This window comes from Aedes aegypti, chromosome 1 (assembly GCF_002204515.2).
Source record: "Aedes aegypti strain LVP_AGWG chromosome 1, AaegL5.0 Primary Assembly, whole genome shotgun sequence".
Lineage (NCBI taxonomy): Eukaryota > Metazoa > Arthropoda > Insecta > Diptera > Culicidae > Aedes > Aedes aegypti.
Window position 1 is genome coordinate 187,362,110 of NC_035107.1, and position 144,179 is coordinate 187,506,288.

The following is a 144,179-nucleotide window of genomic DNA, read 5'->3' on the forward strand; positions in this document are numbered from 1 at the left end:
ATCACCGGAACCATTCATACGTTTACCTATCCAGCCGTCGACGGTTCGTGTTCCGAGTACCTAATCTATACTTACCGCTTGGCAACAGTCCCGCAATGCCTCTTTGAGCTTGTCTACAGATCTTCGTGCAGGTATAACACGAAGAACAGCAAGAAAAATGCATTCAGGTCTGTTTCGTTTGTTTTATGATCTCGCGTCTCTGTGCAACCCGTGAAGTTCTGAAGGAAACGAACGCGACCCCAAACTGCAGCACGCTTGCTGGCGGGAGATTGGCGAGCAGAGATCGCGCGCGCGCGCAAGATCTTCCAATCCAACAAGGGGGTAGATTTGGTCACGTACGCCACAAGATCCTATTGTACCGCACGTGCTCGCTTCTGTACCGGAGAGAATCTCTTAGCGGTAGTGCAAATTCTCTTTCTCTAGTTTTTATGTTGGCTCTCCAAAACAGGAGTTCCATTGAATTGTTCCGCGGATCGTTTGATAAAAGCTTCTCAAGTTTTTTTTGTGTTTACTTTTTAGCTTCAATCCGAATATGATACGAGAGAGTTAACAGTATGTTGAATATTTTCAAAATTTCTGAATAATTTATGTTTGCCAAACTCTTTCTTGCCCTCTATGTTCTCGATGTTAAAACTCACCGAAACACGTTTCATAATTGACAAAATAAATTTGATACACTTGTATTCTTATTGTTAATCAGAAATTCAATGTTTTTTAAAGTTATTAAATATGATTAACTAGAATAAATTCTGTTCAGATATTTGTGTCAAACTAGCTGTCTTTCTAACTTTGAACTAATTCTCTGCTTTTATGAAAACTGTCTGTATTGGAAGGAGTGACGTTAGCTTCGTAACGATATGGAATCGGTTTGAAAACAACTTGCTAATCAAATAAGTTTGTGTATGTATAGGGGATGGTCCTCTGGAAACTTAGGGGGTTGATGTAATATCTTGCAAGCCAGACGGAAAAAAATCGAGTAGGGACATCTTAGGTAATATTCACCCCCGGGGCAAAACAACGTTTTAGTGTTTCTATGAATATTTTGGAAAAATTATGACATTCTTAGCATTAACAAGAAGTTTGTAGACGTTTATCATGTCTATTTTTTATTCACATTGTTAATAATTACAGAAACGCTCGCTCTTTGCCATAAAATACAGTCAATGGAAGGTAAACCCGACGAATATAAACGAGATATTTAGTCCTGCCAATATTAATTCAAGCTTTCACTAGATTTTGCAATGAAAATTCAATTGCATTTCTTTTTTTTAAGTTTGTATAAGTGTTTTTTTGAACTAGAAAAAACTTTACTACGTCAATCATATGCACTCGGTCTCCGTATGAAGAGAACATTGAAAAATAAACCTTTGATATCAATCTCAAAAATATTAAAAACTTCTTATTTTCGATACCATTTCATGATTATGTGTCACCATTACTATGACCTCATTTAAGCGGGGTACATATGATTATTTTCAGCAGCTTTGAACCAGGTTCGTCCCACTCGGGCTCAGATGTGTACCACTTGTAGTACTGCATTTGGTCCCTCGGTAGTGCAAAAGGTACCCAAGTGTGACAGATCGCAGTACACTTTTCACGGAATTCTAGATTACCTTATGAGCCATAAAATTTTGGGCAACTGCAAGGAACATGGTGGTCTTTTATTTCTCTTTGTTTAAACTCATTATAATATTAACTTTCGAATATAATCGTTACAAGCAAATAATGTTGCTAATTCATCTCACGATTTCGAATCAAAGAAAATCAGTTGGTTTTGCACTGACACAGCTGAAAAAGTATCAGCATACTTTATGCATGTTAGCGCGTACAGTGATACTTTTTCAAGTCAATATAAACTATCAAGACTGAGTTTTATCACTTTGAAATGCAAGCTGAAAAGTCATCATTTTTGCCAAAACGAATGGCGGGCTACTTAGCCTTAAAAAGGAGGACATGTCCTCCCAAAAGATACCGCCTGGTAAGCCTATCCCCACATCATTAAGCTCTGAAAAAGAGCAAAGTAGGCATAGACCAACCCAATTGCCTACGTAGTAGTGCAATGTTGACAAAATCTTTTTTGTTTGCTGTGAGAACTGTTACAACATTGCTTTTATTTGCTGTGAGAAAGCAAACATAAACAGAATTGCTGCCGAGTATTCACTTCCTTGTTGGACTGACGTTGACTGAAAGCTCAAATGACGTCAAACAAACATCGATACGTTCTCATTCTGAGGAAAACGACTTACTGTGTAAGATTGATCGTGCGTTGGTATTCGTGACAGTTTGCTTGGAGACCTCAATGACAGTAACTAATGCGGCATTGTTGCACCAATACCGGGGTGAAGCAGCACCAGTGAATCGGATGCAGATGACGACCAAACAGAGAGCAACAATAGACCGATCAAATCATCAAAATTGCTTTTGTTGGTTGTTAGAAAGCAAACATAAACAGCATTGCTGCCGAGTATTCACTTCCCTGTTGGACGAACGTTGACCGAAAGCCCAATGACATCAAACAAACATCGATGCGTTTTCATTCTGAGGAAATCGACTTATGTAAGATTGATCGTGTATTGGTATTCGTGTCAGTTTGCTTGTAGACCTCTATGAAGAAGCAGACGTACAGTGCACTATTTTACAGTGCACTGACAGTGGAAATGAAACGGTGGCAACGGACCTGGAATACGTCACAAGGCGGTTGTCAACTGGAACATCTACCGTCAAGCTACCATTCACCGTGCATTTAAGAAAAATTTGCACTTCAAAAAAATATATAACTTTTCCAAATAATTTGAAGCGTATAAGAATACCACTACGTAGCGTACAATTATATAATAATTCAGGGGAAAATCTAAAACTAGTGATGCATAACTAAAAATTACTCAAAAATTATGTTTGAAAATCCCATGTTAAGGTCGCCTCGTACCGTTCTATGTCACCATTTACCGTGCACACTAGTGCACCATTCACCGTGGGTATAGATTTCGTCATGATTTAATTTTGTTTCTTGAAGAAACGTTGTTGATGGAGCAACTATGTTGCTAATAGTGAGCGCACTCATTTTTAAGACTGTTCAAATCTTCATTTACAATAAAATCCATAAAAAGTTTAAAATTATCTAAATTATTATTTTTTCATTAAAATCGTTATAGGAGGTTTGGCTGTATTGTCCAAATCATTCCATATTCACTCAAAAACTAAATATGAAGTAATTTAATGACGATATAACAATAAATCTAATAATACCGAATAATTTCAAGCCTTTTACACTAATGCACGGTAGTAGGAACCATACATACTGAGAGGGATCCATTCACCGTACATTTGGGTTTCGACTGAAACACAATATAAAATTCTAATTTGCATAAAATCTCATTGCTCATACGATGAAATACATCTTACTAATAGTATCCACAATGAAAACTTGTTGAAATTTTGAAAAAAATCATACTCTATCGTTAAAATGAAAAATGTGAATTTTTGGTGTTTCTACTAAGAGTGTTAAAAAATCTTATTATCAAACAGAATTCACATGATTTTTATTACATAAATTAGGTTTTTTAAAATGCTTTGTGACAAAAACTACTTCATTTCATCAGTTTTATCTTATTTTGCTGACAAAAAAATAATTTGTGAAAATTGTATGAATATTCTGCAAGAATTTGTATATGTGCACGGTGAATGGAGGCCACACGGTGACTGGTGACTTAACGGTACACTACCCGTCATAAATACGGACTCACTAAAATAAGTATTGCAACACTCAGCTGAATATTGAAAAGTTTAGCATCACCTCAAAACAGGTAATTTCACATTGCTATATCTCGAGATCCATACGACTTGCAAAGAAGCGATCTTCAGCAAAGTTGTTAAGGGGATCAAGGACATCCGGGAAGCGATCAGTTTAGTTCGCGATTTTGCCGCTAGGTAGCGCTAGTGAGCATGTAAAATTGAGCATTTTAAACTAGTTCTAGCTTGTGATCCATAAGAGATAGAAAGTTCGGGTCTTCGGCAAACTTGCTCAGGGGTTCAAGGACATCCGGAAAGTGATCAGTTTAGTTCGCGATTTTGCCGCTAGGTGGCGCTAGTGAGCATGTAAAATTGAGCGTTTTGAACTAGTTCTAGCTTGTGATCCATAAGAGATAGAAAGTTCGGGTCTTCGGCAAAGTTGCTCAGGGGTTCAAGGACATCCGGAAAGCGAACAGTTTAGTTCGCGATTTTGCCGCTAAGTGGCACTAGTGAGCATGTTAAATTGAGCATTTTGAACTAGTTCTAGATTGTGATCCATAAGAGATAGAAAGTTCGGGTCTTCGGCAAAGTTGCTCAGGGGTTCAAGGACATCCGGAAAGGGAACAGTTTAGTTCGCGATTTTGCCGCTAGGTGGCGCTAGTGAGCATGTAAAATTGAGCATTTCAAAATAGTTCTAGCTTGTGATCCATAAGAGATAGAAAGTTCGGGTCTTCGGCAAAGTTGCTCAGGGGTTCAAGGACATCCGAAAAGGGCATAGTTTAGTTCGTGATTTTGCCGCTAGTGAGCATGCATTCAAAAATGAAGTGTCACATGACATGAATCATTTAGATATAAAGCGAATCATATCTGAATAAATTGAACAAGAATGTAATCGGTCCTGAATTACTTGTGCATGAAGTGAATATTACCTTAAACACTTGACTATGAAGTGAATCAGACATGAATCACATGAAGTGATTCTCACCTGAAACACTTGAATATGAAGTGAATTGGACATGAGTCTCTTGGATATGGAGCTAGTCAAATCTGAAACACTTGAATATAAAGTGAATGAGATGTACTTGACCTTCTTAACAACTTCGCCTTAAACACTTGACTATGAAGTGAATCAGACATGAATCACATGAAGTGATTCTCACCTGAAACACTTGAATATGAAGTGAATTGGACATGAGTCTCTTGGATATGGAGCTAGTCAAATCTGAAACACTTGAATATAAAGTGAATGAGATGTACTTGACCTTCTTAACAACTTCGCCGAAGACTCGAAATTTCTATCTCTTATGGATCACAAGCTAGAACTAGTTTAAAATGCTCAATTTTACATGCTCACTAGCACCACCTAGTGGCAAAATCGCGAACTAAACTGATCGCATTTCGAATGTCCTTGAACCCCTGAGCAAATTTGCCGAAGACCCGAACTTTCTATCTCATGTGAATCACAAGCTAGAACTATTTTGAAATGCTCAATTTTGCATGCTCACTAGCGCCACCTAGCGACAAAATCGCGAACTAAACTGATCGCATTTCGGATGTCCTTGAACCCCTGAGCAACTTTGCCGAAGACCCAAACTTTCTATCTCATGTGGATCACAAGCTAAAACTATTTTGAAATGCTCAATTTTGCATGCTCACTAGCGCCACCTAGCGGCAAAATCGCGAACTAAACTGATCGCATTTCGGATGTCCTTGAACCCCTGAGCAACTTTGCCGAAGACCCGAACTTTCTATCTCTTATGGATCACAAGCTAGAACTAGTTCAAAATGCTCAATTTTACATGCTCACTAGCGCCACTTAGCGGCAAAATCGCGAACTAAACTGTTCGCTTTCCGGATGCCCTGGATTCCCTGAACAACTTTGCTGAAGATCGCTTCTTTGCAAGTCGTAAGGATCTCGAGATATAGCAATGTGAATTAACCTGTTTTGAGGTGATGCTAAACTTTTCGGGGGTGATTCATTATTCAGCTGAGTGTTGCAATACTTATTTTAGTGAGTCCGTATTTATGACGGGTAGTGTATTTCATCAAAGGGAGAGAATGAGCCAAAACGATCCTGTGGGCAGAGCGGAAACATAGTTGATACGGAATGGAATTCATTATACTAAATCAAAGAATACAATATGAAGAATATGAAATTATAGTTCTTTTTTATGTTATTATAATGGAATTCAAAATACGACACGTATGCACTCCATGTGTAAAGTTTCGAAAATCAGTATCAGTATCCAAAAAGAGGCCAAAGCTGAAAAAAAAACTGTTTTATTTTTTTTACAAGGGGAAAATCGGCAAACAGACGCCTGAGAAAGCAACTCAGGGAGTGTGGGAGCCTAGGTAAACTGCTTCTTCTTGACGACGATTCAAACAATGTTACAGGGGACCAGCCTCGGCAGGACTAATCCTTTTCAAACGACTCTTGGTTGATGCACCATAGGCGCTGTAATTCTACACTGAGGCAAAAATACTTAGATTTTCCATAAATCATGACTTATGAAACAATTATGGTTTCATTGAACGTTTAACCATTTCGAAAATGAGATCATAAGTTTCATAAGTGAGAGCTTTGTAATATTTAGGAACCATTACTTAAAATAATTTTTATAGGATTCGCTAGAAAACTGCTCCGCTTTCGATGTTGGGTACAAGTTAATCGAAATCAGATCACATGTCAATTTTTGAGCTCGCCTGATGTTAAAGTCAACCGTTATTAGTGATTGATAATTTTAAGTAAGCAATTATCATTGCGCTTATTACTGTTTTTTATTGATTGACTTATGAAATTCAGTTATGAAAATCTTTACCAAAATCATAAGTAAAACTTAAAAATTTAAACAATAATCGTTGTGGCGCCAAATCATATTTGTTCATTAAGAAATTATTAAGTTTTTTGCCTCAGTGTAGCGTAATGTGAGTGACAGCCGTAGCACTTGACATCCGCACACATTTTCTGGAATCTATTGTCGGGGACATGTCCCCTCCGCATGAAGCAAGCATGCGATCTTTCACAACAATGAAACGCGGGCAACCGAACACGATATATTTACTTCGCTGTTTCCTCCACACTAACACAATTCTGAACATGTCCGGATCCGCATTCACAGCGGCTTTTAGGGCAACATTCGGATTACCATCGGGTCCCTGTGCTTTATTTAACTTGAATGATTTCACGACTTCTGCCAGTTCTTCGTTCGTCACCCTCGCCACTCCTTCTTCTTCACCTGCCGCATACGGCGCTGGAAGCCATGGGCTTGTGGGATGATGCGAGAAGAGTACATCGGTTATCGATCGCAGCTACTCGGGCGACTTCACTTGGGGCGCTATGGCACCTTTGGTTTTAGCCCTTACCACTCGGTAGGCGTCACCCATCCGACTTGAGTTGGCTCTCTGGCATAGACTATTGAAGCATGCCCGTTTTTGACTCTTGATTTCCTTTTTGAGAGCTAACTTTGCTTCTCTAAATGCTGCACCGCGTTCTTCTCTTTGTGCTAGTGTGCGTCACCGTTAAGATCCAGAGTGTTCCGTTTACGCCTCAGGGCTTCAGTGAATACTTCGCTGTCGAAGCGCACTCTATTACAACTTCGGGCTTGGGTCGAGTTACATCGCACTACCCTCCACCAGCCTGGTATTATACTATAGCGAATCGATTGATGATCGCTATGTATGAGTATAACCGTCATCAACGCGCCAGTATGTGGTACCTATAAGGTTAGGACTACAGAACGCCACGTCGATAATCAATTCTACCCTATTTCTGTGGAAGTTACTCACTGTACCCACATTTGCCAGCTCCACATTTAATGGGCCCAGGGATTCCAACAATAGTTGACCGCTTTGGTGCAGCGGCCGCCCCCGCTCCACTGCCCATCCAAGTCACCAGTCATTACTACTGGCTGCCGATCAGATAGTTCGGCTATCATCGCTGTCATCATCATGGCTGTCGACCATGTGGGAAAATTCCTCAATCGACCACCTAGGGGGCGCGTAACAACTACAACAGATCACGCCGTTAATTTTTCAACTGTGTCACTTCCGTTTTGACTGCTTTGATACTTCGCTTGTGCCCGGACATTTGGGTCCACCCGTTAAGTGTCCGTTGTCTGCTCTGTCGACTTATATTAGGCACTCAGCGATTTTATTACAATCGCTTGCCCTATTTATTTATTTATTTATTTATTTATTTATTTATTATTATCTTTTTCATCTGACAGTAGTCTCCAAGAATTTCCTTAAGACTAAAACCTAATTACTATTAATAAAACATTCTTGATCTTTCCAGCCTTCTTCTGAAGGAACTAGGCCTTTCTCCAAAATCAAACAAATTATCCACTAAAGAGAATGTTCGGACACATGAGGTACGCGGTTCATGAAAACCATACGATGTTCGGTGAAATCTGGTCATCAATAAAGAAGAGGACCGCAGCTGTCTACCAATGGCTCGAAATTCAATGCGGGATAGAAGTGCTGAAGCGTCAATCTCATCGGTCAAAATATTAGCAACAAATGTAGCTTGCTGGAACTGTCGGCGTCGTTGCAGTGTATCGAGTCCTAGAAGTCGACAACGCTCGCCATAGGGCGGGAGATTTTTCGGGTCTCTCCAGGGTAGATCTCTGAGCGCAATGCGGATAAACCTACGTTGAACACGTTCAATCCTGAGGATCCACGAGAGATGGTAAGGAGTCCACACTACAGCAGCGTTTTCAAGGATTGGTCGAACCAAAGCGCGATATAGTGCTTTGAGGCAGTGAGGATCAGTAAAATCCCTAGAAGAAGCCCAATTGTCGTGTTGCTTTAGTTATGATTGACGTGATGTGATGGTTGAATGTTAGTTTTGCGTCTAGAACAACGCCCAAATCGCTGACTTGATCAACGCGCTCGAGGACATTACCGTCAATACAGTAATCGAAAGCGATGGACACTTCGATCGATGGAACGTGATCACTAAGCATTTAACGACGCTAACAACGAGCTGATTTAACCTACACCATTCAACGAAAGTATCCAGTAGTTCTTGAAGTCGGATACAATCTTCTCTTGTCTTGACTACCAGATAAATCTTTAAATCATCGGCGTATACCAGCACACATTTTGATCCTAGCAGTAGGGTAACATCATTGAAAAATATTACAAATAGCAAAGGGCCCAAATTGCTGCCTTGTGGGACGCCTGAACTGCTGCTGAACATACCGGAAACGCACGATTCAAGTTTGACTCGCAGAACTCGATTCGAAAGGTAACTTTCCAACCACATCGTAAAACGCTCAGATGCACCTAGGCGGGACAGCTTAGACAGCAGTATTCGGTGATCAATTAAATCAAAGGCAGCTTTCAAATCCGTGTACACTGCATCCACTTATGCATTACCCTCAATCTGCGATATACAGGTGCTGGTAAATTCTATGAGATTGGTAGTAACGGAACGGCCGGGCATAAATCCGTGTTGATTGGGTGAAATGTAGCTCTTGGTAGCATTAAGGATGGCATTGCTCACAATTATTTCAAAAAGCTTCGATCCTGCAGATAGACTTGTAATGCCTCTATAGTTTCTTACATTCCTTTTATCTCCTTTCTTGTGCACAGGAAACATTAGCGATTGCTTCCACACAGCAGGGAATTTTTTTTGCTCGAAGGATTTATTGAAAATATGAGAAAGCGGGGAAGCCAAAGAACCAGCGCAGCGACGAAAAATAATGGCTGGTACACCATCTGGCCCAGGCGAGTAGGAGTTTTTCAGCTTTTTTGAAGCAGCCACGATCATGTCGGAAGAAATTTCAAAAATATCCATTTCAACAACGTCAACAGGAATATTAGATGCAGCTCCATTTGCTTCCGATTGAGATGTTATGTGACAGGAAAAAACAGATGCAAAGTGTTTGGCGAACAATTCACAGGACTCTTGCACTGGTGATGATTACGAATCGTCGAGAAAAACGTTAGATGGGATAGATGAACATTTACGTTTTGAGTTAATAAAGCTCCAAAAGCTTCTCGGATCCTTTCGCAAGCCAAATTGTGTGCGTGTGACATAAGACTTATAGAGAACAGCGTTCATCTGACGGTATGCGTCACTAGCTAGTTTGAACGCCAATTGGTTAGCGTGAGATCGATGCTTTCGCAATAATCTTTGTGTTGTATTCCGTTTACGTTTCAATCTGCGTAACTCCGAGTTGCCCCAAGGTGGTTTTGCTGGAGATCTTACTAGAGGGAGGTTCTCATTGAGCCATGTGCACAAGACATCACAAAAATGCATGGAGATGTCATCCACATCATCAATATTACGGAACATAACAGTCCAATCAACGTTCGATAAATACTCTAATAAAGCTTCAAAGTCAATTCGACGATAGTTTAAACGTCGAGTTTCACAATGAGAGGTGAGTGACTGTCTCAAACACGGAACAGCAACCGCAACTTCCAGTGGAGGATGATGTGCATCAATGGGCAACAAAGGAGAAACCGCTTTTGTTACCACTGACTTTCCTCTGCCGCAATTTTTGTACATTTTACTTCTGTCGGGTCCATTGCAATTCTATCTCTTAGGGATCATGCACAAATTATGTCACGCCTCAAATGGGTTTGCACTCATACAAAAAGTGTGACAAAGGGAGGGGAGAGAGGTTTGCAAAAGTTGAAAACTAGCGGGACATAATTTGTGTACCATCCCTTATGGACCTTCACAAAACACTTGAAGCAAGCTTCATGAGGATGTTGTGTGCTCAGCCGGAAGGATACTGTGGGCAGAGCATATTGCAAGAATGCCGGACAGCAACCTTGCAAAGATGGTGTTCGCTTCGAATCGGGTTGATAAATAAAGGCATGGAGTGTTGGGAGCCGTTACTTCTGGTTCAATTAAAACTTTTCGACAACAGTGTTTAAGTGACACAATTTCAAAGCTAAAATTTATTGTTGAATTCTAATTACAAAATAATTGAAATATTAATTATTTTACTTACATTCTAGTTTTACACTTTCCTTATCCTAATTACATCAATCAACAACTAATCTGATTCAATACAATTCTATATTGTTACATCCATCAGTGTGGCCCGTTTCATCACAAAGTTAATGCAATCAAAAGTTGTATTGATTTGAACTTTGATAATGGTAGATGTTCTTCTTCTTCTTCTTCTTCTTCTTCTTCTTCTTTCTGACGTTACGTCCCCACTAGCAGAGCCTGCGTTCTCAGCTTAGTGTTTTTATGAGCACTTCCGCAGTTATTAACTGAGAGCTTACTATGCCAATGACCATTTTTGCATGTGTATATCGTGAGGCAGGTATGAAGATACTCTATACCCTGGGAAGTCGAGAAAACTTCCAACCCGAAAAGATCCTCGACCGGTGTATAAATGTAGAATACTTTTGTATAAGGAGCACAGCGCAAATTATTAATAACTGCTGGTGCTCCATCATCGTTATTGCTTGACAACCCCTTCCCCTGTATGTAGCTGGCTAGGCTAGCTGTGAGCTGGGATGCATCTCGTAGCGTAGGCGCACATGGCAGCGGCGGCACCACGCCGCATTGATCGCAGTTGTTGTTTGCCAACTTTATTTCCTGATCTTCGCCGCTATACTCGCGCTCTCGGAGTCGAAGCACTGCTCAAAGCTCTGCCTGTACTGCACCGTGTAGGCACTACTCTAGAGGCAACGCGAGAGACCAAAGCTTTTTTTCGGGGCTCGATCGGCTATTCGTTTTATATTATATAAAATCAGCCACCGCGGGCTGCCCGCAAGTCATTTAGTGTTCAGTGCTCGAATCGCTAGGATTTCCCTACTTAGCATCCTTCGGGATATTATAAACCGACCGTTTATGTGCGCGTGTGTGTGAATGAATTGAAGCTGTAAGGTGTTGTAGACGACCATCCCCTGTTCCCGCTTTCCGCCATTGTTCCTCTTTGAAGATCCTTACGGTTCCTGTATCAACTGCAGTGTTGCCAGCTGTTTGTGTCCAGTGGAAGATCCAAGTGTTCATCAATCAATTAAAATCTACCACAATGAAAGCTGTAAGTTCTCCTAATAGTATGATACAACTGCAATGCATGGCGGGGAAAAGAGTGAGATAGTGATAATGATGGGTGGTTACAACACTGAAAACTGGGGAAAATCTGAAAACTCGAACTCTGGCCCCACGAAAGGAGCAACAGAGGAAATGCAAGTGCTAATCGTGATTAACGTTGATTGGGCTGCTTTGGGGCTTGAGTTCACCATGGACGGACTATACAACAGATGTGGAAGGTGGAAGGCGATTGAAGCGAAGAAAAATGTATGGTCGGTGAAGCAAGCGCTGGACAGAGATAACAAATGTAATCAAAATTAAAGTGCCTTATTACATACCAATGAATTGTTGCCGAGCTGCACTTACATTACTGGTGTGTGAACGTGTTTGGCATATCGACAACGGCGAAGACCGTATGGGTCTCTGTGTTCAACAAAGAGGTGGAGACCCGCAATATGTTGGGAGGCATGCACAATCTGTATGTTGTTTTTTTGTTGTTCTGTGCAGGGAAGTGAATTGAATTGCAGCCTAGCATGATTTTGCGCTAACCGTCGTCATTTGTGAAATATTTTTCGTGGTTGACAAATTGGAAACTGGGTGAGATTAAAAAGCAGTAAGGGTGGCGAGTAGTACTATCGTTGGCAACGATACTATTTTGAATAGATATGGAATTAGGTGCATGCATGTATCTAACGTAATCCTGTTAGATTCTGCCCTTATTGCGTCAGAAAGTTCTCAAATAACGAGTGGTCACTAGGACGGTTCAAAATTTAAAAAAGTACGAAAACCCAATATCACATATCTACCATACACATATATAATACAACAATAGTGTTCTGTGAAAATTTCAGCTTTCTAGGTGGTGATTTAAAGGTGGCCTAAAGACGTTTATATGGAATTATATGTAATATGTGGTTTATATGGAAATCACTATGGAAAAATTTTGAAAAATATTTCAAACACGTAAGTACTAGATTGTACGTTAAAGTCCATCGTAAAAACTCATTCTTCAAACCATGATGAAGAAATTTTCTCCTAGTGGAAGTAGAAATGATATTCACAAAATCCCAAACAAAATTAGCTCAAAAAGGCTTTGTTTCTTCAGAAATATCCTTCATAGAAGTGTGAAGAATGAGTTTACACTATGGGATGAGAAGTTTGTACTTAAATTACAGTACTAACGTGTTTGGAACATTTTTTAAAATTTCTCCATAGTGATTCTCTTATAAAACTACAATCTTATAATCACCACTGAAAAAGTTCAAAATTTCACAGGACTCTATTTTTATGGTAAGTATAGTAAATATGAGAGATAGTATTTTCAAACATTTTTAAATTTTGAATCGCCCTAGTGGTCACTTAAAAATAAAATGGTTCAAGAAGATTCAAGAAAAATCATTTGTGTGGACTTGCCTCTATGAAAAGTTATGAAACTTTTCAATATGACTTTTAGCTTCTATGCAGTTTTGTCAAATCTTATGAATATCACGTGACTTTGACAATTGAATATTGTGAATATCTTCGTACCCCATGTAAAAAGTAATTGGTAAAAGGTGTTCCATGGTAACCAGTTCTGAGTTTCTACCAGTTTGCAATATTGGCGGATGCTATATTTCGTATGGCAGAGTGCTACAAGCATTTGAATTTTGCAAAAAAAAAAAAAATGATAAACTTAACTGCACTGCTTCATGAAATTTTGTTTTTGGTATGGTTCCATGAGTCGATATCGAGTCATGGAACATCGACTCATGGAGGTTTCACTGTAATAACTTCTTAAAAGAGTTAAATTACGCATTTTTGTTTCTAAAGTTTTGAATGTTCTAGGACAATGGTCCTCAACCTGTTTTGAACTACGACCCCCTTAGAATTTGTATAAACATCTCGTGGATCCCTGAAATGGGAAATACTAGAAATCAATGTTTATAAAAATGCAAGATTTGACCATATTATACGTATAAAATATTTGCCTTTCAATAACTTTTGAATGGTTATCCAGTATTCCACAAAAACTTCGCCAGAAATAGGCCAACAATGCAATAGCTTCGTGGACTCCTCGGAGCAAATGCACTTTAATGACTGGAGCACTTAACGTGCGATTTCCTTTCGTCTGGAGTTTACAGAACGATAGTGGTCCAACTCATACAAAAACAGCAAAATTTTCCATTGCCAATAACTCGAAGAAAGCAAAATCTACGCATCGCAACACAACAACAAACCAGCATGACGAGGCATCTCTCCAAAGCGGCATTCCGCCACAACAAACCTTCTCTTACGCGGTGCATAATTTCAGTAGACACTCCTACCCCAGTTCCCGCATCATCGCTGAACTTGTTTCTACTGCTCTTTTGGCGGTTTTGTGTTCATCAATTTCACTCTCGTTTTTCAGCGATCGATTGTTTTATTCCACCTTCCGGCTCAATATCGCGAATAACATTAGGAAATTGTGTGTGAATGAAAGGAATAGGAAATTTGTTTGTTTTATTGTAAGATGTTTTGTTTTTTCATACCATAAGTTTTTTTTTTTACTAGTAAGCCTCGAATTACGATATGCTAATTTGAGAAAATAATTAGCTAGTAGATTCACATAGTGTTTAAAACTCACTCAGGCCATTTTCATTTATTTAACGCGATTTAGATTCCTAAAGAAAGTGTTTCTTCCTCATTCATATTGCACAGCTGCTTCTCTATTCCCATGGTTTCATCGATTCCACCTGAGATTGAACGATCAATTAAAAACAATTATTGAGACATGGGTGCCGTGAAGAAGGAAGCATTTATGTTGCCTGAAGGCCCGGTCGTAAGTAAAATTTGCGTCGCTTTTCCTCCCGTTGAAGTTACTCGGTTGGGCTGGCCTCAATGTCCAATTGAAATATTCCATAATTCGACGACATCACACTCAACTCGGTAGCGAACGAACGAGCAAATGAGAGCGCCATAGACAGAGCAATCAAAATATAAATTTGAGAAGCTTCAGAAATTAATAACTTTTTCATTAGTTGACAAAACTATTAAATGAGACACTTAATTTAGAATGCCGAATCTTTGCGAATTTCAACCGAGATTTTCACAGCCGAATATTTGGCATACCGTTTTGTCTCAAATTCCGAACAGACTCATATTCCGAACACTCGGTTTTTGTATGGCGATTTGGTTGAAATGTTTCGCTGAAATATGTCACCAAATAACAAGGAAATGACAGTCAATTGAAATTCAATTTTAACGTCTCCAATATAATTTATACCGCGGGAATAGTGATGGTACTCTAGTTTGTGACCAGTAGATCAAGTTCAGATAAATTTATTTGCAAAATTATTCATTTGAATATGATTTATTTGTGCTGTTCGGAATTTGAATCAAGGTGTTCGGAATATGAGACAGAATGAACACAGTGTTCAGCATTTGAATCAAAATGTTGTTTCATACTTTTACGTAAAAACAATACTAAAACTAATTAAATCAACATTATTATTGGTACACCCAGCAGCTAACAGTTAGACTTTGTGAAGAAATTAAAATTTACACTAATATCAGCCAATTTATATCAATCAGATGCATTTGAAGTCACTGTTGGCCTTAAGTGTTCGGAATATGAGTCAAAACGGTACTAATTTCATAAGCTCTGAGGAAATAAAAGTCGAGTATCAGTGGATTGTACTTCGTTGCTAAGCTACCTGACAACTTGTTACGCGAATCTCGGTTAAAGTTAATCAAACGAGATCCACACAGCCAAGATTGCCAAGAAACTAAGTGTGTACCTATACCAAAATAGCTTAGAGTAGTGAAATCTAAACTGGAATTCAGGGTGTAAACCAATTTAGTTAAAGTTAAAACATTTGCTCTCATACATTATTTAACTGACAATAACTCAATAGCGATCGCGCATTCAGCCTTTGCCATCTCACTCAAGCTGTTTGTGAAATGCGAGCTTTTTTCCATGTTGCGTGTACACGAATGCGACCGGTCTTGGGTTAATTTTTTTGCCAAAAACTTTGTTATTAATTTGAATTGAACTACTAGTGGCAATTTTTCGAACAATCATGTTTCCAAGCCTAAAATGTAATACTTGATTCGTGTTATTTAACGTGAATCTACTGAAGCTATCAGTACTCGGTGTCGAATATTTGCAGGGATCTGACTAAGGTATCTTGAAGAAAGGTGGTTCCATCTGTCAGAATACTGCATTCGCTATGTTGATATACTAAGTGACAGCTGACAAGTTTGTTTTGGTTAGAATATATTAGAAAAAGCCATGCCTCACAAACATTCATATACTTTGCCTGAATGTTTTGATTGGTTTAAATACTAATTATTAGATTAAGTTCTTCCAACAGGCTTGTATTCAAGAAATATTCTACGATCAAATACGCAAAAACCACAAGAGTCTTATTTTGCCAGTCACGTGTGAAGTAGTTCCTAGACATGTTTCACTAGCCACACTACATTCAGATTTGTTCGTTTAATTCAATTATCCATACCGTGAGGACATTATCCAAATCAAAACACTTCCTTTTTACATCATTTTAAATACAACGGGCTTCGTAGCCGTGCGGTTTGTGGCGTCAGTCGTTTAGGCGTATTGTGCTACGGAGTGTGGGTTCGATTCCCGCCCCAGTCGGAGAAAACTTTTCGTCAAACGAAAAATTCTTCACTGGTCCACTGGTCGTTTCGTGTGTCCGCTGTCTAATGTAAATTATGTTCAGTCTGTGCAGCCTATGGCAGAAGGCGGTGTAAAAAAATTGTCTTTTACACTATTTTAAACACAAAAGGATAATTTCTCTCAGGAATGCGAAAGAAATTTTCACCTCACCGGCAGGATTTGTTCTCTGTGGTTAACAATCCCTAGCCATCCCATAGAAACAATACATGTCAACATACTCACAAGCTAGCCAGCTGTCACTTCTTCCCTCCCCCGCAGCCTACCTCACTTCGCATCCACTGATTGCTTAGATTGATGAATCTCCCTTGTAGAAGTCTTGGATCTTACAGTAGTATTATCATTTGTTTGGCAATTGAGGAATTCGGAGAGTTTCAAACAAATGGTTGTTCAGCTGTCAGATCCCTGCATTTGTCACGGTGAAATGATATCTTTATAATGTGTATTTCTCATTTGACAATTGATTTCTAATATCATCAAAAATTGACCGAAAGGATCAATTTGGTGAGATTGTTCTAATTGATCATAGTTGCTGTTATAAATTGCATGGGCTGGTTGCTAGTGTTGTAGTGGAAGCAGCTTTTAAATGGACATAGTCGGATGCTAAATGCTCACAATAAACATAGAGTTCTGTTATTGTTTTCTATTATGATGGAATCTGAAAGGTGGATCAAAGGCGTTGAAGGTTTATATGAAGATTTATATGAATAAACTGCAATGATATTTCCAACACCGGTAAAAATATTATATCCCTGTTACTAATATTCGAACTTTTGAATTGGTTTGAACTGGTTTTGTTTGGGAGTTTACTAAAGTATGCTAGACTCTGTCCCATATAGATTCAAAACTGCTGCTGTACTATCTATGGGTTTGATCTCTGCTCCCCGGCGTGAGAAGCGTGTGTTCTAACTACTAAACCAAGTCCACTCATCAACTTTGGTGAATTCCCTATGAACATGACGCCACGGCTCCAATCGGTCGTGCTTTGAATTGTCGGAAAAATAGTCGTTTTTTTATTTCACATCTAATCCCACCTTAAAATATGACACTCTTTTACTTTTCTTTTGATTTTTTTACATTATTCTGACGGGCTAGTTAACGTGACTTTGACATCAGTAGTCTAGGGAATCACAATAATTTTCGACAAAATTAGCTCTCTGACGATATTGTTTTAGTTAGTTACTTCTTGATATGCTTCAGAGTAGATCCTTGAATAATTTATAAAAATTTATTAAAATAATTTTATAATCTCCTTAACTAGAGTTCAAGTGGAAGTTTTGCTTTTACAATTGAACAACAATTACAATTCGTTAACATGCCCACAGCAGGCTTTGAAAATTTAACGACCATTGACACACGAGCCCTAATTTTATCCCATTTATCCGCCTTCATGCACACAACAAGCATGACATTTAACGTTCGTGGAAGGTAACGAATCACGAAAGGAAAAAAAAACCGCACACACCACCCACTGTTTGGTGCCGATCACTGTGTGTCAACGCTTGTAACATTAGCTTATTTTGATCAAGAAACAGAAGCGAATATTTTCAATTTTCTGTGCTATGTTTTCAACCAAACGGGTGTTTGATGATCCAATAGCTTATAATTAAGTTGTTTAAGGTTGCATTATCAGAAAACAGCAAAATTTTATAAACAATTTTATGCAAAACATAATTCTCTCGAATGGCTCGATACCGTTGTAGTCTGTGAGAGTTGCTGCTCTTAAACGCTCCCTCGTCACGTGCCAAACGAGAAAAATGAATGTTTACATCATAGAGCTCTCCGATTGCGATGTGCCACGTACTGTTATGACTCACGAACTGTTACATTCCTTGAATATGGTTCGATCGGCTTTTTGGGATCAAAATACAAACATTGGCCCACAGTATAAGGCAGCATAAGTCAATATACGAGGTTTTGCCCGTTCTGGTATCTAGGGTAGAATCCGTAAAAACGATCCGGGTCGCAGAAATTGCCTGTTTGGCGCTACTTTCACTCTCTTTGAGCATAACAGACTGAGAGCCATAACCTAGAACACACAGTCAAGTCTCCTATTAGACGCTGCCGTCCACTTCACGCCCACCGCAATTTATGTTACTGTCATATCAATTTTATTGAAATTTGGTAGGTAATAAATTATTCCTCAGTCACATACGTAAAATCAGCTTCATCCCATAAACAACAGCTGAGAAATTGCCACGGAGAGGAAAGTGGGTGGCAGCATCTTATAGGAGACCTGACTTAAATCACCATAGTCGTATCCCCAGGGAACTTTAAGTCAACGAATTCCATGAGTTATTTGTGCTGCGAGCAGGCATTGTACAATTCGCTTTCATTTGATTTTGAAGCAAGATCAAAGCAAGCGAAGAAAGCATCAAATCTGTATCGGTCCATGAAATAGAAAAATAAGTAGTTAGAACGCTAGTGGTATTGTTACCACAAAACAGAATTATTTTACTAAGACTTACTATTGAAGCTTTTGATTGTTTGTTTGTTTAGTGCCATGTTGTAGAGAATGTTTTATTTTGCTTGTAAAAATTGATTTGACACTTATAGACTCGGTACTCAAGCTGTCAGAGCGTGGGCAAACTAGATGTTGGTCACACGACCAGTCGCGACATTAGCATTCTAAGGCTAAAGCTTCTACTTCCATGATCAACAATGTTCCGCAAGTTGTAACAAACTTGATCAATAATGGCAGCGTGCGAGAGCCCCAACGAGAGAGCGATGATAAAACCCATTTCTCTCGCTAGTTTACCATTGGGGGTCAGCGTTTTATTTTACTGACTTGGTAGCACACCTCAAATTTTTATTCACGAATTTCACTCGGAACGATCATCATACAAATCTTTTGCACCCTTTTTGCTCCAAACCTCAAACTATGACGGTTATCTACCCTCCTTTTTGTTTCATAGTAAGTAAGATGGCATCTGCAACGCGGAGTTCTGTTTGATCCTTCGACCTTGACGCTTGCTCCTGGGCAGTGCGTCGAGAAAGTTTTTTTCTTAGTGCTTTTATATAGCCGAGCTTACGAGTGAAGCTGAGAGTGGATTGTGGCTGCTCAGTCAAGGATAACGGATCAATTGGTGAGCTCGTTTCATGCTACTATTTCTAATCTATAAAATATGTATGACTGCACATTCAATCGTTACAATGGTGGGACGTAAATATGAATTTTCAACAAACTATGAATGGTTCGTCACTGTGAGTGTCGACACAATCTCTGATTCATGAATTATTTATGTTTAACATTTTTTTTTATTTTCAGAACACCCCTTTTTACCTTTATTTTTGTAATTAAAAAAAAAAAAGTTTTTGGTTCGACACTACAAGTGTAGACTTGCGAAAGGTTCACTTTATTCAACATATTTTGGATGGTTCGCCACTGTAAGTGTCGGCATGAGAATAAGAGAGTTCTATGATGTTCCAACCAATCGAGTTTTTTGTTTCTTTTCATATAAGTAAAATATAATAACACATGCTTTCGTCCTGACAGCTGTAGGAATGTTATATTTAGATATTTGTTCAACAAACTTTGAATGGTTCGTCACCTCAAGTGTCGGCAAAATTTTCTTCTACATAAAAATTGTTCATTTCAAATTAAAATATTATATTTACATATAAGCATTTATATATCTTACAAATCATTATTTATCATAGTCTAATCGCTTATCAAAGTGAATCCTGTGACCCAACGATCCTTCCCATTAATAAACATCCCTCCCAGTAACCTTTGTGGAGATGCAGAGGCAAACACGGTCTCCAAATAGCAAAGGTTACACACTAACATTCCTTCCCCAATCCCCTGACTGCAAGGACATGGCCGGCGCCGTTATTGACCCTGTATAAATAGAGGCACTGAATTATGCACATTGAAGAAGATTATGGCCAATCCCAGCCGAACTTCTAGTTGATTCTTTGTCCATTTTCACTGTGTTCGGTCAATCACGGAATAGCAACCATTGATATGTGTAGTCAGTCTAAGCTAAGCTAGGCATAACTCCCAAATTTCTCCAGGCATCTAAAAAACTTCTTTAAAAAATCCGACACAAAATCTGCTATAAAAATATCTATGAATTGCGTTCTTTGATTTGTTCTTTCAGAAACTTCTCAATGTATTCTATCAAATGGATTGCCTTAGAGACACCATGCATGGGTTCATGAGTTTTATATTAACATTTGTTCCAGATTTGCCTTCAAATATTTCCTCTTAAATTCTCAGGAATTACACTTGGAATTTCCCAAAGAACTGATTCAGGGATACTCTGCTCATAACTGCATATTTAGTAACATTCGACAAAAGTAGGCATTGAGTGAATGGAATACCAAGATTGCAATTTATTGTAGTATGGGAGGACACTAGTTTTTTTTAAAAATCACTAAGAACTCAAACAATCTGAGGCTGAAATGTTGTACTACTCATATCACATAGCGGGCGAATGGTCAGAAAATAATCCTGATAGAAATTTCATTGATACTACATCACGAGGCTCATGTGCAATCTCAATGTGACTGTTATGCGGTTACAATTGCTAATGTGACAAAACAACTTGGTATTTTTTTCGAATGTTCTAGAATAATCTCACAGATTTCAGTAAGTTGATCGAAAGTATTTATCATTTGAATGACTTTCCCCGGTATTAACTCGATATCGTTCAAAATGTCGATTATGACAAATTTGCAGTTATGGGTAGTACTCTGCATGTATTTTCAGGAATCAATTTAAGATATTTTCAATTTCATTCAACACTTATCTTGAGACATTCTCAATACATTTCTTAATACATTACTCTTGGTAGGTTTCTGCCTTAAATTTCACATGAATTTCATCAAAGATTGTTCCACTAGTCTCTTTTTCGAAGAGTTTCATATAGGTTCTTGATAAGGTTCATACAAAAATATAATGAAAAGTTATTTGAGAGGTATTTCCGAGAAAAAAAAATCTTTTACTGTTTCGTACAAAAGTTCTTCATGCCATATATTCTTATATACTTCTAAAATGAACACCAAGAATCTAGAAAATTCTTTCAGAATACCAAAATTCTTATGGAGATTAATTTAGATTTTTTTCATGGATCTCTTTAGAAACTTCACCAAAACAGTACCAATATATTCCTTCTGAAAATATTTCAGGAATTCTTACAGAAATTCCGCCATTAATTTTTCTTCAGGAATTTTCCTAAAATCCCTTGCGCAATTTGTGGAATCCAAGAACCTATACTATGAAAAATTTTCTTCATTTTCCTTTCCGTTTTGTTATTTTCTACAGAATTAGTACTTGGGTAAGTCGATGCAATACGTTTTAGGAATGCCTCATTGAAGCCCAAGCAGAAAGTTCGTTTTTTTCGCATCTCGACGTTGAAGATTTTTTTTTCGGTTTATTCTGCACGTGTTCTCTTGGGCAGTGCTTCGTTGAGGGCCAAGCCGAAAGTTCGTTTATATTTCGTCGTCGTCTTTTTTATTCGTTTTATTTTGCACGCTTACTAAGTGCTTCTCGATGATCCAAGCAGTCGAGTTCGGGTTTTCGCATCGCCGGAGTGATTTTTTGTGCAATGAGCATGTTGATTAAAGTGGATTACTCAGTCAAGGATGGACGATCATTTTGGTGAGCTTGTTTTATGCTTTTATTTTGAGTATACAATATATTATGAAACGTATTTTTATCATGACAACGGTGGGAATGTCTCTTATATTTTAAAGACACCGACACGTTAATGCTTCCAGTGGACGATTTGCCCTTTGAAGGAAGCACCACACTAGACAACGGACTAGCATGCAACGCCCAGTGGCACAGTCGAAAAACTTTCCTGACGAAAAATTTTCCGGACTGAAGCGGGAATCGAACCCACACCCCTTGACTCGATGCGGCTAAATGCTTGGTAACACTAACCGCACGGCCACGAAGCCCACATATTCAGTATTCACTTATATGAATTGATTTGACGCAATATAATAGTTCGTCACTGTGTCACAGTGTCAACGTAAGCTCTTGTACATGTTTTACATTACAGTAGTAACCCCATACCTTTGGATTTATCTTATTTGTATCATCATAAAAAAAAATAATTTTAATGGTACGACACTGAAAGTGTCGACTTATCGTATGTTCACGGTGTCTTTGAAGTACTGATAGGGGATTTTTTGAACTAATGTTGAATCGCATCACTTACCAAGGTGAATCCTGATCATGCACATATGATCCCTCCCCACTAACAAAACTCCTTCCCATGACAATCATGGAGATGCAGAGGCGATCTCGGTCTCTAGTAACAATGGATGTCACACTAATATTCCATCCCTTCCCTGATGACCGTAAGAACGTGGCCTGCGCTATTATTGACTATCTAGCTACTCCCAAGCTACATCTTTTGGTTCCTTGTGCAACTTCGATTATTCTGGTCAATCACGGAGTAGCAACTACGAATTGTAGATCATCAATGCTTATGCTTATGCTTAAATCAATGCAATACGTCTTAGATGTAATTCCTCTTTGAAAACAAATTATATCAGTTGAGGTACTTACTCATTAATTCTTAGAATTATGAATACGGATAGTATTTACTCCTGGATGTTCACGAATTCCATTTAATCATTTGCAGGAAACTTTTTCAGAAGTTCTTAAGAGAAATCCAGGGAAAATTTTTTAGATTAAATTCTTGGAAAACTCTGATGGAATTTCAGAGAATTGACTGGGATTTTTTTTAGTAGTAATACTCAGAAAAATCCGGGATCAAGGGATATTTTTAAACATATTCTAATTCTCGGAGCTTCTTTGCAAACTTTTTTGAAATTTCCAGGGAAATTTTTAGGATAATATCCAAAAATTATTATAATAATTTCTCTGGGAACCTCTGTCTTAGGCAATGCTTTCTTTTTGCATGAAGGATTTACTGAAATATGTCAGGAAAAAAGGTTTTTAAAGGAAGAAAAGTTTATAATGTTGTTAATTTATCCTAATCCAGTTATCAGGACCAACTTCTCAGAAATAGCTAAAGATCTCTAAAGAAAATAAAAAAAAACTGGACGAATTTACGAGGAACAAAACAAAAAAAACTCCCCAAGTGATTGCTAAAAACATTTAAATCCTAAAGCGCAATTCCGCGTGTAACTCAAGAGAAAATGCATAAAAATTAGGCAAAAAAATCCAGAAGGTGTTATTTCTAAAAAATAACATTCTGAAGAATTTCAGAAGATGCCTCGGGAGAAATCGCTTTAAACTTCTCAGTAAGTTTTTTTTCTAGAACTACTGAAAATAAAATCGTGCGGCAGTTACTTGTATTTAAATAAATAAATGAATTAAAAAAATAACTGGTCAGATTCCAAACATGCATTCCAAAAAATACCTTGGGATTCTGCCGAAGACTCGTTAGTGAAATTCTAGATATTCCTAGGAACGATTATGGACATAAATCTTGAAGTAATTATATAAGAAATTTCAAGATGAAAAGGAAGAAAAGCAAGGAGCCCAGATAGCCGTAGCGGTAAACGCGCAGCTATTCAGTTTGACCATGCTGAGGGTCGTGGGTTCGAATCCCGCTGGTCGAGGATCTTTTCGTAAAGGAAATTTTCTCGATTCCCAGGGCATAGAGTATCTTTGTACCAGCCATACGATATACACATGCAAAAATGGTCATTCGGCAAAGAAAGCTCTCAGTTAGTAACTGTGGAAGTGCTCATAAGAACACTTATCTGAGAAGCAGGCTTTGTCCCAGTTGGGACGTTAACGCCAAAAAGAAGAAGAAGGAAGAAAAGCATACAAATTAATTGTAGATATAATTTCTATGTAATACGTGGAGTTTCCATTTATCAAATTATTTTATGATTCTTCTGTAAATTTCTGTCTATCTGAATCTATCTATATAATTAAAATTGGAATGGAGTTTGTGTGTCACGAAATAAGTTTATTTTTTGAGAATTTTGGCAAACTCAAATACAAGATTTATTTCCGTAACGAAAGTTTTGCGATCGACTAGGGAGAGCAACGCCGAATACTCTAAATGATTTTTATTATTTGGCAGAAGTATGATTTGAGGACTTCAAGAGTTACCTACAAAGTTTATCATGACCATCAGTTCTATTGAAATATGCTTAAACATTTTTTTTATTTCAACATTTTCTCTAGATTTTTGCTCTTGAAGATTCGAGGTATGTCTCCGATTTATCTTTACCTGAATCTTTAATGTTACTTTCGATGCCTCTCAAAATTTTATTGAAATTTAAAAGTTCCTAAGAGTTTGTTTTGTTAATTTATATAGCCTTATGAGCTTACGTTTGTCTCTAAAGCAGTAAGGAAGTTCCGTTCGGATAGTTATTCGAGCTTTTTGGAATTGGCCTTTTATATTTAGAAGCTCCCATAATATTCCGAAGTCGGATGATAGAGAAAAACACGATTCTAGAATTTACGATAAGCGAGCTGCACCACTGGTGTTGAATTTGGTGTTTGTATAACTGAGTTTATAATGGTAATATGTTATTAACCTAGAAGCTGACGTTTGGAGTAAAATTTTGTATATTTCATAATAAAAATCAGTGTTAAGAAAAATACGCAGCACTCTAAACAAGGAAGATGAGTCATAATTTCGGGACGTTTGTTTAATTAATTAATCATTCTACTGTTTCACTAGCTGTACGTTACATTTTCAATTTTCAGTGATGTAACGTGTCAGTTTCAATCATGAAAATTTCAAGCATCTATTCTAGAATTGATAGTGGGTAAGCTTAATTTGCTCCACCCTATTATAAAATTAGCCTAACATTTTACTAATTTTCGCCATCTAAATTGTATCCAACATCACATTTGCAAAATGTCGATTTTTTATATATTAATTTGAATGCAAAGAACCCCGAACGGGTTACGTGCCTCGTGTTATGATCGGGGTCGTGGCAGTCGAAAGTGCAAGTGATATAATTAAATTGTTCCAAATTGCCGAATCGTTCGAAATTGCCAAATTCACTGCGAGGTTAACGGAATACATTAGACCTGCAAAAGAATGCGACCAACATCGAGCAATGAAATTGGCAACTACTTGTTCATGAGCGCCAAGTAGTGGTTCAAGGTTTTCGAAGAAACGTTTAAATTTGGTCCATGCAATAACCAAGCTTTGACGGAATTCGAATGATTGGTTGACTATAATTCTTTTTCGCATTATACAATAAAACAATCATCAATCGCGGTACAGTAAACGCGCAGCTACTCAGCAAGACCAAGCTGATGGTACTGGATTCGAATCCCACGGTCGAAGATATTTTCCGGGTTGGGAATTTTCTCGACTTCCCAGGACTTGGAGTATCTTTGTACCAGCCACACGGTATACACATGTAAAAATGGACAATCGCCAAGGAAAGCTCTTAGTTAACAACTGTAGAAATGCTCAGAAGAACACTGAGCTGAAAAGCAGGATCTGTCTCAGTTGGGATGTAATGCCAAAAAGAAGAAAAAGAAGTGTTAAACGGATGAATCATGCGGCAAACTTCCAGCAGTGTAGAATGGCGAATTAGTTCCGTTTCCAACGCGCGTTTCTAGCGCTGAGCCGTCATGGTTGGAAAAGCGTTCCATCATGCTTATTTACATTTCAATTTACTTGAGGAAACCCCTCGCGGGTGATCGTATTTTCATGAACCAAGCCCCGGCGTTTGTGCGGTAGTGATCGATCGTTTGCCCGTCTCTTTTAAAGTCTCTTCAATTAGCTCCGTCTCCGAGTATGGAAGCAACCCGGCGGTGATCGGCGGAACGTAATTGGCCAATTGTCACCTATCCGGTACAAGCGTTGATGAATGCCGGTTCATCTGATTCGCCGGATTCTGCAAGTCATCGCCTAATGTGGAAAAAGACGGCAATTAAAGCGACAGTCCCTTTGTGTGTTTCTTCGAAATTGGGGCCCTTGATAAAGGGGAACGTCTCAACCTTCGGTAGCGAACCTCCAGTACAAAAGATTCAGTGCCAATGTCAAAGAAACAACAACCCGAAGCTTAATTAATACTTTTGAGTCAACTCCGGCCGACGAAGAGGGTTTAATTAAAATCCAAAAACGATATCCAACCTCGAACTTGGTTTCGGTTGAGTCGTTTTTATTTTGTCAGGGTTACGACGACATGGTCGAGATTTGGAAGAGCTCCTAGCGCGCTACTCAATGTACGGTGTTTCCCAGACCGTTATAATTAGAATAAAATCTTTATCAAATCTGTGCTCATTTATACGCTGTGAACTAGACTATCGAAATTCATACATTTTACCTAATGAAATGTGGAACGATTATTGAAATACGAGCGCTTTATCTATCCTTTTAGCATCTCCTCACATCAAGGCGTCGATAGGCGCGTGGTGCAAGGTCGTCCTTGGTTCGATTCCAGGTTACCGCGAAAACATTTTGTTTTCAAATGTTTGTTCCATGAGGCAAAGCTATGAATTTCTACCCGATTTATTGTGGCGAATTTTCATAAGTGGTTCCTGAGTGATTCCAAGCAACAGCACCAAAATTTGGTAAATTTTTTAATTCATTTTTTTTCTATTGAGCTGAAACTTTGTACAGTTTTCCAGTTCCATCTAAATCGTCATTTTCCGATATCAAATCTTCAAGTTGAGTCACGACTAACTTTTCAAAAGGGTGTATGTGAAAATGGTTCAAACATATTCAAAAAGCTGCACAGCAAAAACGGTTCGTTCGATTGTTAGACAACTAAAGAAACAAAGTTAGACAACTAAATAAAGATTCCAAATAAAATACACACAGTAAAAAAAATTTTTTTTTGCATTAAAAAACATAATTTTTGACACAAAAACTCAAATATCTCAAAACCCTATCTGAATACCAACGTAATTTTTTGAGGGAAAACGGTCCATTATATTAGCTATCTACCATAAAAATTTGGTGATGGTAAATCAATAAACAAAAAAGTTATGACATTTCAAACATGTCACAATTTTCACATTTAGTAGAAAAAAAAATTTTTTTTCGGTGTAAATTATTACGGGAACCGCAGTTTGTTGCTGATTTTATTGTTAAGGGCCTTGCGAGAATTAAACAAGTCGTTTTCATGTATTCATTAGTATTATGTATATTATATGTATAAATATTATATGTATATGTATATATGTATAAATTAAAATGAATTAACAGATTACACGAAAATAAAAAATTTTTTTACCAGGATATTTTTTTTTAGAGTATGATCGATGAGTTTCTAAATGTTATATATAAACTTTAAAAGTTTTGGATTTGGGTATGCGTTATGAGACCATGAAAACATTTTATTAATACTTATTTATTTATTTATTTATTGTTGATTTGTTGAAATAGATGTCGCTGATGGTACCGTGGCAAGACTATCTGCACTTGGTACTTCTGGTAACTCCTCAGTTGTTGTCGGTGCATCTAGTAATTCCTCAGTTGTTGTTGTTTTCGAACTTCCTGCAACCTGATCCACCGATGATGTACAGATTGCCCGTTTGTCAACGTTTAAACGGCAGGACGTACAAATGCGTAAATTTGTATTCAATGTAGACATTGTAGCATAACCAGCCGCTTTCAGTTTATCTATGGTGCTTTCGGTGAGATTTCGTAGCTCTTTCGAACACTTTTTTTCTGCAAACGGCCTGCAACAGTTGAGAAAGCGACTACTCATGTTGCTCGTTAGATTTTAATAAACAAAATCACTTTTAAGTTTTTACTGACTAGTTTGGTGTCGTTTGCTTGACTGAAGAAAAATTTTACAATTAAATCTTTTATAACCATAGTGGTAGTATATTTTTAGCTTTTTCGTGAGTATGTTCATGGTATGTACCTATCATGTTTTTGATGTTGTTGAAGTTACTCGCTTTCTCCCAAATATGATTAACAAAATCTATTCTCTACCAAGGCGGGTCTATACCCAGGTGCAATCAGATTTTAACTTTGTGGAGAAAACCAGCGCCGAGAAAACCGACCTGCTTTACGTATACTAGATCACCTGGGTATAGACCCGCCTTGTTCTCTACGAGGTAAATTTTTTGCAGGTAAACTAGTCGTATACCTGTATAGAAAACTTTTTTTGTAGCTTTTGTCTTCAATATTAGATTTCTTATAGGTTTCTTTTATCGAAAGGTTTCAACACTATTGAGAGAATTTTTCTTCAGTTACGTACAATAAAAAATATGACACTATCAAGACATTAGATCACAACACTGGATCGCGTCTAACTTTCTAATAGATGCTATAATAGTTATGAATAATTAAATAAAATATCATGAAAACAACTTGTTAACCTCATGTTGTACCCTTAACAAAAAATTGACTTAACAAAAAGTTGACGTTTGAGCGGTGCCATGTTATTTACGTGACCATGACAACGAGTGAACTTGGCACCGCTCGAACGTCAAATTAGTGAACTCGTGCATTGATCCATGGCTAAGCTGTATTACTGGACAAAATTAAAAAAAAAAACGTTGTGATTATTTTGAAGTTACGCTCTTTTCATAGTATAAGTCCACAATATCATGAGAAAACATCTCTGATTTCCTGTGAATTTGTGGACTTCAAAAGGGCGTAACATCAAAACGGTCCCTACAATATTTTTTTTTAAATTTTGCTAAGACATGCACTTATGCCACAGAAAATGACCAGCGTTCACATATTTGATGGAGTTTTCTATTTGATAAAAACGACCTGGAGGGTACCGTGCAAAGGCGACGAACCAAACCAGGGGTCAAAAACACTACGCGTATGCGCACGTATGCAGTTTCATTCCTTCGCAACTCGTTAACTGCCTGCGCACTGGAAACGGGTTTTCTCTTCCAATAAATAATATCACTGCACTTCCGAGTTATGCCGGACACGTAAAGTGCCGTTGCGATTAGGTTTACTAGCTATTCACCAGCACAATTTTTTACTTTTCATAAACTGCAAACGGTGACGGCTCTCGGTCACAAGCTATTTGCTAGATGAGAGGTATACTATGGGCATTAGGATACTTTACCGTACGACGACAGCTGGTAAATCAGGTGGGCACGATTGACTGGCTTCGACTCGAGTTGCGTACTTAATGTGTATGATTGTCGTGCAGGTCTCGAAGGAGATAAAAATTGAAGTGGACACTAAGTCCACATTTCATGGGGCAATGCGTTTGGAAGAAGTTGACGCATTGGACATGTGCGAAGCAAGCTTACGGGTAGGTTGCCATTTCTGGTGCAGTTTGGCAGAGAACTTGAAATTTTCTTAGGTCAAATGATTCTGTCTGTCAAGGATATACGGTTCGATCGAGCTGAGGTTGCAGCATGAATCGAACAATCGATGTAATGAGTCCAATCAATATACGACTGACGTATGGTGTAGATTACATGTGTTTGTTCTTTAAGGCAAAGTAGACTGTCATTGAAATTTGTACGCGTCGTTGATGATGTCACAATTTCGAATTGAAGAAAATCGATTGGTATTGCACTTACGCATCTGAAAAAGTATCAGCATACTTTCTGAATGTCAGTTCATATATTGATACTTTTCCGGATCAATATGAACTATGCGTACTGAAGTTTATCACTTTGAAATTGCGTGCTACAATATCATCATTGCTGCAAAAACGAATGGGCTACTTAGCCTTAATAATGGGCATGATATATAATGATTATTGTTTGGTTCACCAAATGTGTCGCTTGCTACAGCGGAAGCGAGCGACGGGACCGGAAACACGCTCATTGGGTATGCAATGCGTAATCGAGTAATATTGAGAACCCGGTTAGGCGTGATTATGTCTGGATCGCATCACCATTATCACCACCTTAGGCGGCATCCACAAATTACGTAACGCTCTATGGGGAGGGGGGGAGTAGGCTACAGCGTTACGGCTCATACAAAAATTTGAAATTTTTCATACAAAAAGCGTTACGGAGGAGGGGGAGGTGGTCAAAAATTTCCAATTTTAGCGTTACGTAATAAATGGATGCCGCCTCATCTCAATAACCCAATATTCTTTGGAGATGCAGAGGTATAAGGTCTCTAGTAATAATGTGTATCTAACTAACATTCCTTCCCTTCCCTGATAACTTTAAATCTTAAGCCTCGTTCATTAAACCTCTGTGTAACTTCGATTGTTCTGGTCAATCACCATTGTTCTGGAAATCTTAATATTTAAGTATTTTGACCATTTATGGTTGGATGATCCACTGAAATCTCTGAGTATTGAGTTTATTTTAAGATTATTTTACACATGCACTTTATAATGTTATGGCCAAATCAACATTCTATAAGTTACAACTAAAACCAGCAAACCGCAAATACATGATGGATGTTTTGGCATGTGCTACCGCACTGTCAACACTTTCCGAAGCGCCACACATGGCATCGCGCAGTAATCAACTCTGCTAGAGCTTAACCTACGCAATGTAAACAAACAAAAAGCCCAATTAATTCAATTCCTATGAACTTGCGAACGGATCTTGCTGTTAGCTACCGCCTCCACCGCTCCGAAGGAATGTGCGCTCGCCTCGCCACTAACCCGATACAGCGTGTATCGCGCAGGATTCAGGTGAAGCGTTCAATGCAAGTGAGTTCATTTGCGGTAGTGAGTGACACACGCGCCGTACGCCACCTGCTGCTTGTCGGTAGTAACGGCAGGTTGTGGTTTCAATATCGACTTGCTACCACACAGACTCTGCATAGTGGTTCAAAGTGATGCAAAAACTTCATTAAAATTGCGATGCTTGTTATAAAAAGTACCCTTAATCTATATAGCCCGTAAATGACCGCGATTGGATTGAGTATACTTGAAAGTAATTTGCTATTCGCGATGACGGAGGCAATTACCATAGTTGACCCTATGCGTGAAGCTCCGATTTCTTTACATGGCAAAGCATAGGTAGTCAATTTTCAAATACTTCTAAAAAAATCAAAACTAAATTTAATTAAATTCTGTTAAGTGTACGGGTTTAGATTTATGATAAGCTATAAAATCTGCAGATTATTGAGGAAAAAAATATAAAAATCAAAATAATGTGTCTATAATGTAGCCCATCAATTGTCTATCAACATGTACTGAAAATAATTTAAATAGCTATTGTAATTAATTTTATATAAGCATTCGAAATTTCACTTCCTATACCTTGCCGGGTTAAATTCTCGACGCTTCACGCATAGAGCAAACTTTTTCTAGATGGCTGCACCGTACCTTCGTTAGGTATATATTCTAAGGTATATCTTCTTCTTTTTGGCATGACGTCCTCATTGAGATAAAGCATGCATCTCAGCTTAGTGTTTTATGAGTTCTTTCACTGTTATTATTATCTATTTATAAGGTTCTGCATCAGTTAACCCTCAAAAGGCGCGGACGACTTTGTTTCACGGTTTTGATCATATCTTTTGACTCAACAGACCAATTCTCGAAATTTTAACGGCATTGGGAAGGAAATTAGTTGCACCTTCATATGCATACACTACACGGAAAAAAAAAAACTGTGGTTTAAATTACTATTTTAGCTGACTACGCCCATTCTTGAAACTACCATAGAATTTCAAACCAATTTACTATGTTTACGGTACATCCCACCACATTACTGGTATATTTGACAGAAATAATTTACAACAATCTGATTTCGACTACAGACAAGGTAAAATCAAGCGCATTTCTGGTCTGCTGAAAATTGCCGGTGCGAACGCTTAAGTTAACCCCCTAAAATGGTAGTTTTTACCGCACATTTTTTTTTTGCGTGTAGGATTTGGATACCGGTGGCCAATTCGAATACATGGCCGGAAATTTTGTGTACACCTCCTATTCCAAGAGTGATTCTTGGTAAAATTTCAATATAATTCGAATGTATGTATGTCAAAGTATATAATTATAGTATGTATTATGTCTAGCAATCGCATGTGCGCCATTTTTGTGTCACAATAATTACTTGACCATTTGACATGTTCAGATATCGTAGGCCAGAACTCTCATTATGCGATTTTGTAGAACCGACCCAATTCTAATTTTGTTTTCCATAGAAACCAGATTTACTCGATACAAGATGACCATTGGAAGCCAATCTGATCATATTGCATTCTTGTGACGTCTAGTTAAAGAACTTTATTTTCTAACTAGTGGTCCCGGCAAACTTCGTCTTGCCATCAAGTAGGCTGTTGAAACACGCTTTGTGACGTCCCATACAAAATAACAGTTATATTCACTATCGGTTTTTCGACTTTCCCGGTTTTTTAAACACACAAACACGTCGGAACACTTCAAGAACCTAACTGTGAAAGAATTGTGCAAATCGGTTGTCCCGTTTTCAAGCCATTTCGTGACATACAAACACCACTCCATTTTTATTTATATAGATGTCAAGTTTTACCATTACAAAATTATAAGTATTCGAAAATTTAGAATACCACTGTTTCAGCAAATTAGAACCATTGTAGGTAAATTTGAATTATTTTGGACGTATAGATACCATTTTAGGTTTTGTTCAGTAGCTCCGGTATTGAAATTCGGAATTTTAAAAAATCGCGATATGAAAGTTTCGGCCTTCCCGACTAACGTTGTTGTCAGCCGTCAGCAAGGATCCGAGGTAGACGAACTCGTAAAATCCCCGTCTATCGTGATACTGCTTCCTGAGCGGGCCCTGTCACGCTCTGTTCCGACTACCAGCATGTATTTTGTTTTCGAGGTATTTACCATATGTTTGACTCTTGTCGTTTCGCGTTTTAGGCGAGTCAACATATCTTCCACCGTTTCAAATTTTCTCCTAATAATATCCCTGTCGTCCGCGAAGCAGACAAATAGTCCGGATCTCGTGAAAATCGTGCCTCGACTGTAAGTCCAGCTCTCCGTATGGCATCTTCAAGCGCAATATTGAACAGCAGGCACAAAAGTCCATCACCTTGTCGAAATCCCTGGCAGGATTCGAACGAATTGGTGTGTTCGCTCGAGATTTTCAGGCAGTTTTTCACCCAGTCCGTCGTTGCTCTAGTCAATCTTGTGAGCTTGCCGGGAAAGTTGTTCTGGTCCATGATCTTCCATAGCTGACCGTGTACAACACTATCGTATGCCGTCTTGAAATCGATGTACCGGTGGTGCGTAGGGACCTGGTACTCACGGAATTTCTGGAGGACTTGCCGTACAGTAAAGATCTGGTCCGTTGTCGATCGGCCGTCAACGAAGCCGGCTTGATAATTTCCCACGAATTCTTCTACTAAAGGTGACAGACGACGGGAGATGATCTGGGATAATACTTTGTAGGCCGCGTTTAGAATGGTGATCGCTCGTAAGTTCTCACAATCTAACTTGTCGCCTTCCTTGTAGATAGGGCATATAATGCCTTGCTTCTAATCCTCCGGTAGCGGTTTCGTTTCCCATATTCTGACTATGCAGACAAGCGGGACACCTCTCCGGGCCCAGCGACCTTGTTATTCTTGAGCTGGTTGATGGCATCCTTAACTTCCCTCATCGTGAGAGCTGGTTGGTTTCCACTGTTTGCTGTGCAGACTTAGCCATCACCTTAGCTGTCCCGATCCTCTGTGCCTGTGTCATCTGTGCCATTCAGGTGTTCATCGTAGTGCTGCTTCCATTTTTCGATCACCTCGCGTCCATCCATCAAGATGCTTTTATCCTTATCCGGGCACTTTTCAGCTCGCGGCATGAAGCCTTTGCGGGATGCGTTGAGCTTTTGATAGAACTTCCACGTTTCTTGAGAAAGGAACAGCAACTTGGCATTCCTCCCGGCGCTTTTTGTCCTGGGATAGGCGGGATTGCTGTTTCCACGTCAGTCTGTAGCGTTCCACGTTTTGTGGCGTACCATGCTGCAGCATAACAGCCCACGCTTCGTTTGTCTCCTTCAAAACCTTCTGGCACTCCTCGTCGAACCAATCGTTTCTTGAACTTCGTTCCACGTATCCGACAATGCTTTCGGTAACGTAGTTAATGGCTGCTTTGACTGCCCCTTAGCAGTCCTCAAGAGGAACCCTATCGAGCTCGCCCTCATCAGGCAATGTTGCCTCAAGATGCTGTGCGTACTCATTGGCGACATCTGGTTGTTTCAGTTGCGCTAGATTGCACCAAGGCGGTCATCGTTGATGATGGATAGTTTTGGGCGCAGTTTCATCGGTCGGTTATATCGGAGAAGTGCCGTCCATCGATCAAAACGTGGTCAATTTGTGACTCCGTCTGCTGAGGTGATCTCCAGGCATACCGATACGGAAGGCTGTGCTGGAACAGGTGAATGGCCATATTCTTGGAGGCGGCGAAATCTATCAGTTGTAGTCCATTTTAATTCGTCAGCCGGTGGGCGCTGTGCTTTCAAAGTGTCGGTCTCCACTCCTCTTCCTGGTCAACCTGGTCGTTTAAATCTCCTATGATGATCTTGACGTCCTTGCTTGGACAGTGGTCATTCTTGCATCCGAACTGCGCGTAAAATGCGTCCTTGTCATCATCATTGCTTCCGGAGTGTGCTGAAGTTAAAGAATAGGCCTTTAATTCCCAACTTGCACCTTCTATCGTTGATCGGCCATCACCCGATGTTCCCAGCTCATGTGGTTGCCGCAGCTCTGGTAGTTTGCCCATTGCTTCTAAGCGTTCGCACCATTGCTTCTGTCGTACACACCTCCTGCAGCGATACGATTCCAAAACCTCTGATCTTCAGGATATCGGAGAGTATGCGTGTACTTCCCATGAAGTTGAGAGAATTGCAGTTCCGCGTACCGAGTTTCCAATCGCTAGTCCATTTCCGTCACTGTGGTCTTTGCCGATTGTTCCAGGCCGTATTCTGATGTGATTTTACGGTTGGCTTGCAGGGCCTGACACCAACCCCCTAGATTTCTGTAGGATCATTCCCCCTAAATGTTCGGAGGACCATAGTGCGCAATTTAGCTTAGAGTCCTTCTCTGGCACTCGGACGATGATCAGCCGCCCCTGACATGGGGAACAGACGCTGTTGTGAGCCGTCCCTAACATAGAGTACAGACTCTTCAGATTTGCAGAAGCAAAAGTTAAAGCAAACCCTCCCCCTTCCCTGACAACATACGACCAAAGTTTCCACCGGGGTTGGTTACCCGTTCTTCCCTAAGGTTACTCGTACCCCGGCCAGTACCACGAGGAGGTAGGGATAGGAGTTGCTGGGCAAGAGGCTAAGGACCACACAATGATGTCTATTTTATTCCTGCAGGTACGAGAGGTACCAATGGTACGCCATGCCCATCCATGTACCGTGCCATTCCCTAAAATAATGTCCTTTTTTCCAACATATGTATGAGAATAGACTGAAACCATACACCTAGTAACAATGATGCTAAAACTGACGAAATGGATGACGCTTGGGTAGAGCGTGATTATGAGGATTATTTTGAAATATATTTGTGTGGTTGTTTGTCTTCAATATATATTTAGAAGTATAATGCTTATAAATACCATATAATAACAGTTCGTGACAGATTTTTGGATTAGGAAATTAATAAGAATGAAAAATATGATTGAATGGAATATGGCAAAATATGTGTCAAATAAGTAAGTTAAGCAGATATTCAACAATGTTTACCTTTTAGAAGAGAGTTTAAAAATTTGGCTGACATTTGTTTTAGACCGAACCACTGTGCTATCGTAGGTACACACATACCATCTGGGTAGCCTTGATATAGTTATGCATCGCGCCATCGTCATCGTGTCGTTATCCGCTGTCTCTCGCTCTCTCTCGCAAAGCGGTAAAGAGTTTAATTACCATGGAGTACAGAGCGGCAAGCAAACCACGACTTGTATAACCGATTGGATCTGCGACATTCGAACCGCACTGGCTGTGAAGTAATAGCATTTTCCTCAGAAGACAAAACTTGCCTTTTTTGCACCGAGCAAGCCCCTCGGTGCGATATTTATTCAAATTATCCAATGTTAGCTTTTCCCACGAAAGGGCCGTTATTTCATCAATCTTCGGTCGGTTGCCGCATGGGTCAATCACTGTCTCCCCAGCGAATTGCTAAACGGCGGCCGACGTGATCCGGGAAGAGGATCCATCTCGCTTCCTTGATCGGTTCGGGTCGTGAAACGTTTTACACCACAATTAAACTGTACTAACATTCTTCAATTAGACCCCATAGAAGGCACTAATTAAGATTAGAATCTCGGCTTGCGGTCGTGAATGTGACGGCGATAGAGGTGCGCAGCTTGACTGCAATCGACGCAGCACTGAAATGCGCGTGAAGTATACTCCCGTGCAAAAGCTTGGGGTCACTCACTAAAAAATGATTGCACATCTAATTACTAATTAGTACCTTTATAGAATTACATATAGCACGAAGTGAGATTAACTCATTGCATTTCGAGTGAGCCGAAAAGAGTTTCAATAAGACGTGTAATTACAGAGATATGGACAAAACACTTTTGTATGTTTTTCAGGGGGTGACTCCAAACTTTTGCACCGCAGTGTATCTCAGCTGTGAACGTGATGACGAAGCGTTAGGTTAGGTTCTCGGACTGGAAACGAGTCTGCTACACTTGCTATGGATACGTACGTGCTTTTTGCGGGCTTGGGTGCGATACTAATTGGTTTGGGGGCAAAGTGCCTTCAGGGTGTAACGGTAAGGAAGTGATTAGTAAAATTGAGCTGTACGATTGTGATTTGTGAGATCATTATTTCTGGGGATACAGTTAGATGACGTGGATTATTTGGTAGTTAATGCGTCATTTAAAACCAATTAAATCTATGTATTTGATGCTGTTTATCCTACTGTATTGCACAGGTGAACCGCAACAGCAACGCCACGTTTTTTTTATCTTAGTTGCAAAAAAATGCAAAATATTGATTGTTTATCATCTCGCTTATCTAATGGGCTCGAGCGCTATAGGGTACAACATACAGTGGTCCAATTTCATATTCGTACAGGATACTGTTTCCACATCAAGTTAGTAAAAAACTATTAAATGAAGTATTGAGCTACAAATACTTTATCCACATTGAAGGTAACAGGTGTTATCTATTGTTTGCCAATCACAAAATGTTTCCATTTACATTCATCTTTGGATTAATAGAAAAGTATTGAATTGATGTCTAAAATTCACCCAATTCCATATTCGTACACCTACCAAAATTCATACGCACAACGTTCAAAACTAAATTTAGAAGCTCTATTTGATTACTGAAATGCTTTATTATGATGTTCAGATGTAGTGAAATACATTTGGACAATTTATTAGTGGACATATATGAAATTTAGGTAAAGTTATGAAAAATGCCAGTTTTCAAATGATTTTTGCTATTAAATCCTACAATTCGAACAATAACGTTTATTTTTGTCATTGGATCCAATCTATAGATTATACTCGTAAGCTCTGATAGAAATTTAGTTGAAATATATATAGTTTACAGAAATCATAAACAGTTTTTATCCCTTTTGAGTTCAGAAAATTGTTGTGCCATAAGTTCAAAACTCTTCTAAAATGATATTTTTAATCAATGTAAACCAAATTTTCATTCTAAACAACAGGTAAATGTTAATTTTGAATTTGCCTGTAAAAATAATTTGAACTACGAACTTCGTTTAACAATAAAGTACCCTAAACTACGCTGTACATACCTCCACATAATTGATGTCATCGTAATATTCAATTATCTTTGAAATAATATTCAAATTATATTCAAAATAGCACCCTATTTTGCAATTTATTGATTTTATAAGAAAGATACAAAATAACTTGAATGAGCAGAGAGCATTGATATACTATTTAATAGAATATATCCTGTTGTTTTCATCATTTTAGAAAACGTTCGTGTTGCGGTTATGGCAATAATATTTATTCTTTAAATCTCTATAATCATGTTTGGTAGTAAAATGTAAATTAAAAATGATAATTACGCAATGTTTTGATAGAAACATTAACTATGGATTATGTATATACATTTAGGAGCCAAACATAAAGAAATTGACTAAAATTTTTGGTTTTGGATTTGTTATAAATGTTATACTACCTAAGATTCAAAAGTATAAGTTGTCGATATCCACTCCTAGCTACTCTAAAACTGATTATACTTTTTTGAAACTTGTTCAATATTCGCAGTTATCATTATTAAGGATGTGATGTTGAAAAAAATGCAATTTATTGCTCGACTTACCGAATATTTTAGCAAAAAACATGGGAAAACTGGTATTTTTCTTAAATTTACTTAAGTTTAAAATATGTCCGCTTTTAAATTTTCCAAATGTATTCTACTGCATCTGAACAACACAACGAAGAGCTTAAGTAATCATCTAGTCCATTAAAAATTAGTTTTGAATGCTGTATATTTCTGTTTTGTTAGGTGTACGAATATGGAATTGGGTCAATTATAGACACAATCTCAATACTTTTCCATTATTCCAAAGATTTATGCAAATGAATATAGTTTGTCATTGCCAAACAATAGATGACACCTATAACCTTCATTATTGATAAAGTATATCGAAGTCCATGCACCATTTAATAGATTTTTACCAACTTGATATGAAAACAGTGCCCCGTACGAAAATGAGATTGAGCCACTGTAGCTGAGATCATTTAATTTTCGTATTTTTTAATATAGGGTCGATGTACCAATAGCCGCATAGCTAAGAACAAAAAATCGTAGAAAATCGAAAAATAACGCTAGCGTCATTATTTTTACATCATCTAAAAGCTTTTTATCTTGGTTTTGTGGGAAATATATGAAAACTACAAAAACTCAAATGTTTGTATTTATTATCACGTGTGCCACTTTAGGAATACATGTGCCTATAGTAGCACTATTTCTAATTCCTGTTCCTATAGTAGCACTAGCATCACGGCATTGGCAAAATACTTATCAAAATCGTATTTTTACAAAACTTTTATATTTTTCCTACACAGTGTGGATCAAAAGCGTTCGTTTGATGTAAAAAAATGTTCTTATTTCATCAATTATTTTGTATAATAAAAAATAGTTTCTCTCAGTAGTGCTACTATAGGAACAATAGGTTAACTATAGGCGCAAGGGAGCTCAAATTTTAAGCAAAACTATTTATTTGGATCATTTTTTGAAAAAAATCAAGCTGTGTATAAATGGTACTTAGATTAATAGCTCTTGACCTTCATGTCAAAAAATATTTTGAAAAGATTTATAGCAAAACGGCCGTAAAAAGCCACTAGTGCGACTATAGGGGACTGTCCACTAAGGGAACACCGACCCTATTTATACAACAACGGTAATAAACGCTTTCTGTAGTGATGTTCCATCGCCGAGGAGACGAAGTGAGCACATGAGACATAGCTTTGTCTAGGGACAGTGAGAAGACTCGTAAGTTTCGTAAGTCGGTCATGGCACTCAACAGCCCTGATTTAATGACACAAATAAAAAAAATATAAAAAGAACTAATCGAGTGTCTACCGGACAGCATATGATTTCTTGATCTTCTTTACCAAAGACGCCTGTCTTCTATCTATTCAGAATATTGAGATACAAGCATTAAAAATATTATGAGCTAACTACAGTATGACCCATAAAAAAATGCGAAAATCGTCATATCATGTTTTATGGTAGCTTTTACATAGAAAATGTGAATGAAATATAAATATTATCCATTACTTGTATTGTTTAATCTATTCAGACTCAGTTTTTTGCTTTGGACATGATTTTTATCTGTTACTTTCACCTTACCAGATAGGAATTGGAAGCACACCTTCAAATTTTATCATGCGGACGTCGAGTTCAATATCTGTGTGATGAAAGCTTCTAAAACATCAACGTTGGCGTGAGATTCTTCACAGGCCTTGTCTCCAGCATACGCCCATATAATTGGTTCATACCTGGGTAATTGGAGACTTAAACATATTTTCGAAAAAATGGCTCATTTTGGAGAGCTTTGATGGAAACTTCATATAAGTGTGATAAGCGGCTCCGTTTTTCTCCAAACCTATGAGCTAGTATTGATATAAGTGGTCTCTAACCGAAGCAACAAATTTAATCCTCAAAACCTTCACAAAAAATAAAGGCATATCAAACCTATAAGACTCAAATGTCCTCAAAGCTATGACCCTGGCAAAACATGTTATTGTGATCATGAAAAACACGTTCTCTAAGAACTTCTCCATCCGCTTGTGGATGCTAGATTCACGTTCAAACAATTTTCGCATTTTTTATGGGCCATACTGTAGCAGCACCAAGCGGAAAAACAAGGAAACCATCAAGTACCTACCAAATAACATATGATTTCATGATCAACTTTGCGAAAGACACCTCTCTTCTGGTTGTGCTACTTTTCCCCGAATGTCGGTTCCCCGAATGTCGTTTCCCCGAACGCCAGTTCCCCGAATGCCATTTCCCCGAACATCCCGTTTCCCCGAATAACCCATTTCCCCGAAAAGTTTTTGGAAGTCATAATTGTCATATATTTATACATTTCAGGGTGGTGAACGTACTGGTCATCTAATATGCTGCGTTCTTTATTTGGTTGCCGGTTCTTACGAGTTTTACCGTCCTCAGAATTTTTGGCAACATGTGTATAACCCCGAAAATGATCAAATACCTCCTTCTTTTGATTGCTTATCGTTCTTTCTATTCACCACCTAGCTATTGAAAACTATTCCAGCACCTATTTGAACTGCTCCACTTTTCGGGGAAACGGGTCATTCGGGGAACTGGCATTCGGGGAACCGACATTCTGGGAAACGACATTCGGGGAAAAGTAACACAATCCTCTCTTCAATCAATTCAGAATAATGAGATATAAGTATTTAAAACAAATACGCACACTAACACCACCTAGCAGAAACAATCAAAATCAATCGGACGGCCTATGGTCGAATGAAGGCGTGACTCTTATCAAAGAGCAGCTCCATGCAGTTGATAGATTTTTTGAAAACCTCGCTTATTGAACACAGCACACGCGTGGTGATGCTGGAGAGAACCGTTAACGCGACAACTCTGAAATTCAAATGGTTTATGCGTGTGGCGCCACCGAATGGAATAAGTTTCATTTGAACAATATACCAATTGACAGCCCTTAAGCTCTTGAGGTATTTTGCTGAAGAAACCGTCCTCCTAATTGTTCGGAATATACAATTGTTTGAATGAAAATAATTGATTTCATGATAGATCATTATATGATTGGGCGTTCAATGCTTGTGATCTCAAAATAGATCGCTGAGTGTCAGCGTATATAACACAAAATCACTTTATAGCATACATTCTTCTTCTTGGCATTACGTACCCACTGGGACAGAGCATGTTTCTCAGCTTAGTGTTCAATGAGCACTTCCACAGTTTTTAACTGAGAGCTTTCTTTGCCAATGTTGTCTTTTTCGCATTCGTATATCGTGTGGTAGGTATGATGATACTCTATGTCCAGGAAAGTCAAAGAAATTTGCATTACGAAAAGATCCTGGACTGACCGGGAATCGATGCCAGACACCTTCAGCATGGCTTTGCTTTGAAACCGCGGAGTTTAACCACTCGGCTAAGGATGGTCCCTCAATAAATAAATAAATTAATCAATAAGTTATTTCAAGAATTTATTTTACAGGAGAAGCCAAAAGATCTTTTTTATGTGATACCTGGAGTAATTCCTAGAATATTCCAAGAATGTATGTTTGGAAAAATATACAGGAAAAATTCCTAAACTTTCCTTCCTACTATTTTGAAGAATTTAGCCAACTTCCTTGAAGAAGTTCAATCAGCATTCCTGTAGAATTTGCTAGATTAACAGTTTTAAACTACTCAAATTATAATCATTGCAGTAATTTCTTAGAGAATTCCTGCCTAAGACATTGCTTTGAGCTCTTTCCAGTCTGATTTCTAGTTTGTTATTCCGGAAAAGAAATGGAATTTGTTGAAAAATTTCAATTTGAATTATTTCATGAAGAAATTGTCAATGATTTATCAAAACAAACTAATCAAAATACTCAAAGTTTGATTTCTCCAGAGAAAACTTTAAAAAAATTGGTTTTGAAGGGCTTTATGGAGTCATAAAAGACAAAATTCAGAGAGAGTTATCAGGATCATTTTTTAAAAATGATATCTTGAGGGATTACTGAAGATATCTAATGAAAACATTTTTTTTAACTTTTTTAAGGAACAAAGCATTGGTGATTCTTAAAGAATATGATTGCTAAAGCGTAATTATGCCTGTCATTTCCGATCAAGTGCAAGAAGCAATGCATAAAGAAATTACATAAAAAAATTTGTAGAAGAATTCCTGAACATGGTATCTTAGAGTAAGGAGCACAGAAAAAAAATCCGTTCTCGTATCCGTGAACAGTAGGCGTGAACTCGTCAACAAGCAAAAATACACCGTGAACTAGATCATGTAAACGAGACCATTCATGGTAGTTCACGGTGTATTTTTGACAGTTCACGTTTTCCAGAACGCTTTTTTGAGCGTGAGGAATCCCTACAATCTTCCATGTATGTCCGCCGCTAGAAACACTAATACAATTCATGATGTAATTCCTAGCATTAAAAAAATGTCAAGATTTCATAGATGAATTCTTGAAAGTGTCGTGAAATACATTCGTTGTAAAATATTTGTAGAGATGTTATAGAAATTTTCGGATGAAATCAAGGGTAAGAGTCCGATAAATATCTATAAATATTTCTGAGGACTGGATGAACAAATTCAAGCTACTCCCAAACATGATCTCTACAATATTTTTTGGATTGGATATTATAAACATTCCTTGAACAATCTAAAGCAAAAATATAGTGAAGGATTAAATGAAAAAAAAAAAAAAAATATTGGCGAATATGTGAAGTTATGTCTTATTGGAATCTTGGACAAAATTTAACGAACAGTTCCTGGGTGTATTCATTGCAAGACAACTTAACTAATCTTACTACAGAACTAATCGAGCATCATCCAAACATCACTTCATTTCCTTATCAATATTTCCGAACATTTATCTCTTCTATTAGAATCTTGAGATATGAATATTAAAAATAATGAACGCTTACCGCCGCTTAGCGAGCGAATTCGGAACCAATCGAGTGTCCAGCGGACAATATTTGACGAAGATGTCTCTTTCCTATCTGTTCGGAATTTTGATTTATAAATATTCAAAATATGTAAGACACGCATACTAGCTCCACTTAATGGAAAACTCAGAACGAACCGTGTGTCTACCGGACAGCATGTGATTTCTTGATCTATTTTACCTAAGAAATCTCTCTTCTATAAATTCAGAATCTTGAGATACAATTATACAAAATGGTTCTATCCCGTTAGGCAGAATGTCGTTAGGCCGAATGTCGTTATGCCGAATGCCGTTAGGCCGAAAGGGTCATTAGGTCGAAAAAGTCGCTAGACTGAAAGGGTTGTTAGACCGAAAGGATCATTAGGCTGAAAATGTCCGATGCTTCTAATGAACCTTTGATTGAAAGAAGGCTAACATTTGAAATAGTAGTAAATCATCAATCGTTGTTTCGGACAAACGGCCCATTCGGCCTAACGACTTTTTCGCCTTAACGGTATTCGGCATAATTGCGTTCGGCCTAACGACCTGCATAAGCATCATTTTTTTACCACAAAAAATATTCAAATCACAATAAATTTTTTGATTTCAATATTTTTGCACCATTTTTTAAAAAGTTCTTCCTTTAGAATCTACTTTTAGAATCTGTTCTTCCTTTAGAACTGTGTCGATTTTGATCATTTGCTTTCTGGAGTCGTAGATATTCCAAAATTCCTTGGGGAGCCATAACTCATGCAAATATCTCAGGCTAGAGGATTATTCTCATTTTCGGCTATTCACTTTTCGAAACAATACTTAGATGAAAGTATTTTGTGAAAAAAATAGAACAAATTGGTTCAACCGTTTATAAGTAATGAGCATTTATGTTTTTGGTAACACTACGGCCGACAAAGATCTTAAAAACTTAAAAAACATCATTTTGTAATTTTTAAATTTCTAGGAGACAACTCAACCGATTTTTATGATTTTTTTCAGAGAAGCTCCTCATTACCTAACATTGTATAGCCCACATTTCATTTCTTCATAAATTGGCTAAAAACAAAATGGTGGGCAGAGAAATTTTATATGGACAGTGTCAATCCCCCAAGAAAAATCGAAATCTCTTCAAAATCAGATGAGTAACGGTCAATAACGAAACAGATTTTGAAAATGCCATAGTTTTTTTGATAAGTTGCAAAAAAATTGTACAAAAATATTGAGAAACAATACTGTTATCGCGATTTGAATATATGTTGTCGTGAAAAAATGAAGCTGCCGGTAGAGGTTAGAAACAGAGTAGCAATTGGCTTGTTTAGGGGTATATGATTTTTTTTCCAATATTCTGATTCTACGTTAAAAACTGAGCCAGAATCCAAAGTTTCATAATTTTCTGTGCCCTGGAGCTATTTTTAAAAAACGTTTGTATTTAGTTTGAAAATTGCGTTCGAATCACCCCTCGGCAAATTTTACTTCGGGACTGTCATTATGTAAATTGAAATGTCATCGAGTACTCGGAATTAAATCTTTTTTAATACATTAAAATTAAGATATTGAAGCGCAATAAATCGTGTTGCATTAAAAAAAATCTTCTCTTTCGATCAAGCTACAAAGAACTGTTAATTTTTCATCGCTAAACAACCGAATTCAAAATTGAAAATGCAACCAGCAAGATAAAACTTAATTGTATAAAAATATTTGATGGAACATCGACTTGAGAGAACAATTGCATAGCAAATAAATTGCTATATAAATTCTTCGGATTTAGCTAACTTCGAGGCGTTTTGCGGGAATTCCTGGAATTTGCGGCGAAAGTCAAATTTCGCGGTTGCCGTGAAATTGCTAATTTCCATTGTCCCTAGTTTTTTTCGTAAGGGATTTTATCGATCAAATAATCCGAAACTTCGCCATATGGTACACTTTTATATATAGAATTGTGTTACCTATTGGCCTATTTGTAACGTCCGCAACTGTAAAGCAAAGTCACGTTGAGGGTTGTATTGAATCCCGGGCGATGTAGGATCTTTTTATAAGTATTTTTTCTTCACTTTCCTGGTCATACAGTTAATGCCACATGCTAGAGGGTTTCAGTGCTAACCCTTGAGTAGCAGAGATTCACTTTCGCTTTTGTAATGATATCCTAAATGAATATACCTTTCGTGTATCTCGACAACAAGTTTTACGTCAATTTTTAAAGTTCATTTTGTCGCAACATAACTCCTTATTAAAACTGACAGAAGTCAAAGATTACTTTTCAATCATATTCTTTGTGATTATTCAACACCTTGTAAAATTGTCAAACTTTCAATGTTGAATAGTTTGAAATTTGGATTTTTGAGTTATCTAGTTGTAGCATAAAGGGAACGATTTTATTCCCATGTTATCCGGCTTGCTGCCGACGTGCCTATTATGGACCCACCTGGAATTGCTAACTATGGACCCTCTGATGTAATGGCATCTACAAAAATGTTTAAATATCTGTATTTCAGACCAAATATTATGCGTGGACCTGCTCCCTATCAATGTAAACGAAGTTCATCCGGTGGAATTTTATAGGAATAAAGCTGCTTTGAGTGACGTGTTTTTGTGTAGGGGATCTATAATACGTAAAGGGTCCATAATCGGCAACGGCTCCCTAGTAATGCAAATATGCGACTAAGACAAAGAAAGCTCTCAGCTTATAACTGTATTATTGCTCATAGAACACTAAGCAGAAAATCAGTCTCTGTCCTAGTGGAGAGAAGAAGAAAAAAATAAAACCTTGAAACTATTGTGATGCCTTATTTCCATTGAGCAAAGCTATTGGATCTGGAATCGAAACAAAAGAGATGAACAAAAGATACAAATTGGATCCGTTAAAATGACAATGAACTGTTGCACACTATGGCGATCGGCAGCGTTTGATCTTGGTCCAATGTCAAGAAACTACCCTGAATAGGTGAACGAAATCAGAACATTAATTGGGATTAATATCAACAGTAAATCAATCAAATTTGAATGTCACTACTTCAATATGGTTTTGGAGGAAGTCATGTTATAAATAGAGTAAAGAGCTAGTAAAAACTATAAACTCCTATTCGCTGATCTGTGAACTTATAACCCAACGATACGGTGTTACCAGGGTAAAGTAAAATGCGAATAATGAACGAATTCATGAATGCATAATTCATTACATTAACCGCACACCTGGAGGTCTCTTTAATTTGTACGCCAAACAGAGATTATTGGCAACGGTCAATTTAGATCACTTTAACTCGGAACATTAGATCGAATATTGGCAAATTACAGCTGTAGCAATAGGACGCAACAGTGGCAACATTGGTCCGATCATTAACGATTAGAATTTCAAAACCAACCCGTACCGCCATGTGCAAAAGCAATGGAACGCAAATGGAATAATAAATTCACTAGTGGTACACTAACAATGCGTGATTTTCGCATGAGTTTATGCTTGGCTCACCGCGATGGGTATTACTTATACCTAGATTTGGGCCATTACCTCGACATTGGCCGACAGACACAGCAATGCCACCGACAGTTCCCGCCAGTTGCGATTTTCATCATGATGGTCATCAGCCTTCTCTAAGCCATTATTACTCGAGGCGTTTGGTAGATTCACTAAGAACTGTGGGCGATCAGGTGACCAACAATAGAAAAAAAAATACTTGTTCTGATAGGATTCTCTATTTCATCATGTGAGCAATTCTCGCTGAAACCAGGTTGCCATCGGCACCCATCGTTAGAATTACAATTTTATGTCACTGACCGTTAGTTTTCAATAAAACTTAAGGGTGGTCCTTTAGTTTTTTCTCAAATTTGTGGACCCCTCGTACGCCAGCTAGCTAAACAGTTGGCGAAAAAGGCCATTTTTCGATATATCTAGGCTCGAGTGCAATCAATGCAAACATAATTTATTGTACAATTTAGAAACAAGTATTCAATCGTTAGTGTTTTATTCGAGTCTGGTTAGAATTTGTTTATATAACACGAATCGTCAACAATATTTTTGGCCACCAGACTATATAGAAACTGCCCATAGTGTACTAAGAACCCATGCTTGGAGGAGACACTGAATCGGTCGCACTACATGTAACGTACTGCTGCTTGACGATGATTAGTGGAAACGCGACAAACTTGACCCAGTAAGAATGACGATATGGTCTCGTAGCATGTGATGGATTGATATAGACCATATGCATGGTTGGGGGCGGCCTGTCCCAGCTTATACTTCATCTGCACCGTATACTTTATGGTACTTCAACTAGATTATGCGACGACCTTGTGGTTATTATTATTATTATCACATTCATAAGAGTAACTATTAGGGGCCCAGATAGCCGCAGTGGTGAACACGCAGCTGTTCAGCAAGATCAAGCTGAGGGTCGTGGGTTCGAATCTCACCGGTAGAGGGTCTTTTCGTAAATGTAATTTTCTCGACTTCCCTGCGCATAGAGTATCTTCGTGCATGCCACACGATACACACAAGCAAAAATGGTCAATTGGCAAAGAAAGCTATTATTGTGAATTACTGTGCTGAAGCAGGCTCTGTCCTAGTTGGGACGTAATTCCAGAAAGAAGAAGAAGAATAGTAACTACTACGTAAAGGCCTTACGCTATGGACAAGAAACTTTGATTAAACTGGTTTTGTCCTACAAAAAAAGTACGAAGCAAAATGTAATAACCCATGTGATGTTTCTGAGTTCTGATAAAATGTTCCCAATCTTCTGCAAGATTGGGTCTCATTCATGAAGAAACCCTAAGCCCAGTCTGTGTCGTGTGTGTGCGGAAACTATTCTCAAAATACAGTGTTTTACATATGTTTCGTCAGCTGTTTTTTCTCACCTCCAACAACCGCCAACATTATGTACGAACTGCTCCAACAGCACCACCCTCGCCAATTATACAGTGCGCGTGGTTCATCCAATCGGCCAGCTGTTGTGCGGGCTGACTAATCGACCGCAAGTCAAGTTGGTAGTTTTCAACGACCCATGTCTGAGAAAAAGATTGGTTCGTGCGAACCTGGGTAGATTACACATGCTTCATTAGACATGTTCTACATCGTTTTGACCGTTTTGAATCTGCACGTAATGCAAGTGCTACGATATGGTTGTCTTGCTTGTTTATATGGGGTGTTTCAAAACTAATCGACGATGTTAAATGGCCCTATCTTCATTCATAGATGACTCAGGTCATTCTTCGATTATACTCTTCATTTTTTGTCAAACAGATTGTAATAGTTTTCCAAGATTATCGTCATGTTTGCATTATAACGAGAAAATTCAATAGGTTTTCGTATGCCTTAACGTAAAAGGATGACGAGTTTTCCCTAAAATTTATTGGAAGAAGAAAAGTAATTGGGTTTGAGACTTCTTACGCACCATTCAAACTGAGTTTTTTTTTCAATCAAGACTGCATGCCAAAAAATGTCCATTGATTTTTATATTTCTAGAATAGTAAGGCCAGCTGACCCTCAAATTAGTTGTTACGAATCAAAATCGTTGCTTATAAAATATGATTGTTCGAATCATTTGCAAACATGGATTTTTCGTGGACAAATACACTCTCTTAATTGAGAATGCTTTCGAAATCCTGAGTCACTTGATTTTCAATTGACCTAAAATTGTTTAGAAATTGTTCCAAGAACGATGTATGGCATAAAAGTCTTCAATTGCAAAAGCTTTAGACTTATTATGAGTCAATTTTATAAGCCAGTTGAAGTAGATGAATTTGATGTCCAGTGTATTGAAAAGACAAATATGCAGCTATGCAAGTATATTTGTTTTTGTATAGGATTTGTTTTTAGTAGGGTTTCCAAACCGGAACACATTTACCGGTAAATGAGATTTCCCGGAATTTCTGTTTCCGAGAAAATGATTTTCTGTTTCTCGGGATTCCCATATTCCCGGGACGTTCTATTTCAAAAAAAACAATTGACCATCATAATTCAAACAACAACCATCGCACAATTTACTTTTCACTTCATGTCAACCAATGTTCTTACTAGACCATTAGTTATATTTTGATATTTATTTGTTGTTTTTCGTAATAGAATTCTAGAAATGCATATCTTTTTAGAGACAAGTTTTTTTCCAAGAAATATTATTGTCAACACGATTCTATACCATTACCCGGAATACCATTACCCGGAATGCAATTTACCGGAACACCATTTACCGGAATGTACCATTACCCGGAAAAACCATTTACCGGAATGTACCATTTACCGGAATGCACCATTACCCGGAAAGCCAAATCTCATTCTCGACTCCCTCGGTTTCCATAAACACTATTTCAAAAGACATCTCCAAATAGCTATGGACCAAATATGTTGTTCTTCTTGTCGGATTCTATACCATTACCCGGAATACCATTACCCGGAATGCAATTTACCGGAAGACCATTTACCGGAATGTACCATTACCCGGAAAAACCATTTACCGGAATGAAACATTTACCGGAATGCACCATTACCCGGAAAGCCAAATCTTCCATTTTCGACGACTTTTCAATGATGCCCAGCACAAATTATGTCACGCTAGCCATTGACATTCTCGACTCCCTCGGTTTCCATAAATACTACTTCAAAAGACATCTCCAAACAGCTATGAACCAAATATGTTGTTCTTCTTGCCGGCGTTACGACTCAACTGGGATAAAACCAGCTTCTCAGCTTGTTCTAGGAGCATTTCTACAGTTTATAGCTGAGAGCCTATGTCAACCGACCATTTTTGCATTCGTTCATAGTTTGACAAGTATGTAAGGACTCTAACTCTGAAACGTTGTCAAATTTGCCAACCAGAAATAATTTAGAACCAGCAGTATTCAATTCTACCAACCTCAGCTTGATCTTTCTGAATAACTTTGCCGCAACATAAGCCTTAAACTGTGAACGAATATCACGATACCAAAATTTGATTGAACATGTAATTTTATTGGCGACCTTATTAGCAAAAATCGCCTTATATAGATCGGAAAACAATGTCTTCAAATTTAGGCTATAAAAATAAACATTACAGGCAAGGATAGAAAGAATGAAAAGAATTATTAATTTCTTTTATGTCCGAGACTACTCGGAAGGTACCATCATTACAAATTGAAATAAAAAAAAGCCTAACATATAAGGTAGGTTGCATTTGAGTAAATGGAACATCTCAGCATTTAAAAATGTTTGCAGTTGGGATGGTTTTCTTATTTCTTTACGTTAAAACAGATCAATGTTAACATTGTATCGATTTATTAAAAACACTCATCTTGCGAGGGAAGCAACATACAACAGTTCAATTCTCATGTCAGCTTTATGGTTTGGGGAAAGCTAAAGAAATCAAGACGAAAACTAAAAGTGCCTTGGTGATTGAGAGTAGGGACACTATTCGCCATTGTAACGTCCATCTTTGGAACCTCAATAGATCTACTTTTTTTCAATTTGATTAATTGTGCTATTTTTCTCCGAATGTTATAACTCTGAATATCTGTACCCCGAATTCAATGTCAGTGTAATAAACAAGAAAGAACAACAAGCAATCAAAAAAATAAGATATCTGGTCATTTTCGACTAAACACATTTTGCCAAAAATGCCGAGATTGGTGGAACTCGAAAGAACCGCCAACCAATTAAAGAAGGGTGAATATCAGATGACCCGAAATGGGTCATTCTAGAAAAAGGATTATACGGGGGATTTACAATCGGTTTATTGACGTTAGCGGAAACGACATTCGGTGAAAGTATTAAAAATTCTAATCATTGTTTATTTATTCACATTTGGACACTTGGAGAATCGATGGTCGAATATTAAACGTAAAGTTACATAGTTGTAGCCAAATTAAGCCAGTTCGGGCAAGACAAGCTGAAAAGATAAGTTGAAAGAATAGCTTATTTTTAAAAGAAGGGTGAATCATTAATGAAATGCAAATATATGAAGATGATGCTCATTGACATGATCAAGTATGAAGATATTTTATGCCCGTAACGCTGGTAGATCACCTCTTAGTGGTGCGTGACGGGGTAAGATCTACCATATTGTACTCTTATTGTATCTGTTCTTGTAAATACTTATAAGTTACGGTCAGAAGAGTATAAGAGAGTAACAAGCCACTAAGACCCACCTATTTGTCCTAGATGATGAGGAGGTCGAAGTGGAAAAATGGCTCAATCAGCATCTGAGGTTGGCTTTAACTCATGAGACATGTACTTTCCGAGTTCAAGAGTTTATCTTTCGATATCTAGGAGGGAAGCGATTCCGAATTTCGAATCAGTGGAGTAGCAGACCTCCTAACTTCTAAAATAAGCATCTTTGTTTCAAGGAATCTAAAGGGCTCATGCGATGAAATCTGTTCACAGTTTCAAAAAACGACTTTAAACCTTATAAGTAGAAGCAATAATTTGATACGCTTGAGTACCGATGCATGGTCAAAATCAATATCATTCAACCAGCTTAGTGGCCGAACCTGATTAAAGGGCGCGCTTTTGAAGTTTAATGGTGATAAACTGTTTTCTCCAAAAGGTATAAATAGCGGATTCTTTTTCTAAAGAGGCTCTATGCAAAATGGTAAAGAATGATATTTGTATAAAAAAACGACTACTTCATTATTTCTCAATAGTAATGGAGTAGAACGACATGCACTAAACAAAGGACACGGGTATACCACAAAAGATCAAAGAAAACTGGTCGCAGTGGTTCATCCCGAACAGAAACAAGTGAAGATATCTTAGACTCCTCTCTGGTATGTTTGTATGTGTGTAGATAGCCACCATCCTTGCTTGAGTCTTGCTCTGCTTTCGGCTCCACTCAACAGTAAAGTCAAATTTCATTATCGATCTGAATTCAACATACCATTGTATGAAGGGCCAAAAGGGGGGTAAGCAGAGACACTTACGCGAAACCCGCGAAGAAGAAGAGAATCTCCTTCCAACAGTATGATCCTACAGATTGAATATATATCTTAGACTTCTCTCTGGTGCTCATGTATTTTGAAATAAGAACCTTATCGTTGGTGGTAATTTTAAATATTTTAAAGTCAACATACTGACATGAATGACCATAAAACGGTTAAAAGGATCATAATGAAAAAAGTCGAGAAATGGAGAAATCATTTTCCGGTAAATGGTCCTTCCGGGTAATGGTTTTCCGGTAAATGGTTCATTCCGGTAAATGGTTTTCCGGGTAATGGTCTTCCGGTAAATTGCATTCCGGGTAATGGTTTTCCGGGTAATGTCGGAGAACCTCTTGTCGGCGTTACGACTCAACTGGGACAAAACCTGCTTCTCAGCTGTTCTAGGAGCATTTCTACAGTTAAGAGCTGAGAGCCTATGTCAACCGACCAGTTTTGAATCCGTTCATAGTTTGAAAAGTAGGGTAGGTGTACCAGTTATGGACATAATGGTTCCCTATTTGGCCATACGTGATAATTTGATTATTTTCAAATTTTTTATCATTCTGTGTATTTTAGCAGTTTGATATCAAATAAATCTTGATGTTAAAACATTCAAAAATATTCAAAATATGAAAATTTTCGAGAAAACACATGTGGCCAAATAGGGAACCTTTTTAGCCATAACTGGTACACTTTCCCTATGTAAGTACTCTAGCCCTGAAACGTTGTCAAACTTGTCAACCAGAAATAATTTTGAACCGGCGATATTCAATTCTACCAACCTCAGCTTGATCTTTCCGAATAACTTCACTTTGTCGCAACGTAAACCTTAAACTATGAACAAATCACGATACCAAAATTTTATTGAACATGTAATTTTATTTGCGACCTAATTAGAAAAGAATCGCCTGATATATATCAGAAAACTATGTCTTCAAATTTAGGCGATAATACTAAATATTACAGGCAAGGAAAGAAAGAATGGAAAGAATTATTATTTTTTCTTTTATGTTCGAGATCACTTGGAAGGTACCATCATTATAAATTGAAATCGAAAAAAAAACTAACAATTAAGGTAGGTTGTATTTGAGTAATTGGAACATTTCAGCATTTAAAAATGTTTTGAGTGATGATGGTTTTCTTATGCCATTACGTTTAAACAGATCACAATCCAATTTTAATATTGTATCGAAATATTTAAAAAAAAAACAGTTATCTTGCGAGGGAAGCAACATACAACAGTTCAATTCTCATGTCAGCTTTATGGTTTGGGGAAAGCTAAAAACAATCAAGACGAAAACTAAGAGTGCCCTGGCGATCGAGAGTAGGGACACTATTCGCCATTGTAACGTCCATCTTTGGAACCTCAATAGATCTACTTTTCCGTTAAATTTGATTTATTGTGCTATTTTTCTCAGAATGTCATAACTCTGAATGTCTGTACCCCGAATTCAATGCCAGTGTAATGAACAAGAAAGAACAATAAGCAATCAAAATAATAAGATATCTGATCATTTTCGACTAAACACATTTTGCCAAAAATGCCAAGATCCGTGGAACTCGAAAGAACCACCAACCAAATAAAGAAGCATGAATATCAGATGAAATAGGCTATTCTAGAAAAAGGGATATACGGGTGATTTGCATTCGGTTGATTGACGTTTGTGGAAATGACACTCGGCGAAAAGTAATAAAAATTCAAATTCATGCTTATTATGGACACTTGGAGAATCGGCGATCGAATATTGAACGTAAAGTTACATAGTTGTAGCCAAATTAAGCCAGTTCAGCCAAGACAAGCTGAAAAGATAAGTTGAAAGAACAGCTTATTTTTAAAAGAAGGGTGAATCATTAATGAAATGCAAATATATGAAGATGGTGCATACTGACATGAACAAGTATAAAGATATCTTAGACTCCTCTCTGGTGCTTATGTATTTTGAACTAAGAATCTTATCATTGGTGGTCATTTTAAATATTTTTAAGTCAACATACTGACATGAATGACCATAAAACTGTTTAAAGGACGTTAATGAAAAAATTCGAGAAATGGAGATATAACTTTCCGGTAAATGGTCCTTCCGGGTAATGGTTTTCCGGTAAATGGTTCATTCCGGTAAATGGTTTTCCGGGTAATGGTCTTCCGGTAAATTGCATTCCGGGTAATGGTTTTCCGGGTAATGTCGGAGAACCTGTCAACACAAAATAAAAGATTGTTTGAGGGATTTACTCCATGAATTGAGAAGTGATTTTTTTCATGAGTATTGTTAATTATAGCTGTTACAATTTTCAAACTTGATTTAAACTTTTCAAAAATTATATAAGCTTGATGGTACAATTGCCTAACGTTATGGGCTTTTTTTGTTGCCAACATATTTTTTTTTTGTATCATAAAAAATATACTCCCAAAAAAGAGAAATGACGATATGAGCAATCTTCAAAGTGGCGATGATCGTCAACCCAGGAATAGTCGGTCTGTGTATTGCGTAGCAGGTTCATAAGAAAACCACACATGTCGATGCAAACAATGCAGCCAAGGTGACGGTAACGCTTTGGCTACATATTAGCGCGACTGTCCTTGAGTTAATCTTCAGACAGTGCTGTCACAAGATGACGTGAAACCTTTACCAAACAAACAGAGCAATAATCTGTGATCGAACGGCATTAATTAGTAAAAACATGTATATGTATCTTCAACACAGAAACAAGGTTGTGCAACCAAGCTGCGATTTTTTTGCGTAACAAAACTGACACTCCCATTGTAATGGTAATATTAACAATTCACACGCCGCATCTTGCTGTATCGGTAGCCGGTTCGAACGGATTCACCTTTCTTCGTTTATCTCCATACTTCATATAAGTGGAACCTGCTCATTGATTAATTTCGTTCAAAACCGGACCGCTTGCATGTGAAAGAAGCACATCGAACAGACTCCAGCCGATGATTGGACACTTTTTCGACGGTTCATAGCTTAAGTAATTGGCACGTTTTATAAAATTGGTAATTGCGCCCAATTTGGTGCACAATTAGAGCACATTCCGAAAGATTATCGATTTCGGCAAAAACAAAGATCTATTTCGCTGCGTTCGGTTTGTTTCGTTGCACACGGTGCTAACCTATAAAAAGGAAGCGAGCAACGATGAGATAATCTTGGCGGCACCGAAGAAGCGCATCGCGGCGAAAGTTGATGGCAGGTTTTCAACGACTGCAAATTATGGAAGGTTGGAATGAAGGGGATATCTCGCACGGAACGAGTTGTCTTTTCTTACTGCATACATATGTATGTATATCACTTCTGTGTTTCAGCGCTTACCCAGTGGATATAGACACTATCTGTTAGTTATTTAAATTTGTAAATCTTCTGTTTTAGCAAGTATGAAGAGAAAATATTTAAACTTTTTTTCCAATTTACTACAAATGACACACAGGCTTCGTCTTGCTATTTAGCTTCGTATTCGTATTTAGCTTCGGATAAGATTATGGCCCTTCAAACATCTACAAAAATCTTAAAAAAATAGCTCAAAAGGGATTTGTTTCTTCAGTAACATCCTTCATTCCTTTGAAGAATGAGTTTTCACCATGGAATGATAAAATTGTAATTACATTACAGCACTCAAGTGTTTGGATTTTTTTTTCAAAATTCTCCATAGTAGATTCCATATAAATTGTCTTTGGGCAACCTTTAAACCATCACCCAAAAAGATGAGAGATTCAAGGAACTCTATTTTTTGTTAAGGAAGGTAAGGAAGATATGGTACATAGAGTAAACGAACTTTTTTTAAATTTTGAATGGGTGTAATATTTCATATGTTAATAGTCCAGTCGGCTCGAAAATAATTGAAAGTGGAGTCGATAGGATTGAGAATCGCTTCATGGGATATTTGAAATGTAACAGGGACATGTCCAGAATCAAAATAAGTGGCTACAAAGGTGACTGGAGTCGGTTAAGACCAAATCAATCGTAAAAGAGTTTTTTGGAGAGAAAAAACATTTAGGGCTACCAGGGTATTGAATTGAGAAATATCCTGAAGGGCACTCATCAAATCAGTGGTGCCGGAAGTGGGTAGGACAAGTAGGACATTAGACTGGCCCTTAAACAAAAAAGTTGTAAAATTCAACGGGGCACCCCCTAGATATGTGCCTTAGGGTAAGAAAAAAGCTCTCTCAAAATTTCAACTCATTTGGTTGCTCCCCCAGCTGGCGCATTCAATTCGAAGTTTGTATGGAATATTCGTCTCAAATATATTGAGAATTGACCCTATGTCACTGTTTCGTCTCGTGCACTAGTCAATCGCGTTCAATTGAGCCCAGAATGACAAATTCACTAGTTGATACGCTAATGAACATAGTTGCCGAAGGTTGTATCTGGATTTAAGCTCATTTTCATTAAGCTTTCAGTCGTTGAAAGTTAGGCTTAGATCAGCACTCCCGTACAATCACACATGTGCATTCACTTTGTGTCGCAGCTCGCCCAGCGTCATAGGTGGCTATTAGACTGGCCCACCTTAGTATGAGAGAAAAATAAAGTTGTATAATTCCACGAGGCACCCAACAGGATTATTCTTTAGGGTGAGAGGAAGACTTTCTGAAAGTTTCAGCTCATTTGGTCGTTCCATGAGCTGGCGCAATCGAATTGAAGTTAATATGGGATTTTCAGCTCCAACATATAGGAAACAGCACATCATCTCCTGTTTGAGTCAGGAAAATGGTTGATCGCGTTCAATTGAACCCAGAATGTCAAAAACACTACTTGATACTATAGCAAACAATATTGTAGAAGGTTGTATGATGATTAAAATTGATAAAGTTGGTGTTTTAACTATCTGAAGTAGATTTGCAATATTGCTTAGTATTCCTTCAACTTAGCTGGGTGGTAGCCACTAAGCGCATCATAGCCACCTATGACGCTGGGCGAGCTGCGGCACAAGGTGCATGCACATGTGTGATTGTACGGGAGTGCTGATCAAAGCCTAACTTTCAACAACTGAAAGCTTAATGAAAATGAGCATAAATCCAGATACAACCTCCTGGCTCAAACAGGAGATGATGTGCTGTTTCCTATGTGTTGGAGCTGAAATTCCCATATTAACTTCAATTCAATTGCGCCAGCTCATGGAACGACCAAATGAGCTGAAACTTTCAGGAAGTCTTCCTCTAACCCCAAAGAATAATCCTGGTGGGTGCCCCGTGGAATTATACAACTTTATTTTTCTCCCATACTAAGGTGGGCCAGTCTAGTAGGACATGTACTACGCACAAAAAAACCTTGGTAGGACAGTCGGTGGATTGTCCTACCCACGACAAAAAAAAGATCGGCAGAACGCTAATATAAACTCGACCAATATCGTACTTATTCTCATTGAGGATGGAAGACACAATAAGGTTTGTCATGCTATTATCATGCATAGTAAAGTGTGACATAGTTTGTGCATGACCCCCAAAAGTTCTGGCTCGTGAGAACGTCTAAGAATCTCTACAGAGAAAATCCTGGAAAACTAGGGAAAGTGTACCAGTTATGGCCATAGTGGTTCCCTATTTGGCCATAGGGGACATTTTGATGACTTTCACATTTTAAGTCTTTTTGAATGCTTTAACATCAAGATATATCTTATATCTAACTACTACAACACAAGAAATTTTTCAAAATTTTAAGACATTAAAGTAATCACGTATGGCGAAATAGGGAACCACTATGTCCATAACTGGTACACTTACCCTAACTGTTTATTACAGAAACTACTCTAACCGTTAGAAAAACATATGGAGCAATCCTCTCTTGCATTTCTGAATGAAGCAATGGATGTTTTTTTTTCTTAATATCTATGGCCAACCCTGTATATATTCTGGGACAAATTGCCGTGAGCGTTTCTAAAAGTAATTCTTGAGAAGTTTCTGAAATATCTATAGAGAATTATGAGAAAAATCTTTGGATGAAGCAAATGAATTAATCGGATACCAGTCACATCGTGTTATATACAGCGCGAGTGTGATAATGCTAGCGATTTATGAACGTGCGATCGCTTTTCATATAATCAATCAAAGCACTGCTTAATCTCTTGACGATTTTCAGAGCAATTCTTATAGAACTCCCTCAGAATATTGTGACACTATTCACAAAAATATTTATAGTAGCTTATGACGATTTTTTTTAAAGATTTTTTTTTCAGAGGTGATGAAGAAATTGCAGCGAAATATTTGATGGAGTTTCTGCACGATGAAACAATTTTCAAGCATGTTCAGTTTCTTCTGAAAACTTTTGCGATTAGCCGGGTCACTTCGGTGCAAAGAAAATAACACAGATTTTTGCTCTTAATCCATTTATTATCTAGGGTGAGGAAATTAGAACAACCTTACTGATGGTAAAGGTAAGCAGTTGGATCTAATTTCGTCAAATTTGTTCAATAAGATTGATTAAAAAAGGATACGTCTATAAAGGTAATCTATATTTTTAGTTTTGATTCTTCTCTTTTTCCCGAATAAGTTTCAGGAATTATCATAATGATTTATTTAGAATACTTCTGGGTCTCCTGCAGGGAGCTTTCCAAAAATTATTCTAGGGATTTCTCAACCAAATCTCCCAGAAATTCTTCCTGCGATTTTCAAAGGATGCTTATGGGAATTCGCTCCAGGAAATCCTTGAGAACTCCAAAGCTACTATCTCTAGTAATACTTTGTTTTTTTCCAAAGCTATCCTAGAATTTCCTCAAGATATTTAACCAAATTCTTTAGTTGTTACTCTAGAAAATCTTCCAAAGATTTCTACAGAATTTCTTCCCAGGAAATCCACTAAGGTTTATTTTAAAGTGTTTAAAGAAAATAGCTCAAAGGTTTTTTTTAACATAAGAATTCTTATACCTGTTCATATGGATTCCTCAAAGAATTCATACACGTTTCCTCCAAGAAATTCAAAAATCTTTCAGGGGTTCTTGGAACCATTTTTTCTAGGAATTTTTTTCAGCATTTCATTCAAGTATTGCTCATACAGTTTTAACAAACATTTCTTAAAAAAAATCTAAAAAATATCCCATGAAATCTTCAAAAGTTCAGTGAACTTTTCACACCAGTTTATACTACAGAAATTGTTTTTAATAATTCTTTCGATTATTCTACACAAATTTCTATAGATAGGATTTTTTATTTCGCTTAGCTTAGCAAATCATCTATGAAATCTCTTAAAACTTTCTCAAGAGTTCAGGGCTCCTTGTTTAGAAATCCTTGTTTATAAACGGTGACTTTAAAACTTATCCAAGTTCAATCAGGATTTTCTTTAGAAATGTTTCAGGGATTTAATTTCAGAAAAAAATCCTTGACATTTCCCTGCATAAAAAATTTTGGACGAATTGCTGAAAAAAAATTCAAGACTTACGCGAGAAATTCTCAAAGAAATACTGGAGGAATTTCTGTAGAAATCTTAGAAGGAAAATCTGGAGCAATTGCTGAATGTATCTTTTGAGAAATCCCTTGTTGAAATCTTATATAAATCATAAAAGTCAATTTTCAAGGACATCCCTAGTAATTTCTGGAGAAGTTTATGATTGAATTCTTGAAGATGTTTTGACCGGGAATCTTGAAGGATGCCCCAGGGATAAATTTCTCAAATACTTTTTGGAGAATCCAGATGATTTCTGAAATTATCTTTGAAGAAATTATTTTCCTGTGGTTCTACTTGGGAAAAAAGCAGACGGAATTCTTCAGGTATTCTTTTTCCCTTAGAAAATTCTTAGAGAAATTCCTGAAGAAAAAATCATTAAATGAACTCCTTCAGAAATTTTTGGAGTAATATCTGAACATTTGGGCAATTACCTGAATAAATTTCTGATTAAATTCCTACAGAAAATCGTAAAAAATACATACAGTAAAACATTTCGTAATGTCACGACGAATTCTCAAAAAAGTCTTAGATCATTAGATTCTTTTGTTTCCGTATTGCAACCATGTTTAATGAATAAGCGAAAGAAGACGCGACCTGATAAGAGGTTTTTTCCTAAGACGGTGTCCAAGAAGAATTACCACCGCTAGCCTAGCGGGCCCAACGAAAAATCGAAGGCACGGGTCCAAACAAGGATCAATAGGTACAAAAAAGAAGTACTGAAAATTTCTGTCAGCAGAAAGAATGTGCGAACGCTTATCAAGAGAATACGATGCGCACTGATTGCTCAGCAATTCCTTTCTGAATCTTCTTGCGCGTAATAATAATTTTCCAGAAAACACATACCATTTTAATATGTTTCAATTTGTTCTTTCGTAGAATGAAATTTTATTGTTCAGTGTCGTCGAAATACTAAATTGTGTCATTAATTCCGAGATTGGATGCGTTGCATTGAAGCAATAACATATGGCACTACTAGGAATGTATGCCTTTGTGCCGTTCCCTTTGAATTCGCCTACCCTATTTACAACTTGAGCCGATTCTAGCAGCATGCCTTCGGTCTTGTCCCTACATAAGCCGCGGGATTGCAGTCCATGTAGCTTTAATGCATCCATATGTCAAATTAGAGCACCCTGCACTCGTATGCTTACATACATCGTACAGAGTATAGACCAGGCGGCGATCGTTTGCTTCACTGCACATTCGATGCAGTTTGCTTTGAAGGTTCTTTCTTCGGGGTGGATTACACACTAACTAGGCGAAAAATTGCCTCCGGGGCAGCCGTGCATGTGCAACAGAATCGCTCATATAATTCTATTAGTCGCCAAAAATTATGGCGACATTGAAAGGCGGCTGCGAAACAATGTTCGTTTGTCATGGTTAATTGACGCGTTTTTGGCGATTTTCATGCTTAAGCACCGCTTCTGATCAGGGGAAATACTGGTGGGGTAGATGGACAACAAAGATCGTCAATGCATACCAGTTCAGTTGAGTCAGTCGTCGGGTGTAGACGCATTTTTAAGCGCTCCGTAGTTATTTTAATTTTTTTTTCTTCTTTGCTGTTTACAAACATCGCGCGCGACCGGTAAAAATGCAGTGCAGTGTTAAATCATGCAATATCAGTGACGATCGCTTCCTATGGAAGTGCGAGTTCTGCTTTAAAAATTACCACGCGGCATGCATTGGTGTGCAACGCCATCAGGAGAACTTTGTTTTATCATATATGGTACCTCTATGCGGCGATTGCCAGCATAATTTGAAAACCGGAATTGACACCCGCAAAGTGCTCCATCAACAGCAGCAGCTAATCGATTCAATTAGAGCACAAACTGACGCCAATCTTCGAGTAGCCGCCGATCTTAAAAAACTTAGTGCAATGGGGGATTTATTTGACCAAATTGAGCATCAACTGAAGGAATCGGTGTTGTGCATTAATAATAGCACATCGGCGAGCGTGTCAAATGCTGTATCGGTATTATCGCGTGTGGCCGAAAAGCATTCAGAATATAGGAATGATATGCCCAGCAACGATTTGATTGCATTAAAAAACCATTTGACTGGTCTATTAGATATTTCAATGAAATCTTCAAAACAACATATTGAAGATTTTGTAGAGGCTTTGACGGTAGATCTGACTGATGAATTAAAAAAGATCTGTACCGAGGTTCAGTCTTTGAGTAGCCTAACCATTGAGATGGCTGCTCATTGCAACGAACACAATGCTAGCATTGGCAGAGACCGATTTGCGGAAGATGAGTCACCGCCAAGCCTATTACAAGAGTTGGCTGAAACTGCTGATGTAAACTCTGGTTCGAGTTCCGGTACCGCAGGTTCACCGCCCAGTTTAAATTCTGAATCAAATAAAAACAAAGAAGACAACTCTGGCTGGCGACTCTTAGGCACGAGGAAAGTATGGAAAGCGAATTGGGCGGAATACGACAAACGCCAACTCCACCGATTGAATCAGCAAAAGCAGGCCGAGAAGGCCAGAAGGCGACGTAAGCGGAACGTGACACGCAATGCTACAACCAACAGTTTGGGTTGTAATGTAAACAACGTTTGCAACAACAGTTCTGTCAATACCCCTCTCCGCTTAAATTCTATGAACTCCCGCCGTACTGTTTTCGGCAATCGCAGGAATGCCACTGCTAATAATGCAAACTCTTTCCACCTTCCACCCGATCGTGAGCTACTTGCAGCAGCAAAAAATCAGTTTTCACGTCCACCGCTAAACTACCAACCAACGATACAATTTGAAAAAAGGGAAACCATGAATCCCTACCAACCAAGCGCCCCCACAACTTCACGAAACATGCCACAAGGAACTTTTTCAACTCCATCATCCTACGTAGAGTGCCCCTGTAGACACACGTGTTTTCGCCAGAACTGACGCTCTCTCCAGAGGAAGCAAATTATGACGACAATAATTGTGCGGAAACCGATGCTCACCAGGACCTGATGACTTCTCAGCCGTTTACGCTCAACCTGACGCAGTCTCCAGACGTAGACCATGACGATCCAATAGTGGGTGATATTCAACAAATTGTTCTAGGTAATATTTTAAATAATAACGATGTGTCTAATGAAGGATCTGGAATTTCAAGTAATGCTGTGCAAAGGGGTGTGTTTCCAAAAACTTCTTCAGAAGCTACCGAAATTTTGGTATATTGCCAAAATTTCAATCGCATGAGGAGTGCATCAAAAATGAACGAAATTTATAAAAGAATAGTAACTTCATCCTTCTCGGTTGTTTTGGGTACTGAAACTAGTTGGAACGAAAAAATTAAGAGTGAAGAAGTTTTTGGTAATGATTTTAATGTATTTAGAGATGATCGCGATCTGGTTCTTACCCAAAGAATGTTCTGCTGCCGGTTGTTGGTGAAAACGAATCATTACAACTTATTTTTGAAAGAGCTGCATTTTTAGGTTTAAATCAAATCAATCATGTGAAAAACCGACAAAACTGTTATTTGGACTTCTTATTCTCAAACATAATGGAAGATTTCTGTGTGAACGAATCTCTTTCTCCACTATGGAAAAATGAAGCGTTTCATACAGCTATCGAGTACTCAATCTTTGTTCATAATTATCATAATTCCGACTACTATGACTTTGAGAATTTCTTTGATTATAAAAACGCCAATTATAACGGCATCAAACAGAAATTGAATAGTATAGATTGGCAATCCGTTTTGAAAAATCAGGAAGATTTGGAGTATGCAGTTACGGGTTTTTATTCAATTTTGTCGGAAATTATTCAGATGGATGTTCCACTCTTGAGGAGACGTCGTAGGAATGGGTCAAAAAATCCTGTTTGGATTAATAAGCAAATAAAAAATTTGAAAAATCGTAAGCAAAAGGCTCATAAAATTTACAGACAACAAAAAACTCAAGAAAGTTTAGAAAATTATTTGTATATTGTCAACCAACTTAATCAGGCCATATCCACTGCACTTGAAGAGTACAACACAAAAATTGAAAATGATTTAAAATCTTGCCCTAGGAATTTCTTCAATTATGTTAAAACTAAGATGAAGTCTAACAACTTTCCATCTAAAATGACATTGGATGATAAAGTAGCAGATAATCAAGATGACATTTGTAATCTCTTTGCTGATTTTTTCCAAGAGACTTATACAAACTTCTCGGATAATGACCGTGATTTTGAGCACTTTTCTAGTTTTCCTGATTTTACAACCGATGTAGGCGTTAGTCAAATACAGGTACAAGACATTTTAACAGGACTGAAGAATTTAGATTCCTCCAAAGGATCAGGGCCTGACGGAATCCCACCTGCTTTACTGAAAAACTTAGCCAATGAATTTACGGCACCATTATTTTGGCTGTTCAACATGTCACTTGAAAAGGGCAGATTTCCAAAAGAATGGAAAAGGTCATTTCTTATACCCATTTACAAGTCTGGTAAAAAATCTGATATTCGAAATTATCGTGGAATTGCTATTATTTCATCCATTCCAAAACTATTTGAATCAATCATTAATAAAAAAGTATTTAGCCAAATAAAACATAGGATAACGAATGTACAACATGGTTTCTTTAAAGGTCGTTCTACTACAACGAACCTTTTGGAATTTGTTAATTACACTTTAAATGCAATGGATAGAGGTAACCACGTCGAATCACTTTACACCGACTTTAGTAAAGCATTTGACAGATTAGATATTCCTATGTTGATTTTTAAGCTAAATAAAATGGGAATTGCAATGAAACTCCTCAACTGGATTGAATCGTATTTAACAGATCGCCAACAAATAGTAAGATTTGAGGGAAAACTATCTAAACCTGTTCATGTTACATCAGGAGTTCCCCAAGGTTCACATTTAGGCCCATTGTTATTCATATTGTTTGTTAATGATATTTCATATGTGATAAAACATGTTAAAATTCTTATTTATGCTGACGATATGAAACTTTTTATGGAAATCAATAGCAAAAAAGAGAGCGACATTTATCTGAATGAAATAAGTTTATTTGATAAATGGTGTAGTAAAAGCTTACTTAAATTAAACGTCAAAAAATGTAATCTAATCACATATAGCAGAAAACGTAATACACCACAGATTACTGTATTTTTAGAAAATCAAGACGTTCAAAGGTGCGATAAGATTAGAGATTTAGGTGTTATATTAGATTCTAAACTTACATTTACTGACCATTATAATACTATTGTCCATAAAGCAACCAATATGTTAAGCTTTATTAAGCGTTTTAGCTTCAATTTTCGGGATCCATATACGATTAAAACCTTGTACATTGCTTATGTAAGATCAGTTTTAGAATATTGTAGTATTGTGTGGTCCCCACATATGAAAACACATGAGGATAGAATCGAATCAGTACAGAAGCAATTTCTTTTATATGCCTTACGCAAATTAGGCTGGACAACGTTTCCACTGCCATCATACGAGGCTCGATGCATGCTTATTGACATCCAAACTTTAAAGGAGCGTCGCGAATTAGCCATGATTTCATTTGTCAATGATATAGTATCGCATCGTATTGATTCCACCAATCTCTTATCTAGTTTGAATTTCTACACGCCCGCCAGACAGTTGAGGAATCGGAATTTGTTCGCATCAAACAATCATCGAACTAATTATGCCAAGTTCGGACCAATAAATCAAATGATGTCTCTTTATAACCAGCATTACACAGAAATTGATTTGACCATGTCGCGAACTAAGCTTAGGCAATATTTTAATTCCCTTAGATATAATACAACATAGTATTAAGCAAACATGTAGTCTACAATTTGATTGACGAAATAAATAAATAAATAAATAAATAAATAAATAAAAATAAAATAAATTGGCTGCTCGCCACAGCAGCGCTGTGTGTGATCGAGCAATTGCATAGTATGCCATTTTATGTGCACTAGGGCGATACAGATAGAATACAATAAAGTTCGAAACTCTGATTCTCCATATTTTTTTACGATATGGGTCATTCCACACCAAGTGTCCACAACAGCATCACAGATTTCAATCAAATTTTGTTTAAATGTTCATTAACATGAAACATGCAATAAGTCCAATTTTCATACCTATTGGACCACCCCTCGGCCCCTAGGCCAGAGGACAACCCCCACTGTGATAGCAAATTCGACAAAAACCCATAGTTTTGCTTACATTCTTAAATTCACGTCTTTGAAGCTATTAGACATGGAAAAATGGCCTTCGGAAATTTTTAAGGAAATCGTTTAAGGAGTTTAGAAAAAAAAAAAAATGTTGGATATAGTGTTGCCAAATATACTTATTTTCAATCTCAAAATCATTTTTCACCCAACTCTCCGAGGTGTTTTGAGCCAATCTTAAAAAAATGAATTTATAGATAAAAAGTCCGAATTTTTCATATAAAATCGCAAGCAATCTAAGTTGCTCTAAGAAAACTTATTGCTCAATTTATTAAGCTATTCTGTGCTGATTCAGAACTAAACAAATAATATATAATAAAAATATCACAACAGTATTGCCAGATCATATTTGTTTATATTGGTTCAATTTTCAGTGTTCCTTTGGGGATTTTCATAAATTGACGCTTATATTGAGCTGTTCGGTATTCCAATCCGCATAGTTATTAAATTGATTAACTCATTACGCGTGGTGAAGATGGACAAATTATGGGTGAAATTGTGAAAACAAATCCACGTGCTCGGCTTGGATTTGAACCCCAGGACTCTTGTATGCTACACGAGCGCTTTACCAACTAAGCTACCGAGCCACTTTGTGACCCAATAACTGAGTTGCTTACAAGTTTTATAATTCAAATCCCCACATAACGCGCTGCCCGCGTGTGTAGTAACATGAGATGGGTGGATATGGGTTATGAAAGGAGTCTGCGTGGTCTGTGAGGATTTCAATTCTTCACCACGCGTAATGAGTTAATTAATTTATTAACTGAAAGCTTTCTTTGTTGATCGAACATTTTTTATTCGTTTATCGTGTGGCAAGCATTAAGATACTTTTTGCCCTGGGAAGTTGAGAAAACTTCCAACCCGAAAAGATCCATCGGTTGAGAATTCGAAGTTCGAACCACGACCCTCAGTTTGGTCTTGCTGAATGGCTGTGCAAAGTACATATCTCGTATAACTTATGATATTGCTCGGAAAGTCATTGGTAATCGAGGGTGCAGCTCGACAAAAACTATCACTACTGTGAGATAAAGGAGGATATCCATCATAGCATTGTTAGTAAACGTGTGCACACGTTTGATTACTAATGGCATATCTTTTAGATTAGCAAAATATGCTTGATCACACGAAAAAAGTCATCAATCGTTCATGTTTTGCTTAAATTTGAGAATTTTTTTTATGTATTACCATCAGTTCAATTTTGGCCAATCCCAAACCAAAATGTAATGATTATTTTTATGCAAACATCATTTCAGAGCTGGAACAAAGTATTCCTGTAACAAAAATATAAATATTTCGTGCACAATCAGCGAACTTTTGTCCCACCGGATAAAAGTTTGGTAAAGATAATCAATTTGTAAACTGGTATGACTTGAAATGGATAAATATTTTGACATAAGTTTCTTGAAATATCAGTTATTCCATTAAGGCCAAATTTTGCTCCACTGTAGAGGGCTGATACGGCTGTCATTTGCATACAGCGCATCCTTCATTATTTTGTCACCCACTTTCTAATCGGTTCACCCAAACTTGCTCCTGATTTTCGAGTAAACGGCTAATGTGCTGCAAGTGATAATTCCTGGCAATGGGGATTTCAAGAGTGTTGAGATTATTTCACTTTTCAACCCAATTAAACAATGCGAAAGTGTCTTATATGATGATCCATTAATTTTGTTCATCATATTTTTGACCTCGCATCACCGAAGGTATCTTTGATATCACATACCCAGCATAGGTTCATCTCGGGCCCGCGACCCAACTAGAAGTTCGGCATATCGTTAGTTTTTATTTATTTATTTATTATCTTCAATCGACGTAGTCTAGTACATTTTACATGTACATATTTTTATTGTATTGAAAAAAAGTGCAGTGTAAGTAATGTCAATTTCATGTTGTTTTATTTTATGTGTTGCGATTTCGAATGGATTTGAGGTATGTTTAAAGATTTTGTCGAGACATGGTAAAGTCAATAGTTTCGCCATGTTTATTGTAAACGGCCATCATTTGATTTAGAAGCCCGTTTTTGACATAATATGTTCGATAATTATTTGTCAACGATTTCGTAGTTGCCTAGAAAGAATGTAGAAATTTGATTTTCTGAATTTAGATTTCTGTAGAATCAATACGTTTACAAATGAAATTCTTGCAATTTCACGCCGCTTTTTCAAAGTTGGTATGTCAATAAGCATGCAGCGCGTTTTGTGGGAGTGGAAATGATGTCCTACCTAATTTTCGAAGAGCATACAGTAGACATTGTTTTTGTACAGATTTTTATCTTTCTTCGTGTGTGATTGAGAAAAGAGACCATTCAATGCAGCAGTATTCCATGATTGATCTTACATATGCAATATATAGAGTTTTAATTATGTATGGGTCATGGAAGTTGTAGCAGAAGCGTTTTATGAACCCTAGCATGTTATTAGCCCTGTGAATTATTGTATTATAGTGGTCTACGGAAGAAAGTTTAGAGTCTGAGATTACTCCCAAATCCCTTACTCTTTCACATTTTTCCAAATTTTGAAAACCTAATGAAATTGAAATGCGTGCTGTGGTTCTTTCTCTGCTAAATGATATTAGATTGCATTTTTTACATTCAGTTCTAATAGGCTTTTTGCAGGGGCCCAGATAGCCGTAGCGGTAAACGCGCAGCTATTCAGCAAGACCAAGCTGAGGGTCGTGGATTCGAATCCCACCGGTCGAGGATCTTTTCGGGTTGGAAATTTTCTCGACTTCCCAGGGCATAGAGTATCTTCGTACCTGCCACACGATATACGCATGCAAAAATGGTCATTGGCACAGTAAGCTCTCAGTTAATAACTGCGGAAGTGCCCATAAGAACTCTAAGCTGAGAAGCAGGCTCTGTCCCAGTAGGGACGTAACGCCAGAAAGAAGAAGAAGGCTTTTTTGAACCATATAATTTTTCTATTTCATTGCGGCATACATTGATGTCTTCTTCATTTGTTATTTCCAGGTAGAGTTTCATGTCATCGGCATAAATTAACACTTTGAGTTTATTGAAAATTAAGGAAATGCCGTTTACGTACATAATAAAAAGAACAGGTCCCAAATGAGCGCCTTGAGTGACACCCGAAGTGACTTGGATTGGTTTTTGATTTGTTTCCATTGAATTTTATGATTTGTTGGCGGTCAGTTAAATACGATTCAAGCCATTTCAGCAGTCCTGGCTAGATTTCTATTTTTTATAGTTTGAAAAGTAGCATTGGTATGTTTATGCGATCAAATGCCTTGATAAAGTCCGTATAAAGAGCTTCTACGTGGTTTCCATTGCCCATCGCATTCAATGAATAGTCAACAAATTGAAGTAAATTTGTTGAGGTCTAGCAACCTTTGAAGAAGCCGTGTTGTGTGTCAGTAATTCTATTTTTGATTTGAAGAAAGAGCTTTTCGTTGACAATTGTTACGTATGTCAGATTTTCGGCAAGATTTAAAGATAGGCAATAAAAAGCAGCTTTTCCATATTTTTGGGAATATTCCGGATTCAAGGGATTTATTAAAAAGCCAAAACAATGGCGCTGTTAGTTCTTTTGCTAAATTTTTCATAAATAAATAATGCTTGCTATCGTCAAAACACACATAAGTTGAAAACCAAAACATCACAATTCATTTTGTTTCGAAATATTCAACTACGCACAGTACAAACGTCATTATTGAATGCGGTTTTCACACTTCAAGGAGCACTTTTCAACACTTCTATCAGAAATCACTAAACATCTCCATCAATTCAACCAAAATGTTATGCTTTCTAATTAACTTATTAATATCATATTCATCACAAACCAGAAAAAATACTGTCAACTCTCCCTTACTCGATATTCCGTATCTCGATATCGAGTTAGAGAGCCATAGAATTACTACCTTGATGGTCCCTTGAAACTCAGTTGCACTAATTTTGTGTTCTATAACTCGACACCTTCCTAACTCGATGGTCCCTTCAATATCGGCTTATGGAGAGTTGACTTTAACAATCCGGGTAGCGTATCACCAGCTAAACTACAGTTAAACTTCCATGAGTTGATATCTGAAGGGATCATCGACTCATAGAAATATCGAGTCATGCAACAGAAATGCTTTGGAAAGCTGATTGAAGGGACCATCAAAGTAACTATGAAATTTCGTCTTTCTTATGACTCCATGAGTCGATATCAAGTCATGGAACATCGAATCATGGAGGTTTCACTGTATTAGCAAAATCTAGCAGAACTCCACAAGCTTCATTTGGATATAATTTTCACTATACAATATATAATAACACTTTTATCACATTACAAAAACAAATTTATACAGAATATCGCATCCACCAAATCTATTTTTGCCAGCCTAACTGAAAAAAAAAGTAGCGGAACCGAAGTAAACGTGACCAACCAAAAATTATCAAATCAAGGCCCATAATTTGGTTGTTTCTTACACGCTTCATTCATTTAGTGCAATAGAGGTTGTAGGCTATTTTAAAATTTTGGTTTGTATTCAAAACCGGCGAACTGACCCAATTTCCAGAATATTGTTCTGAGTTAAATATTTTTAATCATTTTAGCATTCTAGGAGTACATGCTGTGAATTTAGTATCGAATATAAATATATTTGAAACAAAAGGATTCCCAAACATTTGAAAAAAGCTTTAATTTATGAACTAGTAACACGGTCATTCTAACAACAAAGTGCCCTGTTGCTATCCAACTCAGCGATATGAATGTAGACCCTTACCAAAACGATCAATGAGAAGTGATCTTTTTTTGACAGGCAATTTGTTTCATTTTTGTACTTCGACCTGACACGTCTTATCCTGGGGGATGCGAAATGGAAATCAACAAACTGCCAGGCTGCTGTAAATCTTAAATTTTCGTAAGAATGATCTGAGTATGGCTAGAAAAGTATGGTCATGATTTCGTCACGCTAAAAAATGTTATATAATTTATATAACACAAAGACCGCCAACTGTTAAAGTTGTACTTGGTCTAAATTATGCATGAGAATTTTTCAACTTTTCTGAAATATGTTTCTAACTAACATACGGCTAGCAACTTTCTGATTTAGTATATTTATTTGGTTAATTGCCTACACCGAAATGATGGAGATTTGTGTGAAGTATTTTAAGGGTGAACTTTTACTGTGGTTTCCTGCGAGACAACCAAACAAACAACGGTTAGCACTCGTACAAAAGTTTCTGTTCAATTTGAACAACTGAAATGTTCGAGTCCGCACCCCCTAGGTCTTATCTTAGAACGTGACAAATAATTCAAAACGCAACCGCCCCCGCGCACGGCTTGTTGCGATTTTTGTTTTCAAGTTCATTGAGGTATTTATAAAAATATTATGAATTTACCGTGAGAATTACGGCATCCCAGATTCTACGATTTCCTTTGGAATTCTGGAATCCATTTAGGAATTTTGGGATTTTGATAGACATTTTGGATTTGTGCTATTCTGGGATTCTTGTGAAAATATTAAAAATCTGGTAAAAACTTTGGTTGGAAATCTATGAGACGGTATTTCTGCGACAATTTATAAGATTTCGATGGAATTCTTGCAAATTGTGGTGTGAATCTTTGATATTCCGAGTTCAATTTTTGGAATTCTCTATAAAATCTTTGAGATTCTATTGATTTTCAGTTCTGTTAGGATTTCATAGGAAATATTTAATCCTAGTATAAACCTTTCGAATGTCAGAAATTACCTACTGATTTCAGATGAGATTTTATGTGACATCTGTGCGAATTATTATGATTTTGATGGGAGCCCTGATGTTTCAGAGGGATGCTTATTGTATTTTAACGATTACCACCGGATTCACTACAATACCCATAATAATCTCAACATTTCTACCAGGAATTCAGAATTTCCACCATATCGAATTGATTACAAGTTTTCTTTGAATCGAATGAAATACAAGATTTAAATAAGAAACTTAGCTGTAACTGTACCATAAAGAATTTTCAACAGAATTCCAGAAAAAAAGTTACTAGAGATGTCTAGAGCTTCCAAAGTCCCAAAATATTTTTCCTCAATCCAACCTCTGTTGTGAAAACTGATTTTTAATTCTAGGAATTTCAGGGATCCTATTAGAATGACAAAAATATCGCAGGAATACCTAGAATTCAATATTCATCATCGGAATTTAACATATTGTCAAAATGAAATAGTTTCGAATCAAACTTCTGATATTACACTAAAATTTCAAAGGCACTAAACTCGAGAAGAAACAATCCAACAACAGTGCACTCTTTATTTTGGATTTGTGCACAAGCAGAAAGCTTAAAATATGAAGATAAGAAACGTTCACCAACTGTTTCTCCAGTTTAGTGCCTTTGAAAATGTGAGTAGGGGCACATGTCGGCTATTTTTGCATTCCAAGATGTTTCACCTTATGGAATCACTCAGGATGCATGAGATCCTCAAAATTCTACCGCTATTGGCGCTATTTCAATTTATGATTCCTAATTTGATTGCTGATCTCAATATTTCTTCGTGGTATACACATTACGAGCTAAAATTCCAAAATTCGTCAAACACAGGCGATGGCGAAGACAAAAAACTACACAGAAAAAAATCATTATGGAATCATGTACATAAAAAAAATGCCACATTTGTCGCAAATCTACCCTACGAATCGTGTCAATTTACAGCTCCTAATAAATTTGCGTGAATGTTGTGAAACCGTTTAGAGCCCATGCTTTATACATGGCAAAAATTTACACGATAGAAATAAAATTGTACTTGATGTGTAGTATAGATATTCAGGTAAATATGCGAAAAATCATGCATTTCCTTTATAAGCATAATTTCATGCTGCATTTTACGTGGATTTTTCTTTCTGTGTAGCATCAGTTAACGTCTCACTGCTACCCGTATGTTCGTTTTTCTCTGTCGAATCGTCTGAAACTTTGCAATTAGAAACGCCTCAGTACAACGCATATTGTGACCAAATATGAGCTCTGTAGCTTTCCAAAAACCCCACTGTCGAAGTGAATCAAAAGTGCCAAGAATAGGATCCGGCTCCCGATATTTTTTCGCAAAATTGTGCACGAAAATCATGGTGGTCGCTTTTACGCCGTGGGAGGGCGGTCGTACCCCGTAGCTTAAAATAATCGTGAAAAGACATCACTTTTTCAAGCTTCAAGAAATAAATATTTTTTTTACAAATACAACACCTGTGATATTTTTTGAAAATGCCTAAGGCATCAAAAAACGATATGCTGCATCGAAAAAATATTTATTGGTTCTTGATATTGACATATGAATTAAATTTCTTAGGCGGGCGGTCTTACCCCGTCTTCCCCTAGTAAAGCTAAGCGCTTTTTATTCATACCACCCTAGATATCAAGCGGACAGAAAGAAAAAGAAATGTCCATTAATTTATGTGGTATATTTTGATTCTATTCGAAAATATAGTCTAGAAAACTTCAACAAATTAAGCTCAAATGAAATTCTATTGGAATGAGTTTGTTTATTTAGCAACTTTCTCCATATAAAATTCAGTTTGTTTTCATATATATTTTCATATGAATCACGTTTAAAACCTCCTCAAAATGGCTGAAAAATTTAGCGGGACTGGGTTTTTAAAGGAAATGAGATTTTCAAACGAGCTTCTTATTTGAATCACCCTAATGTGTACTCTTTCGCAACACTGAGAAGGCACAAACAAGTCGCTCTGGGCTGGGGGAGTTCGTCACTTGTACATCGTTGAGATTGGTTTTGGGGTTATCGAGATCTTTTGCAAAACTGAAAATGATAGCGATCCACTCCGTAAGTAAGTACGTAGTAGCTGACCAATCATCGGCAAGCTCCTGCGGAAATCCGTCACGACCTAGTTTCGATTCACGCGTGTCTCTGTCAGTTGGTAATGACATTCTTTTATTGCATACCTTGTTGACGGACAACGCGACTATAACAATTCATGCTCTAGGCTTTGTATGTCGGCGGTTTGGTCTCGGTTCGAGCCGTGCAAAATTTTTAATGCATAATAAAAGCAAACGATCCGCAAGAAATCATCCAAGTTGGACACATGACGACCAGACATACCTTCCAGCAGAAGCAGCGGCAGCAGCGTCCTGCCTGTCATGTAGTCAACCGTGGTGCAATCCATGTGGTCCACGTCTAAGACCGTCCGGTGGGTACCAATGTAGTTGAGGCTGATTTTCATAATTGCTGACAATCATCTTGCAGATGGCTGAAGAGAATGAAGGGGGCAGGGGTTGACGTACAAGTTAATTTCAATTAGCTGAAATCGATTGCATTGCATCATAGTCGTGAGTTTTACATGATCAAGAGGATATATGCTGGGATGTGCTTGTTACATAATGTTATTGTATGCAGAGCTTTTATTTTTTGCTGAGGGTAAACATTTCTGGAGAAAATAATTGCTTTTGATCTTGGGGGAAAATATCAATGTCAATGGAAATTATTATGATTTGATGATGTTTGCTAATAATGGCCTTGTGAAAATGATAATGTATCGTTCAGTTGATCCCCAAGTAAGGACTGTTCATTTTATAAAGTGGACACTTTGTTTATGCTATATATTTTTATTTATTGATAAAATCGAAATCGGTTTTCTGTGCATCGTTCAACTATTATTCTACAATGCTATGAAAATATAAGATCTTAGAAAATGCTTTTGGCTGAAGAGCTAAAACTCCTAAGAAAAGCTGATTGTCAAAGTTTAACATTATTTTTCGCAAAACACAAATCCTCATTTTTGTGAACAAATTGTATGTTTGTATCCTTTACTATTCTGCTAAAGGTGTAGCTTTTAAAACAATGTATTATATTACACCATTCATTAACATTAGGTAACATTAGTGATTTATCCATTTATGCTCAAATTCGTTGATAGACCATAATTTCACTCACAGCAAACGAGAAAAGTAAAAATCGTGTTCAAAACTAGTTTGGATTACTAAAAAAAACTGTATTTGTACAAACGAGAGCTAAATCATGAGTTTAAACCACAGTCTTAAGGATAAATTTCACTGTTTATGGCAGTTTTACTAAAATGTCTCATACTTGAAAAAACATGTACGCAAATTTATCGATCTACAGCAAATGGTAAACGTTTTTTTCCGTAAATTTCAATTGGTAATCGCAGAATAACATATTATGAAACTTTAGATTACTAAAAAAAACGAGTGCTAAATCGTGAGTTTAAACCACAGTCTTAAGTATAAATTTTACTCTGTTTGGTCGTTTTACTAAAAAGCCTCATACTTTCAAAATCATGTACGCATATTTATCGATCTACAGCAAATTGTAAATGTTTTTCTCCGATTATTTCAATTGGTAATCTCAGAATAACATATTATGAAAATAATATGTGGAAAATAAAATCGATTTTATTATAGCAGTGTTGCCAATTTTGATGATTGTCTTTATGTTTTGAAAGGTCTTCTAAAAATAAAGCAATTGTTTTTTGTTTATTGTGCTTTAAATGCGACGTGGGTACTAGTTAAGTAACTCTATGAAGGCGTAAGTGATTTTAATATTAATACATTATTAGCACTTCCGTCAGGACGTACTTTAAACCAAAAAAAATCTACTAATATCAATTCCCTTCAATGCTTTTGCATTCTGTTGATGCTTTTGCATTCTGCTCAGGCAAAACCTCTTAAACTGGTTTCTAATCAGCTTATGAAGCAATCGAACGATCCGTCAAATTTTATAGCATCTGCCTGTATCCCAAAACCACACGCCTGTGCAGTTTAACTTCATTTTCCTGATCAGCACAACTTCAACTGATCAGCTGATTGAATCAACCGTAGCGGTACTTCCCTTCACCTTGATCGTGACTTTGAGGCTGAGTGTTGCTTCCATCGCTTTTCGTTCCTCATTTCCTCTTTCCATCAATGCACAGCTCACCTGCCGTAATCGTAAACACAATAGCACTATGACTCAGTCAGTGGTGCCTCGGGCATAATCAACACCTCCAATCGCGTTTTGATTATGCAACGTTAGGCCTAGTATTATACGCTATCTCACTCAACAGATCGACCGTAAAATAGTTAAAAAATATATATATTCAAAGACAATCTAATAATAGTCATCTTCCATCTTTCTCCTCACCTTTGCTTTACAGTTCGCAGTCTGCTTTGCCATCGTCCTTTCCTTGGCCCTCGCCGCGGCGCAACGCTTCGGAAGTCCACTGCCGGCATTTGGACTTAGCTCGCTAACAGGAGACTTTGGTGGACCAACCGCCTTTGGAGGACAGGACTTCAGCTCTGGTAGTTTAACCGCCGCAACCACAGCCGGTCGTGATCCACGACAGAACCGAGGTGAGTATATTGCGCAAAAGTTCCTTCCGAACGCACAGTGGCAAAAATGCGGACAAAACCATAAAGATTTATATCAAAATTTGAAATTTAAAATATTTTTCATGCGTTCCAAATACTTCGCCTGATTTTTTTTATTCGATTGAACTAAAATTGAGTCCTTGGAAATTCTACAAAGTAGGGAGATGTATGTCGTCTACAATGTAGAGACAATACTTCAATTTTTTTCAATTTTCAGTGCCGTTTCTGTTGTATTATTCTCCCTTTTTATTTTTTCTGATATCTAGAAATTGAATGTAATCAAATGTAGCAGAAGTAGTAGACCACAGAGAACACCTTGGCATCAAAAAGATGGGGAAATAATTAAATAGGTATACTGGAGAATTCGAAATATTTTAGAAGTGATGAAACCGAGACGACACTGTATATTGAAAGATAAGTGCAATGGTTCATTCCAAAGTACAGTAGTGATTTAAAAATCTATGATTATGTATTATGATTATTCTTGGATACCTCTAGACTTGATATTAGAGTATGTTATTTTTACCCTTAAATTCGTAGTCTTATCAAAGTATGAAAAAGTGCTCATTTCCATAATATTACGTGTTTGGGAAAGCAAACAAATAATTTGTTTATGAGAAACAGTTCGAAAAGATGTAGATATATGGCGCTGAATTCAATGCAGTTGTGGTAGAATGCGCTGTTTTTAGACGCTGCGTCGTGGAACCAACAAATTTGTTTGGAAATTTATGGCCCAAACAACGTGAACATTCAATTTTAGAATGTTCACGTTGTGCAAGTCCGAGAAGATATTTGTGTGTAGTCGAGGATGGATTGCCAACTGGTGAGCTCGTTTTATGCTTATGATAACACATTTTTATCGTGTAATTTTCAAACCAAATATGAGCGGTTCGTGAAGTGTTGACATACATCTTTATTCCTATTTCATATACACTACCCGTCATAAATACGGACTTACTAAAATTAGTATTGCAACACTCTGTCGTTCACTTTGCTATATTTCGAGATCCTTATGATTTGCAAAGAACTTATTTTTAGCAAAGTCGTTTAGCGGATCAAGGACATCCGAGGGGCAAACAGTTTGGTACGCAATTTTGCCACTAGGTGACGCTAGTGAACATGTAATATTGAGCATTTTTAGCAATTTCTATCTTGTGATCCACATGAGATAGAAAGATTGAGTCTTTGGCAAAGTTATTCAGAATGTCAAGGATACTCGGAAGACAGACAGTGTGTCGCGCAATATAGCATCAAAATAGCACTTGTAAGCATATGAAATAAGTATCTATCTCATTATCCAGATAAGACATAAAGTTCAACTTGTTGTCAACAAACTTGTTTAGAAAGTCGAAGATATTCAGAAGCAAACAGATAAGTTCTGCCGCTAGGTGGCGCTAGTAAGCAAGTGAAAATGAACGTTTGAAGTCCTTCTTGTGTTCCACATGAGATAGAAACACAACCAGCGGATTACAACAAAATTGTGTCCAGATTTGTTGCAAATATAAAATTTTGTTTCATTTTTGTTAGAAGCACTTTGAATTGATGGAGAAAATTTTAAAATATTTGAAACAAAATCAGTTATAATAGCAAAAGCTGCTTCAAATTTGTTTTAATTTAAAACATAATTATAACACAACTTGTTACACATTTTTTAAGAACATTAATTGCTTATAAAAAAAATGTTACTATCAAGTTATGGAAAATAACAAAATTAACTTTATTTTTGTTTAATTTGAAAGATAATGAGTTAAATTTTTGTTTTAATTATAACATATTTTGTTTCAATTTAGTTTAGTGTAGAGGAAATTGTGTTATAATTTTTGTTACTTTAACTACTAATCAGCCAAAATCATAACATATTTTGTAAGAAAAAACGCGCTAACTGAGTAACAAAATCTGTTACATCTTTGTTGTAATCCACTGGTCGGGAAGCTCGAGTCTTCGGCGAAGTTGTTCACAGAGTCAAGGACGTCTGGAAAACAGAATTTTTAATATAAAACAAATTCCGGTTGGTGCCAGTAAATAAAATTAAGGATTTCAGAATTGTAGTCTTGAATATCCAATGATTTACATCCGAATCACTAGAAAATAAAGTAAATTTGGACTGCATCACTGGAATATGAAATAAATCAGACCTAAAACTCTTGAATATGATGTCATACCTGAATCAGTTAAATATGAGGTGAATCTGTCTGGATATGTTAAAATTAAGTAGACCAATCCAGAATCTCTTGAAAATGAAGTGAATCAGTCTTAAATTATTTGAACATGAAGTGAATCAGACCTGAATCATAAGAAATTGTTGTGAATCAGTCCTAAACTGCTCAGAAGACATGAATGACTGGAAAATGCAGTTGAACATAAATGAATTTCTTAAACTCGGATTGAATCAGACCTGAATTACTCGAATATGAAGTAATTCAGCTTAGCTTAGCTTAGCTTAGACTGACTACACATATCAATGGTTGCTATTCCGTGATTGACCGAAGTCAGTGAAAATGCACAAAGAATCAACTAGAAGTTCGGCTGGGATTGGCCATAATCTTCTTCAGTGTGCATAATTCAGTGCCTCTATTTATACATGGTCAATAACGGCGCCGGCCACGTCCTTGCAGTCAGGTGGGATTGGGGGAAGGAATGTTAGTATGTAACCTTTGCTATTTGGAGACCGTGTTTGCCTCTGCATCTCCACAAAGGTTACTGGGAGGGATGTTTGTTAATGGGAAGGATCGTTGGGTCACAGGATTCACTTTGATAAGCGATTAGACCATAATAAATAATTTTTTGTGAGATATAAACATGCTTATATCAAAGATGGTTAGAAGGAAAAAGATAACCGACTCCCGTCTTTTCTAGGCGACATGAATAGCGCCGCTCTGGTGAGGCAAAAGCCAACTAATATGCAACGTTCTCCTAGTGACCACCAGATGCTAAAGTATTCGTTTATGACATACACCCTTGAAAAAAGGTACACCGCTCAAACGGGGATTTCTGATATTGCCAATCATCTCCAAATGGCATAAAATGTGAGAAAAAGAAGAAAAAATAAAACATGAATATTTTTAGTATGTGTAAAAATTACGCAAATGTTGTGTTGGTCCAGAAGAGCCTGATGTTATGTAAGCCATACTCACTTCCGTGTAATAGTTTATAAGCGTGTTTGTTTTGATTTCTTCCACGGTTATTTAAATTTAGTTGAATATAATGTTTATGCGCTTTTCACTCAACAGATGGCAGTAGTGTTACTTGAATAGCGTGTCGCCGGCAAAATATATGGCAAAATAAAGAGTCGATCATCTTTTTCTTTTTGACCATCTTTGCTTATATGTAAATATAATATTTTCATTTGATATGAACAATATCTATGTAGAGAAAAATTATGCCGACACTTGAGGTGACGAACCTTTCAAAGTTTATTGAATAAAGTGAACCTTTCGGAAGTCTACACTTGAAGTGTCGAACCATTCAAAGTTTTATTTTTGATTACAAAAATAAAGGTAAAAAGAAGAAGGTGTATTGAATAAAAAAAATTTAGACATAAATAATTTATGAATCAGAGTTTATGTCGACACTCACAGTGACGAACCATTCATATTTTTTTGAAACATCATATTTACATCTCACCGTTGTAACGATTAACGGTTCAGTCATATATATTTTATAGAATAGGAACAGTAGCATGAAATGAGCTCACCAATTGATCCGTCATCATTGAGCAGCAACAATCCACTTTCAGCTTCAGTCGTTTGCTCGGCTATATAAAAGCACTCAGAGAAAATAGGCGCGCGACCCGTGATGGAAAACAACTGACGACTACTCGGGCTTTCTTGGAGCACTGCCCAGGATCAAGCGTCAATGTTGGAAGATCATAAAGAACTAATCGAAAGCGGCACTTTTTCGCTTTACTCGATCGACGCGCAACATGTTTGATCCTGCCCTCATCGCCGGCCCGCGCAGGGGCAAGCGTCAAGGTCGGAAGATCAAACACAACTAAGCGATCGCGGTTTTTTTTTTTTCACTTTTACTTGACCGACGCGCGACATGTTTGATCCTGCCCTCATCGCCGGCCCCCGCAGGAGCAAGCGTCAAGGTCGGAAGATCAAACACAACTCTACTCGAATATGAAGTAATTCAGACCTATAAAGTTAATCAGTCCTGATGCACTTGAATACGAAATGAATCCGACTCGAATCACTTGGATATATTTAAGTGAATCTGTCCTGAATCACTTAAATAAGTAGTATAACAGATCTAAAATATTTTAATATAGTGAATCAGTCTCGATTTCGAAGAGTTTTCAATCTAAATCATTTGAAATTTTAATTAAAAGTGTCAGACCTTCACTTGAACAAATATTAAAACATTATTAATTACTTGAAAACGAAGTAATTTAAACCTAAAACACATGTATATGAAGTAAATCAGTCCTGAATTCCTTAAATATGAAGCAAATCAGATCCGAATAATTAAAAATGAATTAAATCCAACTTTAAACACACTTCATATTCAAACATGAATCACTTGTAAATGAATGAATCAGACCTGAATCACTCATAGATGAATCAGAAATGATGTCCTAAAATATGAAGTAATTCAGCCCTGAATCTCTAGAAAATGAAGTCAATCGTTGAACATGAAGTGAATCATACCTGAAGAACTGAGAAAATGCAGTAAAACTATACCGAATGACTGAATAAATTTTAGGTAAATCGAACATGTACTACTTGAATATCAAGTATTTCATTTGAAACAGGTGAATACAAAGTAATTCAGACCTGCATCACTTGAATATTAATTGAATCAGACCTTAATCACTTGAATATGCAGTGAACCCGGCATAAATTACTTGGATATGGAGTGAATCTATCATGAATAACTGGAATATGAAGTGAATTAATTCTTAATCACTTCAATATGAAGTGAATCAGTCCTGAATCATTAGAATATGAAGAGAGTCAGACCTGAGTCACTTGAACATAAAGTGAATCAAACATGAAACACTTGAAAATGAAGTGAAATAGACATGAATCATTTGAAATCATTTAAACATTGAGTGAATCAAACCTAAAATAGTTGAATATAGAGTGAATCAGATATGAATCACTTGGATATGGAGCTAATTTGATCACTTGGAAATGAATCATTTGAATATGATGTGAATCAATCCAGAATCACTTAAAATACTAAAATATGCAATGGATCAAACCTGAATCACTTGAATATGATGTGATCCACTGCCACTTCCAAATGCCAAAGATTCTCTGCACAACATTCTGGACATTCCATCTTATTGAATCATGAGATCACGGGATCATCCCTCCAATTTCAAGTTCAAGAGGCTCAATTTCATATGCTAACTAGCGCCACCAAGCGGGAGAATAACGAATCAAACTGTTTCAAACTGACGTCCGGATTCCATTGACTATCTGAACAATTTTGTAGAATACTCGAACTTGCTATTTCATCAGGATCACAATACAGAACTAGCTTAAAATTATCAATTCAACATGTTTATTACCGCCATCTAGTGACGAAATCTAGAACCAAACTGTTTGTATTTCGGAAGTCCTTGACCTTATAAATCGAACTTTCTATCTTATCTGGATGATGTGATAGATGCTCATATTTATCTACTCACATGCGCCATCAAGCGACAAAATTTTGAATGAAATTACCTGTCTTCCAGATGTCCTATACATTCTGAACAACTTTGCCGAAGACTTGAAATTTCTACCTCATGTAGATCACAAGATAGAACTTGCTTAAAATGCTAAATTTTACATGCTCACTAGTGCCACCTGGCGGCAAAATTGCGAACGAAACTGTCTGTCTTCCGAATATCTTTGCCCATCTGAACAATTTGGCCGAAGACTCGAACTTTCTATCTCATGTGGATCACAGGATAGAACATGCTTAAAATGTTCAATATTGCATGCTCACTAGCGTCCAATTTGCGAACCAAACTGTTTGCTTTCCGAATACCTTTGATCTGCGAAACAACTTTCCTGAAAACCGCACAATTATAGATCATCAGCATCTCGAGATATAGCATCACGAATGTTCCTGTTTTGAGGTGATGCTAAACTTTTCATGGTGATTCAATATTCAGCTGAGTGTTGCAATACTTTTTCAAGCCAGTCCGCATTTATGACGGGTAGTGTAGTTTTAATATTAACATATTTTTTTTTCTCATCACTTAAAATAACCTTCAAATTGTTTCACATTATGAATATTGACGTACTTGTTTTTTATCTAATCTTCTACCAATAAGTTTTCATGTATTTCCTCCTTCTTTATGGATCGCATCACCAACCAAAGGTGATTCCCAGATCTTTCACTCCCTCACTTACCATGGTGATTGGGGTATTGGGGACGCAGATGTATTCTCGGTCTCTAGCAGCAACAATCAGTACACACTAACATTCCTTCCCCATCCTAACTGGCTGTAAGGACTGACCAGCGCCGTTATTGATATATAATATGAGAGCTAGAAAAATGTGCACTTCGAGAGGAAGTGGAACGTCCCAACCCTTATTCATTTGGATCGAAATGCAATTCTCACCAGTTCCGATCAACCATGGAGTAGCAACCATTAACATGTACATTAAATCTATACTTGCTATGCTTAATTAAGAAGAAACGTTTTCAATTTATTTTGACAGATCCTGCCATATAATTTTTGCAGCAGGATCGTGAGTGCGTTGAAATAGCCTACTCCTGACGAGACAGATCAAGAGTTTAAGATCATCATCTATAATGACGAAATCGAATTTTTCTTTACATTCTAGTATTGCAATGCTTCTTGGTTCTACAATGGAATTTGTTAAAGTTTCGAGAGCATATCTAGTTTAGTTTGCAAGAAATGTAAACTCGTTGAGTTTACGAGTCAATTTCCGCAAGTAAAATTAAAGCAAATTAACGTATTTCCCAGTGCATTGAAATGTCATAGACAGCTATGAAAGTGTATTTACCAAGCTGTGTTTCAACAGAAACACCGAAAGTTTCAAAAACTTTTATTTCAAATGACAAGAAAAGCTTATATTTTATACGCCTATGAATGAACAGCTTAGTCAGCATAGTGGTCGAGGAGTATTTCTACGGTTGTTACCTGAGAGTCTATTCCAACAGATCATTTCTACATTCTTTTATACAATTGTGACATGTATGAAAATACTGGAAATTGGATGATAGCAACTCCACCACATGCTCCATCCAGTCGATCATTACAATCAACACAAAACTTTGGATTTCTTTTGAGTTTTGATCCTGGTTTCAAATAAGTTGCATTAAGTAAAAAAAGAAAGACACGGACACCGTCTTCAGCCATTTATGGCTGCACAGACTGTAACTTAACACTAGAAAACGGACAAGCATGTTCCAGTTACGAAGCCATGAAACATTCCTGACGAAAAGTTTCAATTGCCGAAGCGGGAATCGAACCCGCACCCCATGACACGATGCGATTAAATGCCTGACGAAGCCAGCCGCACGGCCACGAAGCCCACAAATAATAATAACTGATATATGTACTAGATGTTAGAAAATTAAACAGCCCGTCCTCCATACCATTCAGAAGACAAGCATTCCGATTCAAAGTATTTAATAAAAATTGTTGGATCCATGGATAAACGTATTTCAATAACAATTTTATTAGTAAATTTTACACCAATTCGGAATACTTCAGTCAGACTATAACACCAAAAATGTTACCAACATACAAATTTTCAGCTGCTTTGGTAAATTTTTGAGGTATTGTCCTACTTTTGTAAGGAGTTCGGCTACCGTAAAACGTGTTAAGTGAAAGGGGCTTCCGAGAATGGAGCCGATGTCGCTTTGGTTCCACTTCATTTCTCAATCCACAACAATGGGTAATGGTGTTGTGGATGCCTGTTAGGTACTTGTGAACGGAGGGCTCCGTAGCTTAGTTTTCAATTAGGTATTCATGAGATTTACACTAGGGCGCGTGGCAATGCGGTTCAGAACCGGTAGAAACAGAAAGCAGGGAGCTCACAATAGCGAGTCAGAAGCGCTGCTGAGGGTGCAAATTAATGACCTTTGACGTTAGGCGATCGCGTGCGCGATCAAATTGATGGAGAATTAATCCCTTCAGCGTAACCAGACGGTGAGATTCGCAATGATCCGCGTTGAGGTAAATGAGCATTGCTTGCAAGGGGTATTTAAGCCTATCGGTGCTGATCATGATCTATCAAAAAATGGCCCCGAACTTTTTAAATGCCAATTTTACGGTAGTTGTTCACAGTCCTTGAGGATTTTTTTTTCGTACCATTAGGCATTTCAGTTAGTAACTAGAAGTTTCAACTGTAAGATCCCGGAACAGTTTAGCTGAGTTATTAGATAGATACTCACGCTAATTTTGATTTTGATCATGTCCCTGTAACATTTCAAATATCCCATGAAGCGATTCTCAATCCAATCAGCTCCACTTTCAATTATTTTCGAACCGACTGGAATACATATAAAACATGCATCGATAGTAATCTTGGATGTTAACATTTCATTTCAAACAAATCTTAGTATTGGCAATGCTCTCAAAACTTTAAATTATTTGATTGTTGAAGCAAGGGGATTGCATTGCAATACCTAAATGTGAAGTAAAATTCGAATCCTTGGATATGGATGCAGCTCTTAAATTCTTGATCTATCTTAAAACGTGAGGAGAAGGCAATTTCAACGCACACGCGATCCTGCTATGAAAATTATATGGCAGGATCTGCAAAACGAAATTAAAACACGGTTTACTGTTTCCTCATTTTTTCACAGGATGGTATTTTGAGACCGATGATCATTTTCCACTTTGTAAATTTTGACTCCGAAAGATTTCGGGAAATAAACCCCACCCTAGTCTTGCATGGGCGTAGCCAGGATTTCCTTCAGAGAAGGGCAAGCAACTTCAAAAGTTTATTCATGAATTTTCACAATCTCTGCACCCTGTTCTGTACGAAACGTTAAACTAGGAAGAACATCTTCCTTCCCTTAGTTTTCAAAGCGAACCATGTGAAATCCTGTACACGTCTTGGTTCAGTTTGTTGACCATTCAAGGTCTTGGAAAAATCCAGATTAAAAAATGCTACAAAATTTCGAGTGGTAGAGTTCCTATGGACATTTATTAAAACGGAATATGAAGATTTCATACAGTTTCTCCAAGATCTCCCTAAGATTGATTCTACCGGCATTTCTTCCAGGAAAACTCGCGTTTTTTTTCAGGCTTCTCTCTTTCTCTAGTAAGTATTCTTAGAAAGAAGTCAACAGAAAATCCCACAGAAAAATGTCTATGGATTCCCTTAGAAATTTCTCCAAGATTTGCTCTTAGTTTACCCTTTGGACAATTTGCTTTGCCTCAATACATTTTTTGAAGTATTTCCACTTGAATTCTTCCAGAAATTAAATTCGGAATTTCTCTAAGGGTTGGTTCAAGAATACTGTCCACGTATTTTCTGGAATCAATTCAACATTTTTAGCAAGGAAATATTTTACATTTCACCAAACCTCTTTTTCTTGAGATATCATCAAAATTTGTCTTTAGAGTAGTGTTTGATCCTTCGACCTTGACGCTTGTCCCTGCGGGGGCGGGCGCTGAGGGCAGGATCAAACTTGTTGCGCGTCGTTCGATCAGTAAAATGAAATAGCACCGCGGATCGTTAGTAGTGTTTGATCTATTGATCGCGTCATTTGCTCTTGCGTGGGCGAGTGACAAACACTTGTTCGGCGTACAATGCGATAATCGATTTATTTTGCGAACCCGGTTAGGCGTGATTATATCATGGATCGCATCACCAAGTATTGGTGACTCCCAGATCTCTACCTTTTCCCAGTAACTCAATATCCTTTCCATGACAACTGTGGAGATGCAGAGGTGATCTCGGTCAGGGACGAGAATACTCAATCTACCCTCGCCTACATTGATACTTGCTGGGTAGAATCTTCGTTGATTTTTATTTGTTTTATCCTCACCTTGACAACACAATAAAGATTGGCAAAGCGCTTGCGCAAGATTGTCAGTTTGCTTTTAACCTGCTGCTACTCAACCGCTTTGTGATAATCGGAAACAAAAAATGATATTCATTCTAACCAGCTTGACTTTTTTTACATTCCGCTTCGGGAAGTTGTAATTTTTGCACGTTGTACACTAAAGACGCGTCAATATAATCGATTCCGTGCATCGGATCGTTCATTACCTGTATAGTAGCATATTTTTTAATAATTATGAACCTCATTGATAATCAATTTTTTAAAATTGATACTCTTCTGCTTCTGATAATCAAAAACACCAACGGCATAAGGGCATCGTTGTTTGTTTTGCCCATCTACTTTTGTGCCATCTTCATTGGTACAATCATATTGGTGGTGGTGCGGTTACTTTGATGGTGGCATAAATGTCAGTGAATTGAGAATAGTGAGCATTTTTTTGTCCCTGATCTCGGTCTCTAGTAACAACGGTTGTCGAACTAACATTCCTTCCCTTCCCCGATGACCGTAAGTACGTGGCCGGCGCTGTTATTGAAAATTTGAGCTGCACAAATCGGCACATTCATTAAATCTCTGTGCAACTTCGATTGTTCTGGTCAATCACGGAGTAGCAACAAATCTAATAGGATTCTATTAAAATTCACATTAACAGTTTCATCAAGACTCTGAGAATTTCTTTCAGATCACGAGCATTTGTGCAAGGATTCATGTGAGAATCTCCACACGGATTTTTCAAGAAGAACCTCCAAAGTAGCAACTTTAAATTCCACAGACACTCTCCTGGGAATCCCTTTACGTATATTCTGAAACAATTTCTACAGAATTAAATTTCTAACTAAATTCTCGAAAATACATCCAAGAGTTTCTTAAATAATTCCTTCTCTTCACTCCTTGACTCTTCACTCCATGATTTTTTTCTCTGAGTGCAGCAGTTAATTTTTTTTGTGTTCCTAAAGGAATATATGGATAAATATAGTTAAACCTGAAGTTAGCATTAGATGATTTTTGAAACTTTTTTGAAGAAGCTTAAAAGATGTTTATGGGTAAGTTTTAGAATAGTATCAAAATACTTTTTAAGGCAAATTACTTCAAATAATGGGGCCCAGATAGCCGTAGCGGTAAACGCGCAGCTATTCAGCATGACCATGCTGAGGGTCGTGGGTTCGAATCCCACTGGTCGAGGATCTTTTCGTAAAGGAAATTATCTCGATTCCCAGGGCATAGAGTATCTTCGTACCTGCCAAACGATATACACATGCAAAAATGGTCAATCGGCAAAGAAAACTCTCAGTTAATAACTGTGGAAGTGCTCATAAGAACACTTATCTGAGAAGCAGGCTTTGTCCCAGTTGGGACGTAAAGCATGAAGGATTACTTCAAAGAATCTCTAGAGCAATTTCTTAGGGAAACCCTTCCTAAGGCAATACTTGGAGATGTTTATTTTGCAATTCCTAATCGAATGTTTGAAAAAATCTGCAAAAAAATTTGAGAAAAGAAGAAAAAGAAAAAAAGAATTGATTTTAAATAACTTTATGGAGGAATCCTTATAATTTCTCAGATAGTTCTTTGAATTCTTGAAGCAATTTATGGAGGAATTTCTTATGTTTTGAAGAAACTTTTGGAAGAATTCCAAAGATGCAATCAAGAGTAGTGTCTGATCCTTTGCTCGCTGTCGTATCCTGTAGAGGATGTTAAGCATCCTCTACCGGACCGTCGCAACACGTCCGTTGCTCTTAACTATAACCGATTGACTGACTCAATTTTTTTCCGGTGATCGATGCATTGTCAGGCTTTCGATCGGCTCTGTGTTTCTCGCGCACACACTCTCTCGTTTTGTTCTTCACAGAGTGAGAGAGACGGCTTCTTCCAACCCAATGTCTACACAGATTTAAACGACTCTCCCGCTGAAGCCTTTATCTAGCGTGATGCCCAACCGAACGCAGCCAAGAGCGTAACTATTGAAAAGGTCCTATTTTTCAAATGGTGATTATTGATATCATTAATTTAAGATCAAATTTTAAATGTTCCTTGGTTATAGCTTTAATACATCAATAAACTGCCAATATTATATACAGTTATGAATCCATTACCACAATCACTCTCACCTCTACTCTTAAAAAAACGAATTACGTAATTTTTTTCGTCTTTTTAATTAGAGTTTATTATTATTATTTTTTTTTTTGCAAAACTATCTTAACAGTTCACTTCTAAATTATAATATTTTTTGTCTGCTTCTCTGATCCTATATATTGACATTGATGCATATCAACTATAGACTTCATAGAATGGTTTTCAATGCAATAATAATCCTTTTCTTTAACCTAAGTATGCTCTTCACTTACTGAATTTCCCTTTATTTCTTAGTAAACAATCAATACAGTTTCTTAAGCATGCTCTATTTCAAATCCCCTTTAGCGACCGTTGATCAAAGATATTTAAGATCCAATCCAAATCAATCCAAATCCAATCCATATCCAATCCAAATCCAATCCATATCCAATTCCAAATCCAATCCAAATCCAATCCAAATCCAATCCAAATCTTATCCAAATCCAATCCAAATCCAATTCAAATCCAATCCATATCCAATCCCAAATCCAATCCAAATCCAATCCAAATCCAATCCAAATCCAATCCAAATCCAATTCCAAATCCAATCCAAATCCAATCCAAATCCAATCCAATCCAATCCAAATCCAATCCAAATCCAATCCAATCCAATCCAAATCGCCAAATCCAAATCCAACCAATCCAAATCCAATCAAATCCAATCCAAATCCAATCCAAATCCATCCAAATCCAATCCAAATCCAATCCAAATCCAATCCAAATCCAATCCAATCCAATCCAACAATCCAAATCCAATCCAAATCCAATCCAAATCCAATCCAAATCCAATCCAAATCCAATCCAAATCCAATCCAAATCCAATCCAAATCCAATCCAAATCCAATCCAAATCCAATCCAAATCCAATCCAAATCCAATCCAAATCCAATCCAAATCCAATCCAAATCCAATCCAAATCCAATCCAAATCCAATCCAAATCCAATCCAAATCCAATCCAAATCCAATCCAAATCCAATCCAAAATCCAATCCAAATCCAATCCAAATCCAATCCAAATCCAATCCAAATCCAATCCAAATCCAATCCAAATCCAATCCAAATCCAATCCAAATCCAATCCAAATCCAATCAAATCCAATCCAAATCCATCCAATCATCCAAATCCAATCCAAATCCAATCCAAATCCAATCCAAATCCAATCCAAATCCAATCCAAATCCAATCCAAATCCAATCCAAATCCAATCCAAATCCAATCCAAATCCAATCCAAATCCAATCCAATCCAATCCAAATCCAATCCAAATCCAATCCAAATCCAATCCAAATCCAATCCAAATTCAAATCCAATCCAAAGGTATTGAAAATCCTATATAAATTCAAATTTAAATACAATCCAGTCACAACCAAAATCCAAATTCCAATCCAAATCTAATCCAATCCCAATCCAAATCCTATCCAAATCCAATCCAAATCCAATCCAAATCCAATCCAAATCCAATCCAAATCCAATGCAAATCCAATAATCCAATCCAATCCAAATCCAATCCAAATCCAAATCCAATCCAAATCCAATCCAAATCCAATCCAAATCCCAATCCAAATCCCAATCCAAATCCCAATCCAAATCCCAATCCAATCCAATCCAAATCCAATCCAAATCCAATCCAAATCCAAATCCAAATCCAATCCAAATCCAATCAAATCCAATCCAAATCCAATCCAAATCCAATCCAAATCCAATCCAAATCCAATCCAAATCCAATCCAAATCCAATCCAAATCCAATCCAAATCCAATCCAAATCCAATCCAAATCCAATCCAAATCCAATCCAAATCCAATCCAAATCCAATCCAAATCCAATCCAAATCATCCAATCCAATCCAATCCAATCCAAATCCAATCCAAATCCAATCCAAATCCAATCCAAATCCAATCCAAATCCAATTCAAATCCAATTCAAATCCAATCCAAATTTAATCCAAATCCAATCCATATCCGATCCAAATCCAATCCAAATCCAATCCAAATCCAATCCAAAGGTTATTGAAATCCTATATAAAATCAATCTAAATACAAACCAGTCCCAACCAAAATCCAATTCTGATCCAATCCAGTTCTAATCCAATCCAAATCTAATCTGAATCAGCTCCAATCAAAATCCAATTCAAATTAAAATCCAATTATATTCCAATCCAAATCCAATTCAAATTCCATAACTTTTTTTTTTTTGAGACATTAACAACTTTCATCTAAATTTAACTGAATCAAATTCAAATATAATCCAAATCCAATCAAATTCAGATTTCACATCCAATCGAAATCCAATACAAACCGCATCTTAATTCAATTTAACTATTATCCAACTTCAACACAAATAAAATCAAAATCCAATCCCAATCCAATCTAAATTTCATTATCATATTTTTATTTTTTTTTGAACAGTAATAACTCCTATCCAAATTTATTTTAATTCAATCCAAATTGAATCATAATCCAAGTCCAATCCAATCCAAATCCTGTTAAAATTCGACATAAATTCTAATCTAAATATCCGTGGATATCCATACTGCAGTTCCAACCAAATCTAATGAAATCCAATCCAAATCCAATACAATCCCGATTAAATTAAAATCCAATCCACATAAAACCAAACCCATATCCAAATCAAATACAATTCAAATACAATCCAGCACAAATATTATCTAAATCCAATTCAAAGGTAATCAAAATCCAATCCAAATTGGACATAAATTTAATCTAAATATAATTCAGCTCCAACTAAAATCCAACTCTAATCAAATACAAATTCAATTCAATCCAATCCTATCCAAAACCAATCCAAATTCCATTATTGTTTTTAAACATCAATAACTCTCATTCAAAATAAATTGTATCCAATTCAAATTCAATCCATGTCAAACCTTATCCATATTCAAACCAAATCCAATTGTAATACTATCCTTATCTAATCAAAGTCTAATTTCAAATCAAATCTAATCCAATCGAAATCCAATACAAACCCCATCCTAACTCAATCAAACTTTTATCCAACTCCAACACAAACCAAATCCAAATTCAATCCAATCCAATTCAAATCTAATCGAAATCAAATCCAAATTCCATTACTGTTTTGAAACATTAATAACTCTCATCCTAATTTCATTGAATCCAATTCAAATCCAATCCATATCAAACCGAATCCCTATCCAATCTAAGTCTAATTTCAAATCCAATATAATCCAATCGAAATCTAATACAAACCCCATCCTAGTTCAATCAACTTCTTATCCAACTACAACACAAATAAAGTCCAAAATCAATCCAATCCAATTCAAATTCAATCCAATCCAATTCAAATCTAACCGAAATCCAATCCAAATTCAATTCACTCCAATTCAAATCTAATCGAAATCCAATTCAAATCTAATCTGAATCTAATCCGAATCTAATCCGATCCAAAGGTAATTAAAATCCAATCCAAATTCGGCATAAATTCAATCTAAATATAATTCAGTTCCAACCAAAATCCAATTCAAATAAAACCCAATTCTTATCAAATCCAAATTCAATTCAATCCTAAACCAATCAAAATTCCATTATTGTTTTGAAACATTAATATCTCTCATCCAAATTTAATTGAATCCGATTCAAATCCAATCCACATCACACCTAATCCATATCCAAACAAAATCCAATTTAAGTATAATCCCTATCCAATCAAAGTCTAATTTCAAATACAATCGAAATTCAATACAAGCTCCATCTTAATTCAATCAAACACTTATCCAACTTCAACACAAATCAAGTCCAAATTCAATCCAAATCCTATCCAAATTCAATCCACTCCAATTCAAATCTAAACGAAATCCAATACAAATCCAATCCGAATCTAATCCAATTTAAATATAATTCAAATCCAATCCAAAGGTAAATAAAATCCAATCCAAATCCAATTCACTCCAATTCAAATCTATTCGAAATTTAATTCAAATTCAATCCGAATCTAATCCAATTCAAATCTAATTCAAATCCAATCCAAATTCATTCCAATCCAATTCAAATTCAATACAATTCAAATTCAATCCAATTTAAATCTAATCGAAATCCAATCCGAATCTAATCCAACCCAAATTAAAATTCAATTAAAATCCAAATCTAATTCAACCCAAATCTTATTCAAAGCCAATCTAATCCAATCGAAATCATCCTATACAAACTCCATCTTAATTCAATCAAACTCCAACACAATCCAAATCCAAATTCAACCCAAATCCAATTCAATTCAAATTCATTCCAAATTTAATTAGATTCAATTCAAATCCAATTCATGTCAAACCTAATCCATATACAAACCAACTCCAATTCAATTTCAATCCATTCCATATTAAATCCAATCCTTAACCAATTAAAATCCAATTCAAATACAATCCATGTTCAAACCCAGAATCAAATCCAGATTCAATAGAGATTTTTTTATAAAAATAATTCTATTATTTCATAGCACTTTTCAACACAAGTGTGTTCGAAATATTGATACACTACGCAGAAGATTTTCTGTTGAATGTTTTAAAGCTCAATTTATTCAATTATCAATAGAAAACTTCAGAGAAATTGTTATATTGTTATTCATCATTATATTTGTGTTTGCATATTGTGTTTAATTTTGAATTATTTTTCTTGATCGATTCTTGTTTTAAGCTTCTTTTCTGGTAAGTAAAAGTTCCGAAGAATCGTATTTTTCACTACTATTCACTCTTACCTAAAAATTTATTTTCCATGTTTTTCAGCTCTACATATTTGTTTTGGATAATTAAATAATCTTTATTCTTACATATTTTTCTCTTATCTCTCAACTTTTCTATTGCAATTTGTTCAAATCTCATCATTGATTAAGCTCACCAGTAGCTCCGTTTTCCAATTATTTTTGTTCAGTCTGTTCTTTTTTTTTGGCTTCATATTGTCTATTTTACTCATTCTTTTATTTTTGGCCACATCTATTTTTTTGGCATCATATCATTTCCGTTTTCTTCCATTTTCAGCCACATCTATTTTTTGGCTTTTTAGTACATATCATGTCCGTTTTGATCTTTTCTCTTTTTTTTTTTTAGCCACATTTATTTTTTAGCTAGAACATGATCGTTTTCCTCATTATTTTTCCTCTAGCCACATTTATTTTTTTTTTGGCTTTTTATTATGTCTGTTTTCCTCTTTCTTTTTTTTTCATAGCCACATATATTTTTTTGCCATTATGTCCACCTCGATCATGTTTTTAGCCACAACTATTTTCACTCCATCTATATCTGTTTTTTTAAAATCAAATAATTGACTCTGGTTCAGCTACCGACTGCACCATGTCGTATCCTGTAGAGGATGTTAAGCATCCTCTACCGGACCGTCGCAACACGTCCGTTGCTCTTAACTATAACCGATTGACTGACTCAATTTTTTTCCGGTGATCGATGCATTGTCAGGCTTTCGATCGGCTCTGTGTTTCTCGCGCACACACTCTCTCGTTTTGTTCTTCACAGAGTGAGAGAGACGGTTTCTTCCAACCCAATGTCTACACAGATTTAAACGACTCTCCCGCTGAAGCCTTTATCTAGCGTGATGCCCAACCGAACGCAGCCAAGAGCGTAACTATTGAAAAGGTCCTATTTTTCAAATGGTGATTATTGATATCATTAATTTAAGATCAAATTTTAAATGTTCCTTGGTTATAGCTTTTATACATCAATAAACTGCCAATATTATATACAGTTATGAATCCATTACCACACTCGCGTCACTTGCTCCTGCGGAGGCGGGTGATATGAGCAGGATCAATCGTGTTGCGCGTCGCTCGCGTGGCATGATTAATTAGTGTCGCAGATCGCGAAGCAGGTAGTTGTGTTTGATCCTTTGCTCGCGTCAAATTATTTATCATGGTCTAATCGCTTATCAAAGTAAATCCTGTGATCCAACGATCCTCCCCATTAACAAACATTCCTCCCAGTAACCTTTGTGGAGATGCAGAGGCAAACACGGTCTCCAAATAGCAAAGGTTACACATTAAAATTCCTTCCTCCAATCCCACCTGACTGCAAGGACGTGGCCGGCGCCGTTTTTGACCATGTATAAATAGAGGCACTGAATTATGCACACTGAAGAAGATTATGGCCAATTCCAGCCGAACTTCTAGTTGATTATTTGTGCATTTTCACTGACTTCGGTCAATCACGGAATAGCAACCATTGATATGTGTAGTCAGTCTAAGCTAAGCTAAGCTAAGCTAGATATCCAAAAATGCAATCAAAAATATACCTTGAGGTACTGTTTGAAGATATTGAAAATATTCCAAGGAATGATTTTGAGATATAAATTCTGTAGTGGTTGTTCCAAAAACTCCTTAAGGAACGAAAAAAAAAAACATCTAGAGAAATCTCAGGGGTTCATATCAAATTCTTTGATGTATTCGTAGAAAAATTCCTGGACTAATTCGTTTTATGGCGACTTTGCAGATGTTTGGCATGAATCTTTCGAGTTCCATAATTTTTTTTTGGCATATTCCTCTCAAGATATGTTGCGGACTGTTGATAAAATATTTGTATGATTTCTCGTACGATCTTTGGTAGACTCCTAAACTTCTTCCACAAACTCAACCGCTATGGTGGAGTGTTGTAACGCTACAATCTGTGATTGATTTCTAGAAAATTCTTGGGCAGAAGTCTGATTTTCACATAGACTTAAAGAACTATCCATAAAGTTTGTCGTGATGCAATGATGTATAAATATGAAAATAATCTTTGAAAATATACGAAAAAGAACGTTTGCATCAATTTTTTAATGTTTTTTTTCCGTCGGCCAGGGGAAGGCAATAGCCCCCACCTGCTCCCCTCTGGCTACGCCTATGGTGTCTTTTCACCACTTTTGGCTATGGTCTGAAAGTCAACATAATTGGCACATTTTATCGCGATTTGTTTTTGCATACTCACTACAATACCAAATTTTGAGCTGTTCTATCTCTTATGATTACAGAGTTATTGAAAATTTTCTTCGAGAAAATGGTTGTTTCCAAATTCCGATATCTCCGAAAGGCACAAACGGATTTTCAATCGTTTGTCGCCATTAGAAAGATTATCTCTTTCTCTGTTTATGGCGAAAAAACTGTGAGGACGTTTTTTGTTTGAAAAGATTGACAACATTTTGAAAATAATATGTTTTCAAACGAAAATTGTCCATGACTTGAGAAATAATCGAGATAACTCTTTGGTGCCTTCAGCAAAAATGTAAAAAATTGAATGTACTGAAAGTGTTTCATACAAAGTATTCATAAAAAATCAACGCTTTAAGATATATTCACCATAAACCAAAATTTATATGGTAAAGAAGGCGAAGAAAGAGATATTTGCTAGAAGAATAACTGAAAGAAGGAAAATTATTTGCTGAATCAGTTTTCAAGTCATCAAGGCCCACCTTGTGGTTCGTTACCTTAGACAGACATTTGGGACTTATATCTGGCTCTTGTTCAATATTCATGCATTCTTCAACAGGCGAATGCTGCCCTGACTAATTCGTTGTGGCAGATTTAATGGATTTAATTGAATTGAATGGGATGAGTTGGATGCCCAGATAGAATAATTGCAGATACTTTCATATTTCTATGAGAGGATATCACGGGAAGTAAGGTTTTGGTATTTTAAAGGCATAGATCATTAAAATAACCAAAACGGCCGCTATGGAAAGCATGGATAGCGCCACCGTAGCCTTGTGTGTTTGACAGAAAAGCAATGCTGTCACAATGTTAAATCCCATATACGGTGGCACCTTTGTTTTGTAGTGAAAAGAAATTTTCGATATAGCAATAATGTTGATAACATTCTATTTCCATCACAATATTTCAATTTGTTTCATTGCATAAACATTCTTCTTCAATTCCGACCAATTTAGGAAGAATCTTTCGTAACATTTTCGACACATTCATTACCAAAAAACATGCAAAATTGATTGGGGTTGGGGTGTTCATTTTACCCTCAATTCCCATACAAATCAAATCATAGTTTAGTAAAATAACGTGAATTCATGTGCCATATGAATGAAATTTGCTTATTTTCATCATTTTCATGTTCTCCGTGGCGCCCGAAATCAGCACACTACGGTAGAGACCCCAAAAAATTGAATTCGTCCCTTTTTCAAACAGCCTAGGGTTTCAATGCTAGTAATGGACCCCTTAGTAGCTGAAATTCATTCTAGACGCTTTTCCGCAATGATATCTCAGACGCATATACGTTTTGTGGAGTCTAACAACAAATTCAATGTCTTTACTTCATAGTACGTCTATGAAACATAAAAAATCATTCGATTTTTCCAGCGAAATATGCATTTGAAAAACTGTTGTCCGAATGCCTATTATGGACCCTCCCGGGGTCCATAATAGGATTGTTTACAAATTTGACGTTGCGTATTATGGACCCTCCATTTGATTCCCATGTAATCCGGCTCGCTGCCGACGAGCCTATTATGGACCCACCTGGAAATGCGTATTATGGACCCTTTTGTGTGGTTTCATTTACAAAACTGTTCAAATATTTGTATTTATGCGTCTCAAACCAAATATTTTGCCTGAAACTGCTGACTAACAATGTAATCGAAGTTCCCCCGGTGGATTTTCATAGGAATAAAGTTGTTTTGAGTGTTGATTTTATGTTTTTCTGTAGGGGGTCCATAATACGCAAAGGGTCCATAACCGGCATCGACTCCCTAATCAAACTATTTTCATCTTTATCAACAGGCCCAGTCGTGTTCCCACCACCACCAACCGATGGTCCAATGGAGTCCAGCGGAGTCGTCGTTGGCGCTTCCGGTTACGGATTTGTACCACCAAATGCGCCACAAAGTAAGGCTGCCTAACCGCTTTGTACATAGAAATGATCAAATTGCTCTTGTGTACCTACTTTCCTACGCCTTCTAAAACTATTTGCAACTGCTTATATCCCTATTCAACTTAAACAAATGTTCCTGTAGTGGGTTCCACGACAGTATGAAAGTATTACTCCATCATATGTCGTGGCTTATTACTTCTACTACCACACTGCTTTCATTTACTGTTTCCAATAATTCTAACACCCCTGACCGAATAATATGAAAATGTATCTAACAAAATGCACGCTGCATGTAAGATTTTTTGTTCTTTCCACTCTTATTCGGCACGGTGAACGAAAAAAAAAACCAAAGCAGAAAGCAACGATTCCAATTAACAAAACGTCTGAACGCTCCAGCGCCCCACGTGGGAAAGAGTCTTGCTCGGTGTCGGGCTCAGACGACGGCGGCGGTGAGAGAGATCATAACCTAAACGAGCTGGAAAAACTAGCAACAATCGTTAAATAATTGCATGGAGTCTGAATTGAAAATTAATACATTGGTCATGAACTACTGCGGCGATGACGAGTTGGCAGTGGAGGCAAAAAATGAATAACAATTATGCATGCTCGCGTGGAATGTTTGTAAATATGATGGAGACTGGAACGACCTATGCACATTGTGTTTGAAAAGATGGCAACACTGTCGTTCGTGTCTACTAGTGGTCAAGCTTGCATGATAACGATGGTTGGTACTAAATCTAGTTGGTAAGACTCGAAATTCCTTCCCTGATTGCCTGAAATGTGAATAATCCTGAAACACACCTAATGTATATTTTGTCTCGCAATTGTTTATAGTGTACTTTTAAGAACGTCAATCCCCACGGGCCTGGTCGAGCTGGAGCATTTTTACCATCCCCTAGGCATGATATTATAGTGCGATGATAATGTGCGTGAATAACAAAACAAAAAAACATTTGGTTTGTGTGTGTAACGCGTTAAACAATTTCGCTAACCTCCAACTATAATCGATAGATAGTCCAACGAATGCGAAATATCTAACTACTAGTTTTCAGTATTGCTATTTCATAGAAATACTTTTCGCTAAATTATTTGTTCCCCATTTATCTTTTTCGCAGATACGTTTCACTCCATTTACAGAAATCTAAGATACTTCTAAGTCATGACAAATTACTAGGCTTCCAAAAACTGCTTTCCCCCCATCGGACTCAAATACTGATTAGTGTATATTTTTAAAAGGAACAACAAATGCATCATCGTTTTACTTAGTCTCTATTTGTACCCATAATTTATAGCCTATCTTGGGCTCGGCCTGAGCTGAATTTGATGCCATATCAAATTTTGACCCCAAAATTGATTTTCCCCAATCTGAAAATAGTGGTTTTTCGATCAAACAAAAATTACATTTTGTATTTATTTGTAATTATTCATAGACGCTTAGGTAAAGACAATTGTAATTTAGATAATCGTTAAGTAGCGCTGTACAAATCGAATCAATGACAATACGTGAAGCTAGATGGTGTAAATTTGTGAACCTCTGTATTATAAGTTTGAAATGCTGGTTGTTTATTTAATAAATTATTCTAGTTGACACTTTGAATGTAAACGAACGAAAAACAAACTATGTGTCTGGTGATTATAATCCGTTTAACCCATTTTCTACCATTGTAAATAGTGTGCGAGTGTGAATTGATGGTTTTAAAGTTTCTGACGTTCTTTAACTACATAACTCTATTGACATTGACATTACACACTAACTTGACAATCTTGACAATCGCGAAAACACGTGGCAAATCATAAACCTGAGCTAACATGTGAAATGCGCGCAACAACCTTCTCAAAACGAAGCTTTTCTCGTTCACCCCAGGTTCATTGGTTGTTACACCTTTTTCGCAAGGGAACTCTCAAAGTAATGTACTTTATCGGAATGAATCTGACAAATCGTCGAAAGCACAGAAGATCAACACACAAAACGTCGAAGAGGAAACAAGAAGAAAATAAGATTGCAACTTTTTTTAACCTTTACGTCCCCGACCCCAGACAAGGCATTGTGAAACAGCTGCCATATCTTCAATTATCATACGACTTTTTTTGAATAATCCTTAGTTTACTTTTAAAATGTAACAGTTATTATTTGCTGGGTTCGGAACCACGCCGGAGATATTCCGGGTTGTACTGGGGTCACAGTTGGCACAGCGTTACTTATTGCAGTAACAATACCGAAGTTTTTATGTAGAACGTAGGATAATGATAGATTGTCATCATTTAAACATAATTTGAACAGTGGACAACAATTCCGGAACACCGTTGCCGATTCCGAAAGGGCCCCTTTGGGGACATTTCTGTTTCATGTCAAAAACATACCGTGTGATGTCGCAATCTTTATGCATTCGAGAGAACTTGTCAATAGATGAAGACTAAACTCGGTAGGAACAGATATGGCCGCCCCAGAGCACAAGGCACAGCTTCCGCCAGGGCCTCTCAGGGGGACATTTCCGTTTTATGTTCAAAACTTACCGTTCTTCTTCTTCTTTCTGGCGTTACGTCCCATCTGGGACAAAGCCTGCTTCTCAGATTAGTGTTCTTATGAGCACTTCCACAGTTATTAACTGAGAGCTTTCTTTGTCGATTGACCATTTTTGCATGTGTATATCGTGTGGCAGGTACGATGATACTCTATGCCCTGGGAATCGAGAAAATTTCCTTTTGCGAAAAGATCCTCGACCAGTGGGATTCGAACCCACGACCCTCAGCATGGTCATGCTGAATAGCTGCGCGTTTACCGCTACGGCTATCTGGGCCCCGACAAAACATACCGTGCGAAATCTCAATCTTCGTGAACTTGAAAGAATATGTCAATAAAGTAGAAATTTACTTGGTATCAACTGATGCGATCACTCCTGAACATCTGGCACTGGTTCCGCCAGGGTCGCTTTGGGGCCATTTCTGTTTAATCCAAATCCAATCCAAATCCAATCCAAATCCAATCCAAATCCAATCCAAATCCAATCCAAATCCAATCCAAATCCAATCCAAATCCAATCCAAATCCAATCCAAATCCAATCCAAATCCAATCCAAATCCAATCCAAATCCAATCCAAATCCAATCCAAATCCAATCCAAATCCAATCCAAATCCAATCCAAATCCAATCCAAATCCAATCCAAATCCAATCCAAATCCAATCCAAATCCAATCCAAATCCAATCCAAATCCAATCCAAATCCAATCCAAATCCAATCCAAATCCAATCCAAATCCAATCCAAATCCAATCCAAATCCAATCCAAATCCAATCCAAATCCAATCCAAATCCAATCCAATCCAAATCCAATCCCAAATCCAATCCAAATCCAATCCAAATCCAATCCAAATCCAATCCAAATCCAATCCAAATCCAATCCAATCCAATCCCAAATCCAATCCAAATCCAATCCAAATCCAATCCAAATCCAATCCAAATCCAATCCAAATCCAATCCAAATCCAATCCAAATCCAATCCAAATCCAATCCAAATCCAATCCAAATCCAATCCAAATCCAATCCAATCCAATCCAAATCCAATCCAAATCCAATCCAAATCCAATCCAAATCCAATCCAAATCCAATCCAAATCCAATCCAAATCCAATCCAAATCCAATCCAAATCCAATCCAAATCCAATCCAAATCCAATCCAAATCCAATCCAAATCCAATCCAACAATCCAATCCAATCCAAATCCAATCCAAATCCAATCCAAATCCAATCCAAATCCAATCCAAATCCAATCCAATCCAAATCCAATCCAAATCCAATCCAAATCCAATCCAAATCCAATCCAAATCCAATCCAAATCCAATCCAAATCCAATCCAAATCCAATCCAATCCAATCCAATCCAATCCAAATCCAATCCAAATCCAATCCAATCCAAATCCAATCCAAATCCAATCCAAATCCAATCCAAATCCAATCCAAATCCAATCCAAATCCAATCCAAATCCAATCCAAATCCAATCCAATCCAAATCCAATCCAAATCCAATCCAATCCAATCCAAATCCAATCCAATCCAATCCAATCCAATCCACCAATCCAATCCAAATCCAATCCAAATCCAATCCAAATCCAATCCAAATCCAATCAAATCCAATCCAAATCCAATCCAAATCCAATCCAAATCCAATCCAAATCCAATCCAAATCCAATCCAAATCCAATCCAAATCCAATCCAAATCCAATCCAAATCCAATCCAAATCCAATCCAAATCCAATCCAAATCCAATCCAAATCCAATCCAAATCCAATCCAAATCAATCCAAATCCAATCCAAATCCAATCCAAATCCAATCCAAATCCAATCCAAATCCAATCCAAATCCAATCCAAATCCAATCCAAATCCAATCCAAATCCAATCCAAATCCAATCCAAATCCAATCCAAATCCAATCCAAATCCAATCCAAATCCAATCCAAATCCATCCAAATCCATCCAAATCCAATCCAATCCAATCCAAATCCAATCCAAATCCAATCCAATCCAAATCCAAAATCCAATAATCCAATCCAAATCCAATCCAAATCCAATCCAAATCCAATCCAAATCCAATCCAAATCCAATCCAAATCCAATCCAAATCCAATCCAAATCCAATCCAAATCCAATCCAAATCCAATCCAAATCCATCCAAATCCAATCCAATCCATCCAAATCCAATCCAAATCCAATCCAAATCCAATCCCAAATCCAATCCAAATCCAATCCAAATCCAATCCAAATCCAATCCAAATCCAATCCAAATCCAATCCAAATCCAATCCAAATCCAATCCAAATCCAATCCAAATCCAATCCAAATCCAATCCAAATCCAATCCAAATCCAATCCCAAATCCAATCCAATCCAATCCATCCAATCCAATCCAAATCCAATCCAAATCCAATCCAAATCCAATCCAAATCCAATCCAAATCCAATCCAATCCAATCCAAATCCAATCCAAATCCAATCCAAATCCAATCCAAAATCCAAATCCAAATCCAATCCAAATCCAATCCAAATCCAATCCAAATCCAATCCAAATCCAATCCAAATCCAATCCAAATCCAATCCAAATCCAATCCAAATCCAATCCAAATCCAATCCAAATCCAATCCAAATCCAATCCAAATCCAATCCAAATCCAATCCAAATCCAATCCAAATCCAATCCAAATCCAATCCAAATCCAATCCAAATCCAATCCAAATCCAATCCAAATCCAATCCAATCCAAATCCAATCCAAATCCAATCCAAATCCAATCCAAATCCAATCCAAATCCAATCCAAATCCAATCCAAATCCAATCCAAATCCAATCCAAATCCAATCCAAATCCAATCCAAATCCAATCCAAATCCAATCCAAAATCCAATCCAAATCCAATCCAAATCCAATCCAAATCCAATCCAAATCCAATCCAAATCCAATCCAAATCCAATCCAAATCCAATCCAAATCCAATCCAAATCCAATCCAAATCCAATCCAAATCCAATCCAAATCCAATCCAAATCCAATCCAAATCCAATCCAAATCCAATCCAAATCCAATCCAAATCCAATCCAAATCCAATCCAAATCCAATCCCAAATCCAATCCAAATCCAATCCAAATCCAATCCAAATCCAATCCAAATCCAATCCAAATCCAATCCAAATCCAATCCAAATCCAATCCAAATCCAATCCAAATCCAATCCAAATCCAATCCAAATCCAATCCAAAATCCAATCCAATCCAAATCCAATCCAAATCCAATCCAAATCCAATCCAAATCCAATCCAAATCCAATCCAAATCCAATCCAAATCCAATCCAAATCCAATCCAAATCCAATCCAAATCCAATCCAAATCCAATCCAAATCCAATCCAAATCCAATCCAAATCCAATCCAAATCCAATCCAAATCCAATCCAAATCCAATCCAAATCCAATCCAAATCCAATCCAAATCCAATCCAAATCCAATCCAAATCCAATCCAAATCCAATCCAAATCCAATCCAAATCCAATCCAAATCCAATCCAAATCCAATCCAAATCCAATCCAAATCCAATCCAAATCCAATCCAAATCCAATCCAAATCCAATCCAAATCCAATCCAAATCCAATCCCAAATCCAATCCAAATCCATCCAAATCCAATCCAAATCCAATCAAATCCAATCCAAATCCAATCCAATCCAATCCAAATCCAATCCAAATCCAATCCAAATCCAATCCAAATCCAATCCAAATCCAATCCAAATCCAATCCAAATCCAATCCAAATCCAATCCAAATCCAATCCAAATCCAATCCAAATCCAAATCCAATCCAATCCAAATCCAATCCAACCAATCCAATCCAATCCAATCCAATCCAAATCCATCCAAATCCATCCAATCCAATCCAAATCCAATCCAAATCCAATCCAAATCCAATCCAAATCCAATCCAAATCCAATCCAAATCCCAATCCAAATCCAAATCCAAATCCAATCCAAATCCAATCCAAATCCAATCCAAATCCAATCCAAATCCAATCCAAATCCAATCCAAATCCAATCCAAATCCATCCAAATCCAAATCCAATCCAAATCCAATCCAAATCCAATCCAAATCCAATCCAATCCAATCCAAATCCAATCCAAATCCAATCCAAATCCAATCCAAATCCAATCCAAATCCAATCCAAATCCAATCCAAATCCAATCCAAATCCAATCCAAATCCAATCCAAATCCAATCCAAATCCAATCCAAATCCAATCCAAATCCAATCCAAATCCAATCCAAATCCAATCCAAATCCAATCCAAAATCCAATCCAAATCCAATCCAAATCCAATCCAAATCCAATCCAAATCAATCCAAATCCAATCCAAATCCAATCCAAATCCAATCCAAATCCAATCCAAATCCAATCCAAATCCAATCCAAATCCAATCCAAATCCAATCCAAATCCAATCCAAATCCAATCCAAATCCAATCCAAATCCAATCCAAATCCAATCCAAATCCAATCCAAATCCAATCCAAATCCAATCCAAATCCAATCCAAATCCAATCCAAATCCAATCCAAATCCAATCCAAATCCAATCCAAATCCAATCCAAATCCAATCCAAATCCAATCCAAAATCCAATCCAAATCCAATCCAAATCCAATCCAAATCCAATCCAAATCCAATCCAAATCCAATCCAAATCCAATCCAATCCAATCCAAATCCAATCCAAATCCAATCCAAATCCAATCCAAATCCAATCCAAATCCAATCCAAATCCAATCCAAATCCAATCCAAATCCAATCCAAATCCAATCCAAATCCAATCCAAATCCAATCCAAATCCAATCCAAATCCAATCCAAAATCCAATCCAAATCCAATCCAAATCCAATCCAAATCCAATCCAAAATCCAATCCAAATCCAATCCAAATCCAATCCAAATCCAATCCAAATCCAATCCAAATCCAATCCAAATCCAATCCAAATCCAATCCAAATCCAATCCAAATCCAATCCAAATCCAATCCAAATCCAATCCAAATCCAATCCAAATCCAATCCAAATCCAATCCAAATCCAATCCAAATCCAATCCAAATCCAATCCAAATCCAATCCAAATCCAATCCAAATCCAATCCAAATCCAATCCAAATCCAATCCAAATCCAACAATCCAAATCCAATCCAAATCCAATCCAAATCCAATCCAAATCCAATCCAAATCCAATCCAAATCCAATCCAAATCCAATCCAAATCCAATCCAAATCCAATCCAAATCCAATCCAAATCCAATCCAAATCCAATCCAAATCCAATCCAATCCAAATCCAAATCCATCAAATCCAATCCAAATCCAATTCCAAATCAATCCAAATCCAATCCAAATCCATCCAAATCAATCAAATCCAATCAAATCCAATCCAAATCCAATCCAAATCCAATCCAAATCCAATCCAAATCCAATCCAAATCCAATCCAAATCCAATCCAAATCCAATCCAAATCCAATCCAAATCCAATCCAAATCCAATCCAAATCCAATCCAAATCCAATCCAAATCCAATCCAAATCCAATCCAAATCCAATCCAAATCCAATCATTCCAATCCAAATCCCAATCCAAATCCAATCCAAATCCAATCCAAATCCAATCCAAATCCAATCCAAATCCAATCCAAATCCAATCAATCCAATCCAAATTCCAATCCAAATCCAATCCAAATCCACATCCATATCCAATCCAAATCCAATCCAAATCCATCAAATCCAATCCAAATCCAATCCCAAATCCAATCCAAATCCAATCCAAATCCAATCCAATCCATCCAATCAAATCCAATCCAAATCCAATCCAAATCCAATCCAAATCCAAATCCAAATCCAATCCAAATCCAATCCAAATCCAATCCAAATCCAATCCAATCCAATCCAAATCCAATCCAAATCCAATCCAAATCCAATCCAAATCCAATCCAAATCCAATCCAAATCCCAATCCAAATCCAATCCAAATCCAATCCAAATCCAATCCAAATCCATCCAAATCCAATCCAAATCCAATCCAAATCCAATCAAATCAATCCAAATCCAATCCAAATCCAATCCAAATCCAATCCAAATCCAATCCAAATCCAATCCAAATCCAATCCAAATCCAATCCAATCCAAATCCAATCCAAATCCAATCCAAATCCAATCCAAATCCAATCCAATCCAATCCAAATCCAATCCAAATCCAATCCAAATCCAATCCAAATCCAATCCAAATCCAATCAAATCCAAATCCAATTCAAATCCAATCAGTTGCGAAAAATAGTTTTAAAGATTATTTTATCTATGCCATTCATCTTAATACTGCAGGTTGTAACTTTAATGTTGACGCAATTTAGTTCGATCGATTTCACATTTATGACAGTTATGTAAGGACCATGTTTCTGGACTTGTGAAAATTCTCTTTATTGCAGTGATGGCCTCAATCAAGGTCTAAGTCAATAATCGAAATTTTGTCAGCTCTGAATAATTTGGCTAGTTAAGTGAAAGATACCTCCCACCGAGATAGGGCTCCAACAACAGTGTGTAATCGAACATGACGACTCATAAAAGTTAAAAATCTACCCGACGGTGTCAGTATCGTCGATGCTATTACATACGTTGTTTGTGGTGTGTCTTGAAAAGAATCAATTTTTATGGTGCAATAATTGTTGCTCCCTCATTGTACTGCCGCTACTTCTGCCTATAGCGGCACTTGCATGCATATCGACCATGTAAGTAAGTGGACATAGCGCCGCAGTGCGCACAAGTAGGTTGTCGGGCACAAATAATCTGATCAATTTGATCGCGCCAATATGGGTAATTCTTCGGTAGGCGCAAAAGAGTTCGTGTACTGACTGACTCTGGTATTCAGTGAGGGTGTCGCTAAGCGTCTCTTTCATGGTGCCCTCCTATTTGTGGCATGATGGACAGATTGCGAAGTATGGACCATGTAGTTGTCGTTGCAAGATGATTGCTTCTGGGGGCTTATGTTTCCTTGTTCGGTGGTGTTCATGGTTTACTTGTATTGATCTAATGGCATTACGTTGTAATTTACATACAGTTTACGTGTGCTGGTAAGAAACCATTGTTTCTGATTGAACGTCAAAATGATGATCTAGATGTACTACCCAATGAGTCGATTTAAATTGGATAACATGCTTAAGCAGTTTAATTCTTCAATGGTATTCTGACATCCATTGGACCTCAAACGGCTTAAAAAGCTCGCTATTTACTGAATACGCCAAGCGAGGTGGTGAAACTGAGGTCACGATGGTATCCGTATAAGGATTATCTCGAGTTCATGTTTATCAATATGTGTCTCGAACACCCACTCTCAGACCAGAGTGTTGAATATAGTTCAAATGCATACAGAAAGCTACACAATGCAAATAACCGAGAATACAGAAATTTGCATCGTACCCATATGATCTTGCATGGCAATTGATTCACATCGTCTAAGTCTCGGTCATCGCGCTCAATGGCGGTAGCAAACCTATCTTTACATATTTGTAAGGCGACTAGACAAGACTGGACTTCCATCACCGCCTTCTTATGACGTGTCGGTTTCGCTATTGCTTTGCATGTGCAAGCCGGGTAAGCGTGTTCCTTGCGGAGGTTCAGCGGAGTTAAATATAATCATCACTCATACACCATTCTCGGATTAATGATCTGGTAGTTCCACGAGCCCATGTGCTCTATTTGTTTTGTTACTGCTCCTAACCTGTCACTTGGTCAGATGTAGATGTGGAATGTTTGCTCAACACTATCTGTTACCTATTCAGGAAGGTATGACAAAGTCGAATTGAATTGTTTGCCACGTGTATATTATGTAATTATAAGTTCCGATTAACGAGGTTTAGTCGACTTGTGTAAATAGTAAGAGACATGGACAAGAATTCCACTAACCGTTCTATACCTTGTAATACTGAGAACCGGTTTACCAACGATCCGTGACTGCAATAAAGTTGGAAAATTCCTCCTTCTCAATCTCAAGGTGACAATGAACTTGTACAAAATGAACATACTCAACTTGTCTTCGACCACGTCCAAGCTGAACTTGGACCAACAAAGAAAATCACGATACTAATTGACACACGCAACCCCCTCGCCACCGATCCGAAATCTCCCCGTGTTCCTTTCCCGCCTTGCGTGGGATGTTCTTCTGTCATTTCAGAATACCGGAAAAAGTATCCGTACCACCGACACAGGAAACCAGTGCCACACCGAGTAGTTCCGCCGAAGAAACCTCGCCCCTTGTATCACACCGGCGGTAAAAAGCCCTTGGGACATCCTCCGCCTTACAAAATCAGTCGGCCGGTTGCTCTGGAGTCACCACGGCCCAAGCGAACTCACGTCAAGTACGTGGCGGCTTTTACGGTACCAGGATCGTGAGGTCGTGACCACGACACTTGATCGGCTAGCGAGTTACCACATATGTACATAGTTGCTCTAAGATTAATTTATGATCAATAAGTAGTACAAAACATAGCCATGCAGTTTGTCGACAGATAAGGATTCGTATCACTGGTGTAAAACAAGTCCGAATTTCCAGTATGAGTGTGACGCAATTCATGTGGGTACTGGGTTGAGTGTACTGACTTCTACCATTATGCCAAAAAAGAACCGTGCCAAAATCAAACGTGCACTGTATGAAGATTGTTTTGAAACAGTTAACAGTAGGCTTCGTCATTCAGCACATAGGACCCTGAGACGAGACTCGCGAAGACGGTCTTCTTTTTCTGTGATTGCTGAGTTTTTTTCTTATTCCACTTTGTGTTTATACCAATTATACGCATGCTGTTCAAATCCTCACATGAACCTCTCAGCAAAAAATGATTGAGTTTGCATCACATCGAATCATAAATAGCCGTTTGAGTGAAATTTCATGCCAGCAAACGTAGCATACATTAGAAATAATTAATATTCTGCTTAGATTTATCAGCAACTATGGAAAAAACTGCTCCGCAGACTGAGGTTTTTAATAACAGTTTACTTTGAACACAATACTTTTCACTTTTTCAGCCATAAAACGGTGGGCTGCATTTGACGTTTCGTGAGAGGGGAATCTGGGCTGCATATGACGTTGATATTTTTCCTCTTCGCGAGTCTCTCTCAGATAGGACCGTGTAATCTGCAAACAAAGATTTTTGACATCTTCTTCTTTCTGGCGTTACGTCTCAACTGGGAAAGAGCCTGCTTCTCACCTACGTATTCTTATGAGCACTTGCACAGTTTTTAACTGAGAACTTTTTTTGCCAGTTGACCATTTTTGCATGTGTACATCGTGTGGCAGGTGTGAAGATACTCTATGCCCAGGGAATCCGAGGAAATTTCCTTTACAAAAAGATCCGACCTCGCGACCTTCAGCTTGGTTTTGCTGAATAGCTACGCGTTCTCGGCTACGGTCCCGTTGTTGACATCCCTGAGGTAGGTAAGGGAAGCCAGAAGTGAAAATATGGTATAATATTGACCCCGAAGGCTACCTTCAGGAACATCAGCTTTTACATGAAGTTTATCATATGTGCAGATATGATATTTCAAGTGTTTGGTTTGACAGATAACTTATAATTATTGTTGCAATGTAAGTTGGAAAATTCAAACTTTTTTACCCGATTATTTTCCAGAATCATGTAATCAAAAAATGGCAATGGCTTGCAGATAATCGCCTAAATTTTTGACCTACACTTTTTTGTAGGAGTTGTCATTTTTCGATTACATATAATTAAAAAAACGGCTTCAAATGTTTGGCGTTCTTTAAATGATAGTCCAGATTTTGGAAAAACTAAGTACCGTGATGAATCAAAACCCGGACGGAACCAATATCTTGACACTCTTGTAGAATTTCATTATTTTAATGCTAAATATTCTTCCGACCGCAAAAATATTGTAGCTCGGACAAATTTCAACTGCCGTTAACCGTTTTAACGTAAAATAGTATCAAGTTAGCCATGTAAAAAATGTTAAAGACAAAAACAAAAGTCAGTTTCACTCGGACGCGTTTATCTCGAAAATTACCGGAAACGAAAGAAATTCTACATAATGTGCCAAAGCGATTCGGCGATGAATAACGCGTTTAATACGTTTTAATTTTATGTAATACACATTTTGTTGTGATTTGTTTGAGTTGAATAGTTTCGCATTTAGTTGATTTGGTTAAGTTGAATAGTTTTGCGAAACTAATGAAAATGCATATGATTTTGTGTTAAAAGAAGACTATCCGGATTCTTGTGCGAGTGGTTATGAACCCGGACACCGCGCTTGAGCATCAAATTTAAAAGGTTCCAACAACAAAAGTGGCATTAAAATTGTGGGAAAACATGGAAAAAATGTTCAAAAGTTTAATTAAATGTTTAATTGTGATTCTGAACATTTTTATCCACAATAAGTGTAAATAGTGTGTGATAATTATGGGGAATGATGCGCACTTTATATTATCTATTGATGGCTTATCAAAAAAGTGTTCGAAGCTGTTCGAAACCCTATAACAGATAAGCAACATAATTTTCCACAAATCCACAAATTTATGTATTGTTAAATCAAGGTATGTTTGATTTTTTATCGTTTTATGTGAAACAAAACAGTGGTGACTTAAATGTCCGGAATTTGATGCACCAATGTCCGGATTTTGATCCAAGTGTCCGGATTTGTGAACACGACATGGTGGAGAATTATCATTATATTCACTATATTTTCATGAAATTCATTATAAATATTATGTCCAGCAGCAAGTTCTAGCCTAACAGTTATCATTTCACATTAATTAGTTATCAAATATCGACTACCTAATTGCATACAGGCATTTGAATATCTGTATCACCTTAGGCGTCCGGGTTTTGATGCAGCACGGTATACAAAGTGGCTTATTTTGACAAGGTCTACTCATCCAGAAAATTTCATTGAATTGCTTAGAGGGTGCTGCCAGCTCGGAATATGATTTGGCGCGAAATGAGTCTACTGCTGTATCGCCAGTGAACCGTATAATACATTTTTGATGCTATTGTCGCATTGCTGTTACATTCACATGCAAGAGGTTTCAAAACATTCATTTGTGACATTCAGGTTGCTACTGATACATTCTTACTGCAACCATGAATGTATTACCTGACATAGATAAGAGTAGCGTGCAATTCTTTTCAGCCTCCCTTGAACGTTATGCTGTTGTGGATGACGGGAATGCAAAATGAATGTAAAAAACAATCACGACGCAGCTGCGATCGTAGCGACAACTATTCATTCGTTTGCTTCTGATCCAAATCGCCACTTCATCAAAGCTGCGTTTTCACTGCTGCACAATGGACCGATGCACGAGTACACTATTTGACGTTTGAGCGGTCCCGTGTTGTTTACGTGACCATGGCAACGAGTGAATTCGGCACCGCTCAAACGTCAAATTAGTGATCTCGTGCATTGGTACGTGGACCTTTGCACGAGTTCACTAATTTGACATTTGAGCGGTGCCGTATTCACTAGCTACCATGGTAACGTAAATAACATGGCACCGCTCAAACGTCAACGACTGAACTCGTGCATTGGTCCATTGGAGGAGAGGGCGTTCATTGGAAGCAACAAAAAAGTGTCACAAACGGAGCACCAGGGTTTTTTTAGGTTTGCTTCTACGCTCTTTATTCGTAGGTTTCTGCTTCGAGCCGTTCTCGCACAAGGTGCTGTCCATAAACAACGTGGTCATCCATGGGGGGAGAAGGCCGGGGTAGTTTGTTTGACCAAAGATCACGATCGGCACATTTTTTTTGTATAGACGAAAAACCGATCGACGAAGGAAGAGGAGTCTAAAAATAGAAAAATAACCCGTGAGTTATGGACAGCCCTCAAGCTGGTGCGGCTGGTTGATACAAGAATGAAAAGAAAAACATATTTCAATCGGTGCACATTGTGAGTGGCACATTATGATAATACAGATTAATGTCTACTACAGTAATTCATTACAACCATGATACATTTATTGCTGACCAAAAAATAGTCACAGTCGCGCATGACTTTTATTTTCAGTATCACATGAAAGTTTTTGTTGCATGAAAGTCATGGTATTCTATGTGTGAATGTCACGCTCACTACAGTTTTTGACGGTACATTTTGGTTCACTGTGTATCGCTCTCTTATTTGTATTCCACTCGTCTCATTATTCACAATTTGGCATATTGATATACAAATTTATTGGCGTCTATGGATTTCACTTGTGTGCAAAGGATTGTTTGCAATACTTTATTGCATGCAACATTATATTTGGACCAGGTATTTGTTCCAACAAGTAGATGGCACCACCGTGTTATCTTGTATGCAATTGGAAAGATGGGTTGTTTGCAACTACTATTAAATAGATGGCGTCACAACATGTTTTGCTCTTTTCCATGTGAACGCATCTATAAAGGTACAATTCCGATAGGCGACCATATGAATTTCCATGAAAATGGTTCAGTCACTAAATCATCATTATGGGAATGATTTTTCCAAAGGTACCGTAAATTCAGGTGAGATTGATCAGTAGGGCGAAATAGATCACCGTGTCAATCGATTTATTTGTTACTAAAAGAGCACTAATATCAATCTAACCTGCTGTAAATGTGTGTTGTTTGTCTCAACTATTGTGATGTGTAGATGAAAAAACCGAATTTAGTATTATGCCATTTAATTCCACTAGAGTTTGTATTCTTTGACAGATACGCGTATTTCGACCTCAACTGTAAGGCCGCCAAACATTCTTTGGCGCAAAAAAAACTTCACAACACACAATTTGACAATAGTTACGATAAACAAAGTTCATTCACTGCAGGTTGCATTGATATTTCGATTCCGTTGCCCAAACTTTTATAAGTACGCTCAATTAGGTAATATTAACGAATTACTGTTAAGAATGTACAATTCTTTTAAGGAAAATGGCTAACTTTAGGCGTATTCCGAGGTTCGATGTGTTTATAATTTTAAAATAACTGACGGATTTCACGCCAACTCGACACGCGATTGGCAGCACCCCTTCAGAATTCAATGAAACTTTCTGGGTTTTAAAAATATGTGAAACTAACATATTTTACATACTTTACATTTGGAAAGGGTCAAAGTTTTTTCACTTGTTTTTATAAACCCGTATAACTCGAAAAGGGGTAGGGCCTACAAAAAAGTGTTGTATGGGGGACTGTCGTGAAATTTCCTGAAGTTTTAGAAAAAAAATATTGAAAAAATAAAAAAACATTTACTACACTGAAAAAAAAAAATGATTCATAACTTTCAACGATTAAAAAAACGGCTATTTCAGATTTTGATCATTCTTAAGCAGAAAGTTTCGTAATTAAATTTACTAAAAGTCGTCCATACATTGCAAATCGGGCATAATTCAGGGAAAAAAGTTTTTCTAACATCGATTTTTTTTAAGTCCAAAATGATTTTTTTATTTTATTTTATTTCGCTTAAAAAGGTCTAGAATGATCATATTTTCAAGTGATAAATGAGCTTTAATCACAAAATAGATTATATTTGTTTTATTGGAAGTAGTTAAAAGAAATAAAACGGAATTAAACAGAGTTTTTTTTAATTAAGGTGACACGGGAGACCGACGAGACCGTGTTATTTTCCCTATCTTTTGTCTCACTCTAACAATTATCATCAAAACTTTGTGGAAGCAAATCGCGAGTTTTAGTGAACCGATGAAGCTGAAAATTTATTGGGTTGTGCACTACATATATAGAACCATAGTGATACATTTTTCGCATCGATATATGGAGTGGTTCTTGCGATTTGCTTCTTGAAATGGATAGGGTGATTATGATGACGTCCCGAGCGGCCTTAAATACAATTGATCTCGCACCAAATCGCTTATGAGAAAATCAACTCCGATAGGTCTTTTATGGTTGGAAAGATAACACAATAATGTTTCATTTCTTATTTGGTCAAAGCCAATCTTAACAGGTGAAATTGTTAAATCAACATTTTTTACCACTGGATGACTGCAGAGAAACGTGCACCATTTCAGAAGAATATTGGCATCAATTTTATGTAAGAATTTGACATGTTAACGATCATTAAATTACCATGTAAAGATGTGCTCCATATGAATATCATAATATTTCTATTTCAGTTATCTGCCTCACTATATGATAATTATTTTAGGTTCAATATTATGCTCGACTAGAATATTTTTCGTTTCATTTGATTATTCATTAGCAAAAACCCATCTAAACCAGCTAAACAAGAACCCAACTAAGCTGTAATACTTAAAAATTTACGTTATGCATATAGCATTCCTGTTTAACAACAATAAAGGCTTTAAAGTGGGGAAAATTTTGTATTTGTTGTCTATAGTCTATTATGTATATTTACTGGTTCTTTTGTCTAACAAATCCTATGAAGTATGGCCCCAGAAGGTTCTTTTTTATATAGGTGTAGTAAAACTCTTTTGCTTATCTAACACGTTTTCGACTTTGGATAGGTTATCATCTGTTCATACCAATTCCAAACAAGATTCTCAAAACCGTCAAGTATTACTATTTCATACTTAGTACCTGAATAATTTGGACATACATCTTTGAGCCTTTAAAAACTATATTGGACCTGAATCAATTCAATAAATATCCACAACAATTCAAACGTCTTCAGATCTTTGTTTGAATCTTTACTCACATTATGAATTTTTTTGACTCGTCAGAACATAACAAAAAGACAATTTACACCGTCTTCAGCCAAAGGCTGCACAGACTGAACAATCACGAACATTAGGCAACGGACAACACAGAACACCCAGTAGCCCAGTAATGAATTTTTCGTTTTTGACGAAAAGTTTTCACCGACTGGAGCGGGAATCGAACCCACGCTTCGTGGCACAATACTCCTAAACGACTGACGCCGCTAACCGCAAGGTCATGAAGCCCACAATGGATATTGTGATATGATATATTAGCTTTCATATGGAGCGTTAGTTTCTTGTTCAATGGCATGTTGTCTTCAATGGATTAATTTACAGCATATTGGAAACATAAAGAAGTCTACCATTAAGGTTAATTTTAAACTCGTTTCCTATATGTGGCCAAATGTGTCCATTTATAAACCTCCATTCCCATATTCTCTGAACAAGTAAAATTTTTTTCGATAAAATGAAGGAACAATTTATCCATACATTTATGATAAACAATTTTGCGAAACTTCACATAATGTCTGTGTTTCTTTCTTTAAACAGGTAGACAGAGAAAAACAAAGTTTTACTCATTTAGATTATATCCCATTTTTTGTGAAATTTCACCTAAATATCAAAATTGTAAGTTTGATTAAAATTTCCGAAAAATGATGTGTAGAACCCAAAAAATTACAAAATATTGCAAAGGATTTAACCAGAAATTGTTTCAGCTCACAAGTAAGAAGCATGCATGTTACCACTAAATCAGTTTTCACAAATAATTAGTATTCTGTACAAACTGAATCAAAAAGAGCTCATGCCTGCCTGAATGGCCTGAACTGAATTTTTTAATCAATTTTATAATTTTGAATGGGGCCGTCCATAAATGCCGTAGCATTTTTTCACTGATTATTTACACCCTCCCCCCTCGTAGCATTTCGTCACAAATGCTGACACCCCCCTAGGAAAATACATATCAAGCAACCCACCCCCATCATTTTTTATTTGTTTTCCTTAGCAATTGGGTCAAAACAAAAAAAAAAATGGAATTCAGAAGTTCAATACAAAGTTTGATATTAATTACTGACTGAAACGTAAGGATAATCAAACGAATAATTGTTTGATATACAGTAGCGCTCAAGAGAGATTTGCCAAATAGTTTTGAATAAACTAAATATGTTGGCTAAATTGTACTACTTTTGCTGTTGTTACCACAAAACATAGTTTACAACTGAAATGTAGAAGGAAAAATCTCTAATTGGATTGATGAAGCTAACAATAACGAATTCTATAGATTGTTTTTTTTTAAATTATTCGGTGTTTGGAAATAGATTGCAATGAAAATGATCAACATTATTGAAACAACTTAATTTGAAATGGATATTGGTCATTATTATTTAAATGCAATTTGATTTAGCAATCAGTTGCAGATATAGAAAAGATTACACTTATAATATTTGGAATCTTAGCGATTGTTATACAAATTATTCATCTTTATTAATATGTCAGCTAAACTTCATTATCGTTCCCCATACTGAAATAATCTTGCACAACCTATATGAAACAATTATATAATGATACTAATCTTTCTTCATTACCGAGTTTTTAAGAAAATTGAATGATAGAACAATTTCGATAATACTCGAACCTGTTGTCCAGGCTATTTCATCAAGTTGTATTCAGGTTATTCCATCAAGATCATTGATATATCCAGGGCCGCATTTACGGGGGGCCGAGGGGGCCATGGCCATGGTTAAGAATCTCCTGTCCTATCTTTGTAATTATTGTACCAGTGTCTCAAAATACATTCATTTTTCATGGATTCCGTCGATCATGGTATCAAACATTATAAACGATAAAATTAAGAAGAATGAACATTCAGAACAACATCGTAAAATGTGATATTTTTCATCATATATGAAAGAGGATTTTGATGAACATCTTGTAAACTAAGATAAACTCAAATTGTTCTTGTAAATGTTGCAAATTAATGCATTGGCAATTATATACTATTCCTATAGTAAACACATTGAATGATGTTCAAATTTACCAAATTCGAGGCATTAGATTGTGTCCGGTATTGGGTGCCACCTTTCAAGCTCGATCATTTTGGTACTAAAATACATCATCAAAATGCAATGCCAAAATTCATATTTATATTTTCAAATTTATTTTTGTACACTATAAAAATGATAATATTTATCATAAATGGGTAACACGAGCTTATAAAACCAATATTTTTCGAATTATGAATTTAGTGGCTTAAGTGTCCGGTACTGGGGGATCTCCCCCTAATGGGTGAAATTTAAGCGAATCAACCCAAATGAAAGCACTAAAACAAAATATTAGAGATTTTGTTGACTGCACGAGAAACAATAAGATTAAGAAAGATGTAAAAACCATTTGGATAAACAAATAGAGTGTCATCCTTTCCTTTTAATTCCTGACGTTTTTCTAACGTGACTTTTCCAACTGTAACGAACGCTTTCTCATCGAGGCTTAAGTCTAGGATTGAATACAATTTATACAAACTTAAATCAGAATGCCGAGATCAGCTGTGCAAATCTCGGTTAAAGTTCGTTTGCTGATATCTCAGCAAAAGTGACGTTTGATGTCAGCGGCACCCAACGGTGCTGCTATAAACGAACTTGATTTTTTGCTGACATATCAGTTAAAATTATGTTGTTGATCGCTCGGCTGTGCGGATCTCGGTAAAAGAATGAAAATTAGCCGAGCTCAACTGAGTGTGTGTATCTCCAGATGACTATTGATAAATGCCTTGATTATAGGAACTTTGGAAACCTTTGGCTTGAAAAATGGACCACATAGGAAATAGAAAACGAAGCCTAACCTAATAGAAACCAGGCGATAAGAGTTTGATTCTTCATCATAGAATCTGGCCACCCATTTTTTTCCTTTTTTGTGAATTTTCGTCACATCAGGACTGAATTACTGCTCGTGTTACCACGAACTGTCTTTATTGTTACTGTATGTATTTCTTCATGATTATCTCTAGGAATATCGTGAGAATTAAGGTATTTTCCCAGAGATACAGAAATTATTCAGAAGATTTCTCCTGGAGTTCAATAAGTGATTTTCTTCCGAAGAATTGCTCAAAAAAAATTTGTTTTGAATGAAGAATATAACCTGGAATTCGTTTCGAATGAAGAATATAACCTAGGAATTCGTCAAAAGATGCTGTTGCGGCCAGGATGTCTTTCCCTACGTTGTGATAATTTTTACTTGATGAACGGACAACGATTCAAACGCACTTTCGATTACTTGTAATTTATTACCACCGAGGGGCAGCGTGCCCGCTCGGTGGGGAACGAACGATAATGTACAGGGAATGGATACAAATTTACAAGTGATGATACTGTGTCAAGTGTGGCTTATATATACTACAGAGGTAGAACGGATTGAATGTACCGTGCGTACAATGGTACAAAGCAATGTTACGCTTACGGTATGTCACCACGATGCCTAATTCCGTAAAGACAATAAAATTAGTCTGCTTACAGGTGCTGGGCGCAAAAGGGAAGATCCGAATGCGATCACACGCTAGGTGTGATCTACACAGGCAGAGATATGCTGATGCGAGATCAAACAGATGCTTTTAGATAATTTTCAAGGAAGTACCAAGTCTTGATTCTTCCATCGATTTCCTAAATATATCCTCCAAGATTTATGTTCAAAACATCTTCAAAAAATCTTTGAAAGATCTTCTAGAGTATCAACTGGAGAATGATTAGTGAAAAATACTTGGGAGAACACCTAGTACAGTATTTAAAAAAAATGAGGTTATCCCTTAGGAAATTACTGGGGGAAGCATCGTTCGAGTGCTCAATGATTTCCTGGAGAAAATTTTGGAGAAAATCCTCTAAGCTTCCTTTGATAATTGCTGGAAGACTATCTGGGGGAATTTGTAGAGGAATCTCTACATTTCTAGAGAGTTTTCTGTATATGTTCCTGAAAGCATTCCAGATTAAATCTATGGACAAATCACTGGAAGATTTCTTGAATTTTTTCTTCGAGACTTGTGAGACAAAATTCTTGAAAAACCTGCTGAATAGCCGCGTTATAGTCTTTGATTTTTTTCTCTGTAGTTTTTAGAGAATACACTGCAATCAGAAAAGGAAAAAAGAGACTATAATAAAATAATGAAAAATAAATAATCTCTTTGATTAAAATAGAGACCTTGGAGACCTCTCATTTCAAATAGAGACTTTTTAAAGACTTGCTTTACAATAGAGACCAAAAAAACTGCTATCACCCCTTTACCATTGTTTTCAACTTAATACTTTAAAGTAAATCTGTATGTTTAACAACATGAATAGAATAATCATAATTTGAATTAAGGTATCAATAGTAAGGGAATCATAGAATGAATGTCGTTGTTGACAATTAAGCCCCATTGAATTGAACTTGTAAAAATATAAAATCTACAAAGGTAGATAAAATATTAGAAAAAACGGGTAAAGTAAATTTAAAATTGGTTTACGTTCATGGGGGATTTGAAATATTTCTTGAACGTTATAAAATAGTTTGATTTCTTATAATGACAGAGAACATTATAAAATATCTAGCCTATTCTGAAATATATAATTGCTTTTCTGGGTAAAGGGCCCCCACAAGACAATGGCCCCCGGGCCCCAAATTTGTAAATCCGGCCCTGGATATATGAAAACAAATTGATGAGTTAATAGGGTGAAGATCTCCTGCAACATTGAAAGCATAAATCACGGAATAAATATCTTGTTTTAATGTTATATTAGCAAGAACGAACATATGTTATTTTTTTAAGAAATAGAGCTCCAACAGAAAATATGTATAAAACTATAACAAAGTTACCCAAGTCGTCAGAGAATTGATTTTTAATTATTTTATTTAACTTTTAATTTGTTTTTTTTTTTATAAATTAATTTATTAAGACATAAATACAATATAATGTTTACATGATTATTTGATGCTTCAAAAAAATCTGTTTGATCACATTTATCGAAAAAAAAAAATAGATTTTTTTCAAATTTGTCATATGAATGTTATGAAGCTGAATCATCATTTTATAACCCAACTTTATAGGTAAAAAAAAAACAAGTTTAATAAAAAATAATTGTATATAATTTTTCAGCGCCTCTTATTTTACCGAAGTGATTTAAAAGTACACGTGCTAAGTAAAAGTGCTACGTCCACTGGCTAGGACCCCTCCCTCCCCCTCGTCACACATCGTCACAAATTTGTGAAGACCCCCCTCCCCCCTAAAAAGCTACGTCATTTATAGACGACCCCAATTATTTTTTTTCAGTGTAAAAATGTTTTTTTTTTCTAAAATTTCAGGAAATTTCACGACAGTCCCCCATATAACACTTTTTTGTAGGTTTTACCGTTTTCGAGTTAAAAGGGTTTATAACAAAACGTTAAAAAAAACTTTGACCCTTTCCAAATGTTAGTCTAGATCGATTGTAAAGTATCGTAGTACCGTACCGTAATCCGGGGGCAAATTGATCAGTGGGGCGAGTATGATCAGGTCGGTACCAGAAAACATTTCCTCCGAAGGATGCTGAAAGCTTCGTTGGCATCACAGACAGTTTATGGATGTCTAATGATGATGTTGCACTATTTCATTTTTATAAGGCTCAGTTTTGCATAGAAATATTCACACTTTTTGAAGGTGCAAGCAATACCGTTGGAAATGTGGGCGCTAAACAATCTACTGGTGCTATGCGTACATGTCAACTTTGAGTATTTAAAATGTTGTGTAAGCTTAAGTATGAACTACTGAACTCATTTTTGACATCATACAGCATAGCAAGTATAGTTTTTTGTGCTCATAAAACCGTTTATTTAAAAAAAAAATTGGCTCATTTCAAGGGAAATTGCCTACATTTAGGCGTATTAGGCAGATTTTCAAAGTTTAATTTTGCAATAAAATGATCAAAAACTTCAGTTTATTTATTTATTTATTCACCGTCTTTGACTACACGTCACACGGACTGAAAACTTAATATTATGTACTTTACTTAAATTCTATCTCTTATCCTATTAACAAAAACATTTTTTGACACATTGAAATCAAACGAATCGCTGAATCTGTTGAATTCTCGTAGGCAAAAGTCAAGTGCATTAAAATGGCCATAATTCGTCCGATGGTGTGGTATTGCTAGCATTGAAGAGTAACGAAGCTGACGGGGTGGCACGTACAAAGGGATTTGTTCAAGGAGCACAGGGCTGTCGATGTTGCCCTGAATGATGTCGAAAATGAACACACACTGCATCGAAACACGTCGTTGTGATAGAGTCTCCAAACCGATCAAGCGGCATCGGTCTGGATAAGGCGGAAGATGGACGGGATCATTCCACGGAAGATTGCGTAGTGCAAACCTACTGAATCTCCTTTGTACACGTTCAATTTTGAGAACCAGCGTGGAATAATAAGGACACCATACGGGAGCAGCGTATTCAAGAATACTACGTACTAGTGAGCAGTAGAGAATTTTCAGTGCATAAATGTCTGTGAAATCTGCAGCATGCCGACGAATAAATCCAAGAGCGGAAAAGGCTTTGGCTGCGGTAACCCCTATGTGTTCGTTGAATTTTAGCTTTTCGTCGATGACAACGCCCAAGTCGCAGATAGACGTCACCCTTTGCAGAAGAACCGAATCGATTGAGTATTCAAAAACTGTTTTGTCACTGCATCTACTGAAGGAAATAACCTTACACTTGGTACCGTTGACGCGCATTCCGTTATCACCGCACCATATCAGCAGCGTATTAACATCCTCTTGAAGTGCTACACAGTCCAGCTGCGAAAATATTGTACGGTACATCTTCATATCATCAGCAAATGATAGAACGAACGACGACAGTAGAAGACTTAGGGGAAATCAGGGTAAAACCGACACTGTGGGTAAGATCGACACCCTTTGATTTTTCATGTTTTGAGCAGATTTTCATGCAATTTCCACCACGCTCTATCTTAACTTGTGAAATGTTGTATTTCGAACGACATTACAACTGACGCTACCAATAAACTGGCAAAATAAATAACAAAACCATATTGGATAACATAGAAGCAACAGCAGTTGCAATATTTCGCTGTTATTCTTTAACTATTTCGCATGTGAAATTTTTATAATGTCATTTTTTGTTCTGCGTCTACATCATCATTTACTATTATTACGTTGATACAACATGAAGGAGAAATTAATTTTTGGTTTTTCAACAGCTAAAAACGCTATTGAAAAATAAATGTACACTCTGGGTAAGATCGACACTTTCATTTGGGGTAAAATCGACACCTTTCTTTGCTTCATAATCTAACTTCAGGCAATCTTTCTTATCGCAAGACTATCTCTGTAGTTTATGTGAGTCTTTATTTTCGAATTCACGGACACTTGTTGACATGTAAAACATGACACTACATGACTTGCCACAAGCTATCATTAAGTATTAAAAAATATTTCTATGTTATCACGTTTCAACTAATTTGATGAAGGTTGAAGAAATTTTTCTCATTTTAAATTGAAGAATTAATAGAATTTGAAATATTTTCACATAAATTAATCTTATTGTTTATTTACAAACTATGAGGTTCGACAGTTTTTATCATCTAAAAATAATAACAGTTTTCTGTTTTGTTAAAATAAAACAGTATTTATTTTCAAAACCAATAATTCGCTACAACTTCATCTTCGCAAGCATTCCATGAACACAAATTAATAATATCCATGTGTATTCACCCCAACTTTGTAACCTTAGCATGGGATATTTGAAATTTTCACATATTTATATTTAGTGGATCTTTGGCCTCTTCTCAATAATTTACGTAATATGTGATTGATCCTTTGGAGTAAGGGGTCATAAATGTCGAAAGTCACGTTTAAAACATTATTTTAAATATGCATTATGATGGTGATGTTCACAACGTATAAATTCTACTCAAAATGGAAGTGTCGGTTTTACCCCAACAGGGTGTCGATCTTACCCGCACTCTAAATTGTCTCACCTAAAAATTATGAATTTTCAATTTGATTCAGATCACTATATAAGCTTAAAATATCATCCAGCGATCGCAAGGATTGATAGATTTATAACCAATATGTGATTCTACAACAATGTGAAGTGAATTAACGACTGAATACTTTTTAACGTTTCAAGTGGATTGGCTCGGCAGTCTTATGTTAAAAAATCAAGCGAACGAAATTTTACTCGCTCCGACGTTTCGGTCCTGGATTGGGACCTTATCCCTGAGGAAGGTCCCAATCCAGGACCGAAACGTCGGAGCGAGTAAAATTTCGTTCGCTTGATTTTTTAACATAAGACTGCCGAGCCAATCCACTTGAAACATTCTACAACAATTTTAGGTTCGTTCAACAAGCGAAAGTACACAAATTTTATCAATAAGCTTAGGGTGTCGGTTTTACCCGGAATTCCCCTAAGCTACCCTGAGGTACGCCCGATGTGATGGCAAACTATCGAGATCTCGCAGATTTGATCACCACGTATGCGGATCGGTCTGATAAATACGAACGTAGCCAATCTATGATCCAATCCGGAAATCCGATATGCTTCATTTTATTGACGATTGTAACATGTGGAACGGTGTCAAAAGCCTTTGCGAAATCGATATTAACGGAATCAACTTGACGTCTATGCTCCAATTCACGAGATAGTGTGGCAACGTAGGACATGAGATTTGATGTTGTGGATCTGCGCCTCATGAAGCCATGTTGAGTGTTGGAGATGATCGGAACTGCTACATTGTACAGTATGCTATGCACCATTTTTTCAAATATTTTGCTCATGTAGCACAGAATAGAAACGCCACGATAGTTAGAGACAGAACTGCAATTCCCAGATTTGTGAATAGGGACAATGCAAGCCTATTTCCACAATGCTGGAAATGTCTTCTCACTGAGAGAACGATTGAAGATTTTGGTGATGGGGTCAGCTAACGTAGTAGAGCAATTCCTTAACAGGAGAGGGGGAACGGCGTCTGTGCCCTGGCCTTTCGAAACATCGAGTTCATTGATAGCTTCTAATACTTCGTTGCAGGAAAACTGGATAACAGGAAGCGAGATGTCGATGGTTGGGATGTGAGCGAAACAATCACGACGGGGAACAGGTGCTGCTGTAAGAATTGGATGCCTACTTGATAACACCCGCTCTCAAACAGTTAATCCTAGGTACGTCCTCAGATCCTTAATACGGAAGATTTTCAAAGGCTTAGTATGTCTTGCTGGTCTTGAGTCTTGATTGGTTCCATTACGAAGGTCACGTTGAAAGTAATGTTTAATGTCAATGAACTTTGTGCGTTTGCTCTCCTAATTCTTTGCCATGGATATACAGCCCCTGTTGCCTTCATAATGGTAGACGGTTATCTCGCTTCCTGCTGGTCTTCCAGAATCCCTTGGTGTCAAATCGCTTGCGTAGCACCCATGTTCAGTACCTCGCTGGATGATGTTGCCACGGTTGACTGCTTCTCGCTGCACCAGGATTCGGAACAGCCAAACAACATTAAGAGGTAACCACCACTAACCGACTTCTGGATCGAAGAGAACTTCCGACCCACTACCAACAAATCGTTCTCATAGACTATCAGGATTGCTTCATCATCGGGAGTTAGCTTCGTATAGAAGCAATAGTCATGCATAGATCTGGGAAAGCCTATCTTCCACAGTTCTCTGTTGAAGCACTCGTTCCATCGTCTAGGAGATTGCTTTAGTCCATGGACCAATGCACGAGTTCACTATTTGACGTTTTAGCGGTGCCGTGTTAATTATGTGTCCATAGCAACCAGTGAATTCGGCACCACTCAAACGTCAAATTACTGAACTCGTGCATCGGTCCATAGAAAAACTTGACCAAACATCAAACCTGACCGTGTTTCGCTTACACAACCAGCTGGAACTTCAATGTAGATACCGTAAAATCGGGTGTAATTGATCAGAAGGGTGAAATTGATCATCGTATCACACGATTTTAATTATTCATAATGGAGCAAAAATATCAATGTAAGCTGCAGTAAATAAACGTTGCTTGTCGTAACTATTGTAGAATTGTGTGTTGTGAAGTTTTTTGCGTTAAAGAATGTTTATTACAATGAAAATAACGTAATATTTCAAAATCATGCACGTTGCAGTATTGACAAACATCAATGAACTTCTATTTATAAGCAAGGATTTGAACATGATATAAACCTGAAAGTTTGTGAGGATGCTTGAGATATATTCCCAAACCAGATTTCATCACCAAAAATCGTACCAATTAGCTCATATGGTTGAAATAATTGAATTTCTGTTAGATATCATTCAATTCCCTAGGAAATTGCATACATTTAGGCGTTTTCCGCGTAATTCTTGAAATTAAACTATTCGTTATTTATATAAATATTGCATTGTTAAGAATTTGACAAGCATATTATCATATAGAGACAAGCAAATTTATCATATAGAGTTGTTTTGGAAACTAACAATAAAGGCATTGACAAGTGATCAATTTCACCCCGAAATGAGTTCCTCTGATTTTTTATTTTAGAGGTATTTGTTAACACTAAAATGACATTTGTTAGAAAAATTCGGTACATAAGTCGATGAGGCTCACCTTCGTACTTGTTTTCCTACATTTAGTTGTTTGACATTGTTAACATTATAGAAAACATACTAGAAAAACCGTGAAAAATGATCAATTTCACCCGAAATTACGGTAATCGCCTTCAGACGGCCGAGCAGGAAAGTAATTCTCGCATCCATTTCATGAATGTAGCGCTTTTGATGAACTCCGACAACCCGAATCGCAGCCAAGGTTTCTTCGAAGTCTCGTCTTTGCTTTTGAAGATAGCCTTTTGCCACTTAACGCGCCTTATGCCGAACAGGTCTGCCGTACTCGTCCTCCTTTAGGCTGAACACCTACTTCGATTTAAGGCGTTTTGCGCCGTCGTGATACGTCGTCAACTGCCACACGTTGTTCAACCTGAGGGAGTCCAGTTCACTTGTCACCACCCGAAGTCAATAATCGTTATCATCTCGACCGGCGATCCCATGGTAGGTTAAAGGGACATCTGTATGAAAAGGAGTTTGCGCCGTAACTAACAAAGTAATCAAACAACACACCGGGAAGCGTGCGCTCCCGTTTGCTGCGCCTTACTGGCGTTTGTTCCACGGACTCACAGAGCATGCGAAGGGAGCGCTGTTGAGCGTCATTTTGGGGTTTCTTGGTTATCATCGGGCCACAGGGCTTCGTCCAGTCAAGCATTCACATCCCTGGCCTTAGCTACATATTATCGGTTGGGCATTTTCGTTTCTTGTTCGAACGGGGTCCTACAACGGAACATACGATGTTTCATCCGGTTCGGTAGTACAGGGAAATCGCGTTTCGTCAAATTTGAAATCACGGGCCATGATGATCTTTGTATTCTTTCTGTAGCCTGTAGCAATTCGGTGCATAACTCATTAGAATTAGTTCCTTGCTCTTCGGGTTTCGGTATTCACATTTTTGAATATAAATATGAAAACAAATTAGCTTCAAAAACATATAAAAATGTAGAAATCGGTTGAGTATTCATGAAGTTATGGTCAAATAAAGATGATTTTTTTTAGTGAAATGAAGACAAATTCACTCATTGCTTTGGATTTTGTGCACAATACACGTCGTGTGATTGTGAATAAAAATTGTCATAAAACTACTTCTAACCCGTATAGGCATGTGTGAAAGTAAAAATACTAAAACTCTCAACACTCAAAGAACACTTAACGGATTTGTTTTACTCGCACACATATCTAGTGTCTAAAAGTGACCAAAGGATTTCTGGAATCCTCCTGTGGCCGAAGATAGTCCGGTATGTCACTGGGTCAGGTCGGGTGAGAAAAGTGTTGTGCTTTTGTGCCCCTGGAGGTAAATTTCATGTCAGAGATAGCTTCCGGAATCAGCTATAATATGTCCACTATTTCAAAGAATTTTAAGAAAAACGCATCAGTGTAAACCTTTTGAAAAATATTGAATTGGATAACCATGTTTTGTGCATTCGATTGGTCATACAAATTCACATTAAAATGATTGTCATTGCAAATAAAAACAGACAACTTGGTATTTCCCAAAATATAGCCCCTTTTTGTCCGACCTGACCCAGTGACCCACCGTAATAACTCTGGCCATAGGAATACTTTTGGTCACTTTTAGAAACTAAATATGATAATATACTGACCAAATATTATTTGAATCCGATGAGTATTGGCTGAGTGGTGCAGGTTTTAGTATTTTTGTTTCCACTCAGGCCTATACGAGTTTACTAAGACTAGTTTTGGTTTCAGACTATTTTATAACTTGAAAATTCACCTTCAAGTCACATAAGCCACCTCTAAATCTTAATATTTCTGGTTCAAGTTTTGAGGCTTCTCTTGTTATGTGGTTTGAATTTAGTACAGCTCACAAATTTTCAGTTTTCAGAACTTTCGAAAAATAAGCCGCACCATAATGCTTCGTCAATTCACTCTTTTGTATCATGAGATCAATAGGTTAAAAAAATGGAAATGTTTTTATTTATTTTACCGTGAGTTTTTCTTTGGCTACATTTTGCTGTGCTTATACCTAATTATTGCTTTTGAGCTAATAGACATCCATGTCTTTCGTCGATTCAGGAGCTGGCAATATTCTAGTCAATTCTTCCACTGTCTTGACCATTTGTTCCTTTTTACTCTGTGCAATTGTATAATTCAGAGATCCTCCCGTCCTTATCCCATATTGAACTTATCATATGGAATAGGTTCATAATTGATTTTTTTTCGCATTTTGGCAGATGATATCACGCAATCTATGCCTTGCTAAGAATGGACTCTCTAACGTCACTCTCTAATGGACCAAACAATTTACTTCCTGTACCCATTTTTTTTTTGGTTTGTACAGCAAACCTCCATCGGCTATAGAAACGCTCCGCTGATATGAATAATAATAATCATAAATATTGTGTTTTTAATTAAAAACGATCCACCTTTCCACATTGCAATCCTTCAGCCAGACTAATTCGGCTCCGTCAAGTGGATTGGGTAAAAATTCAAAATTTTCCACCTCAACTAGGATTCAGTGCACCAGCCGACCGACCATAAAACCGTCCGTCAAGCACCGACATCAAACCACTCGGAAGAAAAACGGTCGAGTCTCAATTGAATAATTATGTTAATTTCCGTCTAACCCTTACCCCCATTATGGTGGTTTCAAAGGTGCTTCTCGGAAGAAGCACGCATCTTCCAGAAGTGTCCGCTCCGAGTCGGGATGATAGTTATTGTTATTGCTAAATTTTCCCGGTTGTTTGGGAAGCCAGAAGTGGTACTATTAAAAAACCTTTGTAACACGCACTTTCTAACCTCCAGCTGAAACGACAGGGCTCATAATTTTAATCGTTATTGCTGAACGAAAATCCTACTGGAATTTTAATGTTAATGTGCGACGTAGCATAGCGATAGCAATACATTCATCTCATTTCAAGGAACTAGCGCGTGCTAAACAGAACTAATTCCGAACTACCGTAATCCGGCGGTAAATTGGTCACTGAGGCAACTATGATCAGGTCGAAACCAAATAGTTATCAAAGATGTTAAATATTTTGTAGACATTCTATGTTTTCTAGTTTGTAGATGTATGATGATCATTTTGAGCTATGTTGTTAGGTTGTTGAATTTTAGCAAAAAACCTAAGTTTCCAATAGTTAGTGGAAAGAAAGAAGAGAAGCGCCATTCATGCATTGAAAATATTCCATTTCTACTCAAACAATCTTAATGCGTGTTTCCTTATAAAGAAATTCCTCTAAATTGGGGAGGATCATGTTTTAATCTTAGGCATATATCTATATGAATGGGTTAGAACTTACGATTGAAATATCATTCTCTTGCGACCGCAGACAAAAGGATGAGAAGTCCTGAGAATACTAAACTAATCTATTGAATAAAACCTTCTCGAATATGCTGTTCAAATCTGGGCACCATATCAAGAAACGCATATTACTCGCATAGAAAGGGTGCAACGTTGTTTCATGCGGTTTGCATTACGGAAACTACCATGGAACGATCCGATCATACTGCCTCCTTACGAGAACCGCTGTGATTAATCAAGCTCGAGCCTTTGCGAATACGTCGTGTATTTCTCCAAAGAATGCTTGCTTTCGATGTCTTGACGAATCGGATTGGTTGCCATATCGTCTGCGACAAGCGAACTTTTTCGTTCCGGCTCGGAGATCCCGCCCACGTATAATAATACTTATATACAGGGGATAGGCAAAATGATTGAGATAGGCAAAATTTTGCCTAAATTCAAATGCTCATAACTTTATGAAAAATTGATAAAATTGGATGCATCTGGAAGCAGTCGACGGCAAATTTGGTCTACTTTCAGGAACATGCTTGGCCATGCATATTGGCCACTGGACACCGGAGATGTTCCGGATTTTCCGAGGTCATGTCTAAATGTCATTTTTTCTGTCACTTGTATTTTTGTGCGGTGTAAAGTTGGATAGATGTTTACTATTTTCCTAGAAACAAGAACTAATAGAAAGTCGAATGCCGTCGGACGCATCAAGATTGGTTGGAAATCTTCAGAAATATGACCATTTCCGTAAAATGGTTCCGGAAAACATGGTCAGTCATGTGTGTATTTCCAATTATGTAAATATTAACCAGAACTATATCCAAGTGGGCATCAACCTTAAAAATAATGTTTCCAGCAGCATATTCAAAACCATTAGATACGTAGACCACTCGACAGAAGGTTCCAGGTGCCCTGGGGAAAGTGGTCAATTAGGAACATATCTGGAACTATATCAATATGGGCATTAAACTTCATGGTTTTCAAAGCTTATGCTATCCGAAGCATTTCCAGCACCACCGGCTGCCATGACTACTTAATTGTAGGTTCCAGGTGCCCCAGGGGATTTGGCCAATTTGGCCGTTCACCTGTTAAGAATCACCTTCTACCATGAACAGTAGGATCCATGTGACTTGAAGGATGTGGAGCATTTTCAGAATCACAAGATTAAATAACCACTCTATAGTAGATTCCATGGGCTCCTAGAGATGTGGCCAATTCGGAACATAACCACATCCCCAGGGCCCATGGAAACTATTACACAGTGCAGTGGTTATATAAATATGTTGCACTGTAAATGCTTCTAGTAGCAAAGCCTTCAAAAAACTTGATGTTTATACCCATACTGATGAGTTTTCGGGCATGTTTTGAATTGGCCACATGCCCGGGGGCACCTGGAACCTACTATAGAGTCGTCATGGCAGCCGGTGGTGCTGGAAATGCTTCGGAAAGCATAACCTTTGAAAATCATGAAGTTTATTGCCCATATTGATATGGTTCCAGATATGTTCCTAATTGACTTCTTCCCCCAGGGCACCTGGAACCTTCTATAAAGTGGTCTATACATCCAATGGTTCTGAATATGCTGCTGGAAACATCATTTTAAAGGTTGATGCCCACTTGGATATAGTTCCGGATAGTATTTACATAATTGGGAATAAAAACATGACTGACCATGTTTTCCGGAACCATTTTACGGAAATGGTCATATTTCTGAAGATTTCCAACCAATCTTGATGCGTCCGGCGGCATTCAACTTCCTATTAGTTCTAGCTTCTAGGAAAATAGTAAACATCTATCCAACTTTACACTGCACAAAAATACAAGTGACAGAAAAAATGACATTTAGACATGACCTCGGAAAATCCGGAACATCTCCGGTGTCCAGTGGCCAATATGCATGGCCAAGCATGTTCCTGAAAGTAGACCAAATTTGCCGTCGACTGCTTCTAGATGCATCCAATTTTATCAATTTTTCATAAAGTTATGAGCATTTGAATTTAGGCAAAATTTTGCCTATCTCAATCATTTTGCCTATCCCCTGTATAATAATAAACTGCTGCTGTCCACATGACTGGCAAATTATCTCTTTCTCCTTATCTTGACATTTTGCACGCATCGAGACTTGCGCACGGTCATTGTCAGTCGATGCGCGTTAAGTCCGACCGGGGGTCTTATGGATCGATTCGCAATTCAAATTCTTAGTGCTGCCAGTGTCGGCAATATCCCCCGACCCGTAACTCACTTCCGGTCTGCCCACCGCTTCTGTGTTACTATCGCCTTGCACCTGGAGTACTACCAACTTAGTCATCGGGCGCCGGAACAATCTTTTGTAGTCTGGACCATGGCTTGGCGAATACAGCTATCAGCTCCAGGAATCACAGCGACTACCCGACCTCTTATCTATCCGTTGCGTTGACCTTCATCCACGATTAGCAAAAGATCGTTTACTTTCAGTTTCTCAGCTTCGCCGAACCATTTGCTTCTTAGAGTTAATCGTCGGCAGATATTCACTGATCCATCGCCGACAGAATTGGTTCACTAGCTGTCTAGCCATGTTCCAGTTTGTCCGCGTTACTTTTGTCGGTTCTTCTAGTTTTGTTGAAGGTTGCACAACTCCGCTCGAGTTTAGCAGAATAAAATGATTCGGCGATTGCGCCTCCTGGCTAACACTTTTTAGAGGGATAGTGGTTAACGGTCTAGAGTTAACTGTAGACTCGGCCTTCGCCAGGACCGTCAAAAAAGTCTCATCGTCCGGGTTTCGATTACCGCACAGTGAACCGAGTACGACTTAGACGGATCTTACAATTCGCTCCCATAAACCTCCAAAGAGCGGTGCAGAGGGTGGGTTGAAACCCCATCGTGTATTCGTATTGGTTAAGGTTTCCGCCAGTTTCTGACCAATTACCCCAATCTGATCTCGCAGTTCATGACTGGCCCCCTGAAAATTCGTGCCATTATCCGATCGAATTTCAACGGATGATCCACGACGCGCCACAAACCGATGAACCGTCATCTTACAAGACTCCGTAGACAGGGAATGGGCCATCTCCAAGTGCACGGCTCTAAAAGTGAGGCACGTAAACAGCGCGACCCATCGTTTTACACAACTACGCCCTATACGAGCCTGTATAGGTCCAAAATAATCCAGTTCGACGTAGGATAACGGTCGTTCCTGGGCCGCTAGACGTGACTCTGAAAGAGGAGCCATCCTTGGTGTGGTTGGTACTGTTTTGGCGATCTCGCAAGCCTGGCATTCCTTCGTGACGTATCACAGAGCGTTGATGAACTTCATTTTGTACCATCGCGTGATTAGCGTGTAGATATCGACGATAATACCAGTCGATGACAAGCTTGCTAAGTTGATGGTTTCGTGGCAGGATGACTGGAAACTTGAAGTCGTACGTAACGTATGGGACTGCTCCGATACGACTGTCTACTCGCATGAACCCGTGCTCATCCAAGAACGGCGAGAGTTCATATACTGGACTAGTCTTATCGATATCCTTCTTTCAGAACATCGATTTCATCTGGGTACGCTGATGACTGTACTGCGCACCACAGGCTGTACTCTGCTTTTATAACTCTTTCTGATGCAGATGCTCTATGGTCAGATTTTCTTTCTTCCTTTTAAGCTTGCAGTTGTCAATATAACGGTGAACGTATGCGACTGTTCTAAGTAAGCGTTCCCACTTGGAAAAATTGCAGCATTGTAGATATCCTCATATGATTTCTGGCGGTGCATCATTCAGGGCCTCAATTCTTCATCCGTCTCCTGCGACTGCGACGATTTCTGCTCCGGCCACTCTATTTCTGGCTTATAGAGGAAGTCGGGTCCTCGGAACCATCGGTACATCACATCCGTGCTAGGTTCCTTTCCCCACTTGGTTGCATCATCGGCTGGATTATGTTGCGTGGGAACGTTTCTCCATTCGGCGGCTTTTGTCTTGCTCAAGACATCAACCACTCAGAAAGCCACGAATATAATACCTCCTAATTACAGGTCAGTAGCAAATGCAATAAAATCTTCCTACTGCAAGAAGGCTAGAACTCTTTCCGCTTCGCTTTCCAAATCGATGTTGATGGCCTTCGGTTAGATTCCCCTGGGTTTCCCGACCCGTCGCAGAAGGGCATCCGAGTTGGAGTGCCAATTGGTCGGCGTCAGAGTCAGAGGGGACCAAGTACAAAACTTGGGAAAATTGGATCATTCTCTCATTAGATGTAAAATTACCTTACCTCCATTTCACTTTGATCAGATTTGATGAATGCTGTAAGCTGCGAGAGATATGTAGCAAATTTACAAATTTTTTGACATCGAATGATTTTTACACTTATTCATTAATAGAAATTTATAAATATTACCTAATTCGATGCATTTGATTTTGATTTTTGACCATTTACCATATTTGGATGGGTGGTCAGAAATTGAACAATTTCTGAGCAGACAGAGCGGACCAAGGGTTGAAAAGCTGTAAACTGATTGATTATTGCATTTTTTAAAACGATTTCAGAGTCCGATAGAAGTTTATGGTAGCTTTACGGTGTATGTATGGAATGTTCTAGGACCCGCTTATTGGACAAGTATATTTTGGTCGGTGCTCAAGATTTTCACTTGGTCCACTCTGACTGAACGCATATTTGAATATTTCTGGTCTTTAATGCCCTGACTCTGAAAAATTTTAATTTTCAAGCTAACGTAATGCCACTTATTTCGGTATTGACTATATGGATTATTAAATAATACTGGTGTCGAGGGTTCTTGATAATCTGTTGTCGAGGGAACTTGATAATCTATTTATCTTAGAGATATGCACCCAGTTTGACCACGCAAGCATTAAATGATTGTTATTTTCCAAGAAATTGTTCAGTCAGAGTGAACCAACTCACTGAACGGTGGTCTTTGGTTCAGTCAGAGTAAACCAAGTACACATAGTCCATCAAAAAATCGTTGTATCAGAGGTTTGGATTATGATTTTTTATGATTATTACTTCGCATTACATTGTTTAAAAGTAACACAAAGAAGTGTAGAAATATGGAACCAAAATTTAAACGAGTTAAACAATTATAGAGCGTTAGACATTAAACCCATTTTTCTCAAAATATGAAAAATGTCACTTGGTCCACTCTGACTTAACGCCGACCAATTGCGGATCTTAAAGCAATTGCATCCGCTTCCGTGTCGAAACTGTCGCAGTAATCATCGACAAAATGTTTCTACACGATAGCCTCCACTGCTTTGGAAAATTCTACTTCGTGTTCCTTCGCGTTACGATTTATAATACATTGGGCTTGGCAGGGAGAGCATGTGGCCGCAAAGGTACCGACGTCCATCACGAATTTTTTGACGGGTTGCGATGGGTGCTCCCGGTAGAGGAACCGCTGACTGTGAGCATCTTGTTGGCGGATTATGAACTGGTGAACCATTTGCTTTAGATTTCCGCCAACTGCTACCGGGCTTTCTCAATATCTGTATAGCACTGAAGCCAAAGGTGTCAGCAAGTCGGGTCCTTTGAGCAGCATGGAGTTAAAAGACACACCTCCAACCTTGGCAGCAGTATCCCAAACTAGCCTAGTCTTGTCCGGCTTCTTCGGATTTCTTATGGCGCCTAACGGCAAATACCATACTCTCCGAGGGTCCGTAGACTCCATTTCCTCCTCGTGGATATAGTTACTTTCAACATATTCGCTAATCTTTTGCTGTACGCTTGTTCGCAGCTCCGGATCCTTTTTCATCCTTCGCTCGAAGCCTTACAAGCGACGCATTGCCGTGGGAAAACTGTTAGGAAATTCCACAAGGTCAAGGCGCCACGGCAGCCCTGTCTCGAATCTGTTTGCGATGCGCTTCATGGTCTCTTCTAGAATCTGGCGAGCGCGTTTATCCTCATCCAATTCCGGCCCCTTGTCCGCTGAAACTCAGAAGCTCTCGACTGTGAAGTATTGTTTGACGTGATCGTGAAGATCTTGAAGATTCTTGACTAGCTTGGCATTTTCTTCGGCATTCGCAAACATGTAGAGTGAAGTTCATTGAGTTTTCTCCTTCAGCCGTATACCCGTATATCGACCAACCGACTCGAGTCTTGCTGGCCAAAGGGTCTCCTAATTGACCTTCACGCAGGCTTAGCGTTGCGGTAAGGCTAGCATTGTTTCAGCCAATCAGAATGCCAGGTGAGGCTGATTCATAGCTGGTTACTGGAAGACCGCGAAGGTACGTATATCGTCGGGCCAGTTCACCGTACTTCAGCGTTTGGTTCGGAAGATTGAGGCTAGAAACTGTTCTTGCGTCCTTCAGGGAAAACCGTTCGCTTTTGCCTTCTCCGGAAATTTCCAGACAAACACGTTGAGAATCTAGTTCATGGCTAGTCACATTGCTAGTCCCAGTTAGGCAAAGGGGAAGTGGTTCACCATCATCGATGCCTAACCGTTCTACAATCGACTGTTCCACCAGAGTCATCTCCCACCCAAAACAGCTTTATAGGAAGGATGTACAGCTTAAAATATGTTGTAGATTTCAGTTTATTTTCATGCACATATTTGGAGCATCAAAATAAACTGAAATGTCAACGACAAATCGCTTATTTTTCAATCGAATGCACTTTAAATTTACACGATTATGTAACATTCAAGCATCTTTAGTTGAATATTCAAAGTGATGATGTAACAATGGATGAATTTGGTTTTCTTTTACTATATTTTTCTGTTTACACTACATTGAAATTTAATTATTTTTATCTGTGTGCGAAATAGTGTAGATTTTTTTTGTGGCATGGTGCGCATTTAGCCTTTCTCCAGGAATATCGTCCGGCTTAACAGCTTTTTGACCATCTTTAGCTGGGTAGGTGTTTCTGACTGCTGGATCTAGTCCGCAAATAACTTCCCAGGTAACAATTTGAAGCTGTTCAAACGCTTTTATAGCTAATTCAATTCAGCCTTTGTTTGAACAAAAGCTGTTCATAGCCTGCATTCACTGTTGTTCAGCTGTTAAACATCTAATTCTGGCGATTTTATTCAGCCTTATGCTTAATTGAAGCTATATACAACCCAAGTAACAATGAAAGCTGAACAGCAAGAGTATTTGCTGAATATTAGCTGATCAATGGTGTACAAGGCTGAACACCGTGGCAGCTGAACAATAATTTGAAGAATAGTTTATTAAACACTCTTATTCAGCAGTATACTCAAAGCTGGATATTGAGTTGAACAAACTATTTTTCATCTACAGTTATAACTTTTGTTCAACCAACCTGAATGATATTGATTAAAGGTCATTTAAAGCTTTAATCAAATCAACAGCCATTGTCGAAACATTGTTCACCTGTATGTTGATAAAAATATACATACCGAAACATATACCTACATTGGGTCGGACACTAAATTAATTATTATAAAACTGTTTCATCGAACAACAAATTTTTCACATCTTGAAGCAGACATGCTGTAAACGCACACGGGCCTATCATTTGTCGAAAAAAATCCTGAATCCAGCATCGATGACCTTGTGTAACAACAAGATATAACACTACACTCGATGACGCAGATTTCTTCGTAACATTTTTAATTAACTGTACGAAATCAAAATCATTACCAACTTGCGTTGACAACAATTGAATAGCAGAAATTAAAAACTACCGAGGATTCTATTTTGAAACAAAAACCACAACACACTTTGACAGCTAACTCAAGTGTTTTTGCATAGCGCTGTTATCACTTCTTCAGCCTCAATGCAGCCTTTAAAATAGCCCTTATTCAGACAAAACAATATAGTCCCTTACTGTTGATGATGTTCACACAGTCTCATGTGGAGCAGATGTCAAGGTAAGTGGTTATAAATCAGCGAATCCCAGTTCAAATCTCAATGGCACATATTTACTAATCTTCATCTTTAAATTCCAGCACTTTTCTACACTATGTGTTTGAAATTGTTAGTTGCGTTGATAAAACCCAAAACTATAAACCTGTAAATACTTTTTATTTTTTTGGTTAATTGTTGAATAATGGATGAATAAGCGATCGTTAAGCTTTCGAAGGTTGCAATCTGTTCTAAAAATAGAATTATGGTTTTTGAAAGAGGCCTGAATAAGCGCATGCTAGACCTTTATTCAGCCTTGTATATAGCTTCAATTAAGCATAAGGCTGAATAAAATCGCCAGAATTAGATGTTTAACAGCTGAACAACAGTGAATGCAGGCTATGAACAGCTTTTGTTCAAACAAAGGCTGAATTGAATTAGCTATAAAAGCGTTTGAACAGCTTCAAATTGTTACCTGGGAAGGCTGAATAAAGGTCTAGCATGCGCTTATTCAGGCCTCTTTCAAAAACCATAATTCTATTTTTAGAACAGATTGCAACCTTCGAAAGCTTAACGATCGCTTATTCATCCATTATTCAACAATTAACCAAAAAAATAAAAAGTATTTACAGGTTTATAGTTTTGGGTTTTATCAACGCAACTAACAATTTCAAACACATAGTGTAGAAAAGTGCTGGAATTTAAAGATGAAGATTAGTAAATATGTGCCATTGAGATTTGAACTGGGATTCGCTGATTTATAACCACTTACCTTGACATCTGCTCCACATGAGACTGTGTGAACATCATCAACAGTAAGGGACTATATTGTTTTGTCTGAATAAGGGCTATTTTAAAGGCTGCATTGAGGCTGAAGAAGTGATAACAGCGCTATGCAAAAACACTTGAGTTAGCTGTCAAAGTGTGTTGTGGTTTTTGTTTCAAAATAGAATCCTCGGTAGTTTTTAATTTCTGCTATTCAATTGTTGTCAACGCAAGTTGGTAATGATTTTGATTTCGTACAGTTAATTAAAAATGTTACGAAGAAATCTGCGTCATCGAGTGTAGTGTTATATCTTGTTGTTACACAAGGTCATCGATGCTGGATTCAGGATTTTTTTCGACAAATGATAGGCCCGTGTGCGTTTACAGCATGTCTGCTTCAAGATGTGAAAAATTTGTTGTTCGATGAAACAGTTTTATAATAATTAATTTAGTGTCCGACCCAATGTAGGTATATGTTTCGGTATGTATATTTTTATCAACATACAGGTGAACAATTTTTCGACAATGGCTGTTGATTTGATTAAAGCTTTAAATGACCTTTAATCAATATCATTCAGGTTGGTTGAACAAAAGTTATAACTGTAGATGAAAAATAGTTTGTTCAACTCAATATGCAGCTTTGAGTATACTGCTGAATAAGAGTGTTTAATAAACTATTCTTCAAATTATTGTTCAGCTGCCACGGTGTTCAGCCTTGTACACCATTGATCAGCTAATATTCAGCAAATACTCTTGCTGTACAGCTTTCATTGTTACTTGGGTTGTAGCTTACAAGGACGTCCTCCGTGTTTGCCTAGACACATGCGACACAAATTATGATCTTGAATTGCTTTCCAGCGGGTATCCGGGTCCCATCTTCTGAACGTTGAACAGTTCTTCACCTTATGGTTACGCCCGTTACAGGTCGAACACAACACTTCCTTGACGTCTGTTTTTGTAACACCTCTTCTTGCTCAAACGGTTTCGAATCCTTTTCGCTTACGGCATGAGCGTTTAGGAAATTCAAAGGGCTCTTTACTGTATCAAAGGCCTTACCTTGCAGCACACGCTGAAGTCGGGCCAAATTCTCCACATTGCACATGCAGCCGTTGAATTAGTGTATGCACTGAAGAATAGTGCTTCAATATAATGTCAATCTTCCGGATCCGCCCGAAACAGATGAAGATCCCTCGGCATGACTTGTCGCGCTTACAGTTGTTGATGCGTTGGGACAAGCGTTGCCTAGGCTCATAGTAAAAACGTGCTAATTGGGAAAGCACCGTATTGTTGAGAGGGATCTCGGCCCGGTTGCGGGTAACAATATGAGGGAGTAGACGGCATTGTAGTGAACCGACCTGAAGAAAAGGAGTTTGCGGAAGCTCTTGACATAATACTAGGCACTTCAAGAAGCAGCGACGATGAAGATGGATCGAATATGCTTCGGTCAGCAGAATCCACAGTTGTTGGTGTAGAGCTGTTGTTGAGTACGGATACCGATGGTGCTGTCATCCTTGTCTCTGTGCTCGCTGGTGAGGGTGACAGATTTTCCATCTCGCCGATCATTCTCCCCAGCCAGCCTCCAACGTTATTGGTCCAAACCGCAGCGGACTGCTTATTAAGGTTATTCGATGTCGCTTCATTTATAACGCCTTGCATGGCATTATTCGCGAGTTGCCTTAGCATGGCCTTCTTCCTCTCTAACTTGTTCCTATGACTCTCCTCCATTTGCGCTTAAGGAATGTTCGATGCTCTTGTACCCATTGTAGACTCGCTCGTGCCTGATCCGTCAGCAGTGATTGGCCATAGTTATTAGTGCTTATAGTCGGCGTCGTTGTAGGTATCCAATATCGGATGATCGGAGCCGCGCATCCAACTTTCGTTGGCCACCGCTGAGGTCACTTCCACGCACTGGTAGTGGTACCACTTTTGGCACTCAGCACAGAAGACCATATCATCTACGTTGTTCGACCTCCGACATAGTTTGCAGTCGAACAAATCTGTTTCCCGCACCCTTCCTCTGTCGTTGGTGATTGAGCCGTTCTTAAAGCTTATTGTTTGGAGATTTCGGACCTCTTAACAGAAGCTGCACGATGTTGTTCTATGCCGAGTTCTTTAAGCTGGAAATATCTTTTATTAAATGATGTAACTTCATCGAATTCATTGCTACTCACAACTGGTTTCCTTAGTTGTTTCTACTCCAACAATCTTAATTCGTGTTTCCTTATAGAGAAATTCCTCTAAATTGGGGAGGATCATGTTTTAATCTTAGGCAATATCTATAAGAATGGGTTAGAACTTACGATAGAAATATTTTTCACTTGCGACCACAAACAATAGGATGAGAACTCCTGAGAATACTAAGCTGATCTATTTAAGGAACAAAGCTAGGGTAATTCAATATGAAAATTGTCTCTGGACATTAGCTCAACTTACAGAGCAAACTAAAAATAAGGTACAATCAATCGACTCGATAGGATATTAAATAATAAACAATATTAAAGCACAATTTTCTTCCGTTCAACTGCTACTCTCTACATGACTGGCAAATTATCTCTTGACATTTTGCACGCATCGAGACTTGCGCACAGTCATTGTCAGTCGATGCGCCTTAAGTCCGACCAGAGGGCCTTGTGGCTCGATTCACAATTCAAATTCCCAGTACTGCAGTGTCAACAACAATAATCTGAGTTAGAAATTTATACATAACGTTCAACGTTACGTAATTCGTTCAATTTTATTCGATTAATACTCCATTATCAAAGTAACCCCAAAACAGAAAACCGACTTTAGATTATATGGAAAATTATATATCCATTCAAAATAAATCTTTTGGCAATCGAAGCTAGTGTGCCAGTACTTGTTTTAATAATATAAGTTATAATTCTTTGAAACAGCATGAAAACAAATTGTGCTTTAATATTGAATTTTTCTTCGAAAAAACTATTACCCCCGTTTTACGGTACTAAAAATCACTAGTAAGGCGAGCAAATACCATTAAAGTCAAATATGTTGATCGGAATTTGCTCCCATTACTTGTGATTTATAGTATTTTCTTTTTGCAAAGTTAAGTGAAGTGTTAAAATTCATTTGTTTTGTATACATACTTCAAAGAGAAGTATTTTTTATGTTTAACTTTATTTCACGAAAAGCTTCGTGTTATTTAAAAAAAACATCAGTAACGCAAACTAAAGAAAATCATCGAAGTACTGATTTTTCCAAAATAATTTAAAAACACTGAATCTAAGCAATATAACAGAAAGTAGTAAAACAGTGTTCAATTTGCTCCCGGGTTACGGTACGGGGCTGGGGTAAGGTCTGATGGGATGTCACCCAAAAAAGGGCGAAAGGACAGAAACCACATCCCGGCAAATGAATGCGAGAACATCGACCGACCAAACGATCGCAATATGGCACCAACCGACACCAGGCAGAAAGGCGATTTTATAATGAATTCAATTCTTTAAATGTGGTTAAAGTGCTGCTTCTACGGTGCTAGTTTGAGCAAGTGAAATGGAAAGGGATGCTGTTGCTTCAACTAGATAGAGGGGATGGAGTAGTGTGATTAGAGGAGAAAACATAGGACATGGCTTGGAGAGGATACAGAACGGTAATAAAGTGCTGCAATATGTGCTCTAAATTGGACTCGCGTTGAACAGTTATTGCCAGAATGCTTCGGTAGACGCCAAAGGGAAAAACGATTAGGTGAAATTAGTACAATTTGATCATATGTCAACTATCATGGAACATATTGTGTTGAAGGCAAAACCGTTATGGATATCAGCAGTTATCTAATGGGCTACAAAACTCTTAGTTAATGTTTTGAATTACTAGTTTTCGTCACTAAATGAGCAGCAGCAAATGGTGCAGGATATTGTTTTGGTTTTTGCTGATATCGACAGATAATATATCTCTTTCTATGCTACGTCTGATTTAGATTTTTTAATTGAACAATTGAATCAAATAATTGATGCAATGTTTAAAACCCTTCAGGATATTTCTTAATTATATACCCTGATAGTCCTGCTTGCTTTTCCTCCACTTGCACCCCTTTGCAGTGTTGTGAAAAACTCAATTTCTCACAACTCACGCTTGAGATTTTTCATGCGTAAGTTGTAAATCATGCAACTCAGCAGTCAAAAAATCATGGATGAGTTGGGTCCCCTTTTCGACTCATTGTCTCGTATTTCCACTGTTTACTCACACATGGCATTAATTTCTTGTTAGTCTGGTAAAATTATAGTAATCCTTTTTAACGTAAACAACAACACTCGGATTTCACGAATTTTTGTCGGGTTTTGCGATTGAATCACTTTTTACGGTTTGAGTTGATTGAGTTGATTTTGCATCAAAATCTCAACCGTGAGATTTACGAAGCAGATCTCTAATGAGTTTGCTCTCACGGGAGAGCGTATTGATTGAGATTTTGAGTGTGAGTCTATCATCACTGCCCCTTTGAATGATTGATTTGGTCTTAGTCACCTTTGTAGCCAACTGGTTACTCACGCTGATTTTGATTCTGATATTTTCTTTTGAAACTTGTTAAATACCCAACACTTCGCCGTTAAATAGACCGATAAAGTTCATGCGTATTTTTGAAACAAATTATGAATAAATCCACTATTGCTTTGTTGTGAATTATACTCAATCGATTTGTTGCAAACAAAAATCAGACATCCAACCATAGATACAGATACAGATTACGGAAATAAATTAAGTTGATATTTTTATGAAACCAGCCTCTGGAGTATGCATCTGAATCGAAGAAGGAAGTATCGGTGACAAACGATAGACGACCGTAACTGATATGGCATTCTCAAAGTACCGCTTTGTCTACCAGCACTGTGTTCTTGTCAGATGTAATTCAATTTGTACCGCAAATCACATCAAATCAAATCAAACCAGAAGGCAAAAAATCCCTCCTTACACTTAAAGTCAACAAACTTATGATAGTTTCTCGGGTGGTGTGTCTATTGTCATTCTGTCATTTTTTTCCCCGAAAGGGATTCAATACGACAGTTTATTCATGTTGCTGGGTAAACAAAAGCACGTGGTCCACCATCATCGAATCGGCAAATTTCTCTGGTGCGTGTCATTGTCCTGGAACACTACAGAGAGCACCATTACGATTGTTTGAGATTGTAGTGCGGTGAGCAACAGCAAATCAAATCATAAAAGCAAAAATGTGTGCACTGCATGCAACCCCTCCGCAATTTATGACATACTTCACAGAACGTCGTCTCTCCGAGCTGCCACTCAAGCATTTCCATTTCATGCTTATGAATCCGGTTGACGTTGCGAGGTCAAGGAAGGGAAGACAACGCGCAGCAATAAGCAATGACAATGAGCTGACAATGATACTTTCGAACTATATAATGAATTGTGGAAGAAAAATATGAAGAGGGTTGAACAATTCTAGCACAATTTTCGGGAGAAAAAGGTCGGGAGGATCGGTTTTGTCCATAATGTGAATAAATATTTATTAACAGCAAGCAAGAAACAGAAGAATCCTTTTTTGGCCCTCACGCAATTTTGATTGATTAAAAAGCCTGTCACGAATATGATTTGATGGAACAAGTGGTTTTCGTTGTTGGTGGCATATTAATCGGTAAAGTAAAATAGCACAGAGCAAGCAGGTTGAGGTGACACTTTATACGCATAACAAATTAAAAAAATGTTCGATTTTGTGCCTATTTCTCTATGAAAATTTTTCCTAATTTTTCCTTAATTATAGTTTTATGTTATACTAATATACATGATAAACGCTTCCTCGTTATAGGTTTGTACATTATGGGCGTTGCATGCTAGTCCGCTGTCTAGTGTGGTGCAGTCACCCCACAGTTATGGATAGCACACAGATATGGATCAAAGTTGGCTTAAACGGAGAATATCTCATCAAATAGAGTTGCATTTACGCAGAATACATTTTATCTACGTGGACCATAAATCTTTACAGCATTGAAATCAATCATAACATCTTCTAGAATATTTTATTCGTCCATATAAAATAAAATGCTATCCGTATTCATAGAATCGTTGATTCATAACTGTGGGGCATTGAAACCCGTACCACAGTTATGAATCAACAATAAGACGATTTCGAAAGAAACGCCGAAACGTATACTTTCACTAAAACACCATTCGTTTGCTTCACAGATAAATTGCTTTTATAGTGCTCTGATCCATAATATGAGTCGATTTGATCCATAATAAGGACCATCCTGTTCCACTGATCCACATCTGTGGGATGGACAACGTTTGAAATTTCTTTCGAAATCGACACTTTTTCGTAAATAACCGCTATTTTTAATGTGTCTTATCGAAAACAATTATATTCGGCATTGCCAGGCGGGTAAAATTGTTCTGTACAAGGTCACCATGATTTGTAATCATATTTTATTCTAAAAAATGAGCCTTAGCTGATCCATAACTGTGGGGTGACTGTGCTTCCAAAATGTTCACAGGAAGCATTAACTTGTCCGTGTCTTTAAGTACTTACAGTAGATGCTTAACAACAACTTTTAAAGTGACATATAGTGACATTTTACGGTCCCTTGAAAAATAATTAGATGTTTAACTTATTTTCTGTAACGAATTTTCTCTATTACGACGGTCCCTTGCGATGGCGTTATAACATGCGTCGACTGTGGATTACAATCCGTTATATAAGATCTAGGTACAAAAAAACGGATGATTCTTCTCCACTCCCCATGTTCCAAGGTCGACTTAGGCGCCATTCACAATTTCAGCATTCCAACTACATTATGCAGTGTATGACTGCAAGTATCATGATTTGATATCGTTAGGTATAACCCTAATTTAGATAACTGCGTGCGAAAAGATTTAAAACATTCGTTATTTGTCGTTCAAATAACGAAAATATGCTGAATGCTTCAGTGGTGCTGACGTCGACATTGCGAACAGTCCACTTAAGGTGAAGATGAATCGAAGACAAACCTGCATTTACAAAAAAGAAAAAGGCAGTTTGCCTCCGAATGAACAAGAAATCTAAAAAAAAACGGACGTTCTTTTTGTAATTTGTTGACACATCGAAAAAAAAACTGCTTCTAAAATTTTGATTTACGTTTCCATTTATGATCTATTTATATTTCTGTTAATCTAATAAAAAATGAAACAAAAAATAAAATAAAATATCAGAGCGAGATTTGAATCATTAACACTTGGATTGAGAGCTACGTACTCTACCGCACTATCCATTTGTCGTGTTGAGTTATGGGTGACTGATACGAATCAGTTAATGAAAAGCGCACTGCTTAGTGTTATCACTATGGATGTTACATTCATGAAGAATTATGATTATGACTTCATGAACCATGATTTGCCGTCCTGATATCGGGACCTAATCAAGTTATGAATTTTATGACTTGAAAATCATGATTTGTAAATAAGATTTTTATCCATGCAACTGTTGTTTTAATCCGCGTTTGTACCTTGATGACTACAGCGTAGCATCACGCTTATTAATTTCGCCGGAAAATCATGTTCATACAGTTGTGTTCAGAATAATAGCGATTTTCATGCAAAATGTTCAAGTTTGACATGCTGTAACTTTGTGAACTACAAATATGTTCATTTAACACAAAAATTGAAAAATTTTACAGTACCGTTAAAAAAAATTAAACACCAGGTGAAATCACTCAAAATAATAGTAGTTTTCATAATTTCAATCTATGTTGCATTTTGAGTTTTTAAAGTTATATTTACTTATCATTTCAACAATTTCCACTCAAGATGCAACTACACAAATGAGAAAAATTTTACAA

The 144,179-nt window shown here is 37.3% G+C and overlaps 1 protein-coding gene across 2 annotated transcripts; it reads left to right on the plus strand.

Moving 5' to 3' along the window:
• Positions 1-11,336: 11,336 nt before the first annotated feature.
• Positions 11,337-98,479, plus strand: LOC110679696. Of its 2 annotated transcripts, none has more exons than XM_021855285.1 (4): positions 11,337-11,744; positions 75,733-75,928; positions 96,771-96,875; positions 97,696-98,479. In XM_021855285.1, the coding sequence occupies exons 1-4, from the start codon at positions 11,736-11,738 to the stop codon at positions 97,704-97,706; spliced, it is 321 nt and encodes a 106-aa protein (XP_021710977.1). In that variant the 5' UTR covers positions 11,337-11,735; the 3' UTR covers positions 97,707-98,479. The 2 variants fall into 2 exon arrangements, with proteins under 2 accessions (XP_021710977.1, XP_021710973.1); XM_021855281.1 differs by having other exon boundaries at positions 11,342-11,744; positions 97,977-98,479.
• Positions 98,480-144,179: the final 45,700 nt, after the last annotated feature.

What these genes read in the sequence shown, in the direction of transcription:
- LOC110679696 (XM_021855281.1), top strand. An exon ending in TGATCCACGACAGAACCGAG is followed by an intron (nt 75,929 to 96,770) that starts GTGAGTATATTG and finishes CTTTATCAACAG; the next exon opens with GCCCAGTCGTGTTCCCACCA. An exon ending in ACCACCAAATGCGCCACAAA is followed by an intron (nt 96,876 to 97,976) that starts GTAAGGCTGCCT and finishes TCTTTTTCGCAG; the next exon opens with ATACGTTTCACTCCATTTAC.